This window comes from Schistocerca americana, chromosome 3, assembly GCF_021461395.2.
Source record: "Schistocerca americana isolate TAMUIC-IGC-003095 chromosome 3, iqSchAmer2.1, whole genome shotgun sequence".
In the NCBI taxonomy this organism is placed as follows: Eukaryota; Metazoa; Arthropoda; class Insecta; order Orthoptera; family Acrididae; genus Schistocerca; species Schistocerca americana.
The window spans coordinates 605,406,180-605,550,358 of record NC_060121.1 but is presented as its reverse complement, the minus strand read 5'-3'; the positions used below and the strand labels follow the sequence as shown (position 1 = coordinate 605,550,358).

At 43.7% G+C, this 144,179-nt stretch overlaps 1 protein-coding gene and 1 non-coding gene across 2 annotated transcripts; one reads left to right on the top strand and one right to left on the bottom strand.

Annotated features, from left to right (window-relative positions):
* Window positions 1-22,522: 22,522 nt before the first annotated feature.
* On the bottom strand, window positions 22,523-22,595 carry Trnaa-cgc. The gene has a single exon. It is a non-coding gene; the product is annotated as a tRNA-Ala (tRNA).
* Window positions 22,596-61,665: 39,070 nt separating this feature from the next.
* On the top strand, window positions 61,666-111,126 carry LOC124606251 (proline-, glutamic acid- and leucine-rich protein 1-like). Its single transcript, XM_047138227.1, has 3 exons — window positions 61,666-61,811; window positions 67,073-67,321; window positions 110,589-111,126. Exons 1-3 carry the CDS (start codon window positions 61,666-61,668, stop codon window positions 111,124-111,126), a joined length of 933 nt encoding a protein of 310 aa, XP_046994183.1.
* Window positions 111,127-144,179: the final 33,053 nt, after the last annotated feature.

Here is a 144,179-nt window from a genome sequence, read left to right as displayed (position 1 = left end):
TTTTATTATCAATACTTACCTGCGTGCTGAATGCACGTTTAAATTAAGAGCTTCTTCGGCCATCAGCAAAAGAAGCTATAAATTATTATGTAACTTGAAGTGGTGCGTTACTAGCCCAGCGGCTATTCGAGAGAGCCGATTTGATCAGGCGCTCCCTTCGCCGTCCGTACCGCGGCTTTATATATAAGAACGCTGCGCGAGGAAGCAAGGCCCCAGCTCTCTCCAGACGCTGAATGACACGCCATCTGTGTCGGGAGCCGCGTCGCATCAGTGTCACTGCTACAAACAGCCTTGGGTGCCATATTAAGTTACTAGAGATTTCATGTGAAGTGTTAATTCTGGGATGATTTTCATTATCTAGCTTCAGTTTGCGTATTGTCGCGTTTTCACGCGCCGTCGCAGGACAGACATTCTACCAAATATTTAGCGTGGCGTTTGATGAAATATTTTCATCAAATTATGGCGAGCATTCTTTTTAACGTTTAATTCGGACATTTATAGTTGCATCAGCGCATTAAACTCTGAACTGCTCTGTTAGTTAGGTTGTAGGGATACTTGTGTTTTTTATCAGTGAATTTCAGAATATACTCAACTATTTTGGAAAACCGTTTTTGATTAGAAATCCCGGACAATCTCCAAATTCCTTAGAGCTATAAGCTGCAGCTATAATGACATTCTCAGCTAAAGTGGGCACTAGGATCTCTAATTACTGGTTCCATGTTTTGTTAAATCACTTTCTGGGTGCTAAAAAGTAAATGGAGAGCCAGTGTTGAGAACGGCGAAAGACAGCATTAACAACATTCTAAAAGCCAGAAACTGATTCAACTTGCAAGCATTTATCCAGCAAAATAATTTTTTACAAATTATCCGCCGCCCCACAATTCCCTATCTCACTTTCTTAGTGGAGGAATTTCGAAAAACCCCTTCTAAGACAACTCCTGCAGTATAAGCTCAACACCGTCTGCAAATTTCAAGTTTCTGTGTTTAGTTGTTTGGGCTGGGCGATAATGAGTCAGTGAGAGAGTCAGTCAATCGGGACATTGTCTTTTATACACAGAGATTACAGTAACAAAACCGGAATATTTACATGTAACTAAAAACCTGGAGAGAGGAGTAGTGGCAAGCTGTACGAACAATTAAGGTAAACGTAACGATGAAAAACCGTATGTTAATGTTTTATGGAGGTCACATTCGGATGAATGAAAACAATATACGCATTTTTGAACATGTCAAACAAGAAAGATTCATTATGCAATTGGCTACGAGAAATCAGAAATAATCTGAAAGTCATGAAGTTGACGAAAATGAAATTCTGAACGAGGTATGTTTTGAAAGGAGGTTTTACAATTCCCTCTCTAATGAAAACTAAAAACGAAAATTGTAGCAAAGTTGTCAGCACTCTGAACGAATGAGAAATAATTGCAAAAAAAAGAAACGAACTTAAACAAGAAGTAGTTACTTATGCGGTCTATAGGAGATCCAAATCGAGTTAAAATAGGATGATTGATTCGCTCTATACTTCCAGTCAACCCATTGTCAATACTGTGGCAGATCCTGTCCAATTACCGGAAGATCTTGTCGAGGCACGATTTCCACTGCTATTACCTTTTGTGGACAAAACCGAGTGTCTGTTGAACAATAACACAAACCGCCCAGCTCTATCGCTGTTTAACAACAGAAGAAATCGCCTTGGATGTAGGCAACCTTACGGACATCACATCTAAATCTGTATCTGTCTTGTTGGGTGTGGGAAATTGTTATGAATCCCGTGTTGGAGCGACAATGCATTCCAGATCCTCGTTTACCTTACGTATATCTCACTGGGACTTTACTGTCATGACGTGGGTTTGGAATTATAGTTTTGCCACGCCTTGTTTTTTAGTCGACGGTTAAAACGTGCAGCGAATAATACAATCATGCTCCCAAATTAAGGCTAATGGTGATACACGGTGAAAAGACGCTCTGGTGGGCGGTTTGCGGGTTTAAATCACCTCGGAGTATGACCATGCGGTGCATTTGACCTGCGGTCGTTGCATAGTGGCGCTGGCAGCAGTCCACATACTCAGATGTGTGTTGGTGCATGTCAGAATACGGTGCAGCGAGTAAGTGTGCAGACGTTTTCAGACGTGCGAATGGTGACTGTGTGTTGAGAATGGCTCAAAGAACACATATTGATGACGTTATGAGGAATAGAATACTAGGGCGACTGGAGGCTGGTCAAACACAGCAGGTGTGACACAATGTGTGATCTCAAGATTACGGCAACGATTCTAGCAGACAGGAAACGTGTCCAGGCGCTACAGTACGGGACGTCCATAGTGTACAACACCACAAGAAGACCGATATCTCACCATCAGTGCCCGCAGACAGCCACGGAGTACTGTAGGTAGCCTTGCTTGAGACCTTACCGCAGCTACTGGAACAGTTGTCTCGAGACACACAGACGACTGAACAGACATAGTTTATTCGCCCGGAGATCTGCAAGATGCATTCCACTGACCCCTGGTCACAGGAGAGCCCGTAAAGCCTGGTGTCAAGAACACAGTACATGGTCATTGGAACAGAGGTCCCAGGTTATGTTCACGGACGAGTCCAGGTATAGTCTGAACAGTGATTCTCGCCGGATTTTCATCTGGCGTGAACCAGGAACCAGACACCAACCCCTTAGTGTCCTTGAAAGGGACCTGTATGGAGGTCGTGGTTTGATGGTGTGGGGTCGGATTATGATTGGTGCACGTACACCCCTGCATGTCTTTGACAGAGGAACTGTAACAGATCAGGTGTATCGGGACGTCATTTTGCACCAGTATCTCCGCCTTTTCAGTGGTGCAGTGGGTCCCACCTTCCTCCTGATAACGCACGGCCCAACCGAGCTGCCATCGTGGAGGAGTACCTTGAAACAGAAGATATCAGGCGAATGGAGTGGCCTGCCTGTTCTCCAGACCTAAACCCCATCGAGCACGCCTGGGATGCTCTCGGTCGAAGTATCGCTGCACGTCTAGGACACTTTAGGAGCTCCAACAGGCACTGGTGCAAGAACGGGAGGCTATACCCCAGCAGCTGCTTGACCACCTGAACCAGAGTATGCCAACCCGTTGAGCAGCCTGTGTACGTGTGCATGGTGATCATATCCCATATTGATGTCGGGGTACATGCGCAGGAAACAGTGGCGTTTTGTAGCACATGTGTTTCGGGACTGTTTTCTCATCTTATCACCAATACCGTGGTCTTACAGATCTGTGTCATGTGTGTTCCCTATGTGCCTATGTTATTAGCGGTAGTTGTGTATAGTGCCACGTTGTGTGGGACCACATTCTGAAGTTATCCTTAATTTAGGAGGATGAGTGTAGTATCCCATGGGAAAATGGCAGCAAGGGGTGGGAAGGAACGCCAGTTACACTCATTTAAATCGTGTCGATATGTGTTGAAGAGGCTCTTCCGGCAGCCATTGAGGGAAAGGTGTGGAACCAAGTGCAGATTGTGGGCAAACTTGGAACAAACGATGCCTGTCGTCTAAGCTTTGAGGTCTACTTCAGTCATTCGAATATCTGGCAGAGATGGTTGATAAGGTTGCTCACAGTTTCAATTGTGCCGACTATTGGCACATTTGTAGCACTGTGAGATTTTTGGTTGCAATGTTGACGCCACCTGTAGGCCGTGCTGGGGAGACGTGGGCCTGGAGGGAGGCAAACTGAAGTGATCCGGGAACGAGATAGTTCGACAAGCACTTCTACTGTGGGCCATGAGCTACTGACCCGGTTAGGAAAAATGGTTGTACTCGGCCCGCTATATGGTCTGGTGACTTGGCCCCACAACTACATTGAAGAGCCAAAGAAACTGGTGCACCGACCTAGTATCGTGTAGAGCGCCTGCGAGCATGCAGAAGTGCCACAACACGACGTGGCATGGACTCGACTAATGTCTGAAATAGTGCTGGGGGGAATTCACACCATGAATCTTACGGGGCTGTCCATAAATCCATAAGAGTACGAGGGGGTGGAGATCTCTTCTGAACAGCACGTTGCAAGGCATCTCAGATATGCTCAATAATGTTCATGTCTGCGGAGTTTGGTGGCCAGCCGAAGCGTTTGAACTCATAGGAGTGCTCCTGGAGCCACTCGGTAGCAATTCGGGGCGTGTGGAGTGTCGTATCGTCCTGCTGGAATTGCCCATATCCGTCGGGATGGACAATGGATATGAATGGATGCACGTGATCAGACAGGATGCCTAGATACCTGCAGAGTCGAATCTACACGTATCAGGAGTCCTGTATCACTCCAGCTGCACACGCCCCACACCACTGCAGAGTCTTCACCAGCTTGAACAGTCCCCTAGTGTCATGCATGGTCCATGGATTCATACCGTACACGTCCATCCTCTTTGAAACCAGACTCGTCCGATCAGGCAACATATTTCCAGTCATCGTCCAATGTCGGTGTTGACCGGCCCAGGCGAGGCGTGGGCCTTCGGGCCCGAAAGTCCATATCGGTGATGTTTCGTTGAATGGTTCGCACGCTGACACTTGTTGATGACCCAGCAATGGAATTTGCAGCAATTTTCGGAAGGGTTGTACTTTTGTCACGTTGGACGATTCTCTTCAGTCATCGTTGGTCCAGTTCTTGCAGGATCTTTTTCCGTGAGCAACGATGTCGGAGGTTTTGTGTTTTACCAGATTCCTGTTATTTACGGTACACTCGTGAAATGGTCGTACAGGAAAATCCCTACTTCATCGCTACCTCAGAGATGCTGTGTCCCATCGCTCGAGCGCCGAGTATAACGCCACGTTCAAACTCACTTAAATCTTGATAACCTGCCATTGCAGCAGCAGTAACCGAGCCAACAACTGCGCCAGACACTTGCGCTGCCGACCGCCCGTTTACATATCTCTGTATTTGAATACGTATGTCTATACCAGTATCTTTGGCGCTTCAGTGTTTGTTGAATTGCAGCTGGTGTTCATGGTTACTATTGACGGATGTGAAATCAACTCCCCGACGGTAGTGTATTCGGTCAAACTTTCTGGAGGGGAGTTATACTCGTATTTGTGTAAAGCTTACGGCAATACATGAACTGTGAAATTAACGCTATATTTTTTCTATACTTAAAGTATTGTCCGGGCTAAGCTGTACTTCAGTGCTGCCTCCCTGCGTGGTAACTGCAGTAACGGTATTTGTCATGTGTGACTAGTCCTGTTATTTTAAAACGATTCAGATACTGTGCTCACAAGCGGCGTCCCGTTTATATCCTTGTGAAGTTTGTATGGTTAATAGTCGTAGCACTTGTATTTCGCATACGTTCTTGTAAGTGCAACTGAAATTATGAGCAAGTGGCCGAGACTAGTGTATCAGTAATTTATGCAAGTGAGATAAGGCTCAGTGAGTTTAAGGGCAAATTACTATTAAAGCGCATTTGTAATATGGTGGGCTGGTGATCCTTCGAATTGTCACAACTCAACTGACCAGGTTGAGTCGAGTAATACATTGCGGTGACAGAAGTCATGGAGTACGTCCTATTATTGTATCAAACCTTCTTTTGCCCGGCGTAGTACCGTATCTCGACGTGGCAGTGACTGAAAAAGTCGTTAAAAGTTCCTTGCAGAAATATTGAACCGAACTGCTTCTGTAAGGAAGACATCGAAGCAGTTCAGAGGCGGACTTCTAGATTTGTTACCGGTAAGTTCGAACAACACGTAAGAGTTACGGAGTTGCTTCGGGAACTCAAATGGGAACCCTTGGACGGGATTTTCAGGGAACACTATTGAGAAAATTTAGAAAACCGTAATCTGAAGCATACAGCCGAACGACTTTACTGCCGCCAACATATACTGCGCTTAAGGACAGCGAGAATAAGGTACGGGAAATTAGGGCTCATACGGAGGTATATAGACATTCGTTTTTCTATGCTCTATTTGCGAGTGGAGCAGGGGAAGGAATGACTAGTAGTGGTACATGATATCCTCCGGCACGCACGGTGGCTTTCGGGGTATCTATGTAGATGTACATATAGTCGTCGATAATTGTGAAAATGTTGTCCGTGCAGGATGTTGTGCATGAATAGACCTCTCGCTTATGTCGCATAAATGTTCGATAAGATTCGTGCAGGGCTATGTGTGGCTAAATTGTTTGCTCGAACTGTCCAGAACGTTCTTCAAACAAATTGCGAATTATTGTGACGAGGTGACATGTTTCGGAACAGGGAAGTCCATGAACGGCTGCAAATGGTGTCCAAGCAGTCGAACATAACCATGTCCAGTCAATAATCGGTTCAGTTGGAGCGGCAGACCCAGTCCAATCCACGTAAACACAACACTCGCCATTATGGAACCACCATCAGATTGCACAGTGCCTTGTTAACAACTTGGATGTGTGGCTTCATGGTGACTGAGCCACACTCGAATCGTACCATCAGTTATTACCTACTGAAAACGGGGCTCTCCAGTAGTCTAGGGTCCAACGGACATGGTCACGAGCCCAGGAGAGGCGCTGTACGCATGTCGTGTTGTCAGCAAAGGCATTCGCATTGGTCGTCTGTCGGTATAGCCCATTAAAGCCAAGTTTCGCTGCACTGTCCTAACGGATACGTTCGTCGTACGTCCCACACTGATTTCTGCAGTTATTCCACCCAGCACTGACAACTATGAGCAAACGCCGCTGCTCTCGGCTGTTAAGTGAAGGCTGTCGACATTGCGTTGTCCGTGATGAGAGGTAATGCCTGGAATTTGGTATTCTCGGCACGCTGTAGAACCTGCGGATCTCGGAACATTCAATTCCCTAACGATTTCCGAAATGGAATGTCTCGTGCGTCTGGCTCCAACTACCACTCCGCGTTCAAAGTCTGCAAAATTCCTGTCGTGCTGTCATAATCAAGTCGAAACCATTTTCACATGAATAACCTGAGTACAAATGACAGTTCCGCCAATGCACTGGCTTTTTATACATTGTGTACGCGATACTACCGTCATCTGTATATGTACGTATCGCTGTCCATGACTTCGTCACCTCACTGTATACAGGGTGTTACAAATAGGTACGGCCAAACTTTCAGGAAACACTCCTCACACACAAATAAAGAAAAGATGTTATGTGGACATGTGTCCGGAAAAGCTTAATTTCCGTGTTAGAGCTCATTTTAGTTTCGTCAGTGTGTACTGTACTTCCTCGATTCACCGCCAGTTGGCCCAATTGAAGGAAGGTAATGTTGACTTCGGTGCTTGTGTTGACATGCGACTCATTGCTCTACAGTACTAGCAACAAGCACATGAGTACGTACCATCAACAGGTTAGTGTTCATCACGAACGTGGTTTTGCAGTCAGTGCAATGTTTACAAATGCGGAGTTGGCAGATGCCCATTTGATGTATGGATTAGCACGGGGCAATAACCGTGGCGCGGTAAGTTTGTATCGAGACAGATTTCCAGAACGAAGGTGTCCCGACGGGAAGACGTTCGGAGCAATTGATCGGCGTCTTAGGGAGCACGGAATATTCCAGCCTATGACTCGCGACTAGGGAAGACCTAGAACGACGAGGACACCTGCAATGGACGAGGCAATTCTTCGTGCAGTTGCCGATAACCCTAATGTCAGCGCCAGAGAAGTTGCTGCTGTACAAGGTAACGTTGACCACGTCACTGTATGGAGAGTGCTACCGGAGAACCAGTTGTTTCCGTACCATGTACAGCGTGTGCAGGCACTATCAGCAGCTGATTGGCCTCCACGGGTACACTTCTGCGAATGGTTCATCCAACAATGCGTCAATCCTCATTTCAGTGCAAATGTTCTCTTTACGGATGAGACTTCATTCCAACGTGATCAAATTGTAAATTTTCACAATCAACATGTGTGGGCTGACGAGAATCCGCATGCAATTGTGCAATCACATCATCAACACAGATTATCTGTGAACGTTTGGGCAGGCATTGTTGGTGATGTCTTGATTGGGCCCCATGTTCTTCCACCTACGCTCAATGGAGCACGTTATCATGATTTCATACGGGAAACTCTACCTATGCTGCTAGAACATGTGCCTTTACAACTACGACACAACATGTGGTTCATGCACGATGGAGCTCCTGCACATTTCAGTCGAACTGTTCGTACGCTTCTCAGCAACAGATTCGGTGACCGATGGATTGGTAGAGGCGGACCAATTCCATGGCCTCCACGCTCTCCTGACCTCAACCCTCTTGACTTTCTTTAATGGGGGTATTTGAAAGCTCTTGTCTACGCAACCCCGGTACCAAATGTAGAGACTGTTCGTGCTCGTATTGTGGACGGCTGTTATACAATACGCCATTCTCCAGGGTTGCATCAGCGTATCAGGGATTCCATGCGACGGAGGGTGGATGCATGTATCCTCGCTAACGGAGGACATTTTGAACATTTCCTGTAACAAAGTGTTTGAAGTCACGCTGGTACGTTCTGTTGCTATGTGTTTCCATTCCATGATTAATGTGATTTGAAGAGAAGTAATAAAATGAGCTCTAACACGGAAAGTAAGCGTTTCCGGTCACATGTCCACATAACATATTTTCTTTCTTTGTGTGTGAGGAATGTTTCCTGAAAGTTTGGCCATACCTTTTTGTAACACCCTGTATACTACAGGTTATGGTAATTAACCAGAAGTTAAACGAACTGTGCCTTTTGCATATGAGAACGGTTGTCTTCTCTTATTGGTTATTGCAAAGCATTGTGACACTTTTAGGGTGAACATAATAAACCCAGCCCTGATTGGTACGGTAGAACTGTAACGGTTGTTGCTGAGCACTAACTCAGATTTCTTTTCAGATTATTTGATCTCTTGTATTGTGTACACTTTTACAGTATGTAACCACGATAGTTGTACAATGAACCGTATGACATATAATGCCAGTTAGTAATATTATGTGCAACTGTAAGGGTTGGCCAGATGTCCCCTCCACGGACGATATAAACAATCTGGTTGCTGGAGTTTGTTTTTGAATTAACTGTATACTATAACTGTCCAATTTAATCGGAGGATCTAGATATTTTAGCGCCCTTAATTCCTTAGTTGACCGTAAAGTAATTTATTAAACACTGGTGTACTGTATTTGCTTTAACAGTAAATCATTGAGCTGCAGTTTCTTTTGATTTAAATCAAGCTACTGTTTCATATTGAAGCTCATTCTTAACTACTTGCCTATTGTATTGTAGTATAGCACTGAGCTGATATGTGGTCACACTTAAATTCGGTATAAACTAATGGTTGTTGAAGTAAATTTTCCACCCTGTTTCAGTTTTCCTTAAGTTATATCTTAACTAAGTAAATCTTTAAAATGGTTTTAGATTTTTTTAAAGCGTATCTTAACGAGTTATACTGTTGATTGGTCGAGCTTGACTTTGAATGTAAGATCATTCTCTTCACTTTAAAAAAAATTATTTCTTGTTTTGGTGTATCTGTTGTTTTTAATAAATGTACTAGATTCTCATTCTGCATATTATTATTCACGCAGGCCTCGCTCCACAGCCCCAGAGGGTACACAACGAAGCTTCCAATTTACACCATTATCCCCCAAACCGACCCTGACAACGTTGTTCTGAATGGAGTGGAAGGCTCGAAAAAGAGACTTCGAAGGATTTCTGACAAACTAAGGTGCAAGTTCCTATATTTGCGTTCTAAGGTTGAGAATAGTGTCTCCCTAAACAGGTCAGGTGTGCATTACCGTTAGAGGCTACTAATGAAGTAGCTGAATGTCTAGTTTGTTTTTGTGGCCATCCTCCGCAGCGAACAAGTAAATACTTGTTTTGTAAATAAAACTGCCTTTTCGTGCTGATACTTAATTTACGAGGGTCAGTCAAAAAGTAATGCCTCCTATTTTTTTTTCTACGTTTAATTGTCAGGAAATTTAAATGCAATTACATAGGTTGAAAACCACAACATTGAGGATCATTTTGTCATTTTTCAATGTAATCTCCGCCCATCTCTACAGTTTTGGTCCATCTTTGAACAAGGGCATGTATCCCAGCACGGTAAAAATCACAGCTCTGCTTCCTAAGCCATTGACGCACAGATGTTTTGACGGCCTCCTCATCTTCAAAATGAATCCCACGATGAGCTTCTTTTAGTGGCCCGAACAGATGGAAGTCTGATGGTGCCAGGTCAGGGCTGTATGGGGGATGAGGCAAAACTTCCCATCCAATTTTGACAATCTCGTCAGAGGTGTGACGACTGGTGTGTGGTCTTGCATTGTCATGCAAAAGAAGAACATCTGCCATTGATTTTGTTGGGTGAACTCGCTGAAGACGTGCTTTAAGTTTGTTGAGGGTTGTGACGTATTGAACAGAATTTATTGTGCATCCCTGCTCCAAAAAATCAACCAGAATCACACCCTCTGTATCCCAGAAAACTGTTGCCATAACTTTCCCTGCCGATCGCACAGTTTTGAATTTTTTCTTCCTCGGCGAGCTTGTGTGACGCCACTCCATTGACTGCCTCTTTGATTCGGGTTCAAAAAAATGCACCCATGTTTCGTCCCCGGTCACAATTTTTTTCAGAAACTCATCTCCCTCCAAACGGAAGCGCTGCAAGTGTTGGGAGGCTATTGTTTTCCTTGCCTCTTTATTCTGATCGGTTAACATTCTTGGAACCCACCGTGCACAAACTTTTGAGTACCCCAATTGTTTAATAATCGTGATCACACTGCCTTTACTAAGAGAAATAATGCGACACACTTCATCTGCAGTCACCCGACGGTCACCACGAATGATGTCATCAACTTGCTGAATGTTGTGTGGAGTCACTGCACTCACCGGCCTGCCGCTCCGCTTTTCGTCAGTCAACGGTGTTTGCCCTTCAGCTTCCTTACAACGACGAACCCATCGTCTAACAGTGCTGACATCCACTGTCACAACACCATACACCTTCTTCAGTCTTTCATGAATGCGTATGGGCGTTTCACCTTCTGCATTCAAGAATTCAATCACACAACGCTGTCTCAAACGAACATCGATGTCGGCCATCTTACAAACTTCTGCTGTGCTGCCACCTGTTGACACAGAAAGTTACTACTGCAGTGGATTGCAGAAGAAGGTTTGAGGAATGGCGCCAAATTCAAATTTTTCACTTAACTTAATTTCTTTAAGTAGAAAAAAAATGGGAGGCATTACTTTTTGACCGACCCTCGTATGTATCCCATACGCGTTTCGCCTTATCTTGTCTAAGGCGTAATCATTGGGATCTATAAAGATACAGTTTTGTTAGTTTTAGATTATTAAACAGTTCACGTCGCGATGTTTTTGTAAAAAAGTAATTACGTACGATTTGCTGATCCGTGTTTCCTCACATCTGGTCTGGAGGTCGCACTACCACTTTTATTACTGCCATATAAGCATAACTTTGCGTTCTGACCTTCTTCACACTGTTCACCATGTTTCTCACTCTTTGTTGTGGTGTTCTATTGTTTTTTTGCCACTCGATATAACTATTTCGCTGGACACTGCTTTTCACAACATAAATATTGCGACTCCATTACGTGTTTCCTCCTCTTTGGCATGGTTTTCTACTTGTTGCCAACCTAACGAAGGAAGAAGTATATGTTCAAGACTAACTTCTATTCATGATGTTTATACCGTGTGTGTGTATGAGAGAGAGAGAGAGAGAGAGAGAGAGAGAGAGAGAGAGAGAGAGAGAGAGAGAGAGAGAGTCGACGAGAGCTTTTCTTCCTTGTGTCCTATACCAGAAATTAAGAAGACATCATCTGAACATCCATAAAACTATACAACACATAAAATTCAACAACACATGCAAATGTAACGACCTTTTTCCTAAATATATCAATGTAAAGCTTAAAAACGTTTCACCCAGCACCCAAAAAGCAATGTAGGCTGCTCAGAAATTGTGGTTAAAATACGAAATCAAATCCCTATACCCTAACAAACGAGAGCTAAATTACAAGTTGGATAAGACACATTTACAACTCTCGCACACCATGAATAATATGACGATTTTCTCCCATCTGGTCAAAAAGGTTGAAAAGCACACAAGAACTGCTGTACAAATAATGGAGACAGTTTATAGAAGAAAGATCAACCAACTCAAAAAAAACTCCAGTCCAGCATAATATCTTCACACACAGCCAAGAAAAACACTCACACAAATTCTACCCAAGATTAGTGAACCTTACTGACACACAGTTAAACAGTAAAGAAAGACAACTGTTGGAGAAAGTACTAAAATACAATGTAAATTCAGAAATAGATGGAGATTCCTTAGAAAATTTAATTATAGAAGCAGAAAGTGTTTTCACAAGGGAAGATAAGAATAAAAACAGCAGTGTCAACATTGGACTAACTAGAGAACTAAGAAAAAAAGAAATCCAGAATATAATAACAAGTATAAAAACGCACAACACAAAAACAGCAAAAACACAGAGTCTGAAACACTCAGAAAACTTAGGAGACAACTTCAAAATGAAATTGTTATCATTTCAAAAGCAGACAAGGGGAACACAGTAGTACTGATAGACAAAGAACAATACATTGAAAAACACAAGAATTCATCTCACAAAATAACATTAGAAAATTAAAATCAGACCCAACAAACAGATTCCAGACAAAAGTAGAAAACACTTTCGATAACACAGAGAAAAGAAAGATGACAAAGATCAATCCCAATGCACCTGTCCTCCAAAGCCAACCAAAAATCCACAAACCAAATCTTCATGTGATGCCAATACTGGATTTCAGAATGTCCCCCACTTACAATCTGGCAGGATACATGTTAAAATTACTGTCTGAAATTTGGAAGTACAACAATACAGAGCCATTAAAAACACTACACTACTAATACAACAGAAAAAAGATATAAAAATCCCAGGCACAGCAAAGAAATCATAGATAAGAACCTGAAAACTTGTAGTCAACTCCCCAATGAACAGATTAAGGAAATACTCACATTCACAAAGCTCATAACAGAACAAAATTACTTCCAATTCAATTATGAACTTTATTTACAAGAAGATGGATTACTAAAGGGGTCCCAGTTTTAGGAGCCTTAGCAAATATTTTTGTAAACCACATTGAACAGATCATTGTCACAAAAATAATAGCAAATGAATACAACATATTATATTGGTTCAGGTATATGGATGACATCCTTTGCTTAATAGATGAACTACAAACAAAATTGAAAAACTACATACTGACATCAACAAGATACATAAAAATATAAGATTCGCAAATGAAAGGGAACAGAACAACCAAATTAACTTTCTAGATATAACAATCAAAAAACAAAACAATAAGCATATGTTTGAAATTTACCATAAACCAGCAGCAACGGACATTATCATTCCCCAACCCTCAAACCACCCACACTCACAAAAGCAAGCAGCACTTCGACACACGCTCCATAGACTCAACACAGTACCACTCACTAAAGAAAGCTACCAAAAAGAACTGGACATAATAATGCAGATAGCACAAAATATTGGTTACAATAATAACACAGTCATAGAGCTAATTAAAAGTAAAATAAAAGCAGAGAGCACCAAACCACAGACAACAGCACAACAGAACCAAACACAAAAATGCAGCCCCAGAACAACTACACAGGATAATTAGAAAAAAATGAAAGAAAACACAAGATGTTACACAATGGTATACAAACACAAACTCACCCATAAAATCACCAACATTTTCGAAAGATGTGGAATAAACATAGTATTCACAATAGACAGGTCTACACAAAAGTACACCCCAAAACTGACAAAAAAACCGGAAAGCAGGTATATATCAACCACAGTGTAACACTTGTGAAGGCAAATACATAGGACAAACAGGCAGAACATTTGACGTCAGATACAAAGAACAAATGAGAGCCTGGCAATATGGGACAAACCACTCCACATTGCAGAACACTAAGAGCACGTGGCCACAAATCAACCACTAGAGAAGATGACATGAAAATAATGAGAATCAACAATAAATCACACCTCCTAATCCTGCAAGAAAATTACCACATACAGAACACCAAAGTACAAAGGAAAACCCTGTTGAATGACCAGGTATACATGCCAAGCAATTCATTAGTTACACTAATAGATAAAATAATAGAATAACGCTCCCAGAGAGGATTAATATAATAATACCGTCCAAAATAATAATAATACCACACAACATCTTTACACTCACTTATCCATGAACCCATCCGCAGAGTGTTAGAACGAAAAGCCAAATCAGCTGTCACCAAAGTTTTCAATCACTCGCTAACAGTTAGTAAATCACTATACAATTCAAACCACCAATCTTGGATATATACTTCATACATCGTTAGGTTGGCAACAAGTAGGTAAACACGCCAAAGAGGAGGAAACACGTAATGGAGTCGCAATATTTACTTTGTGAAAAGCAGTGTCCGGCGAGATAGTTATATCGAGTGGCAAAATACAATAGAACACCACAACAAAGAGTGAGAAACATGGTGAACAGTTGATACGGGAAACTGAACTATGTTTCAAATTTCTCGTACTACTGCAATGATGACTGAAACAGGTATTAGTGTCAGTGGCGTTGAGAAGTAGCTGAAATCGTCAAAATTGAAGAAATTTTCAGGACAGGACGGAATCCGTATAAGATATCGAATTTACGGATGAGTTAGTTTTAAAAATAGGATACCTTAGATCCCTCGAGCAACAAATTGTGCCCATCCGCTATAAGAAAGCACATATCACACCTGTATACAAGGGAAAGCGGTAGTGATCCACAAACAAACCGTCGAGATATCTCGAGCAGAATGACGTCCTCCATGTTAACTAGCATGTATTCCGAAAACATGGATCATGTGAAACTCAACTCGCGGCTTTCTCACGTAACATCCGGAAATTTTCAAAATTTGTGGTAAGTTCTATGGGACCAAACTGCTGAGGTCATTGGTCCCTAAGCTTATCCACTAATTGAACTAACTTACGCTAAGGACCACACATACACCAATGCCGACGGGCGCAGCCGCTCGAACCGTGTAACATCCGGAAAACAATGGATCAAGGCCGTCTGGTAGACGAAGTATTTAGTGAGTTCCTGAAAGCTTTTTGACTCGGTAACACACGTACGCTTAGTATTAAAAGTACGCTCCTATTGGTATCAAGTAAAATTTATGACTGGATTAGGATTTGTTGTAGGTAGGTCTTGGACAGAGAGTCACCGACAGAAGTAGAAGCAACTTAAGTGTGCTCCAGAGAAATGTGATGGAACCCTTGTAAATGCTGCAGATTAATGGCCTTGCAGCCAATATCAATAGCAACCTCAGATTTTCCGTAGATGATGCAGTTATCAGTAACCATGTAGGTGAGAGTATTGAATTTTGCTACACTTTTCAGACTTTCGTCTCTAGCAAGCCCTGCAACAGAAGTTAAATATATTTTTCATATTACATTTTTGAATGATAGCACTCACTTTTTAGTTGCTGAAGTTTCTGAAATCGCAAAAATTACTCCAGAAGATTAAGGTTTTTACAAATGTGAAAACATGTTTCAAAGTACAACATGGTGCGTACCTAGGAACAAATATTCGACTGAAATTTAAAAGCGTTGCATAGAGAATACTTTGTCAATACTGTATTTAATCGTCTGTTTCATTAACACTCTGCTACACACCAGTAAAGGTGAAATCAAATGAAGTAGAAGTATTATCAAAAACCAGTTACAGGTTAAATACGTTTTGAAAGAGAAGCAATTGGAAACTAACATACATTTCCATTTTCAAGACATGTAAAATTGTTAAGAAATTAAAGAAACTCAAGTGATTTCCAATTATCACATGTTGCACGGTAAAAGACCTTCTGTTTCAAGGTACAACTTTGATCTTGATAGATGAAGTATGGCTTAACTGTCCACATGTAATATAAACAATTCTAACAATAAACAGCATTTTATCATTATAAAATTCTGTACCTGAAGAATTAACAATATATTCCAAACAAATTTAATATATTACACAGTACTTAAATGTGTGGAACCCTAAATATTTACAAATGCTGCACAAACAATCTCATACTTAGTCAGACCTTGAGAAGATTTGAAATTGATGAAAAGATCTTCAACTTTCTTTAAATGTCCAAAAATGTATGTGCACTTCACGAAACAGAAAAAGCGTAGTGTCCTGCAGTATCGACGCTTCACAACTAGAATTCATACAAGTACTTGGGCGTAACACTTTGTAGGGAGATGAAATGGAATGATCACATAGGCTCAGATTCCACAGGTGGTACATTTCGATTTATTGGTAGGATACTGAGTAAATGCAACCAGTCAACAAACAAGGCTGCTGAGAAAACATCCATTCTAGAATATTGCTGAAGTGTGTGGGACCCGTACCAAATAGGCCTAACAGGGAATACTGGACGTATACGAAGATGGGCAGCAGAATGGTCACAGGTTTGCTTGACTCAGGGAAAAGTGTCATGGTCATGCTGAAAAGCTGAACTGGCAAACGCTTGAAAATACGCCCCGTAGAAACCTACTTACAATGTTTCAAAAACCAATTTTAAGCGATGAATCTAAAAATGTACTACATTTCCTTACAAATTACTCCCGAAGACATTGTAATGTGGAGATTAGATTATTAGGGCACATACAGATCCTTTAATCAATCACCGAGCGAGGTGGCGCAGTGGCTAGCACACTGGACTCGCATTCGGGAGGACGATGGTTTAATCCCGCGTCCGGCTATCCTGATTTAGGTTTTTCGTGATTTCCCTAAATCGCTCCAGGCAAATGCCGGGATGGTTTCTTTGAAAAGGCACGGCCGACTTCCTTCCCCGTCCTTCCCTAATCCGATGAGACCGATGACCTCGCTGTCTGGTCTCCTCCGCCAAACAACCCAACCCTTTAATCAATCATTATTCCCGCGCTACATACGTGAGTGGAACGGAAACGAATGCTAACAACTGGTATGATGGGAAGTATGTATTCCACAGTGTTTTTCAGACTATAGACCTACTCTTCCTCTGGTGTTCCATGTGGCTTCACAGTAGACATGTTTGAAACAAAGATAAAACTTATCAAGCTATGACGGCAGTGTTCAGAATGACTTGTTACACTTGTCACAGTTTGCGCAGCTGGGATAAGGGCTAAGACGGCATCGTTTACAACTTCACTGATGTGCACCGCTATTTAGGTCAGAAACTCCCACACAACAACGCTAACGGCATCTCATGGCAAAGTAACGGGTAAGATAGTCAAACAAATAATAGACTTTCTCTCCGTCAGGGAAATCGGATTAAATAGACATTAAAATACAGAATGAGGCATCTACGTCACGCTACCCCGAATACATCCGAGAGAGTAAACGTATCGAGGTGCGATTTTCGCTTCATTACAGCTGAAAATCTGGCAAAATTTTGAATTACGAAAGTAATTTAGAACGTTTATAGTTGCTGACTAGTGACACCGACTTGGTGTATTTAATGGAATTATATACTTTTTCTGTGGGACTAAAAAGGACTTTGTCACAGGACTCCAATAACATAGCATTGTGCAAATTGGTCAAACAGAAGATAACAGCGGCACAAACCACCGTCACTCCGTCTGGCGAAGAGGGTCACAAAGCTCTGCCGTACTGTTGGTAGGTCAAGAAACGCGGCAACGACCGGGAGAGCAATGTGCTGATACCCCGTCCCTCCTCAATGCATCTGATGACGCCACTGGCGGAGAATGACACGTCAAGGGCCAGAACGCGGCATTATACCTTACTCTTACGAGTTTCATGGCAGCCAACACTCAATACTTCTTTCTTAAAACGACGGACTCGACAAACCTGAAGTATTTTTGCGAGTACCCCAAGGGTATTATAGGACCGCTACTATTTACAGTTTATTTTAATGGTCTAGTGGATAACGTCAGAGGGTCCGCAAGGAAATTCGCGGACAAGGTTACTGTCTGTAGGAAAACTGCAGCGCCAGAAGACTGTATCACAAGGCAGGAAGACCTGCAGAGGACCGTCGATTGGTGCAGGCACGGGATGTCCATTGTGAACGGAAATAAATGTAAGGTATCAGCCATAAATAAGCGAAGACAACTTTTCCATTAGACTGTAGGCGACAACAGACTGGGAACAGTAACTAACTTAAAATACGTAGGAGTAACCATTTGGCTCGATCTAAATTGGAACGACCACGAAAAACAGATATTAGGAAAAGCAGATGCCAGATTGCAGCTTGTTGGGAGAACCTTAAGTTAATATAATTCTCCTACGAAAGAAAAAGGTTACAAAACAATTGTTCGCTTCTTGAGTACTGTTCATCAGCTGAGACCCTTACCGGTCTGGTTTAAGAACGCGATCGACAAGGTACAACGAAAACGGCGCGTTTCGTCGCGGGATCGTTTACTCGGCGGTAGCGCGTGAAACAGTGATGCAGTGAAAGCTTTCACATTCAGATGTCTTATCTGCTGTTAATTCTTCGGGGTTGTAAGGTCGTGGTCAACGAAACTTAACCATTCCTAAAGTGTCATTGAGTATTCAAAGAGTATTCAAAGAACTGTGACTGACGCCCGAACAACAGGGACTTACATGCATTGAGAATATAAAATAGTGAATTGAGAATGGCTAGTTACTAACCAAAATCTGGATCTGCGGAATAAAATCTAAAAAAGGACGACTGATTGCTGCACATAACAGTCGCTGAGTGCACTCACTTTCCGAATGGAAAGTAACCTGAGTCCTGGTTCTGCTTAACCTTGCCGACCACTGCGGAACCACGAACATCTCTGAAGTTGTCCAACGTATCTCTGGACGAAACGTTAGTAACGGAAAGGTTTTATGAACCATGACCATAGCACCCTAAAGGTTTACCAGCACTCACGGAGATGCTCAAAAAACTCCAGTGGCAGACGATACAAGTGAGGCGTTGTACATCACGAGGGTTTTTGTTGAAATTTCGAGAGCTTACTTCCCAGAAGTAGCCAGACAGCATCTTACTTCTTCCGACGAACATCTCGCAAAATGATCGGGACGAAGAAATTAGAGAACTAGAGAAATTAGTTGGCGTACGCAGCTCCGCCCTAGAACAGTAATCTTTGCCGTTGATGCGGAGGCTTGCGTGCCTCAGCGATACAATAGTCCTACTGCAGGTGCGATGGCCAGACAGGCGGTGGTTCATGAAGAGAGGCAGAAACCTTTTCAATAATTTCAGGGACAACTGGCCATTAAAATTCCTACACCAAGAAGAAATGCAGATGATAAACGGGTATTCAATGGACAAATATATTACAATAGAACTTACAAGTGATTACATTTTCACGCAGTTTGTGTGCATAGAACCTGAGAAATCAGTACCCAGAACAACCACCTCTGGCCGTAATAAAGGCCTTGATACGACTGGGCATTGAGTCAAACAGAGCTCGGATGGCGTGTACAGGTACAGCTGCCCATGCAGCTTCAACGCGATACCACAGTTCATTAAGAGTAGTGACTGGCGTATTGTGACGAGCCAGTTGCTCGGCCACCATTGACCAGACGTTTTCAGTTGGTGAGAGATCTGGAGAATGTGCTGGCCAGGGCAGCAGTCGAACATTTTCTGTATCCAGAAAGGCCCGTACAGGACCTGCAACATGCGGTCGTGCATTATCCTGCTGAATTGTAGGGTTTCGCAGGGATCGAATGAAGGGTAGAGCCACGGGTCGTAACACATCTGAAATGTAACATCCACTGTTCAAAGTTCCGTCAATGCGAAAAAGAGGTGACCGAGACGTGTAACCGATGGCACCCCACACCATCGCGCCGGGTAATAGCCAGTATGGCGGTGACGAATACACGCTTCGAATGTACGTTCACCGCGATGTCGCCAAACACGGATGCGACCATCATGATGCTGTAAACAGAACCCGGATTAATCCGAAAAAATGAGGTGTTGCCATTCGTGCACCCAGGTTCGTCGTTCAGTACACCATCGCAGGCGCTCCTGTGTGTGATGCAGCGTCAAGGGTAACCGCAGCCATAGTCTCCGAGCTGATAGTCCCTGCTGCTGCAAACGTCGTTGAACTGTTCGTGCAGATGATTGTTGTCTTGCAAACGTCCCCATCTGTTGACTCAGGGACCGAGACGTGGCTGCACGATCCGTTACAGCCATGCGGATAAGATGCCGGTCATCTCGACTGCTGGTGCCACCAGGCTATTGAGATCCAGCACGACGTTCTGAACCCACCGATTCCATATTCTGCTAACAGTCATTGGATCTCGACCAACGCGAGCAGCAATGTCGCGATACGATAAACTGCAATCGCGATAGGCTGCAATCCGACCTTTATCAAAGTCGGAAACGTAATTGTACGCATTTCTCCTCCTTACACGAGGCATCACAACAACGTTTCACCAGGCAACGCCGGTCAACTGCTGTTTGTGTATGAGAAATCGGTTGGAAACTTTCCTCATGTCAGCACGTTTTAGGTGTCACCACCGGCGCCAACCTTGTGTGAATGCTCTGAAAAGCTAGTCTTTTGCATATCACAGCATCTTCTTCCTGTCGGTTAAATTTCGCATCTTCATGGTGTAGCAATTTTAATTGCCAGTAGTGTAAATGATTGACTGGTCTGTCCTTGTAACACCAACCAAAACGGCCTTGCTGTGTTGGTACCGCGAGCAAGCTGTAATTTTTCCCGGGGGACATGGAGCTCTACTGTATGCGTAAATGATCCTCGTGGGTAAAATATTGCGGAGAAACCAACCGGCGCTTTACGAATGGGAGCGTGAAATGTTAGATCCCTTAGTCGGGCAGTAGGTTAGAAAATTAAAAAGGGAAATGGATAGGTTGAAGTTAGGTATAGTGGGGATCAGTCGTTTGGTGGCAGGAGCTATAGGACTTCTGTTCAAAGCTATAAATACAAAATCAAATAGGGGCGATTGGGAGTATGTTTAAGAATGAATAAGAATATAGACCTGGAGACACCGGAAGATTTCAGATTGTCTGTGTAATGGTAAGATAGAGATTTCAGAACTAGTTTTTAAATTGTAAGACATTTCTAGGGGAAGATGTGGATTCAGATCACAATTTATTGGGTTATGAGCTGGAGATTAAAACTGAAGAAATTGCAAAAGGTAGGAAATCAAGGAGATGGCCCTGGGTAAGTTGGAAGATCCAGAGGTTGTTGAGAGTTTCAGAGTGAGCATTCTGCGCCGGATGACAAGAACAGGAGAAAGGAGTACAGTAGAAGACGAATGGGTAGCTTTCAGGGATGAAATAGTGAAGGCAGCAGATGATCAAATAGCTGAAAAGACAAGGCCTAGTAGAAATCCTTGGACTAACAGGTGATACTGGATTTAATTCAAGAAGGAAGATAATATAAAAGTGCTTTTTATGAAGCAGAAAGGGAATATAAACGTCTGTAAAGTTCAAATCGCTAAGCAGGAATAGCTAGAGGATAAATGCAAGGATTTAGATTCATATGTGATTAGGGGAAATATCGATAACACCTACAGGAAATGAAAGAGGCCTTTGGAGAAGAGGGAAGTAGCTGTATAAATATCAAGAGCTAATATGAAAAACTAGTCCTAAGCAAAGAAAGGAAAGCTGAAATGTGGAAGGATTATGTAGTGGCTCTATAAAAGGGAGATGTATTCAGAGTTACAGAAATAGACGAAGACGATGGTGACGTGGGAGATACGATACCGCAAGAATTTGACAGAGCACTGGAATACCTGAGTCGAAACAAGGCCCCAGGACATTCCTTCAGAACTACTGAAGGCTTTGCGAGGGCCAACGATGAAAAAACTCTTTCATTTGGTGAGCAAGATGTATGAGACAGGTGACCTTAGACTTCAAGAAGAATACAATAATTCCTGTTCCAAAGAGAGCACACGCTGACAGGCGTGTGAATAGCGCCGAGCTATCAGTTTAATAATTCATGGTCGCCAAATACTAACACGAATTCTTTACAGAAGAGTGGTAGAAGTTGACCTCGGAGAAGATCAGTTTGGATTCCGGGGAAATGTGGGAACACTGGAAACAAAATTGGAGACTTACCTTAGAAGATAGGTTCAGAGAAGGCTACCTATGTTTATAGCATTTGTAGACTTAGACAAATGCTTTTGACATTGTTGAATGGAATACTATCTTTGAAATTCTGAAGTTAAATGTAAATGCCGTGTGACTAGGGCCTCTCGTCGGGTAGACCGTTCGCCGGGTGCAAGTCTTTCGACTTGACGCCACTTCGGCGACTTATGCGTCGATGATGATGAAATGATGATGATTAGGACAACACAACACCCAGTCCATGAGCGGAGAAAATCTCCGACCCAGTCGGGAATCCAACCTGGGCCATTCGGACTGACATTCTGTCTCGCTGACCACTCAGCTGCCGGGGCGGACATTCTGAAGGTAGCAGGGGGAAAATACAAGGAGTGGAGGAGGAGGAGATTAGTGTTTAACGTCCCGTCGACAACGAGGTCATTAGGGACGGAGCGCAAGCTCGGGTGAGGGAAGGATGGGGAAGGAAATCGGCCGTGCCCTTTCAAAGGAACCATCCCGGCATTTGCCTGAAGCGATTTAGGGAAATCACGGAAAACCTAAATCAGGATGGCCGGAGACGGGATTGAACCGTCGTCCTCCCGAATGCGAGTCCAGTGCGCTAACCACTGCGCCACCTCGCTCGGTACAAGGAGTGAAAGGCTATTTACAACTGTAAGTTATTTCTAGGGGCAGATGTTGATTCACACCACAATTTATTGATTATGAACTGTAGATTAAAACTGAAGAGGCTGCAAGAGGTAGGAAAATAAGGAGATGGGACCTGGATAAACTGAAAGATCCAGAAACCAGAGAGTCGAAGGGCATGAAAGAGAAGGTGGTTAAGAATGGACGTTTGTAGCCAACTCCACTAAAGGAAACCAAAGAAAAATTTGGAGTAGGAATTAAAGTCCAATGTCGATGAAACTGTACTTCTGTCAGAGACAGCGAAAGACTTGGAAGAGGAGTAGAACTGAATGAAGTGTGTCTTGAAAGGAGGATATAAGATGAAAATCAACAAAAACAAAACAAGTTTAGTGCAATATAGTCGAAATAATCAGGTAATGGTGAGAGAATTACACTAGGAAACGAGACACTAAAGGCGGTCCAATCAGTGACTCCTCGTCCACCGTTACGTTCCATTTTGATTTAGGCGTTCATTGTACTAAATCTGAGAATATTGTCTGATCAAGTGCCACTGATCACATTCACTATCTGCAGTTGTTGGCGCTCTGTAGAACACGTTATAAATGCCCCCGAGTTTGTAGCTAGATTCTATACATATGTAGTGAAATGAATCGGTCGGGAAAGGCGGGGGGGGGGGGGGGGCGTCGTTGTGGATCCTTAAATTCTGAGAAGAGCCAGAGTCACACACACAGTTTTAATCTGCCAGGAAGTTTCACACCAGCGCACACTTCGCTGCAGAGTGATAATTTCATTCTGGAAAGTTCCCCAAGCTGTGGCTAAGCCGTGTCTCCTCAATATTCTTTCTTTCAGGAGTACTAGTCTCGCAACTTTTCGGAAGAGCTGCTGTGAAGTTTGAAAGGTAGGAGAGGAGGTACTGGCGGAAGTAAAACTGCGAGAACGGATCGTGCGTTGCGCTTGGGCAACTGACTTGGTAGAGCACGTGCACGTGAAAGGCAGTTGTCCCGATTTCGAATCTCGCTCTCGCACACAGTTTTAGTCTTCCAGGAAGTTTATGTGCAGTTAGTTCGCCAGAAAGACAGTCCCAGTTAAAACACTTACTTGATTTTATTGCTATAATGGCGACGCCCTACGACTGCTGCTAGCGGAAAGACCACGAGCAAAATTTGCCTGGTCACAACCAAACCACTGATGCAGGAATTGTGGAAAGTAGTTACAAATCGAATACAACAAATATACAACTTTTATATATTCTGGTAATCGAAGATATTCTTAACTGACAATTTAGTACTGATACGTGGTACTTACTGGTATTAAGGAAAACGTGGAAGGGATGACCCACCAATATAACTTTCTTTTCACACAACCTGTTTATTTAACATTATATAAACTGTGTTTTAAAGTTAATCGAAGCGTTTAACCATAAAATTTTCTTTAACAAAATGAACGAATTCGTATAATTCTTTTGACCTTAAACCGTAAGTTGAATAAGGTGTTAAGGACCTGTAGCCCGCCAGCGGTGTTTACTACCGCGCTGGACACAGTCTGTCCTATTAAATGAACTTCTGCCACACATGAAAACTATATGAGCACCATTGATGACAAGAGTGATTCAATTACTCAAAACAGATGGCTTAACTTTTAACTTGAAAGCAGTATGTCGAAAGGTTCGGGGTTAAGATGCGCACCTGTGCTTAAAGGTTAAACAGATTAGGAAACAATATGACAATGATAAGGCTTACTTCAAAGCAACCAAGCTCTTAATTTCAATCTGCAACCAAGGTGCGACTGGATCCCTACCTGTCCTTCCTGACAAATATATTTTGACTAAAGCCCTGGTGGCAGTTGGCTTTAATATTTTCAAAGTTAAACTGATTGTCAGTTCTTAAGACCGCTCTAAAGGAAGGTCTTAAAACATTACTTGTGAACACTTATTATGGCCGAGCAATTCTAGGCGCTTCAGTCTGGAACCACGCGACCGCTACGGTCGCAGGTTCGAATCCTGCCTCGGGTATGGATGTGTGTGATGTCCTTAGGTTAGTTAGGTTTAAGTAATTCTAAGTTCTAGGGGACTGATGACCTCAGATGTTCAGTCCCATAGTGCTCAGAGCCATTTGAACCATTTGGACACTTATTACAAGAGAACTCACTCGGCGAAACCGCAATATCCAGCTAAAATCTATCAATAATGACTCAGTCTTTCAAACACAGAAATGAACAGCTTAGTACAACAGGTTGTTCAGATTACAACTAAGAAATGCAATTAAAATCAAAGAATTGAACCGGTTAATAGCTAAATCTAACCACAACCGCTGTTGCGGTTGTATTTACGACCAAGAGCTGATTAATTAGAACATTAATGATCGGGTACAAACCAGAAAAGAAATGCAACATAATAGCGGGACAAATTTTCAAGCGACAACTAGTGTCTTAGTACATTACGCCCCTTACTTTTTTTGGGGGGGCTATATCAAGGACAGAGTCTTCGTCACACCAGTTGCTGACTTCGGTGAACTGAAGGCTAGGATACAAGCTGCTGTGGGTACCTTGACAGAAATCATGTTACGAAACACCGGGCGGGAACAGAAGGTTAACTAACGTAAGTGGTAAAAAAAAAAAAAAAAAAAAAAAAAAAAAAAAAAAAAGAGGCATCAAATGTAACTTATTATGTCAAACGGTTATTCTGTTATAAATTTTTATAATCAGTGCGAGACTTTGTGCTCACCCTGTATTTAGGATTTTGATTTGCTTTCAAAATCTGAATACGATCTGTTACGAAAGATAAAAATCCCAGTTCGATATCTTTTGCAAAGAACTAATTTCAAGACTAGAAAGCAAACCAAATTTGTGAGTTTCATTTCAGACCACTAACTATTTTTAAATCACTAAAACGAAATGCGTATGGTAAAGTAAGTAGGCCTTTCTTTTAGTAGTTACCAAGTCGAATTTTATAAGATGCGGCCCAAAGGTTTCTGTTCGAAGGCCGTATAGTCCAGATTCGGTATGCGAACCAGGCACAGTCGCCTGGACCATTAGGCAATCATTCCACCGATTCACCATGTTGAAGATATCTGTTTGGTAAAACGACGTGTCCTGCTGCGTGAAGGAGTCCGTAATTGCGTGCTGCACATCCTCTCAGGAAGGAATCGTTCACCCTTCAAGGCGATTTTTGAGGGAGCGAAGGTGAGATAATCGCAAGGGGAGAGATGAAGACCACAGGACGGGTGCTCGAGTGCCTCCCACTGGAGTTGGCTGTCGTCCCAGATACACCGGCCTCCTGAGTCTAATCGCGACCAGTACGGATCTTGGCGTACCATTCCACATAGGTGATTTTCGACAGACATGCTACCCACTACTAATTCTTCTTTCTCCAAACGTTGTCTACCGGCATTTGCCCTGCGACAGCCAAGAAAAGAATAACATCACGTTGGTCCTGTCTGGATGCATTTGTTAATAACATCGCCATAATTCACATTTCCGCATTTACTGCACGCATGTCGGAAAGACACGAAAGCCACACTTATCCTTTGGCTACATGTCGGTGAGTACATACCGGCACTGGGTTCGGGCTACGTTGTGTATCCATTGCTGTGCGCCCTCAGACGGAAAATTTTGATGGCTCCTTATAAATACATTCATTGTCCTTGAGATCTTCAGAGTCTGTATGGGTGCCATTATGGGTGTAGTCTGCTAGAAGTTAAATATTTTATTGTAATATTTTCTTGAGGTTCTTTATGTGTTGCTTACGAAACGAATAAAAAAATCTAACTTCTGATGCAGTTTCTATAAGAGGAAAAGCGACGAGTCTCTTTTAGCCAGTTTGAATACGACGTTTTTTTTAATTTTCAGCTTCCGCTACTGCCAGAAATTAATGCAAGAGTGGATATTAGAGTGTATGTGCACTTGATAAACACAAATATTGACTATTTTTCAACTTAACAGCTTAGTGACTGAAATATTTCTTTTGTAGCAGCTTTTCTATATCCTGTGTAAAGAAACAACCGCCTGCGCAGCATGTGTGACGTAATATTCAGTTGTGGTTCGTGGAAGCTGCACAAAGCTACCACACTGCTAGCAGTTGGGAATCTGTTTGTAATCCCGCCGAAGAGGAAAGCAAGCGCCTAGGTCGTGCTGTAATCGGCGAAAGAGAATGGAGACGCAGCAATGCCACATGCTTTTTGTCGTCGTTTAACGGTATCATGTCACTGTGAATCACATATTTTCTTTTTTTACCTTGTCCTCGGAAGCGCTGCCTGCCTGCGAAACGCAAACAGTGAAAAGCGTCCACCACAGATTTTCTGTATAAAACGTGAGAGAAATCTTCATTCCATGTTGCCACTGCGCTTCCGAACAACACACTAACGACGCATTACCGAGAATATGGCTGGTGAGCGTGCGTTCTGGAAAACTCCGTTGCGGACACTGTTTGCCGTCACACCACCCTCGTGTAGCGTACCGATAGAGCATGGTCGCTCTGTTCTTCTCTTGACTTTTTTATTCTTGCTGTTACCCTGTTTTTAGACATAGGAGGGGGATTCTGTGTCCAAGCTGTTCGTACGTTTCATCGAACGGGATGCTGGATCGAGATATGAAGCCGACACCAATCGAATCCGCCTGCCTAGTCAACAACGGCCGGTATCGTCCATCGGCCAGCTTGAGTAGCGTTTTTAGGTAGTTTCCCACACTCGTCTGCCCAAATGAGGGAGTGCTTCCCACTTTATGCCTAGGGTGCCCAACACACAAACAGCTGAAACATGAAAACATATAAAACACAATGAATTTTCACTTAGTAGTGCGTTAAAACTGATCTGAAACATCCTGGCGGATTAAACCTTTGGGCCGATAGGGCCTCGAAGCCAGATCCTTTGGACTTCACGTGTAACTGCTATACCGACTGAGCTGCCTTTTTTATCGTTTTGCAACAACTGCTACAAATTTTTTTTCTCGAAATAAGAAGTTCACGTGTATTATTAGAAAGAGAAGTGGTATTTATATTAGTGACGTAAGTGATTTGTCCACATTTTAAATTAAACTGTATACGAAATAAAAATCTGATATAGAAAACGTATCCCAATACTTGGTTTTTACAACAGTATTGGGGTCGGGATGAGACCCCAGGAAGGCGGAGGGGTCGGCCGTTCGTAGGTCAGGAGAAGGTGCTGTTTCCTCGCCGCAACGTGGCTGGAACCCCTTGGCGACCCATTCATGAAAAATCCCTTTTTACAGTAGATCTGTATTCGTTTTAGTATAGAGACGGGATTACAGCAGGTGGGAGGTTGTTGCCTCTCGATGATGTCGGTGACTACCGGCGGACTGAGAGTAAGCCGGCAACTACGTTCAGTCGCGTCAGTGAAGCTCACCCCGAGGTGCTTCAGACGCAGCTCATAGCTGTTCGTCTAATTGTAAGTTGTGTTTGCCACGTACCACGCCGTGATAGATGGTGTACAAACCGTAACATCCACCACTGCCGAAGTCAAAGGGTTATACCTGCACTGGACAGTGATCAGCGTCGGTAGAGGCCTTCAGAAACTATTGTACAGCAACAGAGAGATTGAGCCACCCCGAGCCCGAGATCAAGGATGTGTATAAGTTATCTACATACGGTCCTCAGCTCACGCGGTTACGTGATGCTACTTGACATGAAGTCTTTGGTAGATGAGTGAATACTTCATCTGGCATTGCATTGGTCACCACATTCAACTCAGCGACTAATGGAGATGGCGGTATCTGGCATCGCATACACACCTTGATGCGGCCGTATACGGGCAATGTCGTCGGCGAGTATCTGATAATACCTCAGAATGAGAATCTGATTTGGGGGGGGGGGGGGGGTATTTATCAGAGTCTATTTGGCTTCTTCAACAGCTGCACCCCGCCCCTCCTTTGAAGGGACAACAGGTTGTATTAACTGGACGTCGCCATTTGATGGCGATGTCTTCATTCGCTCTGCTTTTCTTATTTAGTCATCTCCTGAAGGAGCCTATCCCGTCCTGTAGCACTGCCCAATTTCTCACTTTAGAGGCGCTGGCTAGCTTGTTCAGCTTCGTCAGTTTCCTTAATAAGCGTTCTTTCGCTCCGAATATACCTTCTTGTGGAACAGTATCTGGTTGTAAGGTTGACGGTCGCTTCCCCTTGCATGACGTTATTTCGCTAAACATCACAAGAGCAGTTCATCGCACCCGATGTAGTCGTGGTGCAACAACAGTCTCATATGCAGCTTGAAAACACTGTACATTTTTGAATTCATCTTTGTTGTAACTTAATATGATTTTCCCCAGCAGACGTGACTCACAAGCTGTGTCACAGCCTAATTTTCGTCGTATTTCTGTCCTCTAACTCTATGGAGTACTGAAGGTAGGTGAGAGATACCGGTAGAAGTAAAGCTATGAGGGTGGATCGTGAGTCTTGCATAGATGAGCCAGTTGGTAGAGCATTTGCTAAAGGCTAGGCTTCTGGGTTTGAGTACCGTTGCTGCACGCAGTTTTAATCTCCCACACAGTTTCAAACAGGACAAAGTTCACACGAATCACACAGACATGGTGTACAAGTCTGTCCTTCACCTCTCACTGAAGTGAGAGATTTTATGTTATGAAATGATGTGGCGAGCAGTTTACGTAGCAATCCTGGTATGAGTATTGTGAACTTCACTTAACCTTATGTGGACCACTTTTCGTTCACGTCGCCTTTGAAATGCTATTGCAGAAAATTATGCAGTATTTCGTTTGGTACTCACTGGTACTACAGCACGATCTCCTTAAAAAGAAGGAAAAATCTACGATAGTTCGGAACGGAAACGCTGTACCAGTCTGTAACTTTAGAATCATAGAGATCTCTAATCGCCTCCGCGGCTGTGGTCACTAGCGCAAGCCTGTGTGGTGGCACTGGATGGAAGGTGAGTTGGTTCGAATCCGGTAGGAGGTCAGACTCTGGCTGCCGGTATTTGGCTGGTAAGAAGAGGAGAGGTTGTGGCGTAAAGTTCCTGATCACTAGTGTTTGCGTCAGTGTTCTGGTTCAAATTCCGGACCTCTGCTCCGCGTCTCATGAAGTTGAGCTCGGCGACCCCCGCTGGTGTTATTCGTGAAGAGTAGGCTATATGCTGGCACCTGTTTCTCTTTCATCATCTTCTTACAATACAAACAAAAACACTCGCTCATAGGCCCAAGGAAACAAATACTAAATACTCGTACATCGCTATGACATACACAAAAAATCACAAAAAATAACATTACTTTAAAAAGTCAGACGATACAACAGAATTACAAACAAACAACTGAGATTACATCTACGGCACAGAACTGGATCTAACGTTGACAAGTTTCTGAACTCAGGTGTGTACAAGGTAAACTGCAGTGATTGTGATCAGCGTTGCGTAGATCGAACAGGACGGTCATTTTAAATACGTTTTAAAGAGCATATACACTCCTGGAAATGGAAAAAAGAACACATTGACACCGGTGTGTCAGAACCACCATACTTGCTCCGGACACTGCGAGAGGGCTGTACAAGCAATGATCACACGCACGGCACAGCGGACACACCAGGAACCGCGGTGTTGGCCGTCGAATGGCGCTAGCTGCGCAGCATTTGTGCACCGCCGCCGTCAGTGTCAGCCAGTTTGCCGTGGCATACGGAGCTCCATCGCAGTCTTTAACACTGGTAGCATGCCGCGACAGCGTGGACGTAAACCGTATGTGCAGTTGACGGACTTTGAGCGAGGGCGTATAGTGGGCATGCGGGAGGCCGGGTGGACGTACCGCCGAATTGCTCAACACGTGGGGCGCGAGGTCTCCACAGTACATCGATGTTGTCGCCAGTGGTCGGCGGAAGGTGCACGTGCCCGTCGACCTGGGACCGGACCGCAGCGACGCACGGATGCACGCCAAGACCGTAGGATCCTACGCAGTGAAGTAGGGGACCGCACAGCCACTTCCCAGCAAATTAGGGACACTGTTGCTCCTGGGGTATCGGCGAGGACCATTCGCAACCGTCTCCATGAAGCTGGGCTACGGTCCCGCACACCGTTAGGCCGTCTTCCGCTCACGCCCCAACTTCGTGCAGCCCGCCTCCAGTGGTGTCGCGACAGGCGTGAATGGAGGGACGAATGGAGACGTGTCGTCTTCAGCGATGAGAGTCGCTTCTGCCTTGGTGCCAATGATGGTCGTATGCGTGTTTGGCGCCGTGCAGGTGAGCGCCACAATCAGGACTGCATACGACCGAGGCACACAGGGCCAACACCCGGCATCATGGTGTGGGGAGCGATCTCCTACACTGGCCGTACACCACTGGTGATCGTCGAGGGGACACTGAATAGTGCACGGTACATCCAAACCGTCATCGAACCTATCGTTCTACCATTCCTAGACCGGCAAGGGAACTTGCTGTTCCAACAGGACAATGCACGTCCGCATGTATCCCGTGCCACCCAACGTGCTCTAGAAGGTGTAAGTCAACTACCCTGGCCAGCAAGATCTCCAGATCTGTCCCCCATTGAGCATGTTTGGGACTGGATGAAGCGTCGTCTCACGCGGTCTGCATGTCCAGCACGAACGCTGGTCCAACTGAGGCGCCAGGTGGAAATGGCATGGCAAGCCGTTCCACAGGACTACATCCAGCATCTCTACGATCGTCTCCATGGGAGAACAGCAGCCTGCATTGCTGCGAAAGGTGGATATACACTGTACTAGTGCCGACATTGTGCATGCTCTGTTGCCTGTGTCTATGTGCCTGTGGTTCTGTCAGTGTGATCATGTGATGTATCTGACCCCAGGAATGTGTCAATAAAGTTTCCCCTTCCTGGGACAATGAATTCACGGTGTTCTTATTTCAAGTTCCAGGAGTGTATATTCCCAAATCGACCTATGGTGCACACATTACTGAAAACAAACACTCCACAACAAACATGGAAGTAGCAGATATAGCTACCAAGTATAGATTGTTCGATGGATTAGAGGAGATTGAAAACTTAGTAACAAAAAAAGCTTTCCGGAACATGTGCTACATTAACCGTACGAATTCAGTCAGTTTTGAAGATCTGCTCTAGTAATCTGATACTCTCACATCGTGTGTTAAAATATGGGGTGTTACTATGCGGAAACAAGAGTCATTCTGACGTTAACTGCCTCGTGTGAACACAAGAAGACAGCGAGGTATCTTCCACGTGGCCTGCCTGCACTCGTCCACAGCGTATCAGCAGCTGAAGACAGGATGGAGTGTACATGAAGAAATCGAACCCAGCTGGCTGTAATGAACTCATCGGCGGTGCAGAGTTTCCTCTTTGTGCTTTTGTTCCTATTTCCTAAATTATTCATTTGGGTGGCCATATTGTCCTTAGTTGATTTACAATTCCTGAAGGTATTTTCGTTCTGTCGTTGCAGCTACAAGAAATGCTTGTTTTCTTCGCCCTACATGTTTCACTCTAATGAGGTAAAGCATCATCAGTGGTTTGTAATTAAGGATATTTACAATTTGTTTTCTTTTTAAGATAGAAAATCAGTTTGTTAACAATATATTGGTTTTTACTTACTTGGTAAGTAAAACCCAGTGTATTGTTAAGAGCAGTTTCTCGATCTTACAGCCGGCCTGAGTAGCCGAGCGGTTCTAGGCGCTACAGTCTGGAACCGCGGGAACGCTACGGTCGCAGGTTCGAATCCTGCCTCGGGGATGGATGTGTGTGATGTCCTTAGGTTATTTAGGTTTAAGTAGTTCGAAGTTCCAGGGGACTGATGACCTCAGAAGTTAAGTCCCATAATGCTCAGAGCCATTTGAACCATTTTTTTTCGACCTTAAAAATAAATCAAATTGTAAACATTCTTAATTACAGACCACTGATGACGCTTTACCTCAATCAAGCGAAACGCGTATGGAGAAAAAAAAACACGCATTTGTTGTAGTTGCAATGACAGAACGAAAATACTATCAGCATTTGTTAAATTACTTCGCAATTTACTGATACGGACCTTTCCATTGCCAAATGGCGGACGGTGCATTATAATATTAGTTCTAAGTTCTCTCACACTCTCCACACACTTTACTTTATCAATTGTGGAATTTTTTGCTACCTTCTGAAGGCGAGTGAGCAATAGAAATCGGTCATATCATTTTATAAACGCGCGACGAGGATAAATGCATTTTATACAAACTTAACAATACACGATACAGGCACCATTTATATTCACGTACACTGTGCAAATACACATACGACAAGTCTCACATACCCACTAGGAAAGGGCCCAGCATGCCCTGAGGAAGAACACCGACAGGCGGCGTCTGAAGCTAACGCTGGGGATATCCTCATCAACACTTCCATACCACATTAGTATTTACACATAGATATCTCTCTTTTTTTTAACATTTTTTGACACGGGTACACAAGCATTTCATAATAAATAATAGATATAAAAGAACGTATGTTAATCGCATTATTTCCCAAACAGAATGTCATTTTTTCCAAAACAGAGATACCTTTCCGGCAGTTGTCGTGCGTTTTCGCTGTCCAAAATCGACAACTATACAGACTGATGTAACGATCCAAGTCAAAGTATCCTTCATCGCTTGTTGTCAACGCTAGCAGAAGCAATGGTTTAAAGTATTCTTTTACAAAATAGGGCACGTAATCACCTTTCTCCGTGCTGTTGAACGATCACGGATCTGTATGGATGAAATTTCAGTTTGTCATTTTGGACACACTGCTACGATCGACAGTACAAATCCAGGTTGGTAGCACGACATAGATCTGGATCGCCGAGGGTTTAGCAGAACCACCAATCTCGCATTTTACGATCTCAGAACTGTGGTAGTCTGGAGAGGGGGAATAGGAGGAGGAATATCAGTGGATTTTCTCTAAATTACAAATCCAGTTGTGCGTAGCGATTCAGCTCAGTGAAGTGGAATGTTACGAGCAAGCTTTGTCCCATTGCGGGTAACATTAAATTGTCGACGAAGAAAGACACTAAAATTGAATCGATGTCTATAAAATATTACTTGAAATAAAAAAGAAAAAGATGCTCTGCTCTTCTCTACACCATGATTTAGACTGTAGTGACATGAAGAAGGAACGAAAGAAGCAACCTTATTCCAGCACAAAGTCTGTCGCAGGGAGTGCAATGCTGCGGGCGGAACACGCTCCCCAGTGCCGCTACGGCACGCGTGCTGTTTCCTTCGTACCGAGTGCCAGTGAGAAAATACAACAGATACCCAGAAGTAACGAACATATTTTTGTTAAAAAGCCTTGCTGATATGTTCATTTCCAATAATGATACTTAATGCAACAAATTAGTGGCATCCAGCGACATTGTTAATTATGTAAGGTTTCAGGCTTTCGTGGCCGTTTTCATTGATGGTAAAATCTCCTGAGTCGTTAGGCAGCGTCATATTAAAAAATGAGCATGAACAGCCGAAAACTTCTTTTTTATGAGGTTAGCGGTTTCGGTCTGTTTTAGACCATCTTCAGACCTCACACCATGATGATAGACGATGGGTGTGAACGGGGCAGGCGCTATGACTCCACAAACGCTCACTGTGAGCAGGAGTCGTAACGCCTGCTCCGTTCTCAGCCACCATCATGGTGTGATGCCTGAAGATGGTCTGAAACAAGCCGAAACCGGTAACCACACACAAAAAAAGTTTCTTGTGGTTGTGACTGCTCATGTTCATTTTTAAATAATAAAAAAAGCCGCTGAACTCCATGAGAAATGTTGTCAAACATCAGTGTCATACTCCTCTTCACAGTTCTTCAGCGTTCGACGTTTCGATCCCTGAACTAGCGTCTTCTTCAGCATTCGACTGGTGTCCCCAGACGACTACACACTTTCGACAGACAGTATCGCGTTCACCTATAAAAGTCTGTTTTCCAAAGGTTTTTCGGAGGAGCTACTGACTACCAATTTTCAGGCTGCCATTGGTGGGGCATCGTCGTTGGGGTAATACTGAAAACAGACATTGAAAGAGAGACGGAATACAAAATATTTTTGCCGCTCCGTCGCCTCAGTGGTTCATTGATCGTTGTTTATGTTTCTCACTCGGCGGGGCTGGGATGCACTTCCTTGATATCGTGTAGCCATGAAGCCGTCGTCTCTACTGACACTGCACTTATGCTTTTACATTTCAACTGTTTCCCGGACTTATAGAGATATTACTTTCTCTGGCCAGTATTCGTGTGCTTTTAAAATACATAACGCGATGACGTTCTTCTTGATGCTCCTCTACTGCTGGTTTCACATTTTGTATTTGTGTTGTGGTCACACTCTTTAACGCTTTCTTTTGTTGAACCTCCAGTTTCGCCTATGTACACTGACGGAAAAAATCGCAACATCAAGAAGGAGTTGTGCGATATAAGTAAAAGTTGGTAGCTGCGTTCCTACATCTGACAGATGGTGTCAACTCAGTTTTCTCTCCAGTCGCGTAAGAGTGGTGCTAGTAACCCTATTTTGAGGATGCAAATCAGGTGTAACCTTTAAGGCGACAAAGACGCCATTATCATCACCTCACTGAGTTTGAAAGAGGTCATTTAATAAGGCTACGAGAAGCTGGATGTTCCTTCTGCGATACTGCAGAGAGACTTGGCAGGAATTAGCCATTGTTCATGACTGCTGGCAGCGGTGGTTACATCGCAAGAAGGCCAGACTCTGGACGCTCACGTGGCACTACCAGGAGGGAGAACCGTGTTCGGTGTGTGGCTCTGTCACGTTATACTGCGTCTGCAGCAGCAATTGAAGCCGCAATTGACACCACAGTGAAGTACTGGTTACAAATCTGTTACTTCAAGGACAGCTCTGCGTCAGACGCCCTGTAGCACGCGTTCCACGTACTCCAAACCACCGCCGTTTGCGACGTCAGCGGTGTCACGCGAGAGATCATTGTACGACAGGGAGGAGGTCTGTTGTGTTTCCTGATGAAAGCTGGTTCTTCCTCGGTGCCAATGATGGCCGTGTGTTGGTTCGAAGGGCTGCAACCAAGCAGTCTGCGTGTAACACACGTTGGGCTTACACCTGGAGCTATGGTTTGGAGTGTGATTTCATATGACAGGAGGAACGCTCTTGAGGTTATCTCACGCATCCTGACTCCAAATCTGTACGTCAGTATGATGATTCAACCTGTTGGGCTGCCATTCATGAACAGCATTCCAGGGGGTATTTTTCAACAGGATAACGCACGCCCACATACCGTTGTCGTAACCTAGCATGCTCTACAGAGTGTCGACATATTGTCTTGGCCTCGTAGATCACCAGATCTGTCTCCAGTCGAGCATATATGGACATTATTGAACGACAACTCCAGTGTCATCCACAAACAGCATTGATCGTCCCTGTATCAAAAAATTGGCTCTGAGCACTATGGGACTCAACTGCTGTGGTCATAAGTCCCCTAGAACTTAGAACTACTTAAACCTAACTAACCTAAGGACGGCACACAACACCCAGCCATCACGAGGCAGAGAAAATCCCTGACCCCGCCGGGAATCGAACCCGGGAACCCGGGCGTGGGAAGCGAGAACGCTACCGCACGACCACGAGATGCGGGCGATCGTCCCTGTATCGACCGATCAAGTGCGACATTCATTGAACTCCATTCTACGACCTGACATCCAACACTGTGCAACATAATTCGAGCACGTTTTCATGCTTGCATGCAACATTGTGGCGGTTACGCCGCTTATTAACGTACCAGCATTTCACATTTGCAACGGGTTACCTCGCGCTTGTATTAACCTGTGATCTTGCAAAGTTAATCATTTAAATATGTCACCTAGATCAATGTATTTCCGATATTTCATTACTCTACATTGCTTATTCCTTGGTGCTGTGATTTTTTTCATCGGTGTAATTTATATACATGGGCTTGCTGAAAAGTAATGTCTCTGAAATATTTACGTGAAATCTCTTAAAGATTTTTAATTAAAAAGCTTTATTAACATTCCACATCTTTATTCTTCATGCATACATATTTATCTCTGAACGTAGTCACCCTGGTCAGTTTGTTGATACCGTCATGTCCGCCTGCTCAGCTGAGTTTCGCCGGCACGGTCGCTCAACGTGTTCGGTCAGAGCGCTGGCTGCTCTCTACAATAATAATAAAAAAAAAACTAAGTGGAGGGATCAGCACCGAACTTCAACGGATGTCATGTGACGTCCGCTACGACCAAATAACAAACGAAAGAAAAAGTGTTTACGTGCTTACCTCCCTTGCAGCGGCCCGGGGTTCGATTCCCGGCTGGGTTGGAGATTTTTCTCCGCTCGTGGACTGGATGTTGTGTTGTCCTCATCATCATTTCATCCTCATCGCCGGCATGCAAGTCGCCCAATGTGTCGTCGACTGAAATAAGACTTGCACTCAGCGGCCAAACTTCCCCGGATGGGGCCTCCCGGCCAACAATGCCACACGCTCATTTCATTTCTTTTTCTTGTTTTTATACCGTCGTTGTAGAACGTCTGACTTGGTTAACAGAGCCACAACCTCATCTCTTTTTGCACCTCATCATTTCTGTCAAAGTGAAGTCCTTGAAAGTGTTTTTTAAGTTTTGGAAACTTTAACATCAGATGGGGCCAAGTCGGGACTGTGTGGAGGATGATCGACAACAGTGAACCCAAGACGTCCGATTGTTGCAGACGTCGCAGTGCTCGTGTGTGGTCTGGCGCTGTTATGTTGAAGAACAGGATGCTCCACGTGTGGAACAACTCTTCGAATTCGAAACTCGACTAAGGCACGCTGTTTCTCGCGCACCGGCATATTACATGCTACAGTTCGGAGCCCTCTAGAGGCGGAGTACTGCAGATATGTAGACTCGAAGAATAAAGATGTAGAATGTTAATGACCTTTGTTTTATTTAAAAAGCTTTAAGACTTTTTCCATTAAATACTCGGAGAGTTTGCTTTTCAGCGCGCCCTCGTACTTTGCAACAACCACACGTCATTTCAAAAACTCCCGCAGTGTTGAGGAGGTCAGGCACGGCCTCAGTGGATTGAAAGAAGTGTTTTATCTTGTATCGACTGAAAACTGCTGTCCTAAGACCACTTCTCCGAAGGCGTTTGCCTCGCACTCTGTTATTCTAGTGACAAACAATGACCTTGAAGAATGTACGGGAGGTTTCTCGTTCTTCTTATCTGCTTTATTATTGTTATTGTAATAATAATAATAATAATTATTATTATTATTATTACCGCCTCGTTTGAAGGACTACTTAAAGTAACTTTAACTTGTGCTAAGATCAACTCACATATCCATACTCTAGAGAGGACTTGAACCTCCGGCGGGAGGGGCTTTAGCTCCGGTCCCAAGCTCATATTTTCACTGGTGTAGAGTGCACGCGACGACAGAGAGTTCAGAGCGTTTTGCTTCTGGGCTAGATGATGATGTGAAGCCGCGTCTTTATACATCTTTGTGTTGGTAGGCTTTCTATCAGCTCTTTGCGCAAATAAAAAAAAAATTAACACCGCTGAGGTGACTTATTCCAAAGGCACACTCAATTTCTGTGTAGCTAAAATCTCGATTACGAGTAACAGCTGGGCTATATCCATTTCGTTCGCTCCGATCATTGCAGGCTTGCTCGTTACCATCTATATAGTATTCCAGTGCACTTTCCGTGACAATCTTTTGCACATTCCCTGAAATGTTATTCCTGTTCGACACCGTCTTTGCGCCTATAAATCGATTGTTCTCTTCACGTTCCTGCTTCATTATCTTTAAAGGTGTGGCACGTGTAGTTTCTTTTCTTTTGTGAACAACATTTATTTGTTCAAAGTGACCGTTAGTTGAAACCCGTGAATGACGCAAACAGAATGAAAGGTACGTTTCCTCTATCTCTTTTATACCGGTATCGTGGTGGTGCAACACACCGCACTCCTTATCCGATGTGAAGCATTTTCTTATTTGGGAACCAACGACGTCCGTTGAAGACAGCAAGAATTTTCATTTTCAAAACAGATAACACCTAGGTTCTAACTATAGTAGTTATACTGAAAGCAGCTATCAGATTTTGGAGAGTGAAACGTAGAATTCGTCTCGTCTAGAACTACGCTTCTAGCAGAGGAAATTATAATGAATCCATTTGAAAAGACGAGGTTGATACCGATATCTCTGTAATTCATATAGCTGTGAAATGAGACTGTACGTTGTTTAGTCTCACAATTTATCTGGATGAGAACAGAGTTATATTATCTTAAACGGTTCCGGAAATAATGTGAGTGAACGGCTTAGATGAATCACGTTGTGTTGTGTTGGTGCGTCGACGGAATGATTGTCTCAATGCTCAAAGCGATCTTGCCTGATTAGCATACCGATTATGGACTTTACGGCTTTCGAACAGAAACTTTGCAATCTTCCCTTATACTTGCATGTTGTTCGTGCATGTTTTCTACCTGCTCGTAAAGCTTAAGGGGCTCCGGAACGCCCTATACTTGCAATGTTAAAATAATGCTTATAAATTACATCTTTCCTCACAAAGTATTTGAGGTAGGAAGTTGAACTTTTTACAGATTATTTATTAGAATATGGGCTACAACTTAACACAGGGATTTTACAAAATTTTCGTTCACTTATTAAAGATGATTTTTTTTCAATTGTAATGAAAATTCACATTTTTTTGCCATTTTTTATTTATATATTCAAAAATATACAGTTTTTTGGAAAAAGGCTGTGTTAAATTATGCAGAAGGTACTGTGTAACATTTACTGAAAGTTTGAAACAAATATGTTTGGAAGATCCTTAGAAAACATGTAATTAGTATGAGAAAATAAAAGTTTTGGGAATCGAGCGACAAAGATTGGATTAACTTTTTAGTGCATTCCAGGTCCATAGGATGGATTATCTTCATCCTGTGCAAACTCCTCCTCCAGCTTCCTCTTGTTCCTCCTCCTGTTTACTCTTGATTGTATTTCTAGACTCTTTACAGCCCTGTCTGCAGCCCGAAGGCGTTCCTTGTCTAAAGCAAGCATCGCTCGTTGTTGTGTTCTTAGATTTTGCTACCATTTTCTTCAGTTGCAGTTACTGCAACACTGTTCCAAAAGGTGGTCATGTATGAACACTTATCACATTTCAGTTGTATTTCACTAGCAAGTCCTACGTGCTTTATTATGGAGAGTTCCAGACCAACTTCACCACAATGAATACATCTTACACAGTTTGAAAAAATTCCTTTGAGAACCGACATATCAAATATTTCATTCACATCCGATTCGCCCATAAAACGTTCATAGTTTTCACTCATTGAACCAAGCTTCTTCTGTGAAGTATTTTCTTTCCCACTTTGACTGCTATGGGCAGGTGTACTTGAGAGGTTAGGTTCACTCACTTGGCTATCGTCTTTATTGTTTACTGTAATAACACATACCTTTGGCTTTCCAACATTTCTCCTTTTCTTAAAAGCCTTCAGAGGATTTCTAATAACTTTACTTTTACTCATTATTATACTTCAACAAAACAGAGACTCAAGAAACAGAATTAATTACGAATATTTTCGAGATAACGACAGAGTAAATTAACATGAAACAATCGACAATCACACCAGCGATATATATTGAACCATCACAGGTTAGCCACAACACATACTTTATCTCACATCACTAAAATGTACCTGATGAACACGGACGTTAATAATAACACCATTTGACAGCAGTTTAACAGCGCCACAGTGGGTCACGCCCATGTAGAACACATTTCAAAAAAAATTTAAAAATAGTTGTAGTTTTCGGAATTGAATAAATTATATATCTATTAAAAGGTAATAGTCTGCAGATTCAGAAAACGCAAAAAAGTAAAAATTGAACTTTTCATGATTTTGAGCCTTTCCGGAGCCCCTTAAGGCGACATAGCAACGCGGGCGACACCCGAATCGAATCCATGAGGGGAATTAACGACCGTTAGTGTTGTGGCGCTCCTTTTATCGTCGTTAACTATTTTGACACTTGAAGCCGTATTTTTAAAGTTACTTGTGTGAGAAAAGTATGTAAAGCATTTAAGGTACGGCAAAGCGCGGAAGATAACAATATAACTTATCCAAGAGTAACGCTGACCCAGATAAACTATTATGTAATATTCATAGTCGTGCCTAGATTGTTTCCAATATAGTGGATATAAGACGAGTCATAATTCCGTATCCTGTTCTGATTCTCTCTCTACATCATTTCTCACCTTGATGTAAGTGTGAACTGTTGTACCTTAATAATACCATAGTAAAATAAGTCTTGACTTTCATTGATGTAATATGAGTACCCTGAGTCGCTCCCTTTTTTTAAAGTGAAATTATTTTTTTTATAAATAGTAATGTACGCAGAAACTGTATTAGCTAACGCTTGTGTGGAAGTGTGGGCGATCGTCCGGCTTTCTCGATCGATCGTAATTTCACTATTGCAAACAAGAACCTGCTTGATTCATTAGAACATAACAAGTTTGATGTTTCATAAAGGCAACATAGTGAAAAATTTATTTAGTATTTCGACGAGTCCTTAACACAAGCACACAGACCCGCTTTATGTCAGCAACTTTCTCTTGAAGCTAATTCAAAGGAAAAGAAGAGGCTATGCAAATGAATTTCTAATTATCGTAATTTACCTCGTAAAAGAAAGTTTCATTTAAGTCATAGATAGTTATTTTTACTTCCATTATTAAGCATGGCGAAGATCATACAGCCGGCCGGTGTGGCCGTGCGGTTCTAGGCGCTCAGTCCGGAACCGCGCGACTGCTACGGTCGCAGGTTCGAATCCTGCCTCGGGCATGGATGTGTGTGATGTCCTTAGGTTAGTTAGGTTTAATTAGTTCTAAGTTCTAGGCGACTGATGACCTCAGAAGGTAAGTCGCATAGTGGTTCAAATGGTTCAAATGGCTCTGAGTACTATGGGACTTAACAGCTGTGGTCATCAGTCCCCTAGAACTTAGAACTACTTAAACCTAACTAACCTAAGGACATCACACACATCCATGCCCGAGGCAGGATTCGAACCTGCGACCGTAGCAGTCGCGCGGTTCCGGACTGAGCGCCTAGAACCGCGAGACCACCGCGGCCGGCAAGTTGCATAGTGCTCAGAGCCATTTGAACCATTTTGAAGATCATATATAATAACAATATCAGTATTTTTCCACCTTAGAGGATATAAATTTTCCTCCCGTAGTATTACCGAAGGCATTTCTAAATATTTTTGCGTTTCATTTATGTAATCTATGCGGGCTAAGTTATAGTGTTTGTGTTGTGAGGCGGCTGTCTGACCAACAGCGCGTCCCATCAACAGAACTGCGCCAGTTTAGTGTCAGGAACAACTACGCAAAAAGGAGCCCAAGATTAAGAACCATTTATTTGAATACTCAGTCTCGTAAGAATGGAATTCCTGGAACGGGCTCCTCCTGACATCTAATTCCAACATTGACATGCTGAAATAGTTCGTGATTGTCTATTCTACAAAGCAGACTCCCGAGCAGCGGTCGAGAAGATCCTCGGCGGTGGTGCTCACTATAACTCCAGTTGCAGGCCGCATAGGTTTATCGGGGCCTGTTGTAATATCACGTGGAGGTAAACGCTCGCTCTGCATGACTGGATGCCTCCAGTCGCGATGAGGAGCTGCCCGCTAATTGACACGCCGGGCGTGATGATGTCACCTGACGTTTGACTGGCGTCTGACGAGGGCGTGAATAAATATAGTTTACCCTGTCTTGAGTGCTCTCTGGGCGAAGCCGTCGATGTCTGGCTTCCTGAATGACCGCGCCTGCGGGGTAGGCTTCTGGTAGCACTATAATGTGCGGAGAGATATCGTCCGGCTAATGTGCGGAGAGATATCGTCCGGCAGGCGCTGGGAAACATAACCGCGTGGTACACTGGTCAGTCCGTGAGTTTTAGGCTGTTTTCCACAGTCGTTTGGACAAATACTAGCTGGTCCTCAATCTCTGCCACATAAAATAACACACACAAACAGAATACGATAATAAACAGAAAAATGTTGACACAATTCTCAGACAGCTGACGGACGCGACACACCTTTTCTGATTTATCCTTACAATGGTAATGTTATGTCAATGCTTTTCTTAAAGAGTTTTGACGACAACTCTAATAAACTCCCACTGATCTATGGTAAGTAACTCCTAAGCTAAACATCGTATCCCGCTGACTTGTTTGAGCTCACATCATTTAGCAATGTATCAAATGTTGACCACATTACTAGATGCCCTATTTCTTCCACAACAGCTTCGTCCCCTTCTTCTATCACATTTCGCATAAAACTTCAGTGTGTTCCTGTCATCTGTCTGACCTTCCTTCTTCAGACAGGATGTTTATATCTATACATAGTAGATTAACACCTTTACATTTTTCTTTTTGGCGTCCTCTAAACCTTGCAGATTTTGCTTACAATAATATCTTTATCACTGGCTTTATACACTGAGGTGACAAAGGTCATGGGATAGAGACATGCACATATGCTGTAGTATCGCATACACACGGTATAAAAGGGTAGTGCGCTGGTAAGTCTGTCATTTGTACTCAGGTGATTCGTATGAAAAGTTTTCCGACGTGATTATGACCGCATGATGGAAATTAATAGACTTTGAATGCGGAATAGTAATTGGAGCTAGACGCATGGAACATTCCATTTCGGAGATCCTTAGGGAATTCAATATTCCGAGATCCACAGTGTCAAGAGTGTGCCGAGAATGCCGGCCGGAGTGGCCGAGCGGTTCTAGGCGCTTCAGTCTGGAACCGTGCAACCGCTACGGTCGCAGGTTCGGATCTTGCCTCGGGCATGGATGTATGTGATGTCCTTCGGTTGGTTAGGTTTAAGTAGTTCTAAGTTCTAGGCGACTGATGACCTCCGATGTTAAGTCCCATAGTGCTCAGAGCCATTTGAACCATTTTTTTTTTTTGTGCCGAGAATACCACATTTTAGGTATTACCTCTCACCGTGGAAAACGCAGTGGCCGAGGCCTTCACTTGCCGACGGGGAGCAGCGGTGTTAGCGCAGAGTTGCAGTCCTACCAGACAAGCGACACTTCTTCAAATAACAGCAGAAATCAATGTAGGACGTATGACGAATGTATCCGTTAAGACAGTGCTGCGAAATTTGGCATTAATGGGCTATGAAGGCTCATGGCTATGTTAGTTGGACGCTAGACGAGTGGAAAACCGTGGCCTGGTCAGATGAGTGCCGATTTCAGTTGGTAACTGTTGATGGCAGGGTTAGAGTGTCGCCCAAACCTCACAAACCTTTGGACCCAAGTTGTCAACAAGGCAATGTGGAAGGTGGCGGCGGCTCCATAATGGTGTGCCCTGTGTTAACATGGAATGAGCTGGGTCCTCAGTATGTTCGGCTATTTGGAGACCATCTGCAGCCATTCATGGACTTCATGTTCCCAAACAACGATGCAATTTTTGCAGATGATAATGCGCCATGTCACTGGGCTACAATTGTTCGCTATTGGGTTGAAGAACATTCTGGACAATTCGAGCGAATGATGTGGCATTCTAGATCACCAGCCATGAGTAGCATCCAACATTTATGTGACATAATCCAGAGGTCAGTTCACGCACAAAATCCAGCACCGGCAACAATCTTCGCAGTTGCTGATGGCTACAGAGGCGGCGTGGCTCAGTATTTCTGAAGGGAACTTTCAACAACTTTCTGAGTCCAAATCACAACGAGTTGCTGCACCATGATATTAGTTGGTATTCCATGACTTTTGTTACCTCAGTGTATGTTTTTCCCATCTATTCTCATCCAATCTGATTGCACTTTCTGTTAATTTCATTGCTAAGAAAACCATACTATAGCGCCTTTCTACGTCATTCCTATATTTTCTTCTTCCATCCTTAAGCGCGAGCATTTCTTCAATGTTCCATGACTCCTTTGCTTATAGTTTTGTTGAACCTGCGATGTCCCTTACTGCCATAGATGATTCACTCCTACTGAATAACGAACGAGGCGGCGCAGTGGTATGTCGAGACTCCTATTCGGTAGGGCAGCGGTTCAGATCCCCTTCTGCCACATAGATTTAGATTCCCCCTGATTTCCCCAAATGCCGGTACAGTTCCTTCGAAATGGGATTCTATCCCCACCTTTTTACAGATTGGGTTTGTGCTCCATCTGTAATGATTCCTTCGTCGAAGCAACGCTAAACACTAATCTGAAATCCTTCCTTTTCTTATAATAAGCTACTCATGTCAGTTTTTGTCGGATCATTATCACGTTCTCAAAGAACTTTTTGTTCTAAATTTTCATATATCCTACTTTTTCTCGTCTTCTTGAATTTCGTCCTGTTTTTCATCAACACTAGTTTATGGTCTATTTCCGTACCTACATATGCTTTGGCGTCCGGAATCTGATTTCTAAACCTTTGTCTAACGGTGATGTAGTCCAGTTCCTACCTCCTTGACATGTCCAAGTAAGGGTACATTTACATGAAATAACCCTAGAAGCGTCTCTTCCCTCCCATTCGTTTACCTGAACCCATATTCTTCCGTTACCCTTCCAGTGTGGAACCGCGCGACCGCTGCGGTCGCAGGTTCGAATCCTGCCTCGGACATGGATGTGTGTGACGTCCTTAGGTTAGTTAGGTTTAAATAGTTTTAAGTTCTAGGGGACTGAAGGCTCCAGATGTTAAGTCCCATAGTGATCAGAGCCATTTGAACCATTTTTTTCGTTACCCTTTCCACCGTTGTAATGCCTTCCAATGATTTAATATTATTAAACTTTCGTCCACCTACATGTACTTCATCACTGCCTCTAGTTCGTCACATGTCATTTCTATTTCTTCATCAGCTTGTGATGTGGGCATGTAAACCTGTTGATTGTTTTGGGCTGGTTTCAGGCCTCAGTCAAATTCATTACCTGATAAAACTATCCTAACGCCCGCGTGTACTGCTGAAATGATCAGTAGATGTCACTAGAGGCGGGTCTATCTTTATAAAAGGAGTCTGAGAGTATTGTCAGCACGGCAGCACTAACAGTGGAATGGATCCGTGATGGGAGCTCAGTGACTTCGAACGTGGACTAATCATACGATGTCACCTGTCTAACAAATCTATCAGGAACATGTCAAGCCCTCTCAAGCTGCCAAGTCGACCGTTGGTGGTGTGACTGTGAAGCGGAAATGCGAAGGAACAACCGCAGCCAAATCAAGACCAGGCAGGCTTCATTTATTGACGGACAGGGACCGTAGAGCTTTACGGAGGGTGGTTGTAAAAAAGTAGCCTGAAACCAGCGGGAAGAAGTGCTACCAGCAGTCCAGCTAGAAGAAATAGTGCGTAGGGAGTTAGAAAGAATGTTCTATAACGGACGAGCAGCTCCTCATAAGTCAGACGCTTCTGCAGCCAAGGGCTAAACGACCCTCGCGGCGGTATAAGGAGCGACGACTTTGAACAATGAATGGCTGGAACGACTTATCTTGAGTGACGAATCCCGCCATACGCCGCGGCAGTCCGATGGAAGAGTTTCATCTTGGAGAACGCCATCACGTGTAGTGACAACAGTGAAGTGCAGAAGAGGTGCTGTTTAGGGAAAGGGGATGCTTTTCGTGGCTAGGGTGTAGTCCTATTATTGCACTTAAGCAAACGCTAAATGCTAGAAGGATGTGATCACTTTTATAACGTTGTGTACTTCATACAGTAGAGGATCAGTTCGGATATAATTGTTGTTTGTATCTATATGATACAAAGCAAGATCTGTGAGGCAATGTTTTCTGGACAGTAGCACTCCTGAAATGAACTACTCTGCTCAGAGTTCCGACCCAAACCAACTGGAACACCTTGGGGGTGAGTTAGAACGTCATTCGCTCCTGACCCCAGCTTCCAACGTCACTGCCTTCACTGATTTTGGCTCTCTAGTAAGCACAGGCTACTAATCCTCCACAGCCACAGACATTCAGACACCTTTTTAATAGTGTCACCAGCAGAGATTTCAATATCTCCTAGCGGTACCAAACATCCATAAAAGTTTCTATTTAGCCACGAGTCCGTAGACAGTGATGTAGATGACGCACAGTATAACTGGTCGTGGCTTCCCACTCGAGACAGCGTTAGTTAAGCTAACCCTGTCCTGGGTTATCTTAGTGAATCGGCGTGTAGGATTTACTCCTGTCTGCTTTCTGTGAATCTCTCGTTGACGTTCTCCCTTGAAGCAGTTCTTGCAGCACATTGGGTTCTTGAGAAGATACAAGCAGGCTACCTGTAATTATGAGTGGATGTGGGGGGTAGCTAATTTACTTGAAATAAGTCACAGGATGCCATTACGACGTGTTTGTTAGCAAAATTTACTTTCAAGTACTTTGAAACAATTCATCTCAAAATGTTGATAAAATCCGGGAGAATGGTAAAACCGACTACCACATAAGAACACTTCGAAAACTGTGGGCAATGAATCATACTAATCATACAAAACTGCGGGCAACCACAGCTTTCTACAAAATGATCCGCAGTGGCTATAAAACTCTTTTATTCAAACTCACGACCGGTTTCGCGTTAATTTGAATAAAAGTATTTTACAGCCAGTGTGGATTATTTCATTCAAAATATCACATAAGAAAAGGCTTTGAGTATGTCCTGTTGCCGACTGGAAAGAATGACACGCAGCAGTAACCTCTTGCCTACTTCATAAAACTTCATAGCTATTCGTACATCGTTTGTAGCTTAACAATATTCGTTTCCCTATTAATTTGACTAATTTAATGCGTAGTTATATTGTTGTTTTAAAGTTCTGATGACCCAAAAGCTCCTCCTTACATTTGGTACCTGTATGATAAAAATTTACTTCCATAAGTAATATTTAATAAAGAAAATTCTGACTTTCACGCCTGAACGCCTGTGCCCCTCCCCCCACCGCTCCCCCCCCCCCCCCTCCAACTATGTATCGATCACCAAGCAAGACTCGTTCTCAAGGCTCGCGGATTTCTCCCCACTCCAACGATTCAGTACTGCGCCGTATGGTCCATTCGTCACCAACACCTTCGCGAGAACCAGCGTCTAACTCGGTGCTATGCTATTATGCAACGCTTCTTAAGACAGCGAATTGATTCCACGGTCTGCAGAGTTTCAGTGAAATGTAAAATTTAGAAAATGGAATGCAGTCCAAAACAAGAGGAATCTCGCATGTCCCAGCCGTATTAAAGCCCATCATTAGACACACCACATAACACTGTCCACTAATAGGACAGGTGTCTGGAAACTTTTGATCAGGTAGTGTACACTGAGGTGCCAAAAGTCATGGAATAGTGAGTTGCACATATACTGGTGGCGGTAGTATCGTATGCGTAAGGTATAAAAGGACGGTCCCTTAGCGGAGTTGTCTATACTCAGGTGATTCATGAGAAAACGTCTTCGACGTGATTATGGCCACACGACATGAATTAACAGTATTTGTACGCGGAATGGTAGTTGAGGCTAGATACATGGGACATTCCATTCCGGAAATCGTAAGGGAATTCTCTATTCCGAGACCCATAGTCTCAAGAATGTTCCGGGAATACCAGATTTCAGGCGTTACCGCTCACCACAGACAACGCAATGACCGACAGCCTTCACTTAACGACCGAGAACAGCGGCGTTTGACTAGTCTGTGCTGACAGAGGAGCAACAGTGCGTCAGTGAAATGTTGAGTTACTAGGCTGTTGCAACAGACGACCTTACTAAAAGCAGGAGGTCACCTGCAGCGCCTCTCCTGGGTTCATGACCGTATCGATTGGACACTAGACGACTGTAAAGCTGTGACGCAGTCAGATGAGTCCCTATTTCAGTTGGTAAGAGCTGACCGTAGGGTTCGAGTGTGGCGCAGACCCCATGAAATCATGGATCCAAGCTGTCAACAAGGCATTGTGAAAGCTGGTGCTGGCTCCATGATGGTGTGGGCTGTATATACATGGTATGGTCTGGGTCCCGTGGTCAAACTGTGCCGACCATTGATTGTGAATGGTTATGTTCTGCTACTTTGAGACCATTTGCAGTCATTCATGGATTTTATGTTATGGATCACAATGCGTCGTTTCACAGGCCACAGTTGTCCGCAATTGATTTGAAGAATATTCTGGACAATTCGAGCGAATTATTTGGGCACACAGATCGCCAGTCGCTTATACCGTCGAAGATTTATGACGCTTAATCGGGAGGTCAGCTCATGCACAAAATGCTGCACCAGCAACACTTTCGCAATTAGGGACGGTTATAGAGGCACCATGGCTTAGTACTTTTGCAGGGGACGGCCACGCCACGTCGAGTTGCTGCTATGTGCCTGTCAAAAGGAGGTTAGGAAACATCGTTGTTGTGAAGCACAACTAACTCTTTACTCACATGAAATGTTGAATGCTGTTGACAAGGGATTTCAAATTGATTCGACATTTCTAGATTTTCAGAAGGCTTTTGAGACTGTACCACACAAGCAGCTTGTAGTGGGATTACGTGCTTATAGAATATCATCTCAGTTACGTGACTGGATTCGTGATTCCGTGTCAAAGAGATCACAGTTCGTAGTAATTGACGGAAAGTCACCAGGTAGAACATAAATGATTTCTGGCGTTCCTCAGTGTTGCGTTATTGGCCCTGCGCTATTCCTTATCTGTATAAATGATTTACAAGACAACCTGAGCAGCCGTCTTGTTTGCAGATGATGCTGTCGTTTATCATCTAGTGAAGTCATTAGAAGATAAAAAAACTGAGAAACGATTTGAAAAGATATCTGACTGGTGCATAAATTGGCAATTGACCTTAAATAATGAAAAGTGTGAGGTCAGCCTCATGAGTACTAAAAGGTATCCGTTAAACTTAGGCTTAGGTCTGAAGGCCGTAAATTCAAGTAAATATCTAGGAATTACAATTACGAACAACTTAAGTTGGAAAGAACACATAGAAAATGTTGTGGGGAAGGCTAACCAAAGACTCCGTTTTACTTACAGAACAGAAAATGCAACAGGTCTACTAAAAAGACTGTCTACGCTAAGCTTGTCCATCCTCTTTTGGGGTATTGCTGCGCGGTCAAGGATCGTTACCAGCTAAAATTAACGGAGTACATCGAGAAAGTTCAAAGACGAGCAGCACGTTTTGTATTATCGAGAAATAGGGAAGACAGTGTCATTGACATGATACAGGATTTGATGTGTACATCATTAAAACGAAGGCCTTTTTCGTGGCGGCAGTATCTTCTCGTGCAATTTGAATTGCAAGCTTTCTCCTCCGAATGCGAAAATATTTTGTAGGTGCCAACCTACTTTAAGAGAAACGATCATCATAATAAAATAAGGGAAATCAGAGTTCGCATGGAAAGATATAGCTGTTCGCTTTCTCCGCGCGCTTTCGAGATTGGGATGATAGAGAATTATAGTGGAGTTGGTTCGATGAACTCTCTGCTAGGCACTTAATTATGATTTGCAGAGTATCCATGTAGAAGTAGTTGCAGATTCGCTATACCAGAAGGCTTCAGCCACCACAGTTATTCCGAATCTAAATCGTAGCTAGGATCGTACCAAGCACCCAGAGACCATACGTTAGTAGGTAATGGTACTACCCCCAAAATACTTTCGTGTGTTAGTTTGAATGCACGTTCTTTCCTCTCATATAGCCCACCTTGCAGCCGCGATAAATTGCAAGGTCTGCTTCAGCTCTTGGCATGAATTTCTTTCCTTTCATAATGGGAAGGGTATAAGAATGTAAAAAAGAGGAGAAACAATAAAAACCAAATGAAGAATCTTCTAAGAAATCAAAATCCTCTTCAGAACTATCATTCGTCTTCAAAACTAGTTCTTGGCGCTAAAAATTCTTAACGAGCTATAAAGTCTTTGTTTTTCATCTTTGCTGCCCATTCTCTGCGGTTTTACGTCATCTTGTCAGTGAAAATAATATCCCTCAAGTACAACTTAATAAGTGAACATACGGAAGAACGAAGATAGCAACGTCTATCAAAGCTACATTACTTGAGATGAGTATCTCTTTCTGAGATTGTTCATTAGGAAAGGGGAGTCTTATCCAAACGTTTCTACTGGAAGAAAATAAGCCTAACATTGTTGATTTCTAGCACTATTACAGGCCAATTTAGTGGGCATTTATACAATAAACAAAGCCCTGAGGTTACTTGGATCCCACCCACTGTTGTGCCTCCTCTGTGATGTGGAGCCAGTATGGAGGGTCATGCTGTTAGCAGCCCCTCACTAATATTCAAGAAGCTGAATTTACTTCGACACAGTCCTCCAAACAGGTAAAATCGCTATACCGGAATAAGAACCCTTGATCTTTGTGTGGTAGTTGACACAACGACCGTTCAGCGAAGGGCTTTTTGTAATCTATACGTGCACCACGGTATACGGGACCAATATGTTCGAAAAAGGAGTGCGCGAAAATGCGATTTTTCAGGGAGCCATATCTCGCGTTCTATTGATAATAGAGGTAACAGGTCCATTTTTTGGGATAGCCCTTCGCCTAGCGACCATTAGTATAGCTGTCGCAAGAATGGACAGTACAGGGTGAGAATTTAAACATTGTACACTCCGTCCTCTCCAGGAAAATTGAGCAAATCGGTTGCTTCTTTACCATTAGGTGTAGGGTAGAACTTAGGCATCTTATAAAAGGACCATTTGTTCATGGGCGTTTCTTGAGAAAAACCCAGAAAAACTATGATTTTTGGATACGAAAAGTACCAGTTATGGGGAGGACCACATCTATAATTTCAGTCCGTGGCAGGGGGTCAGAACCGTGGAGATAGAAGGGAGTATAGGGAGAGAGGAACAGAGAGGGGGAAGGAGGGGATGGATACAGATAGGGAGAGGACGAGATGGACAGAGAGAGGAGTAGGTGGAAATGAATAGAAGAGGAGGAGATAGACAGGGAGAGGGGAGAGGAGGCGATGGACAGAGAAAGGAAAAAGGAAGGGAGGGATAAAGGGAGGGTGGTGGAAGAGACGAAAGAGAGAGAGAGCGGAGATGAGGAGATGAGCAGAGAAACGGGAAGAGGACAAGGACAGAGAAAGGGAATAGGAGGAAATGGACAGAGAGAGAGGGGGAGGAGGAGATAGAGGGGCGAGGGGTGATGGACAAAGGGAGAGAGGGGAGGAGATGGACAGAGAGAAGTGGGAGGATGAGGTGGGCAGAGAAAGGAAAGAGGAAGAACTCGATTGAGAGAGGGGAAAGAGGAGTTGGACTTGAGAGGTGAAGAGGAAATAGAGGGGAGGAGGAAATAGAGGGGAGGAGGAAATCTAGGGGAGGAGGAAATCTAGGGGAGGAGGAATTACAGGGTAGGAGGAAATACAGGGGAGGAGGAAATACAAGAGAGGAGGAAATACAAGGGAGGAGGAAATACAGGGGAGAAGGAAATATAGGGGAGGAGGAATAGAGGGGAGGAAGAATAGAGGGGAGGAAGAATAGAGTGGAGGAGGAATAGAGGGGAGGAGAAATAGAGGGGAGGAAATTGATTTAGAGGGGGGAAAGAAGCTAGACAGAGCAGGGAAGGAGCAGCTGGAGAGAGGAAGGAGGAATGGACAAAGAGAGGGGGAGCAGAAGAGAGACAGAGAGGGGGAGGAGGAGATGGACAGAGAGAAGGGGAGGGAGGAGATGGACTAATAGAAGATTGAAATAAATACGTACCTGGACAACGCTGGGTACTAACATAGTCTAGTCATACAATAATGGATCTTTCTGCCCAATTTATGCACTATAAATTACGTTTGTTTCCATTGATGGTCAGTTGTCAGTCCCTGTACCAAATGTAGATTATCTGCAGGTCTTCCAGGATTTCGCTACTATCTTCTAGCGTTGCGACTTCTCGATGTACAAGAGAATCATTCGCGAAAAACCTCATGGGAATTTAAGAGTTATCAGCTAGACCATTTATATGTGCTATGGGAAGTTACTTTTACGTCCAGAGATTTCTCTCCGTGGAGAATGATACGCTGCGTTCTGTTTACTGGGAACTGTTCAGTCCAATCACGCAGCTTGTTTTTTTTTGAGTCGGCAATTACAACTATATGATTAACTCCTACACACCACTGTTTGTGAAAACGGTCCAGCAAAGATGACACCTGTGATTAGAATGATTTTTTTTCACAGATTAGGAACATTACAGTTTAGCAACGACTGGGATTACGTACACGCACTTTGACCTTGAGAGATCAGTACGGTATGAAGCCGTCTCGTGGTGCAATGAGAGCTGGAAGTCGTGGCGTGGAATCAAAGACGGCTAGGATATGCTGCTTGGGAATACATAGCCAAGCGATTCAGAAGTGTCTGCACAGAATCCACTGTGGTTGCAGGAGGAGCAAGTTGCCAACCAACCATATCAAACACATGTGCGATTGGCGACAAGTTACGCGAATGTGCAGGCCACGATTGTTCTGCTGAAATATGGCATGTGGATCTGCCTACTTGCAGGAGGGATAGTGCCTCGGCCTCTGAAACCTTCCGGATCAAACTGCCTGTTCAGTTCATCCTCCGTATGTACTGGGCGAGCCGCTGCCGTTTTAGTAGCAGCCTGTGTGGATGCAGGGTGGTGTCGCTCCTGGCTTACTACCACCAGCTGATAGAACTGCAATAACATCAATTCGATTGTGTTGAAGACATATATTCCTGAGTGGTAGAGTGTAATCACAACATCTTTGCGATCCACGAGAGAAAATAGTTTGCTTTGTGCAATAACGAAAATTTGAAAATAATCTGCACATGAAAACTATGTAACCGCCATCTTTTATAATGGTGATCCTTCTCGTAGCGAAAAATCACATTGTTATTTTTTGTAACATGATCTACTTTATTGATTCAAATGTAAATGTTAACTTTACCACCTATGAAATAAGAAATCTAACAGTACAATTTGTGTCCAAATTCTTCCACCTTAGCTAATTACAATGAATCGACTCGTTTCGACTCAAGTCTACTTCTTCCGACCGAAATAAGATTCCTTACTGCACTGAAATTTCTTTCGCTAGTCACATTTTAGGATGGGAACACAAAACCTTCTTCTCGTTACCTTAGGTAGCATGGAAAAGAGACTATTGCTACGCTTCCACCTCTCAAGAGGATCGTTGTCGTCACCACTCTCCATGCGCGTAAAATACAAGTCAGCTTCATTGGTAGGTGAGTGCGACGTGGTCCACAGTCCACTCACCCAGAAAACAGAGACTGCTCCCTTGGCTGCTCAGCGTGGCTGACCTTCTTTCAACAGCTCTAGATGAAAATTTACACATATCACAAAAACAGAATAATATATTACTGACAAATAATTTTGCTATAGCTTAATAGGTACTGATATTTCATCGCGGTCAGAAACAGAACATTTTCAATAATCGGAAGGCCGACCACAGAAATGTTACCATTCTGTCAAACGTACGAATTTCGACTTTCTTCTCTATGAGACGGTGGCAGCATCGTCAGCGCTCGTAGTTTCTACTGTTAATAGACTATAATACGACAGTTTTACTCTACTGCCGAAATATCGGCGACACTGAAACTAGCGTTTTGCAATTGAGTACAGTTTTCATTTCCTGGATCTGCAGCGTGTATTATACAAGAAAACTATATCTACAGTAATTTTAACATAACTCTGTATCTTCGGGCCTTGTATTATAAGTACAATGACTTTCCAGATAATGTCGCGTGACAAATCGTACTGAATTGTTGGAAACTCTTCACCTTCCAGCACTTCTACTGATCTTTGAATGGCGCTAAAAATGTTATGAGTTCTTTTTCAGTGTTGTTCTTGTAACCAGTAAGTCAATAAGTGTTTCAGAGACAACTACGTTAATAATGGACAAATATTCTATTTGACTTTTTTTTTAGATTTGCTTCATACTGCTTTATGACAATGATATGAAATTCATCTACATCTACATCTACATTTATACTCCGCAAGCCACCCAACGGTGTGTGGCGGAGGCTACTTTACGTGCCACTGTCATTACCTCCCTTTCCTGTTCCAGTCGCGTATGGTTCGCGGGAAGAACGACTGTCTGAAAGCCTCCGTGCGCGCTCTAATCTCTCTAATTTTACATTCGTGATCTCCTCGGGAAGTATAAGTAGGGGGAAGCAATATATTCGATACCTCATCCAGAAACGCACCCTCTCGAAACCTGGCGAGCAAGCTACACCGCGATGCAGAGCGCCTCTCTTGCAGAGTCTGCCACTTGAGTTTATTAAACATCTCCGTAACGCTATCACGGTTACCAAATAACCCAGTGACGAAACGCGCCGCTCTTCTTTGGATCTTCTCTATCTCCTCCGTCAACCCGACCTGGTACGGATCCCACACTGATGAGCAATACTCAAGTATAGGTCGAACGAGTGTTTTGTAAGCCACCTCCTTTGTTGATGGACTACATTTTCTAAGCACTCTCCCAATGAATCTCAACCTGGTACCCGCCTTACCAACAATTAGTTTTATATGATCATTCCACTTCAAATCGTTCCGTACGCATACTCCCAGATATTTTACAGAAGTAACTGCTACCAGTGTTTGTTCCGCTATCATATAATCATACAATAAAGGATCCTTCTTTCTATGTATTCGCAATACATTACATTTGTCTATGTTAAGGGTCAGTTGCCACTCCCTGCACCAAGTGCCTATCCGCTGCAGATCTTCCTGTATTTCGCTACAATTTTCTAATGCTGCAACTTCTCTGTATACTACAGCATCATCCGCGAAAAGCCGCATGGAACTTCCGACACTATCTACTAAGTCATTTATATATATTGTGAAAAGCAATGGTCCCATAACACTCCCCTGTGGCGCGCCAGAGGTTACTTTAACGTCTGTAGACGTCTCTCCATTGATAACAACATGCTGTGTTCTGTTTGCCAAAATCTCCTCAATCCAGCCACACAGCTGGTCTGATATTCCGTAGGCTCTTACTTTGCTTATCAGGCGACAGTGCGGAACTGTATCGAACGCCTTCCGGAAGTCAAGAAAAATAGCATCTACCTGGGAGCCTGTATCTAATATCTTCTGGGTCTCATGAACAAATAAGGCGAGTTGGGTCTCACACAATCGCTGTTTCCGGAATCCATGTTGATTCCTACATAGTAGATTCTGGGTTTCCAGAAATGACATGATACGCGAGCAAAAAACATGTTCTAAAATTCTACAAGAGATCGACGTAAGAGATATAGGTCTATAGTTTTGCGCATCTGCTCGACGACCCTTCTTGAAGACTGGGACTATCTGTGCTCTTTTCCAATCATTTGGAACCCTCCGTTCCTCTAGAGACTTGCGGTACACGGCTGTTAGAAGGGGGGCAAGTTCTTTCGCGTACTCTGTGTAGAATCGAATTGGTATCCCGTCAGGTCCAGTGGACTTTCCTCTATTGAGTAATTCCAGTTGCTTTTCTATTCCTTGGACACTTATTTCGATGTCAGCCATTTTTTCGTTTGTGCGAGGATTTAGAGAAGGAACTGCAGTGCGGTCTTCCTCTGTGAAACAGCTTTGGAAAAAGGTGTTTAGTATTTCAGCTTTACGCGTGTCATCTTCTGTTTCAATGCCATCATCATCCCGTAGTGTCTGGATATGCTGTTTCGAGCCACTTACTGATTTAACGTACGACCAGAACTTCCTAGGATTTTCTGTCAAGTCGGTACATAGAATTTTACTTTCGAATTCAATGAACGCTTCACGCATAGCCCTCCTTACGCTAACTTTGACATCGTTTAGCTTCTGTTTGTCTGAGAGGTTTTGGCTGCGTTTAAACTTGGAGTGGAGCTCTCTTTGCTTTCGCAGTAGTTTCCTAACTTTGTTGTTGTACCACGGTGGGTTTTTCCCGTCCCTCACAGTTTTATTCGGCACGTACCTGTCTAAAACGCAGTTTACGATTGCCTCGAACTTTTTCCATAAACACTCAACATTGTCAGTGTCGGAACAGAAATTTTCGTTTTGATCTGTTAGGTAGTCTGAAATCTGCCTTCTATTACTCTTGCTAAACAGATAAACCTTCCTCCCTTTTTTTATATTCCTATTAACTTCCATATTCAGGGATGCTGCAACGGCCTTATGATCACTGATTCCCTGTTCTGTACATACAGATTCGAAAAGTTCGGGTCTGTTTGTTATCAGTAGGTCCAATATGTTATCTCCACGAGTCGGTTCTCTGTTTAATTGCTCGAGGTAATTTTCGGATAGTGCACTCAGTATAATGTCACTCGATGCTCTGTCCCTACCACCCGTCCTAAACATCTGAGTGTCCCAGTCTATATCTGGTAAATTGAAATCTCCACCTAAGACTATAACATGCTGAGAAAATTTATGTGAAATGTATTCCAAATTTTCTCTCAGTTGTTCCGCCACTAATGCTGCTGAGTCGGGAGGTCGGTAAAAGGAGCCAATTATTAACCTAGTTCGGTTGTTTAGTGTAACCTCCACCCATAATAATTCACAGGAACTATCCACTTCTACTTCACTACAGGATAAACTACTACTAACAGCGATGAACACTCCACCACCGGTTGCATGCAATCTATCCTTTCTAAACACCGTCTGTACCTTTGTAAAAATTTCGGCAGAATTTATCTCTGGCTTAAGCCAGCTTTCTGTACCTATAACGATTTCAGCTTCGGTGCTTTCTATCAGCGCTTGAAGTTCTGGTACTTTACCAACGCAGCTTCGACAGTTGACAATTACAATACCGATTGCTGCTTGGTCCCCGCATGTCCTGACTTTGCCCCGCACCCGTTGAGGCTGTTGCCCTTTCTGTACTTGCCCAAGGCCATCTAACCTAAAAAACCGCCCAGCCCACGCCACACAACCCCTGCTACCCGTGTAGCCGCTTGTTGCGTGTAGTGGACTCCTGACCTATCCAGCGGAACCCGAAACCCCACCACCCTATGGCGCAAGTCGAGGAATCTGCAGCCCACACGGTCGCAGAACCGTCTCAGCCTCTGATTCAGACCCTCCACTCGGCTCTGTACCAAAGGTCCGCAGTCAGTCCTGTCGACGATGCTGCAGATGGTGAGCTCTGCTTTCATCCCGCTAGCGAGACTGGCAGTCTTCACCAAATCAGATAGCCGCCGGAAGCCAGAGAGGATTTCCTCCGATCCATAGCGACACACATCATTGGTGCCGACATGAGCGACCACCTGCAGATGGGTGCACCCTGTACCCTTCATGGCATCCGGAAGGACCCTTTCCACATCTGGAATGACTCCCCCCGGTATGCACACGGAGTGCACATTGGTTTTCTTCCCCTCTCTTGCTGCCATTTCCCTAAGGGGCCCCATTACGCGCCTGACGTTGGAGCTCCCAACTACCAGTAAGCCCACCCTCTGCGACTGCCCGGATCTTGCAGACTGAGGGGCAACCTCTGGAACAGGACAAGCAGCCATGTCAGGCCGAAGATCAGTATCAGCCTGAGACAGAGCCTGAAACCGGTTCGTCAGACAAACTGGAGAGGCTTTCCGTTCAGCCCTCCGGAATGTCTTTCGCCCCCTGCCACACCTTGAAACGACCTCCCACTCTACCACAGGTGAGGGATCAGCCTCAATGCGGGCAGTATCCCGGGCAACCACAGTCGTAGTCCGATCAGGGGATGCGTGGGACGAGCTGGCCGTCCCCGACAAACCCCCATCCCGACCCCCACAGTGATGCCCGTTGGCAACAGCCTCAAGCTGTGTGACCGAAGCCAACACTGCCTGAAGCTGGGAGCGAAGGGATGCCAACTCAGCCTGCATCCGAACACAGCAGTTGCAGTCCCTATCCATGCTAAAAACTGTTTTGCTAAGAACGTCTGAACTAATCTACAGAGAGCGCAAACAAATCGACAAAATTTAAACGGTTATTAAAATACAAGATTGCCTAGTAAATGCAGTAATGCTGCTACTTGCGCACTGCTGACACTGCTCGGCGGCGGAAGGAGACTAAGCGAAATTACACTATTCAGGTACTAAAACACGGTGCTACACTCTCAAATACTATAATACGCCCGAAATTTATGAATTAAACAATGCAAGAACCAAAAACACGCAAAGAAATTAAGAATTAAACTATGTAACAAATGAGTGAGCTAGGAGTATACGACTTGCTGCTCAGCTGCTTATCCAACGGCGGCAGGGAGCACACTGACTGCGACCAACCGACACTGGCCGTTCAAAACAAAACAGTAGACAAACGACTACGCGAATTTACACTATTCAGGTACTAAAACGCGATGCTACAACTCTCAAATACTATAATACGCTCGAAATTTATGAATTAAACAATGCAAGTACCAAAAACACGCAAAGAAATTAAGAATTAAACTATGTAACAAATGAGTGAGCTAGGAGTATACGACTTGCTGCTGCAGCTGCTTATCCAGCGGCGGCAGGGGGCCTCTCTTGCAGAGTCTGCCATTTGAGTTTGTTAAACATCTCCGTAACGCTATCACGGTTACCAAATAACCCTGTGACGAAACGCGCCGCTCTTCTTTGGATCTTCTCTATCTCCTCCGTCAACCCGATCTGCTATGGATCCCACAGGAGGAGGATAATAGTGTTTAACGTCCCGTCGACAACGAGGTCAGCCCGCATCTCGTGGTCGTGCGGTAGCGTTCTCGCTTCCCACGCCCGGGTTCCCGGGTTCGATTCCCGGCGGGGTCAGGGATTTTCTCTCCCTCGTGATGGCTGGGTGTTGTGTGCTGTCCTTAGGTTAGTTAGGTTTAAGTAGTTCTAAGTTCTAGGGGACTGATGACCATAGATGTTAAGTCCCATAGTGCTCAGAGCCATTTGAACCATTGAACAACGAGGTCATTAGAGACGGAGCGCAAGCTCGGGTGAGGGAAGGATGGGGAAGGAAATCGGCCGTGCCCTTTCAAGGGAACCATCCCGGCATTTGCCTGAAGCGATTTAGGGAAATCACGGAAAACCTAAATCAGGATGGCCGGAGACGGGATTGAACCGTCGTCCTCCCGAATGCGAGTCCAGTGTGCTATCCACTGCGCCACCTCACTCGGTGATCCCACACTGATGAGCAATACTCAAGTATAGGCCGAACGAGTGTTTTGTAAGCCACCTCCTTTGTTAATGGACTACATTTTCTAAGCACTCTCCCAATGAATCTCAACCTGGTACCCGCCTTACCAACAATTATTTTTATATGATCATTCCACTTCAAATCGTTCCGCACGCATACTCCCAGATATTTTACAGAAGTAACTGCTACCAGTGTTTGTTCCGCTATCATATAATCATACAATAAAGGATCCTTCTTTCTATGTATTCGCAATACATTACATTTGTCTATGTTAAGGGTCAGTTGCCACTCCCTGCACCAAGTGCCTATCCGCTGCAGATCTTCCTGCATTTCGCTACAATTTTCTAATGCTGCAACTTCTCTGTATACTACAGCATCATCCGCGAAAAGCCGCATGGAACTTCTGACACTATCTACTAGGTCATTTATATATATTGTGAAAAGCAATGGTCCCATGACACTCCCCTGTGGCACGCCAGAGGTTACTTTAACGTCTGTAGACGTCTCTCCATTGATAACAACATGCTGTGTTCTGTTTGCTAAAAACTTTTCAATCTAGCCACACAGCTGGTCTGATATTCCGTAGGCTCTTACTATGTTTATCAGGCGACAGTGCGGAACTGTATCGAACGCCTTCCGGAAGTCAAGAAAAATAGCATCTACCTGGGAGCCTGTATCTAATATTTTCTGGGTCTCATGAACAAATAAAGCGAGTTGGGTCACACACGATCGCTGTTTCCGGAATCCATGTTGATTCCTACATAGTAGATTCTGGGTTTCCAAAAACGACATGATACTCGAGCAAAAAACATGTTCTAAAATTCTACAACAGATCGACGTCAGAGATATAGGTCTATAGTTTTGCGCATCTGCTCGACGACCCTTCTTGAAGACTGGGACTACCTGTGCTCTTTTCCAATCATTTGGAACCTTCCGTTCCAAATGAAATCATTATACCCGACAACTAGTTGGGCGCTCATGTGCGTGATTAACGCCTTTTGGCATTATCTTTAATATGTCATTGTTCTGACCACCTTTAAGGTGTAGTTTCCAGCGACGCTGTTAATTCGAAAGGTTCAAGGAGAACAGCTTCTTCTCCGTGATATAGCTGAGTCTCTTGCTCTGGATGTTGATAAAAGTAATTTATTATGGTCTCTGTGAACAAAACGATCTTTCGGGAGTTATTTAAATTGTGTCGGTAGTGAAAAATTTTTGTCCTGTCGAGATTACCTTGTACAGTGTTAATGATTAGTTCTGCTAATAGTGCCCGGCTTGTTAGTGAGCAAACTTTCCTGTACTCAAAGTCTGTACCGTGTTCGTAATTTTTACTGACTTTCTGGGAATTTAGATGCCATTCACAAATTTTGGTGGGGTTTGTTATTTAAAGTTCATTGTGTTGCATTGTGTTAAGGGGAAGAGTTTGTAAATTTTATTATTTTAATAGAAATTTATCTTTTCCTTAAACTTTTATTAACTGGGCAGGTCGGCCTATGTTCTTACGCTTTTGGATTTGTTTTTAAGATACGTGTGCTGTGTTCGCGTATCCTGATTAGTATGTACTGTGGCGCCTCCAGTCTAGTGGGCGACTTGTGGGCTTGGCTCCCGTTTCCAGAGGTGCCACCGAGTTGTACATTGCTATTACTTGTATACTAACAAAATTGTTATCCTTTTGGAATTTTACGCTATGCCGGGAGGTAAAATAAATTGTGCAGCTATTTAGAATGATGTTCAGTTACCGTCGCCCAGTCTTTTCACTCCCCGAACAGTTACTGACGGCTGACTACGTATCAAACTCCCAGGCTGCGGCTAAGCCACGTCTCTGCAGTATACTTTCTCCCAGGAGTGCTAGTCCCGCGAAGTACGCATGAGAACGTCTGTGCAGTTTGGATGGTAATGGGGGGAAATAAACCTGTGAGAGCAAAGGGGAAGGGAAGGGGAGGGGTCACGGTTGCTCAGTCGGTAGAGCACTTTCCCCTGAGAGGAAATGGTCCCAGGTTCGAGTGTGGTCCGACACATAGTTTCAATCTGCCAGGAAGTCTCAAACTACACTACCATTTGTTTTGATTTTCTTCAAGCATATAAGATTTGAAAATCATTCACCGAACATTGATTCGACCAGGGCGTAATAGCCTGGAATATTTTATTAATTGTGACATTTCCAGCAGTTTGCATTTTGCAATAGAAGATTCGCCTAGGTGCCATGGGCCGCTCCCCACACGGTCTCCTGTCCACACCTCGACAGGCGGGCAGCGGTTTAACTGGTGTCTTCCTGGTGCCGCGCTACAGGGCGGGCTCAGGCTGCGTGTCCGTCGCCCAGACGGAAAGCGTCTTGGATCGGCAGCTCAAGTTGGGCAGCTGATTCCATTTGGCCAGTAACATGCTTCTCCGCTCGGCTCAGTCATCTCGTTGCACCAGGACAGACTGCTCATTGAAAGTCGAGAGTAAACCCCGGAATCACGAGGAGAACACGCCAAGTGCCACGAACCGATTTCCCAGAAACTTCTCTAAGTGGAAGAGGCGTCAAAATAGTCAAAATAAGACAACATGTATCGATACTCGACCGTTTCTGAAAAAACGACCGTCATAGTTTTCGAGGTCTTTTCCAGGCACTTTATGTGCGTTTCACTGTATGACTTCTTCGGACGAAATAACTTCTTCGGATGAAATAGTGGCACAGGGGCTAGCCTAGCGGCTTCTTAATTTGGCGCCCCGTGTTCCAAATCCAATCATTACTTTCATTTTTCTTTTCATTTACATACCCATATCTGTAAAAGATTACTACACGAATGTTTCCCACTGTATGTTGATATAACGTTGTCCTTATTCTTCTGCTAATTGTATGGCAGATGAACGAATAAAGAAAGGAGAGTCCATTATTTGTAATTGTTTTCGGTGAAATGCCTGTAGTGTATTTTGATTTATCATCAACTGCAAGCGCCAGTCTTCGGAAATGTGATCCGTTATACGTGATTCGCCACGAAATTATTGCTAAAACACGAAATCTTCACCAGTGTTAACGATGTTTCTTTCCCGAGTGAGATTCATGTGACGAAATGTCACGTGGCAAACCTGCCTTCGCGCGATGCTCTCAGTGTTCGGATTATCTGGAATGCCACAAAGCTTCACGAAGAATCAACATATGAATAAAATACAAGAATTAATATAAGAACTGATTTGAGAATGATATATCAGAACATGAGAATTTAAAAAGATTGAAACCCCATAACATGCCTACACAAACATGTGATAAATGTGTGGCACTTATTGTGAAATCTAGTTGTAATTTTACAATTAATATAACGCCCTTTTATCCCCTAATTTGATAAAAAACATGAGTGTAGTAACCTTCTACGGATATAAAAACAATAAAAACCGAAAAACGAAGCCCAACTGGTTTAAAGAAACTGAGAAAGACCTAGTGGAATTAAATATTTCAGAAAATTCACTTATTGATCGAACTGCTAAATTAATTACTAAAGATGAAAACATAAGGTTCCAAGACAAATCCACACAAAAGTCCAAATCCTTCATCTCGGAAGAAGAGAGGAGAAGAAGATCAGAAAGAATGAAGAAATACTGGGCCCTAAGAAAAGAACAACGCACAAAGAAATGATTGATCCAGCGTACCCCAAAGAGGGTGCAACGGAAGAAGAAGAAGAAGAGAAAATACAAGCGTTAATCGGGTTTCGAACACTGGGCGCAAAATGAAGAAGCCGCAACGCTTATCACTGAGCCACTATTTCGTCAGAACATCGCGCAGTGAAAAGCACAGACAGTACCTCGAAAGTACCTCGAAAACGTGGACGTTTTCTCAGAAACGGACGAGTATTTACGGATAAGGCGAGCCACGTGTTCCTTATTTCGATTCCTCTTCCACTGATCGAAGTTCCTAGGAAACAGGATGATGGCACATGCGTGTTCTCCCCGGGCGCTAGTAGATTCTTCCCTCCAATCAAGCAGGTCTTAGTGCCGACTGCCCCCTGCCCCTTGCTAGGGCTAGGCACAAAATGAAAGGCGCAAAGAGCGTGTGGCGGGGCGCAGGGCAACGCGCGTTTTTGTAACTGACCGAGTTCCAGTAAGACCGCGCAAAATTGGACACGACGCGGCGATGAGGCGATTTGCGCCTGCGACCGGTCGCGTGGTGTTGTGGTTGTGGAACAGTTTCTCGAGCCGCGCCTCACTCTAGCACAGCGGGAGAGGTGAGGTGGCGAGCGGGAAAGCAGTCGTCCCACGGGCTCGCTTCGACACCGCGGATATTGGCTGCGGCGGTTTTGGCCGTCAAAACAATATTTCCTTACTTCTGAACTTTGAAGGTGGGTGGTATTTCTTTTTTCGCCATGTAAGCTTTCGATGTATTTCATTGGTATTTTACAGTTATTTACATCTGTATAGCTTTGGTTTTTTGTTACGTTATTGTTTTTATTTTGTCAAAAACAAAGCACTATTCAATACCTTCCACTGGGATTATATCTTGTGCTTGCACAATGTTTTCATATAGTAAAAAAGGGGCAGAGTACTCATCGTGAGGGTAGTGAAATAGTAATGAATATAAAAAAAATATGCGATCAAGAAAAAAGGTAAGAAATTTTAAATATTATACAATGAAACAAGGTTGTCTATGTGCTGCCTGTTATACTGGCGCATCTGTATGATATGTTACAAAAATTCGGAAAGTGCGTATTTCCATGGATGTGTCTTCTTTTTGTTCCTCGTAAAAAGCGTCTAAGATCTGAAATATATAACTTTCACTATGATTGCGTGGATACGAATGTAATAAGAGACGTTAGCCTCTATGCATGCGGGTATCACATCTTCACTGTAAGCTAGGAACATTGGAGAAACTCTCACGAATGTCAATGTTTTAATTGGTACCTAATGTCGAGAAAAAATTTCAGTGGTTGCATAAACGCAATCAGCACCAATAAACTAACTATACAACAGGCTTCACTACGAAGAATGTGGTCTATATTATTCCGAAGCGTGACTATCCTGAAAGAGTTTGGTGGTTTGATATATTTATTTTGTTGAAATGTATTGCTGACAGAGGCAGACCTACATTCATGAAAATGTTTTTCGAACGGCGTGAACTCTCCGCGTCACAAGGCACATTGGCTAGCTTCCACATTCCTGTCGCGCTTTGTTCTCAGCTGCTGACATTAAACTGACCATCGTGTTGTGCAGCGAATCAATTGTCTACTTTTCTCAATAATAACTCTTTTACTCGCGAATCACACATCGTCAGTTTGGCAAGCCATAAGTGAGCAACCAACGTGTGTCCTGTGCGCGTTTTTCCACATCAAGCACATCCTCGTCAATATTCTCATATTTCTCAGATAGAGAACAGAAAGGAAATCGTTTGGTGAATTTCTATTATAGTCGGTCACTATTAAAAATAAAATAGGTCACCGGGATTCCGCCGGAATGGCAAAAAAATTGGGGAATTGTTTTTGTGTGAATTGTTAATCTTTCTTCATTTGAAGAAGCACCATCATCTATGAGTAACGGATACGTTTCCGTTGTTGGCTGGTTTAATTGTGCATCTTTTGCCAAGACACTTTATAATTTGCACTAATTCATCTTTCAGTAGCTACTACGACAGAATCGTGTCCCAGTAAACAAACAATTGGTGGGCAGAGAGGTAAATAGCTTATGGAAAAACTCATTGTGTGGGTTTTCAGTAACACGAGAGAAGTATTTTTATGTTTATTTTCATACTAGGAAAGTCTCTTTTCACTGGCTGTCGAAGACTTAAAAATTACAGTGCTGTATCAAAAAAATAAATAAATAAAAACTATAAATTCTGCTGTATCGCCATAGGTAATAAAGTTCCGCATGTGGCAAATTACTCTCCTCTTTGCGTGCTATCACTTGCCAAAATCTCGATTCAATATGTCGACCGATTTAGAACATATGAGGGATGTAATGAATATTCCATGCTCACGTGCTTCAGGTCAGAAGTGAACACGCTACATAACATTCATTTTCTAAAGACTGGAGGCAGACAGAGAACTACTCCCAAGTCTAAAGAAAAAAATCAGTATTTTAGCTACATTTCATAAACGACACCATATGGTGTAATATACACTAAACGCAAAATCATTTTAGAATATAGCGCACTGTCCTACTTAAATGTGAGTATCATAATAAGTACGATCATTAGCGAGAGGATAAGCACTTGACCACGATTCTATCATATAAAGCTACAAGTAACGTAAAAATCATTTTTAATGAATGGGTTCTGCAAAATCATTTGAGAAAGATTACAGAGCGCGCGCCTTGTTTCTGCCAGTGAAAGGGCATCGACAATGGGTATTGCCAAAGAATGTGTACATGTCTTATGAGAAGAACACGGCAAGTACCATCATCCGATTTCACAGGAATTTCGCTCAGTGGAAGAGGAGTCAAAATAACTGAAAGCGTGTCCTTCGTTATCCATAGACGCTAGACCGTTTCTGAAAAAATGATGGTCAAAGTTTTTGAAGTCTTTTTGAGGTACTTTCCGTGTCGTTTACTGCACGATGTCGTCACAAGAAATGGTGGCTCGGTCATGACTGTAGAAGGTTATTACAAGAATGTTTCGTATAAAATTAGGGGATACAAGGGCGTTGTATTAACTGTATAATTACAACTTGGGACAAATCATGCATGACAGATCACTTTTCCGAAAGCTGGCACTTGCAATTGATTATGAATCAAGATACGCTACAGGAATTTCATCGAAAGCAATTTCAAATAGTTTTCTGTTTTTTTTTTAAATTTCATTCATCTTACTTACTATTAGTAGACGAATAAGGACGTTGTATCTACGCACACTGGAAAACGTTCGTTTAGTAAACTTCTACAGACGTATGTATATAAATGAAAAACAAAAATGAAAGTAATAATCGAGTTTCGAACACTGGGCACAAAATTAAAAAAAAAACAAAAAAAAAAAAACGCAATGCTAACCACTGTGTTATTATTTCGTTTGAGGATATTGCGCGGTAAAAGGCGCATAAAGTACCTCTAATTGGCATAAAACTATAAACGTCGTTTTTTTAGAAGCAGTCGAATATCTATGGATAAAGCAAGACATGTGTTCGATTATTTTGACCCCTCTTTCAATTAGCGAAGTTGCTGGTTTCCAACACTTACTGTGTTCTCGTCAGTACGTGAAAGACCTGCACCGCATGGGCGGGCCGAACGCGTCGCGCTGTAATGTCGTTTCGCTTCACACGTGGCATATGCGTCTCAATATGCGCCTAGCGCAAGAGAGCTCGGGGCGCCACGCACGCCTGCTGGTGGCGGACGTTCCCCGGAGTAGATCCTGTGGAAGCCAAGCGCGTGCCGCTGCACATCGATTCTCACGGCACGGCTCAGAGATTTTTTCCAGAACGTATTTTCGCTCTGCGCTGTGCTTATATTTGGAACTTACTGACAGTTTAAAACTGTGGCCCGGACGGGGACTCGAACCTGGGGCCTATAGTCTGCCTAGTGCAGGGGGCTCGAACCCAGTAGGCCACGCCACGCAACGCCAGCTGTGCATCCCCATTGACCCAGTTGCTGGCGGCTGTGGGGCGCACGCTGAGCACGCAAGAGAGAGCGAGCCGTGCCCCGCGTGCGGACAGCCGCGCCGCCCCCGCGCTCGATACGCCGCCCCCGCCGCCGCCGCGTGCGCCGCGCGCGAGTGCGCAGCCGGCGGCTGGGCCGGGCCGCCAGCCTCCGCCGGCGGCTCAGTGTGGCCGGGATGCTGGCAGCAGCGACGCCGACGCCGCACACCGCCCAGCCTCCGCTCCGCCTCCTCACGGCGACGCCGCCGCCGCGCTCCGCAGCCCGCGCGACGCCCTGCCCCCACCGCCGCGGGCCCCGGCTCAGCTGTGAGTACCCGTGGCCGCCGCCTGCGCCGCGCGCGCTACTCGCTGCCTGAGTACCACGCGGATGCCTAACCCACAGGCGACGCGACGCTTCTAACGCTGCCAGCCACAGCCGCCGTGTTTTTCAAGACGCGTCACTTTCTCGCGAAGCGATGCTTGCTGAGTCCCCCTTCCAGTAACACCATGGGTTTAATAGTGTCGTAACTGTTACTCCTTACTTATCGACGACAGAACACGTCCTACGGCACTAACGAACGTTCTACAAGTGTCTTCGTAACATCTTTATCACCTGTACACAATACACCACTCCATTTCGTCCTGATACCGCAACAGTGCTTGAATGTTTCGAAAACAGAAAACAGTCTCTGTCGCAAATGTTTTATCTACTGTACACTACTGTATAAAGAAAAGTCATTGTTTAAGGTTGTTACCAAAATTGTCGAAAAATTCTTGCTATACTTTCTTTAAAAATCTCGAAACTTTCTTGACCGATTTACTTCAAATTTTAACTCGATTGTCTAGTGAACATTGGCACGGATACAGGCTACATATTTTTTTCAGTATATATAAATCTGTACTACTGTGCAAGGCCACAGCCTTGTTTAACGTTCTTACCAAAAGTCTCGAGAAGTTCTTGACCGATTTACTTCAAAATTTTACGCGATACCCTAATAAGCGCTCCCACAGACCTAGGCTACATATTTTTTGATATATTTGGTATATAAATATATTTATAATAATATGTAAAGAGGAAATGTTGTTAATAAAACCCTCGAAAAATTGTAGACCAATTTATTTCAACCTTTTACACTTTTACGCGCTATTCCAATAAACGGTCAGATCTACACACACACGCATATATATCTGGTCAGTCCTAACGTTTACTAGGGCATTGTGTAAAAATCTGAAGTAAATATATGTCTCTCCTAAGAGTCGTCAGGTTCTATTTCCTTGGGTTTCGGCAGATAAAAGCAACTTCATTTTTGCATTGCATTGGAGTCAGCCCAAACAATTACTGCTTGTCACGTCTTTCATTAGACGTCCAGTGACAACAGAAAGCGTCGGTTCGTTCCCCATTTCAAACAAAATTATTTTTAAATTGTAATTTTACGTGTCCATTCGATAGAGCGCTCCCAAATTAGTCTAGTCCGATACTCGTTTTATTTATATCTATTAACAGGGACAGTTAAACACGGAGAATGACCAGAACTCCAGGAGCGACTCAGTAGCGCTAGATGCTGGATGCTTGCCGGCCGGGGTGGCCGAGCAGTTCAAGACGCTACAGTCTGGAACCGCGCGACCGATACGATCGCAGGTTCGAATCCTGCTTCGGGCATGGGTGTGTGTGATGTCCTTAGGTTAGTTAGGTTTAAGTAGTTCTAAGTTCTAGGGGACTAATGGCCTCAGAAGTTAAGTCCCATAGTGCTCAGAGCTATTATTTGAACAATTTTTTGAAAACACACACACACACACACACACACACACACACACACACACATACATACACACGCACACACACACACACACACACACACACACATGTATATATTCAGAACGTACCATCCACATAAATATGACGCTATTGAACGTGTAAAATGAAACTGACTTTGGGTCAAGACAGGTATCCGCGTTAACGCAACTCGTCCACTCGTGGAGTTGACATTAAACAAGTGGAAATACCAGAAAAATGCGCACCGATCATACAGTCAACAGTCCTCCGTTGAAAGTGACTACATTGTACTGCTCTTCTATGTAGAATGAAGGTTAGCAGAACAGTAATTGCAATAATGTTTTTTATTCACAATACGCGTGCATGTGTAGAAAACGTTGTACATCGCTGTATTCCAACTACTCCAGTCAACATGACTGCCTGTAATTCAATCAGACAGGTACGACTGGAAGCGCCGATGAATTCTTTCGCTGAACCGGCGGACCAGTGTATCACCCTGCACGGTCACCACATCGAGCGTCTTTCAATGCTCCCACAATGGATTTGAATACTACAAAATAGTTTTAAAGATTGACGTCTCTGTTTCTTATTAAGCTGAATGTTGTGTCAACGTGAATACGTGATGCATTTATGGACAGGTCTTGAGAAGAGGAAGTGGATTAGCGAATATTGGCTGCTGTTTAAAAAGACATACTGCTGTTCATATCTTGGAAGGAACAAAGTTACAAGACTGGCAATCGTGGTGGACATTCCCCTATTAGCTAAATAACATTTGAAACTTCCTGGCAGATTAAAACTGTGTGCCGGACCGACACTCGAACTCGGGACCTTTACCTATCGCGGGCAGGTGCTCTACCAAATGAGCTAACCAAGGACGACTCACACCCCGTCCCCACATTTCTACTTCTGCCAGTACCTCGTCTCCTACCTTCCAAACTTGGTAGAGCACTTGCCCGCGAAAGGCAAAGGTCCAGAGTTTGAGTCTCGGTCCGGCACACAGTTTTAATCTGCCAGGAAGTTTCATATCAACGCACGCTCCGCTGCAGAGTGAAAATCTCGTTCTGTAAATAACATTTGTTTGATATATCGTTTTTTTATTTTTCTGCTGGACAAATGTTATTTGGGGTGGTTAACATAGTCAATGTTGATGGGACATCTTGTATATACGGTGGTTGAGGAGGCATAGTAAATACTGTAAATGGTGGTAGTGCAGATTAATTCGAATAAAACATTCCGAATGACTTTCGTACAATTTTTGTTGGTTATAGAGATACAACTGGTTACATAGGCAACTTTTTATTTCGCGCGTTGACACTCCAGTTCCAATGGGTTTATTTATTTATTGCCGTTCCTGTTTAGAAGTTCAAGTAGTGAAGTCGTGATTGAGTTTGCATGACCGGAAAGACAATCAGTTGACTTGAGCTGTTGTGTTACCTCACCGTCTTTTCTCTGCCTCGTGATGACTGGGTGTTGTGTGATGTCCTTAGATTAGTTAAGTTTAAGTAGTTCTACGTTCTAGGGGACTAATGACCATAGATGTTAAGTCCCATAGTGCTCAGAGCCATTTGAACCATTTGAACCTCACCGTCTTACAGGACTCTGTTATTTAAATTATCATGAAAACTAGCTTACAGCATTAATGTCTAGGTTGTTTTGGCTAAAAGGATGAACGTTCTGTAGAATGACGGGGGTTTGCACATTCTAGTCGTTTTGTGACGCCTGATCGGACCCCTCCCCTCCCCCTGGAAGATACATCGACCGAAAAGGTCACGGTTTATGGCCACTTAAGACAACAGACTTTTAGATTTTTGCCTGTGGAAATGGTTAAAAGGCGAAGTTGACGAAGAAAAAGTAAACGTATGAGACGAACTGATCATTCGATTTATCAACAGTGCCGCATCCATAATTCACGATGACCTCAGGAGATATACAAGTGTTGTTTTCAAGAGAATTCGGACCTGTACGTTATGAAAATCATCTCTGAACTTAATCAGTAGCCTTTCCTTAACAGTTGTGACTACTTGCTTCGGTTACATTGTAACAGCTATACCTCTCTTCCCAATAAAAATGGGACAACCTCCTGAAACATTTGACTTCTTTGCGGAAGCAGCCTGTGTACTGTGCAAACCACTCTGAAGTGCATAGAAGAGGGTACTTAATATGGAACCACGTTTAAGGGTTTCGGTCCCTACCCAAGCGTTATGTCACAGGGCTAAAAATTATCACCATATTCTTCGCTTGATACACGTTTTGTGCAAGTCTCTAACCCTCTTTCTAGCTATTAAAACCCACGACCCCATCTGGATCAGTTTACTGTCGGCGAGCCATGCTTTTCCTCTACGACTTAGCCTTTGGCAATTTTCAGGTGGAACAATGGAAAAATAGGGTGTTTCAACGAGAACTGTAGCACGTCACTAACATACACTGTCAGATCAAAAGTATCCCGGCACATATTACTGTACTTTAATAAGGGGTGTGTCCTCCGTTCACTTTTATGATGACTTGAACTCTGCTGGCAACATTTCAATGACGTGCCTGAATTGTCTGTGGACGAACAGAGGCCTTTTTCTTCACGATCCCAAACCAAAGAAGGAATTGATGTCGGACGCTGGGGCCTGGTGCACGGTCGACTTTGTAACTCATCCCAGAAGTGTTCCACTGGGTTCATGTCGGGTTTTCTGATCAAGCCAGTTTATTTCAGAAATGTTGTCCACAAACCGTTGCCTCACAGATGCTGTTTTATGAAAGGGTCATCCTGATACAATTAATCATCGTTTTCGAAATGTTCCTCTACTGTAGCCGGCCGGAGTGGCCGAGCGGTTCTAGGCGCTACAGTCTGAAACCGCGCGACCGCTACGATCGCAGGTTCGAATCCTGCCTCGGGCATGGATGTGTGTGATGTCCTTAGGTTAGTTAGGTTTAAGTAGTTCTAAGTTCTAGGGGACTGATGACCTCAGAAGCTAAGTCCCATAGTGCTCAGAGCCATTTGAACCATTTGAACCTCTACTGTACGCAGTGCACAATGATGTAAAATGTGTTCATACCCTTCCGCACTGGGCATTTACGTGAGCGCACAACACATGATGGCAGGTAAAGTTCTCCAGGCATTTGCCAAACCCAAACCCTTCTGTCAGATTGCTCGTTTCCACTCATTCGCTGTCTCCGTGTGAAAAGTCGCTTAGCACTGTTTGCAAAAATATATGGCTTATAAAGATCTGCTCGCCAATTGTACCCCTTTCTTTTTATCTCCATGCGCATAGTGAGTGTGCTAGCTGGACTGCTGGTAGCACTTTGGAACTCAAGAGTGATTCCCATCGCTGATTTTTACAGCCACCATCCACAATGCACTAGTGTCTCTCCCCGTCAGTGGATGGATGTTTGTGCTCTTGGTATAGCTGTGTTGTTACTTCGCGTTTCCACTTCACAGCCGCATCACCAACACTCGACGTGAGCAGCTTAAGAAGGGTTGAAATGTTCCTGATGCATCTGTTATCAAGTGACATCCAATGACTAGTCCACGCTCCTAGTCACTGAGGCGTCCCGACCCATCCATTATGCTGCTACTGGTCAGCAACTCGTGTCCTCCTGATGAGCGTTACTGACCGTCATCATGGGGCCCCAGATTCGATCCTGGCAGCATCGGGGCTTTTCTTCGCCCCTGAGTGGGCCTGTGTGTTACCCTCATCATTATTTCATCGATCCTTACCCTCATCATTATTTCATCGATCCGAAATCGCCGATGTGGCGTTAAGTAAAAAGACTCTCATCAGACAAACAAACTCCATAGAAGGAACTTCCGCCGAATGCGGCATAGACTATGTGATCAAAAGTGTCCAGCCACCCCCAACACTACACGTTTTTCAATTAGGTGCATTGTGCTGCCACCTACTACCACGTACTCCGTATCAGCGACCTCAGCAGTCATTAGATATCGTGAGAGAGCACAGTTGGGCTCTCTGCGGAACTCATGGACTTCGATCGTGGTCAAGTGAATTGGGTCCACTTGTGTCATACGTCTGTAGGCGAGATTTCCACACTCATAAACATCCGTAGGTCCACTTTTCCCGACGTGATAGCAAAGTGGAAACGTGAAGGGACACGTACGGCACAAAAACGTACAGGCCGACCTCGTCTGTTGACTGACAGAGACCGCCGACAGTTGAAGAGGGTCGTAATGTGTAATAGGCAGACATCTATCCAGACCATCACTCAGGAATTCCATACTGCATCAGGATTCACTGCAAGTACTATGATATTTAGGCGGGAGGTGAGAAAACTTGGGTTTCTTGGTCGCGCGTCTGCTCATAAGTCACACGCATCGCGCCGGTAAATGCCAAACGACGCCTCGCTTGCTGTAAGGAGCGTAAACATTGGACTATTGAACAGTGAAAAAACGTCGTGTGGAGTGACGAATCACGATACACAATGTGGCGATCCGATGACAGGTTGTGGGTATGGTGATTGCCCAGTTTACGTCTTCTTTCAGCGGGTGTTGTGCCAACAGTATAATTAGGAGGCGGTGGTGTTGTGGTGTGGTCGTGTTTTTCATGGAGGGGGTTTGTACCCTGTTGTTTTGCGTGGCACTACCACAGCACTCGGAGATGGCGCTTGCATCTTTCAACACGATCGAGCTCCTATTCATAATGCACCGCCTGTGCCGGTGTGGTAACACGACAATAACATCCCTTTAATGGACTGGCCTGCACAGAGTCCTGACCTGAATCCTATAGAACACCTTTGGGATCTTTTAGAACGCCGACTTCGTGCCAGGCCTCATCGACCGACATCGATACCTCTTCTCAGTGCAGCACTCAGTAAAGAATGGGCTGCCATTCCCAAAGAAACCTTCCAACACCTGACTGAACGTATGTCTGCTAGAGTGGAAGCTGTCATCAAGGCTAAGGGTGGGCCAACACCACAATGAATTCCAGCATTACCGATGGAGGGCGCCACGAAATTGTTGCTCATTTTTAGCCAGGTGTCCGGATACTTTTGATACACAGTGCATGTACATTTAATTTATTGCACGCTGTTACTGCTTCTCTTCTGACAACACAATATTTCCACCGTCTTTTATACTCGCGGATCCGCCTCTCATGGCAACTAGTAGTCAGTTCCGCAATACTTAAGGGTGTTCGGAAGCATTTCAACATATGGCGTACCACATGCAAAAATAAAAATCAAGCTACATATCACGCGTCATCGTCATTGTGTCCACTTCCAATGAGTAAGCATGTAAATGAAAGAATTATATGAGGACGAAAATATTGCCACTATAAAAGTGGGCTTTGTAAATAACTGGAAGCTGAAAATTACGTCTTTTAAAAATTGTCAATTACATTCAACTGAACTTCCAACTCCTTTCCCGTATCTATGTAATATATCGGCAGTGTCATCAGCGAATCTTAAAGTTTTCATTTTTATCCCTGAACTTTAATTTCCTTTTCCAGTTCTTCCTTAGTTTCCTATAATGCACGACAGATTGAACAGTACGGGGAAAATACTGCAACTCCGTCTCTCTCACTTGCCATTTCTCCCTTCCAAGTCCTTTGATCCTTGCAGCTGCAGTCCGTACTTGTGCAAGATGTAGATGACTTTTGGTGAAAGATGCACTTGTGCAGCTACACCATCAGCTGATGTTAAAACTTTTTTCAGCTGCTATTGGTTTCTGTCAGTATGGAGCATCTTCTGGTACTGGTAAAAATTCATTACAGTATTTCGCTTCTTGATGTGCTGAACATAGGTCTCTTAATTATGACTTACATAGGCGAATATCATTATCAGTAACATTGATATAATACGGATATTTGCCTATTTAAGTCAGTATTAAAGCGTCTATGTTTGACACAACAGAAAGTAAAATGGTATCTCAAATTTTTGAACAAAATGAGAGGACACTCCATTCAGAGAGAAATCAGTAGCAGCTGAAATCCGTTTTTACAGCCGTTGATGGTGTATCTGCATAAATACCTCATAACACAATGGGTTGTTTTGAAAATCAGCCTTATGCAAACTGAAACTAATTGTATTTGAATAAGGCTGACTTTTAAAACAACCCAATTTTTAAATCGCAAATGCGAAAGAACATCAAGAGAAGCTTCAATCCTTAGTAAAATGAGTACCTCATTACACATTTTACAGCTGTGGAAACCCACTTTGCAGTGATATCTGAAGATAACCTACGCTCTATTAATTGTTGAAGGTCATTAAAATTTAATTGAGTAGGCTTGCGTGGCCAGAGTCAGTTGATCTAAAAGTTTTCTGAGTTTGGTACGGTGCCATAATGTAGAAACTGTACTGGAGAAACCAACGGTTTGGCCACTGGATCTTCTTCTGCGTCTACTGGTTAGTTTTATCTGTGCAGTCACTTAGGACCTGTATCTTGTCATCACTGCTGACTGAGCATGACATTATGTCACAGTTTTAAGAGGTCGTTGTAATAATTGGTTTCTTAAGGCGAATGGAGTGGGAATAGGTTACTACGGCGGAGTGAGTGCGGAAGGAACTGGACGGTGTTGGGAAAGAACCAGAGTTCCAAGCCCTAACAGAAAGCACTGAAGCTCAAATAGGTATAGGTACAGAAAGCTGGCTAAAGATGGAAATAATTTTTCCAAACTATCTAACAGTGTTCAGAAAGGATAGATTAAATACAGTTGGTATTGCAGTATTTATTGCTGTCATAAGTACGAGTAGTCTGCCCTGTAGTGAAATAGGACAGTTCCTGTGAAGTAGTGTGGGTAGAGGTTATACCTGACAATCGGACTAAACTATTAATTGAATCGTTTTACAGAACCCTCCACCCCCCCCCCCCCACCCCCACCATCCCCACTCAGAAGATATAGTTGCTGAACAGTTCAAAGAAAACTTGAGTCTCATTTGAAATAGGTACCCACTCATAAAATTATCGTCGGTGGTGACTTCAATCTACCGTCGATATGCTGGAAAAATTGTACGTTTAAGGCCAGCGGCAGACATAAAACGTCATCCGAAATTGTACTGAATGCTTTCTCAGAAAATTATTTTGAACAGTTAGTTCTTGAGCCCACTCGAAGCGTAAATGGTTGCGAAAGCATACTTGACCTCTTAGCAACAAATAATCCTGGACAAATAGGGAGTATCGTGACGAATACAGGGATTAGCGACCACAAGGCAGTTGCTACTAGGGCGAATACAGTGATACCTATAACCGCCAAAAAGAAACAGTCAATTTAAAAAAGCTGATAAAAACGTTCTTAACCTCTTTTTAAGAGACAGTCTTCACTCCTTCTGATCTGATCATGTAAGCGTAGAAAAGTTGTGGAATGATTTCAAAGAGATAGTATCGACGGCAATTGAGAGATATATACCACATAAATTAATAAGTGATGGTACACAGAACGGGCCAGATCGCTGTTGCAGAAGCAGCGAGAAAAGCGTGTCAAATTTAAAAGAACGCAAAATCCCCAAGACAGGCCAAGTTTTGCAGAATATCGAGATATATCGCGTACTGCTTTTAATAATTTCCACAAAGAAATTCTGTCTCGAAATCTGGCAGAAAACCCAGAGAGATTCTGGTCATACATAAAGCACACCAGTGGCAAAACGCAATCAATACCTTCACTGCGCGATAATAACGGTGAAGTCACTAATGACAGTGCTACTAAAGCAGAGTTATTAAATACGGTTCTCCGAAATTTCTTCCCCAAAGAAGACGAAGTAAATATTCCTGAATTACAATCAAGAACAACTTCGAAGATGAAAAACATAGAAATAGATAAGAAACTTCCTGGCAGATTAAAACTCTGTGCCGGACGGAGACTCGAACTCGGGACCTTTTCCTTTCGCGGGCAAGTGCTCTACCGTCTGAGCTACCCTAGCACGACTCACGTCCCGTCCTCACAGCTTTACTTCTACCAGTACCTTGCCTCCTACCTTCCAAACTTTACAGAAGCTCTTCTGCGAACCTTGCAGAACTTCACTCCTGAAAGAAAGGATATTGCGGAGACATGGCTTAGCCACAGCTTGGGGGATATAGAAATAGATATCCTCGGTGTCGCAAAGCAGCTTAAATCACTTAATAAAGGCAAGGCTTCCGGTCCAGATTGTATACCAGTCAGGTTCCTCTCAGAGTATGCAGATACAGTAGCTCCATATTTAGCAATTATACACAACCGCTCGCTCACAGAAGGATTCGTACCTACAGACTGGAAAATTGCTCAAGTCACACCAATACCCAAAAAGGGAAGTGGGAGTAATCCGTTGAATTACAGGCCCATATCACTAACGTCGATTTGCAGTACGGTTTTGGAACATACACTGTATTCGAACATTTTGAGGATACCTCGAAGAAGACAATTTATTGACACAGTCAGCACGGATTCAGAAAATATCGTTCTCTGAGAAACACAACTGGCTCTTTATACTCATGAAGTAATGAGTGATATCGACAGGAGATGTCAAATTGATTCCATATTTTTGGAATATCGCCTCAATTGTGCGACTGGATTCGTGATTTCCTGTCAGAAAGGTCACAGTTCGTAGTAACTGACTGAAAGTCATCGAGTAAAACAGAAGTAATATCAGGCGTTCCCTGAGGAAGTATTATAGCCCCTCTATTGTTCCTGATCTATATTAACGACGTAGGAGACAATCTGAGTAGCCGTCTTAGATTGTTTGCAGATGATGCTGTCATTTACCGTCTTGTAAAGTCATCAGATGACCTAAACGAATTGCAAAATGATTTAGATAAGATATCTGTGTGGTGCGAAAAGTGGCAATTGAACCTGAATAAAGAAAAGTGTGAAGTTATTCACATGAATAGTAAAAGAAATCGGCTAAATTTCCATTACGCGATTAGTCACAGAAATCTGAAGGCTGTAAATTCAACTAAATACTTAGGGATTACAATTACAAATAACCTAAATCGGAACGATCACATAGATAATGTTGTGGATAGAGCAAACCAAAGATTGCGATTCATCGGTAGAACACTTAGAAGGTGCAACAGGTCTACTAAAGAGACTGCTTACATCACGCTGGTACACTCTATTCTGCGGTATTGTGGGATCCGAATCAGATGGAATTGTCGGATGACATCGAAAAAGTACAAAGAAGGGCAGCTCGTTTTGTATTATCGCGAAATACGGGAGATAGAACCACAGACATAATAATTGGAGAGGCAATCATTAAAAGAAAGGCATTTTTCGTTGCGGCAGGATCTTCTCATGAAATTTCAATCGTCAGTTTTCAACTACGATTGCGAAACCATTCTGTTGGCACCCACCTACATAGGGAGAAAAAATCATGACGATAAAGTAAGATTAATCAGGGCTCTCACAGAAAAATTTAAGTGTTCGTTTTTTTCGCTCTCCGTTCGCGAGTGGAACGGTAGAGAGACAGCTTGAAGGTACTTTATTGTGAATAGCAGAGTAATCATGTAGATATAGACGCAGATGTAGATGTAGATCTATTGCTTCTTGTATTTTGAGCCATGACTGGTGGTCATCGGCGACGAAGGCGTGGGCTCCTGTTCCATTCCTGCAGGGCGCAGACAGTTACTCGTCGGTAGAACTCGCGCCACGTGTTGTCGGTGCGGCCTGTCGGACTCTTGAGAGCTGGCAGCCAAGATTTGATTTCCTTGTCGCAGTCTAGTGTTCGGCCACCGCAGATTTACTGTGTTTCCTTAGGCAAATGTACCGCTCATGTTCCCGTATGCGAGGTGCTGTTGGCCTGCAGGTCTCGCCGATGTACATTTATCCACACCGGCATTCCTCCTTGTGCATGCCTTAAGTGTATCACGCATCACCTTGTACTTGGTGGAACCTAGCACATCCTGGATCTTGCGGCAGTTGTGAAAGGCAGGCTGGACGTCAACCTGGCGAAGGTGTTTACCAATTCGGTCAGTGACGCTCTTGACGTAGTGTAAGTGCCCTGGTGGCTGCAGTCTGCCGATTTCTTGCCTATCTTACTTTTTTTTGTTCTGCCCAAGAACGTTGTACTCAGCCTTTTGAGGTCACGTCTTACGTTTCGAATGTCACTTATGCTTTGCGCGCGGATAGCCAAAGAACAAATAACCGAGTTCTTCTGCGCTGACTGGCGGATGGATTGGGCATTCAAATACCTGTCATATGTGTAGGCTTCCGATATAATGTGTGTTCTAGTGTGGCCTTCGTTGTCCTATATTCTTCGTCGTCTAGGAATGAAATTGCGCCATTCTTCTCGACCTCGATTGTGAACTGTATCTTCCCGTGCATTTTTTTCAGTCATTTCTGAAACCTGTCTAACTCCATTTCACCACGAGGCCATATAGCGAACGTAACGTCCACGTGTATGAACCAGCATCGTGGGCGTAGAGGAACGGAACAAATTGCTGCTGCTTCAATGGCTTCCATCAGTATGTCTGCTGCTAGCAGTGACAAGGGGACCCCATTGCTACCCCGTCTGCCTGCTCGTAGTATTTTCCTTGACATTTGAAGAATGTTGAAAAACATAACACAATGAGGTCGCATATGTCTGGTGGGACATGCTCTTGTAGGGTGCGACCAGTTACTTCTGTTTACCCCACTCGTTCTCTTAAGACCAGTTATTTCAACTATCTTTAGTGACATGCTCAGTGAGAAGTAAAGACAAAATATAAGGGACTCTGCACGGGTAAAACACACCAGTAGACCCGAAAGGAGGCCACTGTAAGCGTGGCTGAAACGTTGGTTTCTCCAATATAGCTTTTTACATTATGTATTTTGAGTCACTCTTCTTTCATGCTCAAATGCTACTCAACATAGCCTAATTTAAAAGGGGTGCTTTTGCGCCACGGACTATAACAGAAGTTTCACGTACCAAAATTTTGTACCCACTACTCAAGATATTTTCACGAAACACAGATTCGTCTGCAAATTCCTAGATGGGAAGCCACCGAGCCAAAGGAGTCGTATTATTTCATTGATTTTTAATGGAGGTATAATCTAGTCAACTGATGCCAAAAGAAAAATAAAAGCATCTGCTGTGATTTCTTCGTTAATTAGATATACATATATTTGCACAGTTTCTGTCTTTAGTCTCTGTTAGCTATTTATCTCTAGTAATGAACTCCATAATATTTACCACGAGTTCCAGGCGACTGTCAACCGTGATACACAGTCAGCATAAGACTGTTGCTTTCATATGAATGCATTATAATGTACAAACGTATCGAATACTTACGCAGTTTGTAAACATAGTTGAAAATGACACATTTGACTAAACAGATGGAAAGTTATTTAATTATTAAATACTAATAAGAATTCATAGAAATAACTTGGGAGTGTATAGAATCGACCATATGTCGGTGACTGTGTGTGTGTGTGTGTGTGTGTGTGTGTGTGTGTGTGTGTGTGTGAGTGTGAGTGTGTGTGTCACAGCGTTCGCTGTATCTTTTGTCGTCCCATCATCCCCATCAACAAAGAAAACAATGAAAGCGAGACATCACAACCGCTTGTCAAAAAGTGTTAGGAAATAACTGCATACTTGGTTCATGTACTGTAAAGTGACATCCTGTGAAATAATAATAGCAGAATCGAGGTTCTTAGTACGAAATGAAATTTTTATCATGCTGGTGTGCAGTTGGACTGAGGTGAAATTAGATGTATAGCCCTGTTTTTTCCTAGTTCAGTGTGAAAAATAACCAAAACACGAGCCTTATCTTCATTCTCTCTCAGACATCTAATAAATTCAAACGTTCCAATTTTCGATGGCGTCAAGCAGTTACATTGCCATGTTGAGGTAAAGATGACTGACGGAAAGACAAACAGAAACACACCGTTAGAGATTATCTTTGATAAAATGACAAGGTCGTGCACGATGACTTGAAAAGTATTTACACCAAACGTTAGTCATCGCCAGGCGTTTTATAATATTAGAAGCAAGGGGATTTGAAACTCATATTAAAACTAATTACACCTAATATTTATGTGCTTCGATGTAAAGCTGCCATTGCTGGTCAAACTACGATAACTTGCTTCTGATAATCTTTGTGAGGTGTCAGCGCACACGACAGTGATGAGAGTCGACGTAAGACCGAGCGAGGTGGCGCAGTGGTTAGCACACTGGACTCGCATTCGGGAGGACGACGGTTCAATCCCGTCTCCGGCCATCCTGATTTAGGTTTTCGGTGATTTCCCTAAATCGTCTCAGGCAAATGCCGGGATGGTTCGTTTGAAAGGGCACGGGCGATTTCCTTCCCAATCCTTCCCTAACCCGAGCTTGCGCTCCGTCTCTAATGACCTCGTTGTCGACGGGACGTTAAACACTAACCACCACCACCACCACCACCACCACCAGTCGACGTAAGTAACCTCACATGACAAAATGTTCAAATGTGTGTGAATGAATGGGACTTAAATGCTAAGGTCATCAGTCCATAAGATTACACACTATGTAACCTAAATTATCCTAAGGGCACACACACACACACACACACACACACACACACACACACACACACACACATGCCCGAGGGAGGACTCGAAACTCCGCCGGGACCAGCGTCACAGTCCACGACTGTATCGCCTTAGACCGCTCGGTAACCTCACATGATACAGAGGCGACAAGTATCGCGAGAAGTTCACGGTTACTAGGCAAAGGTGGACAACGTCTTCTTTATACACCTCGCGTGTTCCGGTGCATCTGTTTCTGGTCGTTTGGCGTCGCGCCAGTACAGCAAGCGGTGTTGTGCCGTCCATTAAATTCGTACTTTTCCTCTCTCCGCCGTCCACGGGTTTTGAAGCAGAGGACACCGTCTTGTTTCTCACACAACAGCAACATCAGCCATGAAATACTAGCTACTTCCTGTAGGCGCTGAGATTTAGTTTAATTTGCAGAACTGAGCTGTTCGTCACCGGAATTGAAGAGAAGTCAGGCCTTTGTTCGGTACCGTCGTCTCCCTCCCACACGACCTCCCTTGTACGCCTTTATGCCAAAAACCTGGATTAACAAAGAGAATAAAGGAAAAGTAATCCATTGATACTGTAACAGATTTTCACCTGAAAGAAAGAAAATTATATTTTGCAACCAACAATGAAGTATGCTGTACTTGCCACGTGTAACTAGGTGTGTCACATATTTCTACAGCTGGCATCTGAGACGCTGAATACTTACATCATATGATTTATTAAGAGTTACTAGTCACCTTCCATACGGAGCACGTCCATATCGCACCAATGACTTCTAGTATCAGCCGAATGCAGTTGACGTCAACAAGTGTATGGGCCTGAAGATGACGTTGTTGCAACGTGAAACTAGTTGCCAAAATAAAATCGACACCTTAAATACAACTGGAGGAATTTCTTCATTTTTAGTATAAATTTATTAAGAGATTTCTGTTTAACGTTTTGATGATACATTGCCATTCTGGATTTCAATTCTAGTACACACATCAAAAAAAGTTTTTCATCACCTCCGTTTCGAGAGTTCCCGAACCTATACAGAAAATTGGAATAGAGATCAACATAAACATCATTTCCGACCTTTTTATTGCTCACGAAAACCACACTTTGCGTGTTGTACCACTATACAGCGAGACCTTCACAGGTGGTGGTCCTGATTGCTTTACACACCGGTACCTCTAATAACCAGTAGCACGTCCTTTTGCATTGATGCATGCTTGTATTCACCGTGGCATACTGTCCACAAGTTCATCAAGGCACTGTTGGTCCAGAGTGTCCCACTCCTCATTGGAGATTTGGTGTAGATCCCTCAGAGTGGTTGATGGGTCATGTCGTCCATAAACAGCCCATTTGAATCTATCCCAGACATGTTCGATAGGTTCAAATGGCTCTGAGCACTATGGGACTCAACTGCTGAGGTCATTAGTCCCCTAGAACTTAGAACTAGTTAAACCTAACTAACCTAAGGACATCACAAACATCCATGCCCGAGGCAGGATTCGAACCTGCGTCCGTAGCGGTCTTGCGGTTCCAGACTGCAGCGCCTTTAACCGCACGGCCACTTCGGCCGGCCATGTTCGATAGGATTCATGTCTGGAGAACATGCTGGCCACTCTAGTCGAGCGATGTCGTTATCCTGAAGGAAGTCATTCGCAAGATGTGCACTATGGGGCGCGAATTGTCGTCAATGAAGGCGAAAGCCTCGCCAATATGCTGCCGATATGGTTGCACTACCGGTCGGAGGAAGGCATTCACGTATCATACACCGTAATTGCGCCTTCCGCAACCACTAGTGGCGCACGTCGGCCCCACATAATGCCACCCCAAAACATCAGGAAACCTCAACCTTGCTGCGCTTGCTAGACAGTGTGTCTAAGCCGTCTAGCCTGAACGAGTTGCCTCCAAACACATCTCCGACGATTGTCTGGTTGAAGGCATATGCGACACTCATTGGTGAGGAGAACGTGATGCCAATACTAAGCGTCCATTCGGCATGTTTTGGGCCCATCTGTACCGCGCTGCTTGGTGTCGTGGTTGTGAAGATGGACCTCGGCATGGACGTCGACAGTGAAGTTGCGCATCGTGCAGCCTATTGCGCACAGTTTGAGTCGTAAGTTACGACTTCCTGTGGCTGCACGAAAAGCATTATTCAACATGGTAGCATTGCTGTCTGGTTCTTCCAAGCCATAATACATAGGTAGTGGTCATCCACTGCAGTGCCTTGGGCTGCCTGAGTGAGGCACGTCATGTCATTGACAGTTCCTGTCTCTCTCCTCTATGTCCGAACAACATCACTTTGGTTCACTCCGAGATATGCCTGGACACTTCCCTTGTTGAGAGCCCTTCCTGGCACAAAGTAACAATGCAGATGTAATCGAACCGCGCTATTGACCGTCTAGGCATGGTTGAACTACAGACAACATGAGCCGTGTACCTCCTTCCTGGTGGAATGACTGGAACTGAAAGGCTGTCGGACCCCGTCCGTCTAATAGGCGCTGCTCATGCACGGTTCTTTACATCTTTGGGCTGGTTTAGAGACATCTCTGAACAGTCACAGGGACTGTGTCCATGATACAATATCCACAGTCAACGTCTATCGTCAAGAGCTCTGGGAACCGTGGTGGTGCAAAACTTTTTTTGATGTGTGTAGAATAGTTTTTTGACTATGAGGAATTTTGTAACTGACACAGAGTCTCTCCGCAGATGGTAAACGAGGTTTGCAATATTCATTTTTATTTAATGGAGTTTAAATCCTCCGTGAACGATCGCTAGTAAAACAAAAGCTTCAGAGTACTAGCAGCTCATCAGAATTTCCACGACGCAATAACTGTGAAATATAATCACTGAAAACAGTGTTGAGGTTGCAATGTTGTAGTAAATTAAAATATGTGTACGTAAATGATGAACATCATTGTTCGCTGAATTGTTTGTGTGCTACAAATGATTTCACTTCACTTGATTTAAATTATTTCATGTTCTCACAAATGCCTACTGACGCGTGTAGTGCACAAACAGTATTTTGGAAATCGGTTGCACTTGCAACTAGTTTACTAAGTCAAAATGTGATTTACATCATGTCATAGATAGTATAGAAGAAACAAATAATTTTCATAGGTGATCGTACCTCTGTATCTGGCTGTAAATCTCCAAAGAACAATGGCAACTTTCGTGCGTGTATCGTTAACAAAGGCACGAAAAGCAAGTTGCTCTATTAGTACGTGAAACATTCAGGAAAAGTTAGCACATGTCAGAAATGCTGGTAACTTCGTGTAGAATTCGCACCTACATGCACTGGCTCTCAAAAACAATTAACATTCTATTTATTGTCGTGGCTTTGGTACGCTGCAAATTTGCGACACCTGGTATTTTGGGGTTAAGATGGTCGTTTAAATACTTCCGGTGTTCTACACAGTCGCCCACCGCTTTAATACAACCACACAACGTTCACACTATCAGAAAAATCGTTCTTTGGGATGTTCCTCAACTTGCGCGTCATATTCGCTCCCTCGTCGGTGTTGGAGGGCCATCAGAGGCACATTATAGACTTTGTCGTTTCGTGGTAGGTCACTATTGATAACACCAAGTCTCGTTAAGTCTCGTGATGAGTTTTTCCAGAAAAGAACTGCCCGCTCTCTTCTACTTCAGTCAAGTCGCGACAAGGAGTCAAGACGTCTTTGTTTTTTTTTGTTCGAGAGTCAACGTGTGTGGGACAAACTTTGACCACACGTTTCTCTTCTTCAAATCATTCTGGAGAATGTCATGAATACTTGGTTTAGAGCTGTTCAGTTCGTTGCTCCATTGCGATCTGTGACACAACGATGCCACACACAGATACGTCCACTACTAATACTGCCTGTTCACAATTGAATGGTCCAGTGCACAGCTATTGCTCACAGTTGTTAGTTCAAGCTGCCACCGTAATTACTGCGCTGACGCCGCTTGTACGCCAGGAGTAGAATAAGTCTCGGAACATTTTGGACGGACGGTGAACTACAGCGGAATACGCAAGAGAAGATCATTATCAGTTGCACTGGACATGTCGCGGCTTGTGGACTTGACGCGGCTTCTTGGGCGCCTACCTCAGCGAATAACGTTACGCGATTTTGTATACGTCTCTGTGACAACGCCTCGCTAATGTCGCACGCTACAGACGACCATTGTTTTCGTATGCAGCGCTTTGCAGTTCCCAGGTTGAAAGCAGGCAAACAGCGCTGCTACATCAGGGGTCTTCTTTCACCCACACTACTACAGAACTAGTCGTCGCAAGATGTTCGTTCCTCTTGAAACAGAGAATATAATGTAAAAACATCTGTTCAGTAAATGCTGGAAAGTTACAAATAAAATAGAGGTGTTTCAAATATAGAGGCCGGCACAAGTTTTTGAATAATATAACACTTTACACTGGACGTGTTATAAACAACGCAATAGTAGTGTTAAATTTGTAAACATACAAGGTGTAACGGTTATAAGGTGCAGATATTTTTATTTGTGACTGAGGACAGTGCACTGAGCAAAGTTTCATTAGGATTTACTTAATTTGCAAGCTAATAATTGTAGCTATTAGGAGTAGTATATTTTTAGGTTGGTTAGTACCTTCAGGTACATGTGACAATAGCAAGCCATTAATGCTTATTTTGCCCTGGGTATCACGTCAAGTGATGAAGTGTGGACACATCCAACCAAAGCTGTTTATCAATACTGCAGATATGGTCCATACAGTGGTGCAGTTACGTTCTTGCAGAAAACATCAGGTAGTAAATTATCTGATGTGTCTGCAGGGAGACTGTTTGACACAGAGAAAAAACAACCAATACACTGCTATGTGTATATATTAAGGTACCACATATAGAAATTTCTGCACTTATACCCATTACACCCTGTATAACTATATTTATAATATCATAATCCTTGTATTTATCGTATAGTCTATACTGTATTTATTCTGCAGTCCTGCTTATAGGATGACATAAGTTTTCGGACGTATCCAAACTAACAGAGACAAATGATTCGATGCATGCTTTACGCCCCCGCCACTCAGTCCTTGTGTTCATACTGTGCCTCGCAAGTCTCTCGCAGTTGTGGTGTTCTCCTAAACGTTTGTAAGTGAAATGGGCGTAAGGATGAGGATAGAATGGTGGAAGAGGAAAACGTAGTAATTAATAGGTACAAACAACACAAATCCCTCTCTGAAATTGCTGGTACAGTCAACAGAAGGAAAACTACGGTATTCTCCATCATTCAGCGCGTTAAACAGACTAATAGTGTTGTTAATAAGACAAGATGTGGCGCTCCTTTTAAAGTACTAGAACGGGAGACAAAAAATAAAAGTGGTGAAGCAGAATCCAAGCTTGACGAACTCTGAGGTTAGAGGAAGTCTTGAACAATATTCTGGGACTGTGGTTCATGTAAGAACACTTGAACAGGTTTTCAATAGTGCCGGTTACAATGCCCTTTTTCCGAGAAGGAAACAACATGTCTACCGTGTGAAACAGAAAATCCGTCTAGAATACGTAACCAGTATGTGGTGAAATCAGCAAAATTCTGGAATCACCCTCTCTGGTGAGACGTCAGCAAACTGTGCTTATACAAGGGTGATAGACGTGGTACAGTGTGGATGCTACCAAATACAGAATGGGAACCCAAAAGCATGGTAGTTGCAATGATCCATGGAGGCAGCAGTATGGTGGCGTGGGTTTATCAGGCGTTGGGGAACTGGTGTTCATAGAAGGGATCATGGATATGTTTGAACAGAAGAGGATTTTTGAAAACAGTCTCAGGAATAGTTCATGGAGGCTAGGATTAGGAAATGATTATTATTTACAGTAGGACAATGATCCACAGCATACTGCTGAAACTGTCAGGCTTTGGATCGTGTTCAGAAGTCCCCAGATCTTGAAGACACCGCCACAATCCCAGATTTAAATCCTAAAAAGAACATCTGAAATGAACTGGAAGATCGTGTTAGGAAACATCACATCTGAAGTAAGGACGATTTTAAAGATTTTTTTTCCAGTCGAGAAATACGGACGCTGCAATCCACCAAAAACATGTACAGTGTCCAAGAGACTGACAGCAGTGATTCATAGAAAGGACACGCAAATAAGTACTAGCTGATCTCTGTTCGAAAACTTATGTCCAGATGTTAACAAACTATTTTCGTTATTCCTCGTAGTGGAAATGTTTCAGGTGCTTTTCATGAGTTTATATGTTCAGTAAGAGGCTCAGCTTTATTTTTTACCAGTTATATTTATATTACTTTCTTTACAGAACTGTAGAAATGACATGATTATTAAAAATGTTTATGTTCGAATACTTGTGTGTGTCTATGTGGATTCATCCAATTTCAAGGGGCTATATCTTGTGTTTGGATGAAGACGGAAACTTGGGGTGATGTATAGAAACGAAAGGCTTACCTTGACGCCAGTTACAAATTGCTGAATCATGTGTTTGATGTGTCTCTCACTCATTGTGTGTCGAGTCGAGGTGGTGATAACAAAGCAACTAAAGACATTTGCGTCCTCCATGTCAGCAGGTGTAACTCTCTTCGACTGTGCGGCGCAATTTTCGTCCTACATTGTAATGGGAGTACGTAACAGACCACATACGAGCGCTGCGAACTCTGTAACAGTCCGACGCCTTGGGTTCACTGTCATCGATCATCCTCCATGCAGTCTCAACTTGTGCCCACCCAATTTTCATCTATTTCTAAAACTTAAGGAACGCCTTCGAAGACTACAAAGCGTAGGTCAAGTTGTGGCTACGTCAATGAAGTCAGACTTCTTACAGTGACGGTATCAACAAACTGATGTCTCGTTGGAGAAATGCGTTCGTCGTCAGGGTGACTATGTTGAGAAATAAATATGTAGACATGAAGAATACAGGTGTAAAATGTAAATAATGTTTGTTCAGTTTAGAAAGGTTTGAGTGTTTTCACATAAATAATTCGGAGGCTTAATTTCCATCACGCTCTGGTATATCATAATATTGGCTCAACTTGGCAACCTGATGATGTGCTAAGAACGAAACCGGTCGTCACACAATAAATGTGTAATAACACAGGTGCGAAGGGTTTCATTAATTATTAAAATTACTACCTATGAACATTTGCTTAAGATATAGTTCAACACTCATTTGTTTGACCACATCAGTGCTTCGTATATTGAGGTTGTCACGAGACTGGAAGTATGTTCATTGGTAGCACGACCCGAACCGACTGTGTTATGCAAATAGTTCGAACAAGAAGGAACTGTAGCAGTCAACCGTGACAAGTAGCGCTGAAAAATTACAGGCACGGACAGACTGCCAAAGGGCAACGCAGAAACGTAAATAACCCCGTTTGGATGTAGATCAGAACTCGTTGGGACTGTTCATCTGTGAGAAGGAAACTACCAGCATCAATCTTGTATTGGGTTCCTCAGGCAGTGACAAAGGAAAAGAGTTAACAACAATGTAGTCTTGAAACCTGCACGTAAGTGTAATGTGCCTCAGCGGTTCTTTATTATGAACAAAGGGAATGCTTGCTGACTCGGTGCTGCAGGGATATTATACCCTTGTCCTGAAAAGATAAGAGTTCCTGTGCCACTTTGCCTCTGTTCACTCGAGGAACAGGCTGCACTCGGCAAAGTGATGGTTGCGGATTGTCTTTAATGGTAATGTGTGCTCTGAGATTATTGGCTTTGCCTAGGACATCTTGAAAAATGACGCTACATTCATCACAAAGTTCAGCTACCTTGTCCGAAGGCACAGAGAAGTTCACAGAGAGAACATTGTCTTCGATGTGCTAACCAAAGAAAGCGAAAGAGCCCGTACCAAAAATATTTTCAGTTTTACCTGAGCACAAAACTGAGAACAAAACTGTCTTTTTAATATTACGAAACGTAGCAGGTAGGCTGTAAATACATAGCACAAGAATGTCATGTCCACCGTAACAAGAAAGAGATGCCTGTGACTTATATAGGTTGGGCTTGCTTATCAGTTCGTAAGTGGTTCTGTTCAAAAGAGACACTGAAGCTCCAGTGTCTAACTGTATGAGAATTAGTTTACGTTTGGCAATCTGCAGAATGACAATTTATTGGCCTGATGCTGGGCGGAAGAAGTGTGTGACTGCTTCGATGTTGCAATTGACGTTCAATGTGTAACACTAAAACCACTACTGGGCATGAAAAAAATTGCAGTTACATTCATTGACTGAGACATTAGAGAAGGTGCAGAGTGCCTGTGGGACTTGGGTTTCAGCAAACAGACAAACTGAACGTTACCGTGCTTGCCACGATGATAATATTTAGCGTCACGACAGGGGCACGCCAACCGCTTGTGGGACGGGAAACAGCGAGGGCAAGCCTTAACTCCATTAGCCTGCTGCGTAGCACATGTTTTATTTGCGGTGCTACCCTAGCTGAGACTCTGTGTGCTGTGGCACGCGAACTTCGGCCACAATGTGTTTACCATTACTCTCAACCGCACAAATAGGAGCGGAATCGAAGTCAACCGCTGCACTATCACACGAGTCCTGATGCTCCTCTATGTCCAAAATCTGTGACAGACTATGATCAGGATAAGAATCTGTCTGCGTGTGTGAAATTCTGACACATTCTCACTAACGGCGTCCCTAGTTATGGCTTCACTGCAGTGACGTCCACATTCACTTTTGAATTTGCAATGGTTTGTAAGTCCTTGCAGGTCCGCTACCCACTGCTCAGTGTGTATCGTCTAATTAGGCTGCCTATGAAGCGAAAAAAGTTTATAATGAGCCTAGTGTTTTTAAAACCTTCCGAACCTAGTGTGGAAAGTATGCATGGGTGACTGACAAATTTTTACTACTGTTATGAATTTTTAATTCTATGGAATACTCACCCACACTATCAGCTCATTTTTAATAATTTTATTATTTTAAGTAATTAGATGGTGGGGAAAATTAAATCAAAGAAAAGTAAAGTAAGTTTAAACTTTTGCATTTATTTTAAAAATTCATCAGTGTTCAACAAAGCGTATAACTCATGTTAAGTGTCTCCAAGTTGGTGCCTTATTCACTATTGCGAATTAAGAAAAGTGTTACTCAGCGGGGGTTCAATTGGCATAAAATGTTATTTTCAAAGAATGGGAAATAGAATGGGATACCGCATTCGAACAAACACACAAAGATAGTTCAAGGGTACAGAAAAAAGGAACTGAACCATCACCAATCCATTCTATTTAAGGCAAGGGAATTTCACTCCTAGCGTAGTTGTGTTCCCAATGGATAACCACAGACTGGTATTGGAAGTTTAGACAAAGATCAGGCGTTTCGATATATCCACTATCTTACCAAAATGCTCTATAAAAATCTTTCTATAAATTGTGAAATAGGATAAATGCTCGCGATAGCGATTAATTAAGTTTGAATATGCAAAATATTTGCAAAAGGGTAGCTGAGGGGTAGTTTTGTTACTACAGCACATGTTCCACTTGCACAAGTACATTTACAGCAAATGTGTAACTTCACAACGATTTTACTGACGAAATCAAATCCAAAGACATTAGTTACAAAAGAAACTTCCGAACTGCGTTAATAAAAGCATATTGTTGACCTGATGGCTCAAACAATTGCTACTACAGAGCACACATCCTGTGGGTCGAACACAAAGAGAAATTATTAATTTCAAGAATTTCAACGAGAAAAAACACTTATACGCACATTCACACTAAAGAGCGATGATTTTAATCAGAATTACGCCTCATGACAGTGCTTCCACTTTCCTTTATTGGAGTGGTAACAAAGCAACTACCGCTATACACTCCGAAACTAACACTGAAATCGCACTGCATCCCGATTTAAAATAATATATAAAACATTTTCGATGTAGATCTGTAAGAAAAGTAATTAATATTTTAGTTAGGCTGAAAACTTAAGAATTTCATTGTCTTTCGGACTCACTAAACACGTGGTTACCCGGAAATGTTACCACTTAAGAAACTGCCCGCAAACTGACTAGCATGGGCCCCGTCCGAGGGTGTCCCACAGATACAACAGAAAGTGATCAGAGATGTAGCTTTCTTTACCAACCTGTCAAGGGACGGACAGAACCACATCAAGGAGACAGCCTCTTTGCCTTAGGAATCGTATCTGCCTACTCAGACGTTGGTCTTACTGTTCTCTATCAGACAGAGCTTCTCTGCTACCACCGAGCATGCAGCTACAAATACTGTCACTCATTCATCCTTTCACACCAGAAGGGAAGGAGATGACAATATCTTAAGACATCTTGTACACTACGTAAAGGAGGCGGATGTGGGCTTCATAGGAAATTGTATGATAAGAATTAAATATAAAATTGTGTTTGAAAATATGAGAAGTTGTTCGTGTTTATATGTCAGTATAACATATTCCACGGTTCAGTCTCCTCCCAGATAAATTTAGAACTACCACAGTAAATTTAGAGATGCAAATGTATGAAGTAAACAACAATAAATCGAGGAAAATAGCATGAAAGGAATCTAACAGAAGCCTTTCAAGTTGTGACGTGTAGCTATCACATTAACCTGTTTCTTCATAGTACTTGCCTATAGCGGTAATTAATTGTTTGTAAGGAACACATTCGGACAGGGTAAAAAAGTTTGCAGGTTAATCAGTCAACAGTGATTCCAACTGTTGCGGGAAAATTAGGTTGCCTGTTCTTACCTTCAGTCAGAACCACCGCGAAGCGTAAGTCGAGCTGTGCGCGGTACTCGAGCTGATATGGCCTTGGGGCCCTTAGAATATCCGGGAAAGGACACGGAAGGAAGCACTGGACGCCGGGGGTTTTCTCTTTAACAACGTTCACCGTTTGATAAAAATACAAACATGTATCTATTACATAAATACCAAGCGCCAGCAACTGATTCTTGCTAATCAAGTTGAAAGGGCCCACTACAATTAACTGTTGCAGATCTGATAACAAGAAAAAAAAATTAAAGCCGCATAATATTGTTCTGTAAAACTAACAAGAAACATGACAAATAATCTTCTAATCATGCCACAATATGTCGCCAAAGATGCTGAAAACCAATGAATAGTATAATACTCATTAAATTATTGCCTTTATCAGGGTACTAACATGAAAAGCATTTACTTCCTCAATTATTTAAGCACTCAATATTACTTCAGGAAAGAAGTGTCCCTCGACAAAACTAACATGTAGTTCATTAGAGAAAATCCAAAGAGGCTCTGAGAACAATTATCTGACACAAACTTACCAACAAGAAAATTTTTTTTAAAGGCACTCAGTATTAAAATTTTACTTTTAAAGAAAATGACTAGTTGAACAACTTCTTTCGCTGATACACGATGACAGGAGACACACGGGATAAGAAATGCAGCTATTAGATCAAATCTCAAACCCACAGAGCCAAAAGTGTACACAATAATTTTTGACAGTAAACTTAACTCGTCTTCGGGCCCGCACATTGAGAGAGGCAGGCTCTTCGTGCAGACTGACAAGGGAACATCTCCATCGCACCCCCCTCAGATTTAGTTATAAGTTGGCACAGTGGATAGGCCTTGAAAAACTGAACACAGATCAATCCAGAAAACCGGAAGAAGTTGTGTGGAACTATGAAAAAAAAAGCAAAATATACAAACTGAGTAGTCCATGTGCAACATAAGAAATACAAGGACAATACTAGATCAGGAGTGCCGTGGTCCCGTGGTTAGCGTGAACAGCCTCGGAACGAGAGGTCCTTGGTTCAAGTCTTCCCTCGAGTGAAAATTTTACTTTCTTTATTTTCGCAAAGCTATGATCTGTCCGTTCGTTCATTGATGTCTCTGTTCGCTGTAATAAGTTTAGTGTCTGTGTTTTTCGACCGCACCGCAAAACCGTGCAATTAGTAGACGAAAGGACGTGCCTCTCCAATGGGAACCGAAAACATTTGATCGCAAGGTCATAGGTCAACCGATTCCTGCACGGGTAAACACGTCTGATATATTCAATATGACACTGGTGACGGCATGTGCGTCACATGACAGGAATATGTTGTCGACCCACCTAACTTGTACACTTGGCAAATGGGTAAAAAGATTCTTCTACCTTGCCCGATTTAGGTTTTCTTGTCGATGTGATAATCACTCCCAAAAAAGTGATCGCATCGGACGGACGGACGGACAGATAATAATTGTCTGAAAATAAAAAAATTAAAACTTTTCACTCGAGGGAAGACTTAAACCAAGGACCTTTCGTTCCGCTGCTGCTCACGCTAACCACGGGACCACAGCGCTGCTGACCTCACATTATCCTTGATGTTGCCTATCTTGGGATAACGATATCCACCTATAAAACTGGCGGTAGTATCGCGTACACAAGGTATAAATGGACAGTGCGTTGGCGGAGCTGTCATGAGCACTCAGGTAATTTACGTGAATTGGTTTCCGACGTGATTATGGCGGCACGACTGGAATTAACAGACTCGGAAATCGCTAAGTAATTCAATATTCCAAGATCCACAGTGTCAAGAGTGTGCTGAGAATACCAGATTTCAGGCATTACTTCTCACCACGGAGTGGCCGACGGCCTTCGCGTAACGACCGAGAGCAGCAGCATTTGCGTAGAGTTGTCAGTGCTAGCAGATAAGCACCACTGCGGAAGTAACCGCAGAAATCAATATGGGACGTATTACGAACGTATGTGTCAGGATAGTGGGTCGAAATGTGGTGTTAATGGGCTATGTCAGCAGATGACCGAAAGGAGTGCCTTTGCTAACAGCACTACATCACCTGCAGCGCCTCTCCTGGACTCATGACCATATCGCTTGGAATCTAGACGCCTGGAAAACCGTGGCATGATCAGATGAGTCCCGATTTCAGTTGGTAAGAGCTGATGGTACGGTTCCAGTGTGACACAGAAGTCACAGAGTCATGTACCCAGGTTTTCAACAAGCAAATGTGGAAGCTGGTGGTGACTGCATAATGGTGTGGTCCATGTTTACATGGATTGACCGTATTTACATGGAAGGGATTGGGCCCTCTGGTTTAAATGAAGCGGTCGTTGACTAGAAATGTTTATGATGGACTGTTTGGAGTCTATTTGCAGCCATTCATGGGCTTCATGTTCCCAAAGAACTATGGCATTTTTGTGGATGACAATGCGTCCTGCAACCGGGCCACAGTTGTTCGCGATTGGTCGAGGAACGTTCTGGAATCGTTTGGCCTCCCATCGAACATTTAGGGGTCGCAATAGAGAGGTCCGTTTGTACCCAAAATCTTTCACAGGCAATACTTTCGCAGTGATGGGGAGCTATAAAGGCTGCATGGCTAAATATTTTTGTATGGGATTTCCGACTAATTGTTGAGTCGATCCACGTCCAGTGGCCGCACTACTCGGGGCAAAAAGAGGTTCGGCACGATATTGGGAGGTGTGTGATGGCTTTTGTCACATCAGTGTATGCCATCCGCATGAGAACTATATCACTTAAAATCCGACTACAAATGAGAAAATTGAGCTTAAATTTTTATTAATTTTCAAATTAGAATTCGGTAAATTTTGTGTTATGTTTCGAACGACACAATTTTTTATGTGGCTTGTAACTGAGGAACCTTATATTAGATTTCAGTAAACAACGATTTATTTTGAAGGTGAATGTTTGTTGTTAATGGAGGTACATAACAGTAGCAGAAAAACGATTAACACAGTTTAAAAATCTATATTTCATTTATTGTGCATAGACACAACTTTCATAAAGAATAAACATACATGGGCATGAATCCATTTTTATTACACACTGATGTCAGTTTTAAGTTTTATGGAGGCACTTGCACTAAATATGAGAAAAACCTTAAACAATAAAGATTTACTCTCGCGCTGTACTTTGGTTGCAATGGGCTGCTACCTGCACTCACTACGGGAAGAGGTGCCGCAGGCAGTGGGTTTTGCTGCTATTTCTATTTACTTTTTATTTTTTCTGCAGCCCTCTCCATTGAACTCACCATTAAAATGTTTACCATCATTATTCTCAAATCAATCGCTGGTCAATATGGCATAATTTTAAATCAATTTCAAATTGCGTCGTCCAGAAAACAATACGATACATGATGAAACTTGCATTAAATACAAGTTTTAAAAATACCGCATGAATACCCCCTGAAACTATATACAATGTTATCTTATTTTTGAATTTGATTTGAGGAATGTACTTCGAAAAGTTTCTGAGCTGCTAGTCTCGCGTGATTTTTGGTAACCTGTTTACCGCAGTTAGGATTTTGCAAAATATGTGGACTTAACGTATATTTTAATGAGAGAAAACTGGACCCGAACAAAAAATGCGAAGATCTCTCCTGTCCGAATTGAAATGAACAGCTCATAGGCGCCGGCCTCTGTGGCCATGCGTTTCTAGGCGCTACAGGCTGGAACCGCGCGACCGCTACGGTCGCAGGTTCGAATCCTACCTCGGGCGTGGATGTGTACGCTGTCCTTAGGTTAGTTAGGTTTAATTACTTCTAGGGGACTAATGACCTCAGAAGTTAAGTCCCATAGTGCTCAGAGCCATTTGAACCATTTTTGAATCTCATAGGCGAGCATCTGCACTGGTTCATAAAGATCGTTCCTCTGCTCAAAATATTTGTATTTGTCACCACCTTATACGTATATAGGGCAGCCTTAACGAGGAGGCAAGTCAGCACATCTCCTTGCTGTACCCCGTTTTGGATATTTTTTGCCGTTATATATTCCAGGTCGCGAAACTTCTGAGAAATTTACTAGGTCGATTCGTCACTACTCGTAACGAGTTTAATAAATGAAAAGGTAGGATACGATTATTGCACAGGAGAACTTTAAAATAAAATTGAAATATGATAGCTGATTCCCGTCTATGATTACAAAGGTACCTGCAACTTCGTCACTCCTTCCTGCATTTTTACGGACAACTTATGGTTTACCCCCAAAACATGTGACTGTTCGCATTTGTACTGGAAATGCGGAACATGGGATGGGACTATTTTTACTCTGCCACATCAGGGTAGAACACCGAGATTACGTAATTGTCCACTCATCTGATGTCTTCTGAAGATGTTCTTGGCCCCACACATACATCGCACTTACGTCGCGTGTCTGTTGTTCTTGAGGTGAAGCTGTGAAATTTACTAGTAAGCTGGCTGAGGCCCACTTCGCTACTGAAAGACTGTCCAAAACTAATTGGGATACAGACAGCTTTTTGTTTCTTGATAATAGACGAAGCAGATAAAGTAATAAACTGCTTACAAGACGTTTTATACATTTGCGCCTACAATTTCAGTCATGCCGTCCATGTACACTATGTAATCAAAAGGATCCGGACACCCCCAAAAACATACGTTTTTCATATTAGGTGCATTGTGCTGCCACATACTGCCAGGTATTCCATATCAGCGACCTCATTAGACATCGTGAAAGAGCAGAATGTGGCGCTCCACGGAACTCACGGACTTCGAATGTGGTCAGGTGATTGGGCTTCACTTCTGCCATACATGTGTACGCGAGATTTCCACACTCCTGACCATCCCTAGATCCACTGTTTCCGACGTGATAGTGAAGTGGAAACGTGAAGGGACACATACGGCACAAAAGCGTACAGGTCGACCTTGTCTGTTGACTGACAGAGACCGCCGACTGTTGAAGAGGGTCGTAATGTGTAATAGGCAGACATATATCCAAACCATCACACGGGAATTCCAGACTGCATCAGGATCTACTGCAAGTACTATGACAGTTACGCAGGAGTTGAGAAAACTTCGATTTCATGGTCGAGCGGCTGCTCATAAGCCACACATCACACTGGTAAATGCCAAACGACGCCACGCTTGGTATAAGGAGCGTAAACATTGGACGACTGAACTGTGGAAAAATGTTGTGTGGAGTGTAGAATCACGATATATACAATGTGACGATCCAATGGCATGGTGTGGGTATGGCGAATTCCCGGTGAACATCATCTGCCAGCGTGTGTAGTGCTAATAGTAAAATTAGGAGGCGGTGGTGTTATGGTGTGGTCGTGTTTTTCATGGAGGGGGCTTTCACCCCTTGTTATTTTGCGTGGCACTATCACAGCACAGGCTTACATTGATGTTTTAAGTACCTTCTTGCTTCCCACTGTTGAAGAGCAATTCGGGGATGGCGATAGAGCGTCTCTTCATAACGCACCGCCTGTAGCAGAGTGGTTACACGACAATAACATCCCTGTAATGGACTAGCCTGCACAGAGTCCTTACCTGAATCCAATAGTCCACTTTTGGGACGTTTTGGAACGCCGACTTCGTGCCAGGCCTCACCGACCGACATCGATTCCTCTCCTCAGTGCAGCACTCCGTGAAGAATGGGGTGCCATTCCACAAGAAACCTTCCAGCACTTGATTGAACGTACGCCTGCGAGAGTGGAAGCTGTCATCAAGGCTAAGGGTGGGCTAATACCATATTGAATTCCAGTATTACCGATGGAGGGCGCCACGAAGTTGTAAGTCATTTTCAGCGAGGTGTCCGGATACTTTGATCACATAGTGTTTGTGATCACGTACATTGAATACATTGTACAAATTGCACCCAAAAATTAAGTTACATACCCTCTACTCTGATTCTCTCCGCATTGCACGCAGAGACTTTATGACTTAAGGTCACTCTGTATGGCGCGCAACTTAGACCTTAATGGTGTGACTGCTGTTTACTGAAAAGTAGCGTATGAGCCCTCGTACCGGACTTGACTGACTGGTTAGCACGAATAATTTCGCTCGGTGCGCACTGATGGTGGGAGCCGGTGATGCATGAAGTACTTCGTGTGAATATAATTACCCTAATATTACTGGAAGTTATCATACGAGGGTGTGCTGAAAAGTGTTGTTTCCGAATTTTTTACGCAAAAAACCTTAAGGTATTTTAAATAAAATAAACTTTATTAACAGTCTAAATCTTTATTCTTCATGTCTACGTATTTATTTCTCAACGTCATCACCCTGGCGACGAACACATCTCTCCCAACAAGGGACCAATTTGTTGATACCGTTAATGTAGAATGTTTAACTTTGTTGACGGAACCACAACCTCAGCTCTGCTTGCACCGCTTCGTGACTATCAAAGTGAAGTGTTCTTTAAGTTTACGTCGCACTCCGCTATGTTATACACTATAAATCGGAACCTTCTATCGGCAGAGGACTGCAACCTCCATCAGTCAGCGAAGTGGTAAAGTCGACCGAGTAATATGCATGACATGTAATATCTCAATCGACATTGAGAACTGAATAAAAAACTGCAGGCATTGTTTTTCAGCACGACCTCGTAAAAAAGGACGTATTAAGTGGATGGTAGCGGGTTATTGATATGGTATTTAGGGTGTTAGAAATTAAATCTGAGATATATATTTCAAAATATTAATTAATGAACGTTATAGATTTGGCACGCTCGTTCCTGATATGCCACCCAATCAGATTAGCCGATTACTAAACTGGTGCAATTTGTCGAGGAGTCGATACCATTTCTTACGTCACACATTAGCTAATGCGTTCTGAGCTGAACTATGAAATGAAGCGAGTATGATATTACGGCCTCTACAACCAGATGCGTTACACCTGAGGCGTTTCAGGTAGTGTGGTGTGAGAGAGTTTCTCTGTCTAAAAAGTTGGTTATTCAGCGGCTCAGCGCCCCTGCAGGGGAAAGGTTCCCATGTGCGGAAGCGTCGTCGCGAGCGAGTTCGAATCCAACGGCCGTTCACTTCCTTGTCAACGAACGCCCTATTTCTGGACCGTATTACGAAACTGATTTCCAGAAATCTAAAAATTATTCGACATTCTCATCCTGTGGTCGTTTTCCTTGTTAACATGTCTGTCGTTTCGGAATTGCAAGGAAAATTGCTTTTGTGGGAAATTTTGCCTTTCAAATTTAGCAGATCATTAACTATGTATGCGATCGAACCATGGTTGCAGTCGTTTGGTTAGTAATACGTTATACAGTTTTAATCCCTGTATGGGCTCTATATTAATTATTTCGCACCTCCTTCTTGGAAAGGCCTGCTCCCTAAAAAAGTTTCCTGTTCACGCCTATTCAGTTGTCATTTGTTACCAGTTTCGGTACTACTGGGTTGCCAAATTCGTTTAGTCAATTTCTACGTTATTTGTCTTACCAATCTCGGTGTTATTTTTTTCCTTTACCGTGTCACGTTTTTCGAATTTTGATATTTTTTTCATTGTCGGAGGTAGTTTTTTGCCAAATTCGATGATATTTTTCCCCAAATTGCGTCTTATGTTTTGTGAATTTCTGAATTATTTTTTGCCAATTTCGGAGTTATGTTTAGCCAACTTCGGTATTTTTCACCATCTTCGGTGTTTCTTTCCCAGTTTCTGTGTTTTTTCTCAATTTCGGTGTTTTCCCAAATTCGCTGATTCTTTTGCGAATTCGGTGCTATTTTTTGCCAAACACGGAGTTATTGTTTGCCAAATTCTCTGTTATATTTCGCCATATTTCGTATTTATTTTTTGACTGCCTGATTTGGTGATACCTTTTTTGACATATTGTGTGTCACCTTTTTTGTCAGATCCGGCGCTATCGTATTTTGTCAGATTCGGTCTTGCGTTTTTGCCTGATTCGGTGTTTCTTTTGTCAAATTACGTGTAATTTTTTTGCGAAATTCGTTGTTTCTGTCAATTTTGCTGTTTTTTGCCAATTTTGGCGAGTTTGATGCCAATTTAGGAGTGTTTATCGCTAAATTTGGTGTATTGCAAATTCGCTATTTTTGCCAATTTCGCCGTTATTTTTTCTGATGATGTCGGTCCTGTTTTTGGCGTGGGAAATGAAGTATCATATAAAGATTAGCCTACATACGAACCTCAGCTTAGAGGTAAAGAGAAGGTAAAATGCAATTTCAAGATTTAATAGCTATCAGTTACTAATATCTGAAACTCGTCGTCAGATTCATAACTTTTTTATGCGGGAAAAGGACAAATAGCGATATTTCTTTTAAATCGCCAATTTTGCGTCATTTTGCAAGAAACCACCTCTTTCGCTTTAGTTCTCGCGTTTTCGTTCACGCAAAATTTTCCTGTGCATTGTGATTAGATTTATAGATGTAGCGTACTTCCAGAGAACCTTCCAACTAACTGAAGCCTACCATTCGCCTTTCCTAATGCTGCTTCAGTGCATTCGACTCAGTTCGTAAAGCTTTTTTGTATCATCCATACTCTGTATGTTCACCGTCAATCTTGTGAAGTGTCGGGTTCTTTCTCTTTGTTAGGTGCGCAATCCTTATTGAATTCCTGGGCTTTTTGCAATTGAGGAAAGAGCATTAGCTGAAGCATATCAACAGACCAATTTCAGTCCTTCTTCTGAGAGGAATAAAGGAACATATACCGATATGGGCGAGGAGATTTTCTTACTTTCAACAATTTCTTTTCTAGTGGAACCGCAGCAATTATGAGGTCGAAGAACGACATATTTTATTTTTGGTATAGTTATATGTTGCACTATTGATTTATTTAGTGGTAGTAATTACAAGGTTACACGCCGATATCATATCGGCGTTTCGTCGTTGTCAAGCGTACCCAAGTAGATGGTGTAAACGAGTTACTAACATATTATGCTAATGTCTTAGCTGGTATGTGGTAGTCCATGTTGCCTCTTGGAGAGTAAGTATCGGGAGTCTTCCTGTTATATTGTGATCACGTTATTCCTATGTACTTTAATTGAGGGATCTCGGTAAAGTTTTAGAATAGGGGCTGCATCAGGAGTTGCCTTCCTTGGGCATGGAAGTGTGCGGTGTCCTTAGGTTAGTTAGGTTTAAGTAGTTCTAAGTTCTAGGGGACTGATGACCTCAGATGTTAAGTCCCATAGTGCTCAGAGCCATTTGAACCATTTATGTTCCACAAGAATTCATAGTCGTTCGTGTTCGTTGTCCCTTTATGGTACATCCATAAGATGGAATCCAGATCGTAACGTAATAACATTGTCAGTTTAGCGTTGTTTTATAGTCGAAATTGTGGATGTAACGCTGCAATATTCTTTTGACGATGTGAAATCTGTTCTATTTCATCGTAGTAATTCTGTTTACCTCCAGGTAACATTTCGTGGCCTATCAAAACACTACAGAGGTCTTCCCGACACTCTGCAGGCGTTCCACTGTTTCCATAGCTGTTCACAGGCTACTGGCGCCACTGTGTGACGTTTTTGATGTGAGGCTATTTGGTGATGTAGCTGGGCGTGACATTTTCATCAGACAAAAGATGTGGAACGACGAGAGGGAAAAAGATGTATACAGTAGAACCCTTTTAAGTTTGCTTCCATCAGCCCTCATGGGTGTGACAAAACTGCTCTTAAACTCTATAGCTGAAGTGCACCTGGTTCCAAAAGATCGATCGAATGACATGAGATACATTGTCGGATCAGTAGCTAGTAGTAGAAAACAGAATCAATTGTATCTGGTAGATGTTTTTGCAGAAAACGTATTTTATATTGATGTTGTGGCAAAACGACAGTCTTTACTTTTGCATGGGACAAGGGCCAACATTGTCCAAAAAGTAAAATAGTTTCAATCCCCTAGTTGTGAATCCCACAATCTGTAGTTTGTCATGTGAATGCCGGAAGTGGAAATTCTCTCCCAAACATTCCCAATTGGGATTCCCTCTGCCGACTTCCAGCCGTCTGGTATTTTTGACTGCAAAAAACGAAGTTCCACAACAGTCAGGCCCGCTTCCACCAGACGGGAATGAGAGACGTGAAAAAAAGCTCTACATAGCACATTCTCACAATGACCTCCTTCCATTCGAACCTGCGGCCGTAGCGGTCGCGCGGTTCCAGACTGAAGCGCCTACAACCGCTCGGCCACACCGGCCGGCCGTCGAACATCAGAACAGATTTGAAATACTAACGTCAAGTAATTGTTTAGCTTCAGTTCTCTATCTCTCTCTACTCCTTGAGTCAGTTTTATGAGGGGCACCCTTTTTTATACCATACATGCAGTATAACTATTTTGCCGGGCATGCTAGGAGCATATTCACGCACTTCCCGCTTAGCTTATGGTCTGCTGGGGGCGGGGGGGTTGGGGGGGAGTGGGAGGGAGCGAGGAGAGAGAGGAGAGATGTAGCTGAAACAAGCACCGCCTCTTTCTCGTGGGGCAGGCAGCACGTTGGAGTCAACATTGCATTCTCAATGAGGGGCAAGTTATATTGCCTCTATAATACCATCTATCTCCATTAGCATAATAGATGTCGTCATTTGCACATGTAAAACAATTTTGCATAAGTAGCGTCTTTCGTTCAGCGTTACTTCAGTAAATCTTTCCGTTTTCCTAAACATTATCTTTGTTCTTGTAGACAAGTGTTATGACATAGTCATGTAAAATGTTCCAGCATTTCCTTAAAGAGGTTCTCAACTTTTGAACCCATCCAGTTTTTACTGTCTTGCCACTAGAACAAAGATTTTGTATGAGCTACATTTTCTATCTTACTTGAACAAGAAAGAATGTGAAAGACACAGGGTAATTAATGAAGCATAACGTTTATCTCTTCATTTCGAAAATCACTGAAGGGAGAAGCAGCGGTTGCTTGCGTTAAATACTATCAAATATTCTTCAAGTTCTATCTACAGAAGAAGTGATAGAAGAACGATTCATTACATTCATCCGTATGTCATATGTTTAGATTTCCTAGTGTGAAGACATCTTTAAGGATATCGTAGACCTCTTTGAAAACTATAAGCAAGTTTTTTGTACAAAAATCGGCGTCTTGCTTTCGATTATATCGCGCTTGATACTTACAATACTCGTATTTGAGTTGAGGAAAACAGATAGTAACAGCAATGGCCGTCTTTCTACATCATTATTAGCTACCACTATTTCATTCCCGCATGAGATCAAGTGCTGTAACATGATTACAAGATAGTCATAGTTTGCTCAGATGGGCCGCAATACTTGCATCTACAATTATATTACCCAAGCGACCTTCAGGCGTATGTTGGAGGCTTCTGCTCCTCATCCTTCTTCTTCTTCTGTGGCTCTACAGTTCAATGAGAACATTTTCCTCTTCAACCGTTCCCTGCCAGTTATCAAGAGTCCAACGCTCGAGCTTTCCATCACCTACAGCCCATTTTCTGCTGGTCCTCCAGGACACCATCTGTCCATACGGTTATCGATAGAGCCCATGTTCTTTACCTCCGAGATTTTAATTTAATACCCTTTCAGCTGTTTCAGTGTAACCCATCCGTATCTCTGACCCCACACATCTCACTCACCTCATTCTAGCTGGCTTCACTATTTTATGTCTGCAGCTGTTTATTGCACCTCTTCCTCTATCTTCCTCTGTCACAAATGTTGGGCCAACGATTTTTCGATGCATCTTTCACTCATAGACAACTAGCAACCCAACATCTTTTGATCAAGTTTCCGAGGGATATGTAAGCACTGGTCTACTAGTCTTGTAAAAGTGTTATAAATGGTTCATTTGATAATACAAGTGAAGAGCATCAAGGAAATTATTTTTAATGCAAAGTAGGCTCTCCTGGCTTCGAATAATTTCCGTTTAATTTCATAAAAGGTGTCATATTAGTGGGTGATTGTCGATTCCAAATATTTAAGCTGCTCAAATCTCCTAAAAGTATAATTGCTCAGAGCATTTGATGGTGGCATGTTCTGCTTACTGCCTACCGAGAAGCGATATGTTTTGTTTTCTACTCGTTAATATTCAATCCCGTGTTCCTACAGGCCGCTAAAGTGCGATGAATGTCTCCTCCATTGTTTTCCGAGTTCTTACAACTTATCTGTGTCCTCTGCACAATCGTGTATCGTGTCTGCACTGATCTGTATAAGATTTTTCCCCTGATCAGCAGGTTCGCTTCCCTCATAGCCTTCTCCTAGGCTACTTTAAAATGGAGGCACGTCAGCGTATCTTCTACCGTTATACCATCTTGTGCAGCTAGTGGGTCAGACACAACTCTTCCCTTTCTTATACTACTCCATGCTTAATCCATTGTTTCTCACAAGCCTTCGTATACCAGTACTCTTTACCCTCTTTCCATTGGCGGTTGGAACACGGCAGGAACAACTATTTCTGTGCACAAAACGAGGACATAATGACAAGGCTAACTTTTAAGACCTTTGATCATTCAGTGCAAACCTTCACGGTTGCTACTGACATCACTTAAAACTCCGGGTTAATACGCCGTGGTCGATTAAACTTTCTCCTAGCATTTCCTCTCAGAGAGCGGCAGACATCTTCTGAGGTAAAGAGCGAACAATTTGCGAGTAGTTCTCCATTTCACCTCTGAAAATGAAATGAGCGTATGGCATCGTTGCCCGAACTTCCTCGAACGGAAGTTCGGGCGCCAAGTGCAAGTCTTATTTCAGTTGACGCCACATTGGGCGACTGTGATGAGGATGAAACGATGTTGAGGACAACACAACACTCAGTCCCCGAGCGGAGAAAAATCTCCAACCCGGCCGCGAATCGAACCCGGGCCCACTTGCATGTGAGGCGAGCACGTTACCGCCCAGCTAAACAGGCGGGCGCCTCTGAAGGTGTTCCCGCAAACAGAGAGAGGAGAAATTTTAATACATCGACCACGACGTATAGACCGGAAATTTTAAGACCTTTGTCGATGTTCATTAATTTGCGTATTTTTCTGCGGACGGACTGGAACCGTGTATGAGCGGGAAAGAGAACATCCGAAAAATGAACTCGAATGTGGGGCTGCGTACCAGATACATGCAGGAAACTGAGCCAGCAGAGCTACCTTGAATGAGGCCACTGAGATAATTCTGCTGGCAGAACAATGCCGTTATCTCAGCGCAACCTCATTGTCCCACATCCAGTGAGCAAGTGGAGGAGTTAAGCAGGTGTTACTGCAACGTAGCAGTCGTTATCATCAAAAGACGTAGTACACCAAGGAACTACGACCGTTTCATTCTACCTGAACAACATGCCGTATTACTTGTTGTTGTTGCTGTAGAATAGTCTTGAAACAAATATGTATACAGTTTATTTCGGATGGCTAAAAGCTTCCTTATTTGCAAATATATCAACGTTCTTGGTGGAAAACGTTCAGAGGATATCGAAATTAAATATCCTGATTACATCGTGATATAAGCAATATTTACAGTGAGACTTTTCAAACCACGCTAGTCGTCTCATATAAAATTCCCTCTCCATAGCTGAGATACTTGTCTTGTATCGCTATGGCGTGTATGACAGCGTGTGGGATATATCAGTTAAGTGGGTTTGAAATCTCTACTGAACATGATTACAGCAATCATACACTTACAGAGTGTGTATTGGTCTAGGAGTAGCGACTCACTACTATCAATACCTACTGACCGCCGGGTTCGCTCCCATCCACCGCTTAGACTTTGAACAAAATCATCACCAACGGTGACCGAACATTTTTTGCATAAGGAGTCAAGCTTATTCTGCCAACAGTTCGGGTTGGGTTGTTTTGGGGAGGAGACCAAACAGCGAGGGCATCGGTCTCATCGGATTAGGGAAGGAAATCGGCCATGCCCTTTCAAAGGAGCTATTTATAGAAATCACGGAAAACCTAAATCAGGATGGCCGGACGCGTCATCCACCCGAATTCGAGTCCAGTGTGCTAACCACTGCGCCACCCCGCGGTCTGCCAACAGTCTTGTCAAAAGTCTTAGAGGTCCAGGGCACTCTCTTGCCCTTGGGGTGGGAAACTGCCCCTAAAAGACGAAAGAAAGAATCAGCTATGGTCATCAGCATGATAGAGCAGAAAGCAATTTAAACCACTGCATTAAAAAAAAAGTTAATCAACAGAACATGTGGCTAATAACCGAAAAGGTTTCCTGTAATCTCTCCATTGGCAACAGATCACCCAATCGTATCTCCTGGTGAGAACTGCCAATGGGAAGTAACCGTGAATGAATGATAGAATAACCGAAGAAAAGTTAACGTTATAAGTGTCAGAGCGTAGATTGTCAGAAATTTGAATGTGGTAGGGAAGCTAGAAAATGCTGAAAATGGAAATGCAGAGATTCAATCTAAATGTTTCCGTTTGAGGGCATCGCTGTAGCGTATATGCAACCCGCACGACTCCGTTGCGGGTATATGAGCACCGACAAGTGGGCAAGCGGTTAGCGTGGCCTTCGAATGAAAACTTTTTGACCGTGCATTATAGATAAGGGGAACGGAGGGGGGCAGCGAATTGAAACCAGCACCAACAGTAGTTCCGGTATTCATGGCGACGTTAAAAGCAGAAGATGAATAGGTAGAGAAAGTATATGAGGATATTCAACGGATAATTCAATAAATAAAGGGGCATGAAATTCTATTGATTATGGGGGACTGCAACGTTGTAGCAGGGGAAGGAATCGAAGGAAGAGTTTCTGGAAAATATTGGTTGGTAGTAGGAATGAAATAGGAGAAATACTAATTGAATTCTGAAACAAATTTCAGCTAGTAACGGCGAATACACTTTTCAAGAATCGTAAGAGGAAGAGCTATACTTAGAAAAGTTCCGGAGACGCTGGGAGATTCCAGATGGATTTTATAATGAGCAGACAAAAATTCGAAACTCAGATATTGGATTTTAAGTTCTACGCAACAGCAGATACAGGCCTTGATGACAATTTAGTGATGATAAAGAGTAGACTGAAGTTTAAGGGAATCGGTCAGAAGAATCAGTGTGGAGAGCAATGGGATTCAGACGCGTTTGAAGTTCTCTAAGGTCGTTGATACTGCCATAATGAACGCCAGAGTAGCCTCTTTAGTAGAAGAAAACTGACATTTCTAAAAAAGAAATCATAGAAGTTGGACACGCTAACACATGTAGAAGGAAGGTAGCTGCGAAGAAATACTTCAACTAATCAACAAAAGATGGAAACACAAAAATGTTCAGGGAAAGAAAGCAATACAGAAATATAAGTCACTTAACGGAATAAATAGGGAGTGCAGGGAAGCCAAAAGACAATGGAAACAGGAAAAATCCGAAGAAATAGAAATATGAATGTTCGTCGGAAGGGACTGGTTTAGCATATATAAACGGTGAAATAACCGTCGGTGCAATTGAAAGCAAGGGCAGTACCCTTAAGAGCAGAATGATGTGCAATTGAAAGCAAGAGCAGTAACATTGAGAGCAGAATAATTTCACGCTGAGAAGAAAGAGAATATGTGAAAAGAGTTCACTGAAGGCCTCTACGAGGGGAAAGACTTGTCTAATGATGTGATAGAAGCAAAAATTAGAGTCGGTATGGAAGACAATGGGGATTCCATATTAATCAGAGTTTGACAAAACTTTGGAAGACTTGCAAACAAATAAGGCAGAACGGATAGATGACATTCCATCGGAATTTCTAAAATCATTGGGAGAAGTGGCATCCGAACGACTTTGTGGAATATATGAGGCTGGAGGCATACACTCAGACTTTCGCAAAAATGCCGAACATAACAAGGGCAGGTGCACAAACAACGTAACAGCTCACGCAACCAAGCTGCTGACAAGAATAATACATAGAAGAATGGAAAAGCCCATTTAGGATATGTTAGATGACGATCAGGTTAGCTTCAGGAAGGTTAATGGTACCAGAGGGCCAATTTTGATTGTGAGTATGATAATAGAAGCAAGACAAGAAAAATAAAACCACGTTCATAGGATTTGTTGATATAGAAAAGTCGTTCGACAATGTAAAATGGTGCAATGTCTTCAAAACTCTTGGGAAAGTAACCGTATGGTATATGGAAAGATGGGTAATATATGATATGTATAAGATGGAAAGAAAACGGATTAGAGACGATATAAGGCAGGGATGTATTCCTTCACCCCTACTGTTCAATCCATACATCTTAGAAGCGATGACGGAAATAAAAGATACAGGTGAGGGATCAAAAAGCTAGGTGAAAGAATGTCAATTATAATAATGGTAAATCTCCAAGGTCATGGAACGTGTCAGTACATGAAATTCAAGATAAAAGTAATAACACATAAATATAAGATGTGTATAAATCCAAAAATGTCAAGCCATAAGTGTAAGTACATTCAATCAACAATGTAACATAAGAATCAGCTTAATTTTTCAAGGTACTACTCAACAGAATAGAATGAGTGATCCATGAGGAAACTCTTCAGTTTCGATTTGAAAGCGCGTGGATTACTGATAAGATTTATTAATTCTTGTGGTGGCTTATTGAAAATGGATGCAGCAATATACTGCACACCTTTCTGCACAAGGAAGTCCAATCCAAATGCAGGTCGGATTTCTGATGAATAAAACTGGTTATTCTTGGGAACAAGATGATATTGTTAACAAGAAACGACAGTAAAGAACATATATAATGAGAGGCCAGTGTCAAATACCCAGACTAGTGAACAGGGGTCGACGAGAGGTTCGCGCACTTATTGCCCAAACCGCCAGTTTATGAGCCAAAAATATCCTTTTAGAATGGGAGGAGTTACCTCAAAATATAATGCCATACGGCATAAGCGAATGAAAATAAGCAAAGTCGACTAATTTTCGTGTCGAACAATCACTTACTTCAGATACCGCTCGAATAGTAAAAATGGAAGCATTAAGTTTTTGAACAAGATCCTGAACAAGGGTTCAAAAATGGTTAAAATGGCTCTAAGAACTATGGGACTTAACATCTGAGGTCATCAGTCTCCTAGACTTAGAACTACTTAAACCTAACTAACCTAAGGACATCACACACATCCATGCCCCAGACAGGATTCTAACCAGCGACCGTAGCAGCAGTGCCGTTCCGGACTGAAGGGCCTAGAACCGCTCGGTCACAGACGCCGGCTCTGAACGTGGGCTTTCCACGACAGTTTACTATCTATCTGAACACCTAGAAATTTGAACTGCTCAGTTTCACTAATCATATGCCCATTCCGTGAAATTAAAACATCGGGTTTTGATGAATTGTGTGTTAGAAACTGTAAAAACTGAGTCTTACTGTGATTTAGCGTTAGTTTATTTTCTACAAGCAATGAACTTATGTCATGAACTGCTCTATTTGAAACCGAGACAATTTGCACTCAACATCCGATATTATCAAACTAGTGTTATCAGCAAACAGAAATATTTTAGAGTTACGCGTAATACTAGAGCGTATATAAATAAGGAACAGGAGTGGCCCCAACTGGGGCATACCCCATTTGACGGTACCCCCCTCAGATCCCACATCACAGCCATTCTCAACACTGTGAATAATGGCCTTTTGCTGTCAGTTGTTAAAGTAAGAGGTGAACCAATTGTGAGCTACTCCCCGTATTCCGTAATGGTCCAACTTCTGGATCAATATTTTGTGATCAACACAATCAATCCATGCCACGTCGGGCTGCTGCATTACGCTGGGCAAAAGGAGGTCTGATACGATGTTGGGAGATTTCCCTAATGCTGGCAAGAATCACTGAACCTGAATGTTTTAGCAGGTCTACTGTACGTTTTTTCGGGTGGGCCACAGTTCAAATCTCCGTCCGGCCATCCAGATTAAGATTTTTCTTGGTTTCGCTAAATCGCTCCAGGCAAATTCGAGGATGGTTCCTTTGACAGGCACAGCCAATTTCTTTCTCTTTCTTTCGTAATCCGAGCTCATGTGCACCGTCATCACGCTGTCGACGAGGCGTCGTACACTGATCTTCCTTTTTTAAAACGTCTTTACCACTTTAAGTTAAAGCGAATAAGTACCTCTAAGACCCGCTCGCTTAGCCACGTGTGTTAGCACGCCGCTTTCGGGATTCGTGCAGGTGCGCCTGCACCGAATCGAATCCGCTCGGTGGGTTAACGACAAGGGCCTGGATGTGGCTTTTTGGCTGTTTTCCCACTCGACTAAGTGAATACCGTCCTGCTACCCACGTCCCGCCTCAGTTACACGATTTGCAAACATTTAGAAAACGTACACACTCTAAGTGGTTAACACTATACGCTGACAACTGGATACACAAATTACCTCCAAAGAGGGAGGGGGTGTGGGTGGTGACAGGAAGGACACCCGGTCACGCTTTAACAATATCAAATCAGATTTAATCATGCCGACCCCCTTTCGGCACGGGACAAAAGCGTAAAAAAAGGTTAACCTTCACGCGCTCGCGCGGGCGGTGAAGTGACCGCCTTTTTCCAATATCGCGCCATACTTACTCCACAAAGGTAACGAGACGGCGGGAGGGACATGTATTCTCTAGTTGCACCTTTTTCCGACAGATGCTGCTCAAAGTTCGTCCAAATCGCACCTCTCTGCCTCTCAGGACAAGTTCAAATAGGTCCGAACACGTTCGGCGGTCAGTTTACCGTCTTGCGAGCGCTTACGAGATTTTGTTCTACTCGTCTACTTCGGAATGTAAGTATTTCTTTTTGTAATTCCCCTATAATTCCTCAATTTTATAGACTCTTCCAATTCTCTAGTGAATGTGCATTACTTTCTATAAATTTTGCCATTCATAAATTCTGTTTTTCTTTCTACTTTAGCACATTCTAAGAAATTTCTATTGGCGAAAGTAAGAATTATTTTTATTTTTTAAAGGGAACGACGAAACCTTACGTCTGATGACATACATAGAATCTTGGCTGAATTGGACAGAGAGGAAGCAGAGGGGAAAGGCCATGAGGAATCCCTAGAAGATGACGTTTCCGATGACCCAGATTATGAACTAGAAGGGATTGAAGGTGATACACATCAGAGTGAGTCGGAAATTGATTTGGAAAACGGGGGAGAAAATGACATAGATCAACAGGAGCTACCAACAAATGACATCAAATTTTATATAGGTAAGGACATGGATACTATTTGGGCTAGTAGTGCCAATATTACCAGCACAAAATCAAAGTCAAAAAATATAATCAAAATTCTACCAGGTCCTAGAGGACAAGACAGACAACGTGAAACTCGCCTGGAAAGTTTTCAGTGTATAGTAACTCCCGAAATGGTAGAAGGGATCCTAAGGTACACGAATATTTATATTGAAAGGAAAAAATTGGCACGTCAAGCACTGGCAGAAGGAAGCAGGAACTCGAAGTACGCGAAAGGGATTGTAAGCCGACAACAACGGCTGAAATGCTAGCATTGTTTGGTGCTCTGTTTTTGATTGCGGTCAAAAGAGGAAACTGTGCAAATTTCTCTGAATATTTCAATAGCAATGGAACAGGTCTGACAATTTTGCGAGCCAATTTCAGCGTAAATAGATTTAGATTTTTGCTACGATCTATAATATTTGATGACCTAAACACGAGATTGGAACGTCAAGCAACATACAAACTTGCTCCTATACGAGAAATTTCGTCTTCTTTCATTGCTAACAGGCAAAAATCATTCAGTTTAGGGGAATTTGTCACTGTTGATGAGATGTTGGTTGCGTTTAGAGGACGATGTTCATTCATCCAGCACATGTCTCAAAAACCAGTCAAATACGGGTTAAAAATGTATGCATTGCGTGATGCACGCACGTTTTATACATATAATTTAGAAGTGTACTGCGGAAAACAAGTGCCAGGTCCTAATGTACTCTCCAACAAACCATACGACTTGGTCGCTAGATTGGTTGAATGCATAGGAGGAACAAATAGAAATGTAACAACTGATAATTATTTTTCAAGTTACCCGTTGGCTGAATACCTCCTTAGCAAAGGCCTCACTTTTTTAGGTACAATGAGAAAAAATAAAAAAGAAATTCCCCCAGAATTTGTGACAGTAAATGGAAATGCAGTGGCAGGAGACTACATGTTCGGTTGTCAAGATGACAAAACTTTGATTTCTATGATTACAAAAAAAAAAAAAAGGAAAGCTGTAGTAGTGCTCTTCACAATGCATGATACCGACATCATTGATGAAGATACCAAAAAACCTGTACAAATCACAGACTATAATACAACCAAAGGTGGAGTTGATACTGTAGACCTCATGTGTTCCAGCATTTCAACATCAAGGAGAAGACAAAGGTGGCCTGCATGTATATTTTTCCGCTTACTTGACTTGGCAGGAATAAATTCGTTACCCATTTTTCAATTCAACACAGGTAATATGAAAGAAAAAACGAGAAGACAATTCTTACATGCGTTATCTTTGGAACTGATGAGCAAAAACCTAAAAGAAAGACCTAAACTGAATCATTTACCAAAAGATTTGTTAGTATTTTTGGAAAATTACAGAGAGAGTGACGTAGTTTATTCAGCTGTGTCAACCCCTACAAGGAGAGGAATATGTTATTTGTGTGGCTCAAAAAAGAAAATAAAAACAAAGCGAGAATGCGGTGAATGTGGAAGAAACGTCTGTCTACGACATTCAACCACGACAATTACGTGCGATAATTGTTGTCAGCCTCAAAACGAAGATGAAATGGATACAGACTGATCAGCATTTTTCACCTGACAGAAATGTTTGAGACGTTTTCAATCATAAATTATTTTTTCACAGCAAAAGTAGCTTTTCTTTTGACGAGTTAAGACACTGAATAATTCTAGTCTTAAGTATTACATTATATAGTCCCAAAACATTACAGTTAAAAAATGTTCTTATATTTCATTTGGGTATTTGGCTTCCTGTTTGTATTCCATTGTATATTTTATTGTTAAATAAATAAATTTGATTACAAATGTGTTTGCAATATTGTGTGAGATATCCTATGTCGATATTTTATGGAAATATAAGCTTTAAAAACGGAAAACCTCAAGAGGTTGACGAAAACTCTCGGGCGGTCGGCCGACTGCCCGCACGAGCGCTCGCGTGACTATTTCTAGCGCGAACGCATGAAGGTTAATGCATTGCTAAGAACATCGAACTTTTTACTTTTCTATCATTTTTTTCTTGGTATTCTAGGCAAATACAGTGTGGGATACCTTTGACATTGCAAAATAGAATGGTCTGTGTTCTTACAAAGTATAAAGCTAGCCCATTTCTCCACAAGCAATCGGTAAAATGGTTCAAATGGCTCTGAGCACTGTGGGACTTAACATCTGTGGTCATCAGTCCCCTAGAACTTAGAACTACTTAAACCTAACTAACCTAAGGACATCACACATATCCATGCCCGAGGCAAGATTCGAACCTGCGACCGTAGCAGTCGCGCGGTTCCGGACTGAGCGCCTAGAACCGCTAGACCATCGCAGCCGGCAGCAATCGGTAACTTACACAAAAACATCACTTACTATTTTCTATTTTTGGGCTTCACAACAATGTTTGTATCGTCTGCTTAGATATGGAGGGAAGAAAGGAGTAATGAGTCTCGCTTTAGACACTTGTCCTCGGACCCCGCATGACATGCGCACGTAACTCCCGGTTTCAAGAAGGGTCGTAAGACACATGAAAATGTCAATGAATGCGATACATCATTGACGCCAATCTGTTGAAGAGTTATGGAACATGTTTTGTGCTCACGTGTTGTGACGTTTCTGGAGAACGAAAATTTTCTCCATAAAAATCAACGTGGATTCCGCAAACAAAGATCTGTTCCTCCATGAAATCCGATGCGTTGCAGACAACGGCGCTCAGGTTGACGCCGTGTTCCTTGACTTCAGGAAGACATTTGAACCATCCCGCGCTGAAGTTTAATGAAAAAATATGACCTTATCGAGCATCGGTCCAGATTTCCGACTGGATTCAAGATTCCCTTGCATCTAGAACTCAAAACGTCGCTCTTAACGGAACACAGCTGACAGGTGTAAAGGTGATTTCCGAAGTACCGCAATGAAAATGGCACTTTTACTGTTTGCAATGTATATAAATCATCTAATAGAAAGTGTCGGGTGCTCTTTAAAGCATTTGCAAGGAAAGCAGATGCCACAGTCTTAAGAATCTTAAGGAAATGTAACTAATCCACGAAAGAAGTGGCCTAAAAGGCGCTTGTTCGTCCGATGTAGTAGTGTACATCTACCTGAGTCATTAACAGGTAGGTTTGACAGAAGAGATAAGGAATATCCAATGAAGAGAGGCGCGTTTCGTCACAACATTGTTTAGTCGGCACGAGAACGCTACAGAGATTCTCAGCAAACTCCATTGGCAGACGCTAGAAGAGAGGCGTTGTGTATCACGGAGAGGTTAAAAATTAAAATTTTGAGAGAGCACTTTCCGTGAAGAGTTGGGGAACATATATCTTCCTCTCATATACATCTCGCTAAATGACCACAACGAGAAAATACGAGGAATTAGAGCGAACACAGGGTTACCGACAACCATACTCCCATATACCATTCGTACCAGAAGTACTCTACGTCACACGCAGTTAAGTGACTTGTGGAGTGTGATGCAGATGTAGGCTAAAGTTACACCTTTGCATCGCATCAGGCATGCTCAGACTTTTTTTCCTTCGATATCACGCATTTTACAAATATTTCGGATATGTGACGTGCGATGTCAACGCTTAGACCTTTTCTGAAAATAGCCTTCAGTAACAGTTGGTATCAAACTTTCCAACGTTGTCAGAAGCGTGTTGTAGCGAATGGAAACGACATAGAAGGCTCGCAATGATATTTCATTTTTGTTCTGTGTTTCTTCATTTATTATGAGACTGCTGAAGGATCGTTTTAGAGGCTTAAAAGATGAGGCCAAGGAAAGCACGAGTTTGATAGGACACCGCCTCGTCACCTGCAGTAAATTTTGACAAGTATACTCTGTCTAATCAAACCAGGACACCTATTAAAACGGGCTTCTCGCCCAGGCCTTCAAGGGCCAAGAAACATCGATCGGTCGTCGTTTCATCCTCAACCCTGCAGCAGACGTAGGCGATACGAAGGGGCATGTGATCAGCACAGCGGTCTTTCGGCTGATGTTCCGACTTCCCAGACCTTAAAGCCCCCACTTCTAATTCAAGTAGCTCCTTAGATGGCATCACAAAGCTGAGGGCACTCCGGACCAGTCGTCCTACCACGGAAATATCTGTTGGTAGTACCGGGAATCTACCCCAGTGGCCTCTACGGAAGCTGACTGGACGCACACTTGTGGACATTCGTAGAAGGTGTGTCCGCCCTTCACCTTTTTGACGGCTTATACTTCTCTGCGGATACTTTCAATGTGTCTGAATGTGGAGGAATGGCAGCCCATTGTTCCTCAAGAGTCGAGACCAGAGGCGATAGTGACGTAGGAAGCTGGGCTCTAGGGCGAATTCAACTTTCGAACTCATCCCAACGGTGTTACAGTGGGTTGAGGTCGGGACTATGGGCAGCTCAGTCCATGCCACAAACCATTGCCTTAGAAATGCTGCATCATGACGTTGTCATGTAGATACAAATAATCATCGTCTCCGGACTGCTCCTCTGTTGTACCCAATGCTGTACAGTGCGTTCACATCCATCCGCATTTAGCATTTTCTTAGGCCCAATAAGGGGACCACACCCTGACCACGGAAAACGGTGCCATACTGTAACGCCACCTCCCCTGTACTTCAGTGTTGGCACTACACATCGTGGTATATATTGGCCTGCAGGCATTCGCCAAAACAAAAGGCCTTCCATGGGATCGTCACGGGGTAAAGCGTGACTCACCACTACATATCACTCGTTTCCAGTTATCCACAGTCCTACGGTGTCGCTGTTTGCGCCACCTGAAGCGTCGCTTAGCATTGATTACAGAAAGGCGTGGCTTATGAGGAACTGCTCGACCACTGACCTCATTTTCTTAGCCCCATACTTATAGTCATTGCGCTAGCTGGACTGCTGGTAACCCTTTGGATCTCAGGAGTGTCTCTTTCCGCTGACAACTACCCTGCACAGTGCTCTACGGTCGCTCCCCGTCAGTACATGAGGTATGTCTGGGCTTGGTTTGGCTGTTTTTCCTTCGCGTTTCTACTTCTCTATCATATGACCAATAGTCATCTTGCGCAGCGTTAGAAAGGTTGACATATCCTTGATGGATTTGTCAGGTGACATCCAATGACTAGTCCACGTTCGAAGTCAATGAGTTTTTCTGACCAAACCATTGTGCTATTGCTGCTTCTCTGCTGAGAACAATACTCTCTGTCTCTTTCTATACTGGTTGGTCAGCCTCTTGCGAAATGTAGTTGTCAGTTTCCCACAAATAGGAGTGTAATGCTACTTCTGATCAGATAGTGTATCCACCATTACCAGCATATACATTTTAAGTAAAACAAGACACGCTATTTGGTTGAATACTTTTCAAAGGCTCCGAATGAAGCCTTTTCTCGGAGGGTATTCAGTGCGTTTGTTTTGGTCTCTCTTTCCTCGCTGCGGTACCCGGGGGGAAACAGCCGTCCGGCGAGCACAAAGGAGAGGAGGTACCCTGAGCGACCTAGAGACTACCGTCTCGCGGCAGCACAAAGGGGAGATCCCTCCAACAGCAGTCTACCCGCTCGGCGGAACGGCGAATCATAGCACGACTTTGTAGCCGTACGGTCATTCGTTGCCACAAATAAATAGCGTAGATTTCATTAAGGACGTTAAAAATCTGATAGTCTCGAGCCGTGTTTTGTATGGTGAATGATCTTGTGTCGCAGTCCCCCCTGCACATCAGGGCTTTTTTTTTTATTTTGACGTGAAATAAAAGTCCAATTAACATCAAAGTTTACTGGCTATGTTGCCTCGTCGTATGTTAAAATGAGTCACAAAGTTTACTGGCTATGTTGCCTCGTCGTATGTTAAAATGAGTCACTGGGTAAAACTGAATAGGTTAATTCTCAACTGTTTCCAAAACGCCACTCATAAAATAATCTCAATTGAGCAGCGTAGCTTTAGAAGAAAATCAGAGTTCCTGCGATCAAGTGCTAATGCTCACAACATTGGTTAAATCAGGATTTCAGAGAGGCCTCAAATCGGCTGTAGTTCTCGTCGATCCGACTGCAACATTACTGTGCATTTGGAGTGAAGGGTTGATACTCAAGTTTGTTAATGTAATTCCATGTCAGAAGCTAGCAAGTTTATTCAACAACATGCTCTCTGATCGAAGGTTTTCAGTTTTTCTGAATAGAAAAACTAGGAGATGAATAAGGTTGTGCAGTGTCCTCCCTCAAGGGTCAGTTGTGGCTGCCTTTTATTTAACCTGTATGTCCTCGACATTCCATCAAATCATATAGGCTGATGACCTAGTGTAAGTATGAGAGAACGAAGTTATGAGGCAGAATGAAATTACCATAGTGAACGAGTAATGTAGCAAATGGGTACTCCAACCAGGCTCAAGCAAAACATGGTTAACAGCGTTTCGTTGCCATACCATGGAGGTACACATGAAGTTACATGTGGTCTTTGACAGGGTCTAAGTTTCCCATAACTCCATCCCTAAATACCCAGATGTCACTCTCGATCGGACACTGACATTTAAAGGGCATAGCACGAACCTGTGAAACAAGCTTGGCTCAAGAGTAAATCTACTCCACAAAACAGCCAGTATCACCCAGGGAGCAAACGCACATACGCTGTGCAATGCCACAATTTCACGTGTGTACTCATCCACTTAATATTGTGTCCCTCCACCGGAAAACCGGACACGTACGACTAACATAGATGAACGTCTGAATGAGGGCTGTCAGATCTACTTCCACTCAGCGGTAGTCTTTCCTATCCAGTAACGTTCCTCTGAATCTCAGAAGCTAGAGAAGATGAGTCGCATAAGAATTCATTTCTAAGTAGCGCTTTCCAGAATCCACCAGCTGTTCTCCTACAGGCACGCAAGGCCCCTTGGGTCGATCGTCGAGTCACAGACGTTTCCGACGTTACCGAGAAATGGAAAGGGCGCTGGAAAGGACATCCATCCCAGAACGCCCACCTAATTCAAAATTCAACGACGAAGTTGCAGTGTTGGATCTTCTCCGTCGTGAATGGTAGAGACTCAAGCACAATCCGAAAGAGTAAGTGGGATGTGGCCACATCTGAGAGAAAGACGTTCATTTGGGGAGTGCTACGTGTGACTGTGGTGCGAAGTAACAGGCGTATTGTGAATAACTTCCCACTCCATGCTTTTAAACGTGGTCTGAAAAACTTGTATGAAGTTACACCAAGTGCTGTAATCAGGAAATTCGTATATCTATTACGCCACACAATATTAATGAAATGATAAAATGGACAAAATAGACGTTTCACCTACGACTACACTGGCCTTCTTATGATCTTACTATTCAAAAGAAAGCCAGTATATTTTGGCCAAATCATCAGTTTTATCCAGCGATATTCATTTTACGATATGACATGACACCATCCCCGGAAAACTGTTGTCTTAAGAGAATTCCACAATCTCGGCTAACAAAACAGGCGACGATGAAGGGACTGAGGCAGTCTATGTAAAAAGATGGAAAACAGCATTATGGTGCTGACGAATCTTTTTCACCTTTTTTTGTACTAAATCACTCATATAAGCAACGCGCCGGCATATCGGTTGTTGTTTAAATAAGTCATCTTGATTGGAAAACATATCTAGAGGTATGCCGCAGTTATTAAAACTGGATAGGTGTGGAGTGGGGTCGACTGAGTTATCCGTGTTTGGATTTGTTTCTATGTTAGTTCAGGGGAATGCCTCGATGGTTGCCTAAACAAACTGCGAAGTTTTACACAGTCCATAACGACGACAACATCGACCTGAAATGAGGAGGTGGATTTTGTTTGTCGTCAGTCTTCTGATTGGGTTGATGCGGCCCCCCAGGACTTCCTCTTCTGTGCCAACCTCTTCACCTCAGAACAGCACATGCACCTGACGATCACGGATATTTATTGGATGTATTACGTACAAACTTTGTATTTACCTACAGTTTTTGAACTCTGTGGCTCTCTCCAGTTCCGTAGAAGTTAATGTCTGATGTCTTAAGAAATGCCATTCTGTCCCTCCTTCTAGTCGGTGTTTTGTCATATAACTTTCATCTTCCATTCTGCGCAGGAGTTCCTGATATCAGGCCCACCGGTGTGGCCGAGCGGTTCTAGGCGCTTCAGTCCAGAACCGCGTGACCACTACGGTCTCAGGTTCGAATCCTTCCTCGAGCATGTATGTGTCTGATGTCCTTAGGTTAGTTAGGTTTAAGTAGTTCTAAGTTCTAGGAGACTGATGTCCTCAGATGTTAAGTCCCATAGCGCTCAGAGCCATTTGAACCTGATATCAGTACAATTAATTTACATCATCCTTCTGTAATACCAATCTCAGAAGCATCAATTCTCTTCTGTCTCGTTTTTCCACAGTCCATGATTAACTTCCATACAATGCTGTGCTCCATATTGGCAGTCTCAGAAATTTCTTCCTCAAATTAAATACTGTGATGGATACTACACTCTCAAGTCACATTAATGTGGCCACCTCTCAGAAGCCTGAGTAACAACATTTTGCAGCGCGGACCACTGCGAGGCGTGCAGGAAGTGAATCCTTGAGGTTGTGGAAGGTACCGACAGCCATGCCGAGCTGTGGAGGCATGCCGACTCCAATGCCGTGGCCAGCTGCGCTAGGTTTCTCGGTTGAGCATCCACAGCGCGAACAGCTCAATCGAGGTGGTCCCACACACTCTCCATTGAGTATAAATCTGGGGAGTTTGGTGCTCTTCGAACTACGCACGTATACTGCAAGCTGTGTGACATGTTGCATTGTACCTCTGGCAGGTGCCATGATGGCAAGGAGAAACAAACTGCAAGTACGGGTGGACATGCTCCCCAAGGATAGATGCATACTTGTGTTGATCCAGTGTGCCTTCCATAATGACGAGATCACCCAGGCAATGCCACGTGAACATTCCGTAGAGCATAGTGCTCCCTCCTTGTTTGCTTTCTGACGTTTCACGCCGTACATGACAAGGGCCATCTGTCTGATGGAGTAAAAAACGTGATTCATCTGAAAAGGCCACATCTCGCTAATCAAAAAAAAAAAAAAAAAAAAAAAAAAAATGGCTCTAAGCACTATGCGGCTGCAAAAGGCGTCTGTATCCCATGTTAGGGGCGGCCTCCAGAACTGCGGAAGGCAACGGAATACCACCGCAGATTATCTTCCCTGCATAATGCAGTCTCCATTTTATGCACAAAAAATGGCTTCCTCTCATGTTAAATCAGTGTCCGGAGGTAAAATAGTTCTCCATTCGGATCTCCGGGGGGGACAACTTGAAAGGAGGCAAAAAATCAAAACGAGATTTGGTACCTGGAATGTCAGAACTCTGCTACAAGCAGGAAAACTAGAAAACCTTAAAAGAGAGATGGAAAAGAATCATATGGACCTCGTAGGAGTTGCTGAGGTAAGATGGAATGGACATGGAGAGTTGCAGTCAGATGAATATGTATTCTACTACTCAGGAGGAGAAGTAAAAGGAATTAATGGAGTAGGAATGATTATGACAAAGGAATTGGCTAAATGTGTGGAATATGTAGACTATGCAAATGACCGGGTTATTGGTGTAAGGCTGAAAGGAGCACAAAAAGATTTACTGATTGTCCAGGTGCATATGCCAACTTCAGAGCATGATGACCAAATTGTAGAGGAAACGTACAATGTAATAGAGAGAATAATGGACGAAAATAAAAAATGCTGCAAAATAGTAATGGGAGACTGGAACGCCATTGTGGGAGAAGGGAAAGAGGGAAACATACTAGGCAGTTATGGTCTTGGAAAGAGAAATGACAGAGGTGAATAGTTAATTGACTTCTGCAGGGAAAGGCAGCTGATAGCGGCAAACATATGGTTCAAGAACCATAAGAGGAGGCTCTACACTTGGAAATCACCAGGGGATAAATACAGAAACCAAATCGATTTTATACTGGCAGAAGAAAGAACAGGAATGGAATCAAGAAGGTGCACACATTACCAGATGCAGATATTAATAGTGACCACAACTTACTTATGGCATAAATAGAAATAAGAATGAAAAACCTGAAAAAGGCGACAATGGTGAAGAAGTGGGATCTAGAGAAGATAATGTCCAACAAAGAACAAATTACAGAAATGCTGTCTCGGGACTTTCTAAACACATTACGAGACAAAGAAGCACCTGATAATGCCGACGAGTACTGGAATATGCTGAAAGAAGGAATCATTAAAGCAGGACAGCAAAATATAGGATATGTAAAAGGGAAAAGGTCAAAAAAACCATGGGTCACACAAGAAATGATTTCCAAGATGGAGGAGAGAAGAAAATTGAAAAACAAGAACACTGAAGATGCAAGAAAGATATACCGAAGGTTAAATAACGAACTGCGAAGAGAAACAGAGCAGGCTAGGAAAAAATGGCTAAAAGAGGAATGTGATGAAATTGAAGAACTGGACAGGAAGGGAAGATACGACTTACTATACAACAGAGTAAAGACTATGACATGGGAACAAAAAAGAGAGCAGGAAGTGCTACTACGGAAATTTTGAGTAAAGACGAAGAGGTAGTGTGACGATGTCCTCCAGAGATGGGAAGAATATATAAAAGAGCTATATGACACAAATAGCAAACCAGAAACTCTGGAACTTGAATCACACAACAGTGTAAGTGATGAAGAGAAAGGACCGACCATCATAATGGAAGAAGTATAGTCTGCCATTGCTGCAATGAAAAATGGCAAAGCAATAGGTACAGATACAATACCGGGAGAAATACTAAAATGCTTGAACCACAATGGAATAAGAGAAATATTGAGGTTATGTAATAAAATATATGACAGTGGTGAATGGTCTGAGGACTTTTTGACAACAGTAATGATTCCATTACCGAAAAAACAAGGAACCAAGAAATGCAGCGAGCACAGGACAATCAGCCTCATTTCACATGCAGCCAAAGTGATGTTAAGAATAATTACTAAAAGACTTGAAAAAGTAATAGAGGAGAATCTCGGCGAGGAGCAGTTTGGCTTTAGACGGAATACGGGCACCAGAGATGCAATAGGGCTCCTACGAATCTTGGGAGAAAGGTTTATTGAAAAAGGAAGAGAACTAAATATGTGCTTCATCGATTTAGAAAAGGCATTTGACAATGTGGTTTGGGACAAGCTGGCAACTATTATGAGGGAAAAGAGAGTGGACTGGAAAACCAGAAGACTTATAAACTCATTGTACCTTAATCAAAAAGTTTCAGTTAAAGTGAGAGGAGAAAGTACAAACTGGATCAGACTAGGGAAAGGAGTAAGACAAGGATGCTGTTTATCACCTACTCTTTTCAACCTGTACTTGGAAAATATGATTGACCAATGCTCATTAGATGACAAAGGAGTAGAAATTGGAGGAAGAAGAGTAGGGTGCTTGAGATTTGCTGATGACATGGTCCTTCTAGCCACAGGGGAAAAAGAATTACAGGATTTGGTGGACACCATTGCATCTAACGGAAAAAAATATGGAATGAAAATTAACACAAATAAAACAAAAGTATTGGCAATAGGAGGAAATAAGGAAATAAAAATTGCGCTGAATGGAGAAACACTAGAACAGGTGCAAAATTTTAAGTATCATGGAAGCAGGATAGACACCGACTGGAAGTGCACCACAGAAATTAAAACAAGGATAGCAATGGCAAAAGAGGCGTTTTATAAGAAAAGGAGAATCTTCTGCAGCGGTGTGGACAGAGAACTCAGAAAGAGACTCACAAAATGTCTTGTATGGAGTGTTCTTCTATATGGCGCTGAAACATGGACTATGAGGAAAAAAGACAGAGAAAGGCTGGAGGCTTTTGAGATCTGGACATGGCGGAAGATGTAAAGAATAAGTTGGATGGACAGAGTAAAAAATGAAGAGGTACTGAGAAGAGTGGGAGAGAAAGACAGTTACTAGATGTAATAAAGAGAAGAAAAAGAAATTGGATTGGGCATATATTAAGAAAGAATGACGGACTGATAAAAACAGTTTTAGAAGGTTATGTAGAAGGGAAAAGGAAGCGAGGAAGGAAGAGATTCCAGATACTGGATGACATGATGGATGGTACAACATACAGCAGCCTTAAGAAGGAAGCAATGGATCGCAGAAAATGGAGAGGTACAGGACCTGCTAATATAGCAGATAACTGATGTTGATGAAGCACTATGGGAGTTAACATCTGAGGTCATCGGTCCCCTAGACTTAGGACTACTTAAACCTAACTAACCTAAGGACATCACACACATCCATGCCCGAGGCAATATTCGAACCTGCGACTGTAGCAGCAGCGGCCGGCTCTTGCCACTCAGTAGACGTCCAACTGCGGTACAGGCGTGCAAGTTCAAGCCTTCGTCGCCGTTGAACAGCGTGGATACATGAACCAGGCAGCTGCTAAGGAGGCCCATACGCAACAGCTTCCGCTGAAGTGTCGTTGAGGAGGCACTGTTGGTAGCCCCTTCGTTCATAGAACTTTCATTTGCTCAACAGTTGTACTTTTTTCACCCGTATATTTCTCTACAGCCGTCGTTCACCCTTACCTATGCCGTGTAGTGTACCACAGCTGCATGGGAGCCGGTTTTGGATAACGTCGTTTTGCCACGCACGGTATACTTTAACCATGGCAGCAAGCTAACAGTTACAAACTGCCATTTAGGAAATGCTTCCATCCTTGGTCCGAAAGCCAGTGTTCTGTTTCTTCATTACAACGACTACATTGCTTCCTGCGCCCCCCAACACTATGTCCCCTCCACTGCTAGTATTGCCACTTGCTGTCTGTGAGTGGTTACTGCACGTTGACGTCGAACGTAGGCAGCGATCACATTAATGTGACTGCCTCGTATATTCATTGGGGTCCTGCATTTGGGAGGAAGGCATTTCAAACGATCGTCCATCATCCAGATAACGATAATAATAACATTTATTATTATTAATATTATTATTGTTGTTGTTATTCAAATTGTGGTGGTTCTGGATTCTCTTTGAATTAAATATTGTAGTAGATGAAGTTTAACCGAACAGCAATCGTTTGCTGTTGACCCACCATCGCAGGGTAGTTGGTCAAAAAGCTCGGACGCGTTTTAGCGTTGTGTCAGGTGTAGCCACTCTGTGGCGTCTCGCCGTCCTCTACCGGGTATCGAGCTGCAGGCCGCCTGCGGCTGTTAGTGCAGCGTGTGTTTCTAGCAGAGTGCCAGCTCCGATAGCATAATAAACACCGCTAACTGGCGGTGGCTGTCGCGCGCTTCTGTTAAGCGGGGACGCACCTGAATGAGACCACCACGCGACTTGAGCGTGCAGCTCTGCAGCTGGGGCCGCTCTGAAACTAACAGCGTGTCTACGAAAGCACTGAGCGTTGCCGTGGTAATAGCCTGATACTTTTGTCCCAGAAGGCGAGTCGCGAATATTACGGGGACCATCAGTTTACTGAGTCATTGTTGCAAAATACAGCCAAGAATATTTTGCCGAGTCGACTTCGGGAAGAGTATATTTACGCTCTGATGAAACGAAGGAACATACAAAGCAATAGCAAAATCGAAAGTCAAACCTTTGTTTCTAACATTTGTAAATTCAAGGACAGTTGTGGATGATGGTGACTAGAATATACTGATCGAAATGCTGAATACAGCAAGGATAAAATTCAGAGAGCAATAGCTTTTCTAGAACTTATGCTGGAAACAGACTGCACTTATAACTTTAAGAGTCGAAGGGCACGAATGGGAAGCAGTGGTTGAGTAGGGAGTGAGACGGGGTTGTAACCTATCCTTATTGTTACTCAATCTGCATGTTGAGCAAGGAGTAAAAGAAACCAAGGAGAAATCTGGAAAAGGAATTCAAGTGCGGGGAGAAGAAATAAAAATTTTGACGTTTGCCTATTGCGGCGGCCCGGTTCCTTTCGTCCTTTACCTGCACCTACCTGTGAACTCGATGCAGCGGATCGCCGGTGGAAAAGCCGACAGAAACTTATCGTACTCTAACTCGCACCAGGCTCATACAACGTATCTATTCCAAGAATCGGGAAAAGGTCTTAATTTTGAATGAAAGGTGCAAATACCGGCATAACTTCTATATGTTCTGAACCTTCATAATTTTTGCGTTCACTGCCAAGCCCGTGCTAATCTTAACGCAGTCATTCACAAACACTTTCGTTCATATTAGCAAGTTTATGGTAACATATTTCCCGAAATCGGAACAGATACTATGCACGGATTGTTCTCAAATGGACATTCTCGTCATACCATTAAGTTTGTCGGTGTCTAATGCACTCAAGTTTTTAGTCACCGATCTGCTCAATATGCCACGCGGAACTACCATCTCTTCTCATACACAAGATTACTTAAAAAAATCCGTACTTTCTGAAAAACATACCGGAATAAATATGCCTTCACTTTAAAGCATTATTGAGGCATGTAGCGCCACTAAAACCGGCAAATGATAACTTCCATCGGAGCTCATACTTCACACGACCGTACCATTGAAATGGCTCTGAGCACTATGGGACTCAACTGCTGAGGTCATTAGTCCCCTAGAACTTAGAACTAGTTAAACCTGACTAACCTAAGGACATCACAAACATCCGTGCCCGAGGCAGGATTCGAACCTGCGACCGTATCGGTCTTGCGGTTCCAGACTGCAGCGCCTTGAACCGCACGGCCACTTCGGCCGGCCGTACCATTGAAACGCTGGGCTCTGACTCCTTAGACTTCAGTAAGCATTCTATCTGTCCAAGAGAAAAGACGCGCGAAGAATACTCCGTTCTGATTGGTCAGTTATTTAAGGACAATAGAAAAACATTTTTCTCCCGCGTTAGTCCGCGCTTTTCATGACTAACGAATCAACAAATAACATGCTTTCGAACTGTACTTTTTCCTGAAATAAATATTTAGCATTCTGATATTTTTTATACTTTACGTTATTAAATATTTTCATTTGCACTCGAATTAGCTTCCCTTTTACCATTAACTTACTTAACATATTATGATACAGAATTCCCCGTCGTCTACATTCACACTGTCTCAAAACTTTCTCACACTTGTTCATACAGCGTTCATTAGTAGAAAAATGATCTACATATTTGCTTTAGACCACATTTACGCATCATTCATACTGCTAAAAGCATATAAAAAACTGTACAAACATAAGTAAACAAAAGAAGCCTTCTAGAAATAAACAGAACAATTCACAAAAGCATTCTCTTGACCTGTTTCTTGAATGTCTCTGTGCGCTACTGTCCTCTAGCAGATGAAAATTAGAACTATGTACTCGGCTGAACCCGCTTCAGACCATTTGTCACTGTGCAAGGATGAGTCATTCCCCGATACACAAGCTCTAGACAAGATCGCTATAAGGTGCTGCGCCTCACTATAACATCGTAATTTTGTCAGAGACTCAGAAGCACGAAATGGATAGTGTCTTGAAAGAAAGTTATAAGAGGACGCCAACAATAGTAATAGAATGTATTCTAATTAAATCAGGCGGCGATGGAGAAATTAGATTAAGGAATTAAACATAAAATTAGTATGCGACATTTGCTATTTGGGCAGGATAATACGTGACGACGGCCAATGTAGACCAACGTGGTATTATTTCTTTCTTGCCTGTCGAAGGACAAACACTGGCAGAGATCCATCGGAAAATGAAGAATGTGTATGGAGTAGCGTGTCTCTCGAAAAACACCGTTATAGGTGGTGCTGCCGCTTCGTGATAAAGCACGTACTTAATAGCAAATTTCTTACCACAGAAGTTGTGCCAACTCAAGCGGAAAACACTCGAGAATCCGCCCTATATTCCTGACATCCCCGCTTAGCACGCCTTCGATACCTTACAAAAGGCCCTGAAGGGTCGACAATTCCTGCCGGACGACGATGTACATCAGGCAGTTACAAACTTCTACACGCAGCATGACACTGCGTTTGACCGAACGGGTATCTTCAACCTGATGTGTCGGTGTGATGAGTGTTTCAATGCTCATGGCGATTTTGCCTGATTGGCATACCGGTTCTGGACAGTAGGTCTTCCAACGGAAAGTTTTTGATGGCGTTTATGCGGAGTGTACCCCTGACAGGATTTCAATATGCCCAATAAATGGTTCAGACAAGGACAGAGAAGAAGCATTTGAAATGTGGAGACACGGAAGAATGCTAACCGATAACATGAGTAGGCCAGATAAGTTAGGCCGGCCGCGGTGGCCGAGCGGTTCTAGGCTATTCAGTCCGGAACCGCGCGACTGCTACGGTCGCAGGTTCGAATCCTGCCTCGGGCATGGATGTGTGTGATGACTTTAGGTTAGTTAGGTTTAAGTGATTCTAAGTTCTAGGGGACTGATGACCTCAGATGTTAAGTCCCATAGGGCTCAGAGCCATTTGAACCAACCAGATAAGTGAGGAGGAAGTAGTTATTCGAATTGAGAAGAAGACTGATAAAAGCGAGTTTAGAGGACACTTCAAGAGGCATCAAGGAATTGCCAGTTTGGTAGTGGAGGAATGTATGTCTGGGGTGACAGAGCAAATAGCGTCAGTGGGGTGTATGTCCCAATATTAAGAGATAAAGACGCTTGTTTAGGACAGACTAACTTCGAGATGTGCGTCAAACAAGCCTGCAGACTGGTTTGATCACAAAGCATAACATCTTATTTGCACTTGTATACGGATTCAAACTATGTCATAACTGATAACTTTTCCTACAGACACGTCGGCAACTATGATAGCTACGTCAAGGAAATCGGTTTCTTGTACCACAAGCTCATACGATAAGATCAACTGTGATATGATCGGCTACCAACTTCCTCTCGTACATGCAGCTTATTACCCGGCGAAATGAACTGAAGACCTGTACAGTCTTGCAACACCGTTGCGTTTAGGCACGGTAAGAAGAAGAGGTACGACAACGTACACATCAAGGTTCTTACATGCGGCGTGCTCACTTACTACAGGTCTATAAGCGTAGCACAGTAATAGACAGTGGGTTGCGCTTTTATTTGACAGGACGTCTCGTACAATATGAAACGTTTATTCGCAGCATAACGTGTATGAATCCGTGTTTCGTCAGAATAAATCACTAGCCTTTTTATTTGTGATGCCTCATAATTTTCAACCAATGGTTAATTTCGTATATAATCAAAAGTGTATTTCAACCATTACAGTCCAGGGACGTAGATCTAACGGGGAGCAATCGCGTATGGTGTTCCCCAAGGCTCAGTCATAGGTCATCAGTTGTTCCTCATACACGTAAACAATCTTCCGTCTAATACACAACAAGCAGAATTAGTTCTCTTTGCAGATTACATTAATATCGTAATCATCCCAAGCGTACATACAGAAAGAGAAGAAATAATTAACAATATGCTTAAAGGTATCATTGACTGATTTTCTACGAATGATTTGACCTCTAATTTTAAAACGCCAGACCATATTCAGTTCTGCACATCTAGGGGTACTGCAACACTGATAAGTCTAAACAGGATGAGGAAATAATAACTAGGGCGGAAACATCAAAACTCTTAGTGTCCATGTTGACGAGAGTTTAAAGAGGAAAAAGCAAATTTTGGAACTCCTAAAGCAACATAGTGCAGCAACATCTGCACTTAGGACTATTGTAGTCTTGGGGAGAGACAAATAAGTAAGTTGACATATTTTGCATATCTTTATTGACTGATGTCACATGGAACAATGTTCTGGGATAACTCATCTTTAAGAAAGAACGTCTTCATTGCGCAAAAGCGTGCAATAAGAATAATAAGTATGCTCACCTACGATCAATTTGTGAACAGCTGTTTCAGGAGTTGGGCACTCTGGCTACCATTTCACAGTGTATTTATTCCTTCATGAAATTTGTTGTAAATAGTCCACTATAGTTCAAAAGAAACAATGACGTAATATTTACAAAACCAGAAGGAAAAATGACATCCATTAGTCCACATTAAGGTTGTCTTTAGCATAAAAAGGGGTGTACAATACTGCAATTAAAAGTTTTGATAATTCACCCAGTGATATAAAATGTGTGACACAGCAAAGTGAAATCTGAGAACACACTGAAGAAGTTTCTCCTTGACAGCTTCTTCTATTATGTCGAAGAATTTCTGTTATTGTAAAGTGTAAAATGTGGTGAGTAGGAATCACTAAGTCATACTTGTCTACTTAAAAAAAAAAGCTTATAAATGTCAGCATTTACAAATTAATTTGCGATGTGAATGTAAACTGACTCTTTCCACATCATTAAGATTTATTGTGCAAAATGATCCTTCGTATATGAAACTAACTAACTGTCGTAGTACGCATTTTTAGAAAGTATGTTGTTTATTCTGGCACCTTTTTAAGCCAAATCCCACAGACAATACAATTTCCCTCAATTTATTTGCCAATCTTGTTGTGTGAGACTCTATCAGTGAAGTTCGCGGAGTTGATGCTTCGCTGTATTGTTCATGATATCGCAGAACTGCTGCCTAATAACACATTTTTAATTTGTGTCCTTCATTTTCTTCTCCTTTGGGCACATGCCTGAACCTCACTTCTCTAGGCACAGTGTCTCCTCCGTCGTAATTTGCGCGCCATTGATTTTCTCGGCTTTGAAACACTGTCTAACGGAAAAAGTGAGGCACGGAGAAACGGAACTTAACAGGTTGGGAAGGTATGTGATGGTACCTCAGGGATTACAAAATAGTCAAATTTACAGAGAACTTGCCAACACGAGCCTACTTATCAGCAAGACATTGCACCGCATCTGACCTCGAAGCATGCACTGATACGGTTGGGGAGGCTGTCATAAAGCCGTTGTACCCTCCATCCATGCTGAGGCAAGCTGGCTCACAACGGATACTGACGCTGGGACCGAGCTGACGTACCATGTGCTCCCACACATATTCTATCGGAGATCTAACGGACCACTGGAGTACCTCGACATCACGCAAACAGTTCATAGAGACTCATGCCGCATGTGGGCGAGTATTGTCCTGACGAAAAAAGGCACCACGAAACTGTCAAATGAGAGGTAACAAACGAGAAGGCAGGATTTTCATGACGTTCTGTTGTGCCATCAGCGTTCTCTCAGTCACTATCCTCTGGTGCTCATAAAAATAAACCTGATGTAAACGAACACAAGCGATATGATTGGTCAAAAACCGTAGCATACGCACACTGGTGTTGTTACGCTCTTGGGAGTTGGTCCTACGTGCGTATTAGATATCTTATTACTAAGTTACGTTAAATAAAACTTTAAGATATTGTTAAGTCTCAGCTATACAGTTTTTATTTCAAACATCGTGTACAGTCACAGTCTCCGAACTATTGTGCTCTGATTGTCGCGCTGTTCATACGCAGTACGAAAATGGCTGAGGATTCTTCCTGCTCGGTAGTGAAACTCGCGTGTGCTTTAACATCACACATAGCTCAGAAAAATTACCCTGTGCTTAAGTTAGTAATTTTCATTATTCTTGTTTGTAATTGGAATACTGTATCAGGTGAGCATTTTACGCTTTCAATCTGGTCACCTAAGATGCGTGCCGTAGTGTCAGAGTTTTGCCGAATATTATTTCATTCTCGTTAAAAGTTAAATGAAATTCGAAGCTATATTGTATCTCTGCTCATCTCTTTTTACGTCTGAACTGCAGCTGCTCACATCTTTGCAGGTTAGCTGGCTGGCCAGTGCTGTCTAAGTTGAATGCGCCTGTAAAGTTGTTGTCCTTATGATCGTACTCGACTGTACTGGACACAGTCTGGCTTCCACTCCAAGAAGTCTGCTTTCGGCGGCGGTGGGGCGAGGACGTACGCTTCGTCCCTCCGTGCACGATCGTGAGCGCTTGCTTGTGTTTACCATCTCGCGGCGCGAGGTGTATTTGTTCCAAGTGCAGTGCGACTATGGCACACACATGGCGCCACGATACGATCAGAATTACCTTCCAACCAGATCACGCGCGTCCTCGAGCCTATGAAAAAGAACAGTTCATACGCGACGACCTACGTTTAGATCCGGCGACTGTCGTCGAAACACATTTTTCTATAACGGCGAGCGTGGTTTATGTTAAAATGACCAGTGGAGAGGTCTACGCGACAGTGTTGTGTAAATACGCGAACTGTCTCAGATTTAAACATTCTGACGGGCATATTGGTGCAGTGACGTTGGATCATGCAGGCATGGGCCTGAGGGCTTTAAGGATTTTTGAGCTCCCCTTCAAGGTCCCAGAGGAAGTTGTCAAAGACGCCTTCCGACCGTATGGCAATGTCATCAGCCACGTTGCAGAAAAATGGCAAACTTTCTCGACGTATAAGGCCTACAATGGTGTGCACCAATAAACTTGAGTTCAAGAAACATGGTTCAAATGGCTCTGAGCACTATGGGACTTAACTTCTGAGGTCATCAGTCCCCTACAACTTAGAACTATTTAAACCTAACTAACCTAAGGACATCACACACGTCCATGCCCGAGGCAGGATTCGAACCTGCGACCGTAGCGGTCACGCGGCTTCAGACTGTAGCGCCTAGAACCGCTCGGCCACTCCGGCCGGCTCAAGAAACATGTGCCGTCCTATTTGAACATAGATGGCTGTCGGGCAGTCATAATGTTCGACGGTCAACCGCATACCTGTTGCGGATGTAGGCAGCAAGGCCATGTTCGAGGGGGCTGCTTACAACGTAGACTTAGGCAGATACCAGTGGGAGACTCCGTTTCGCCGACGGGGACGACAATTCTGCCCCTCACATACGCTCAGATGACGATGCGCACCATGGATGAGGATGAAACGGGCGGTCAGTCACATCCATCGACGCCAGAAGGACCAAGGGAGGAAGAGGAAGCACCCCCGATGCCAACCCAGATGTTGTTCCCTCCACAGCAACAACAGCAGCAACAGTCCCACGGAATCCGGACGCAACGTAACATTCAGGACGCTACGGACGTGGACGCGAACATTGTCCCGACTGTGAGTTTCCTAGCGGAAGGTGATACGACGCTGGATTGCCTCCCACATTCGGATACGGAAGTCCACGTTCCAAAGAAAAGTTCGCCTCGACGACACATGCTACGTCGGCGGACCCCTTCTGACGATTGCCTCTTACGTACGGCCTGTCAAGAAGGTGACATGTCGTCAGACTGCATGGATGCTGCGCCTGCTGAGGATCTAAGTGGTGTAGACTATTCGCTTGCCCGTACCACGAGTGCCCAATTACTTCTTGCACCACAGATACAGCACGTCGAGTCGATGGATAGCGCTCCGTCCACCTCTTCCAAAGACGACGTGGGTAAAAGAGATTTAGGTGCCCATCAGCTACACAGCATCGTGTTGCTCCCACAGTGGTTGGACGATGTTGACGATGTTGAGGAACTTCCTGGAGAGGGCACGGGTGACAGGGAAGGGGGTGACATTGGGAATGCCACTCCTAGCGTGAAAGACTCATAATCTGTAACGGTTTCGGTGGGTCCGGCATCTCTTGCAGTTATCTTCGATTGCCATGGCGTCTACCCTAGGTGAAGAGGCTAGGCAGCACACCATCGCCTTGCCACAATCGATATCAGTGCTATAAGGGCACCACACAAACTGACAATGCTACAACGCATGCTCGACGCGGCACTCTTACAGGAAGTATGTGTCGCTAGTTTCCCTGACTTCTACGGGTATACCACCCACATCTCCCACGCCTCTTCTGCCGATTGGGGTGTGGCTGTCCTGCTACGGGAAGGCATGGCGGCTGCGAACGTACTGTACCTACCGAGTGCAAGAGCCACGGCCGTAACTGTCAACCGTGTACGACTCATCAATGTATATGCCCCTTCAGGATCAGGGAGACGGAGAGATCGAGACCGCTTTTTTCGGAAGATATCACGCGTCTCTGTATGGGCCTCATAGACGATATGGTGATCGGAGGCGATTTTAACTGTACTTTATCTCCGTCTGATCAGCAGCCACATCACGTTTCGTATGCGGAATTGGCAATGCTAGTGCGTGACCTCCACCTGCTCGACACGTGGCGCCACATCCACGGCCCAGCTCCTGGTTACACCCATTATACAAGTCATTCGTCCAGTCGGTTATACAGGATTTACGTCACAAGCACCCTTTCGTCGGCGACGAGAGGAGCAGGGCTCTGGCCCACTGCATTCACGGACCACACAGCCTATATTTGCACCACTGCCTTTCAACCTGCACGTGTGTGGTGCAGTAGGCGCCCCTGGAAACTGAACGTCGCCCATTTGGACGAGCCGGCATGTAAAGGTGCTATGGAAGAATCGTGGAACGTATCCTTACAGCGTCGTGGTCGTTACCGATCGACCCTCAGTTGGTGGATTGAATGTGCGAAGCCTGCTCTTAGGGGCACTTTCATGGCTTACGGCCGGGAAGCGGCGGCATGGAGGAGGAGCACGGAAAACTTTTATTACACCGTCCTACGAGAATGTCTTGCTATGGAGCCCTACCTGAAAGGCAGATCATTGTCAATCGCGCGAAAGCGCAGCTCTTCTCCTTAGCACGCCATCATTTATAGGGCGCTGTTATACGGTCGCGTGCTCCAGACATGCTACAATCAGAAAGGCCATCTATGCACCACGTGCTCTTAGAGCGCAGGAGGCGCCGTATGGCGCTGGTAACCGACATGATAACGGACGACGGTCGACACGTGGCAGAACAAGCAGATATAGCAGAAGCCTTCTGTGGGCATTACGCTCACCTTTATTCAGCAGTGCTCCCTGATTTGGCGACGGTAGACACCGTTTCTGCACATGTCCACGGTACAGTTCCATCAGACATGGTACCGACTTTACTGGGAGAAGTGACAGAAGAGGAAGTGCTCGACGCCACTGTTAAAGGTGCTCCCATAAATCACCAGGAATCGACGAACTACCGTTAGAGTTCCACCGAGCCTTTAAACAACTGTTGGTACCGTGTTGGGTTGAAATTTGTCAGGAATTGATGTCCCCAGGTATGCCGTTGCTTGCACCGCCCTTGAAAGGACTGATTGTACCCATCCATAAGCCGAAGGAACGGAATTATGTCCGCGATTATCGCCCCTTAACGTTACTGAACAGCGACTTCAAGATCTTTTCGAGGCTGCTATCAGAACGTATTCGCGGCACACTACTGCACGTCCTGTCCAGCGGTCAGATGTCCTTGGGGGGCCGGCCGAAGTGGCCGTGTGGTTAAAGGCGCTGCAGTCTGGAACCGCAAGACCGCTACGGTCGCAGGTTCGAATCCTGCCTCGGGCATGGATGTTTGTGATGTCCTTAGGTTAGTTAGGTTTAACTAGTTCTAAGTTCTAGGGGACTAATGACCTCAGCAGTTGAGTCCCATAGTGCTCAGAGCCATTTGAACCATTTTGTCCTTGGGGGGACCCAACAACATCAGAACTGCGTTATGCCGTTACAGAGATCTCATCTCCCTCGCACGGGTGAGACGTTTGCCGGCAGCCCTGGCATCTCTCGACTTAAGCCAGGCTTTTGACCGTGTGGGCCGGCCGGAGTGGTTAGGTTAGGTTAGGTTAGGTTAGTGTTTAACGTCCCGTCGACAACGAGGTCATTAGAGACGGAGCGCAAGCTCGGGCTATGGAAGGATTGGGAAGGAAATCGGCCGTGCCCTTTCAAAGGAACCATCCCGGCATTTGCCTGAAACGATTTAGGGAAATCACGGAAAACCTAAATCAGGATGGCTGGAGACGGGATTGAACCGTCGTCCTCCCGAATGCGAGTCCAGTGTGCTACCACTGCGCCACCTCGCTCGGTGGCCGGAGTGGCCGTGTGGTTCTAGGGGCTACAGTCTGGAGCAGAGCGACCGCTCCGGCCGCAGATTCGAATCCTGCCTCAGGCATGGATGTGTGTGATGTCCTTAGGTTAGTTAGCTTTAATTAGTTCTTGGCGACTAGTGACCTCTGAAGTTAAGTCGCATAGTGCTCAGAGCCATTTTACCGTGTGGGCCACACTTTCCTCATGGCCGTTTATGGCGCACGGAATACCCCAACCCCTTTATCACAGTGTTGACACGCCTTCTGCATTGTGCTACTTCTCGAGTTCTTGTTAATGGAAGAATGACGGCACCCATGCCGATCCGCCGGTCATTACGACAGGGATGTCTATTATCTACCTTGTTATTTGCATTATCCTTAGAACCTTTGTTGTGTTGTCTCCGACACAGGCTCACTGGGATACAGTTTGGCGGCTCCATCTATCTCTGCACCGCATATGCGGATGATTTGATGATTATCATAGGTGGAGCTGCCGATATGGCGGCGGCTTTGGACTGCATTGAAATCTACGGTACAGATTCCGATAGCCAAATCTACGTTGACAAGCCCGTCGCCTTGAGCATCGGGATAGGGCAACTGCAGGAACACATTGCCACCTTACGCTTCAGTGATACTGTCCGCTGCTTGGGCTTAGATTTCATTAACGATATGCGACGCGCGACGACGATCAATTATCGACGCCTTCTTAACCAAATTCGGGCCGGAACTGCAAATCAGCGCTTGCGGTCCCTCAACATCGTTCAGCGGGCGCGTTATCCCAATGTATACCTTGCGTCCCGCATACCGCATGTCGCCCAAACGCTACCCATTCCGAACCCCTTGGCGCGTAGCATCATGGCAGCGCTGGGATACTTCGTCAGCGCTGGTATGTTACTGAAGATCAGATACGTATCTCTTACCCTCGCCAAGGAAAAAGGTGGTCTCGGCCTAGTTAATGTACGTGACAGGGCCGTTGCCCCCTATGTTGGCTCACATTTATGTGTGCTGCGCCGTTGTCCTACAAGCCTCACGAGTCTGCTTCTGACGGCGCTACGACCTGCTTCACTAAGAGCGCCGGTGCTACAGGACATCCCAGCGCCCCCCTTTTTTTTGTATAGGACGTTTCTATTTAGAACAAAGTTACTCCAGTGCAGCGCTCACGACACCACGAATGGCCACATCTCCACGGCTATATCACGACATGCTGCAACGCGCCCCCTTAATGTGATCGAACTAAAATATCCTGATGTACGGTGGCTCGTGGTGTGGAAGACTGTACGCGATGCCATGCTTTTTCCGATCTTGTTTCCCAATGGTACGTAGTCGTTAATGGGAAGCTGGTGAGACAGGTGAGACAAGAATGTCTCTACAATATCCACATGGCAGAATCTCCCAATTGTGTGAGTTGTAATACAGTAGATTCTGACGAGCACCGCTTCAGCTGTGGAGAGGCGGAGCCGGTTTGGCACCTAGTGCGGCAGATGCTGGCTTATCTCTTGCGAGTTACGCCGGAGCATATATCTGCACGCACGTTATTGTTTCCGGATGGGACATTTTACTCCGAGAATCGGGCCAACTCCGTCACTTGGATACGGTCCATTACCTCTATCGTGACGGACACAAGAATTTACTTGACTTCTGGCTCTATTTGCAAGCAAGACATCATACTATTGCCGGACATACCAATATCGACGATGCTTCGCAAACTACCTATGGAATCATAGTATGAAGGCTTTCACGACCGGATGAAATATCTTCTGGTAAACCTTGCGGGATGTAAGGTCGTGGTCCATGAAACTCTTCAGCTCCTAACGTTTCGTCCAGTGCTTCGCTGGACATCTTCAGAGGGGTGTTTCTCCTCCGGTGAGTCTCACCGGAGGAGGAACACCCCCCTGAAGATGTCCAGCGAAGCACTGGACGAAACGTTAGGAGCTGAAGAGTTTCATGGACCACGACCTTACATCCCGCAAGGTTTACCAGAAGATACCTATGGAATGCCTTTCACAGCCCGCCGTGTAGTTGGAATGTTCCAGGCAGTGGTAGATGAGGTCAGAACGAAGTGCAAACGGTCCTACATTGAACTGTTTTTATCAATGGACGCAGTTGCTGGGAAGCCTGACTACGAAGTGGTAGCTTAATTTTCATTCTATTTATGGTTACTATCTTCGATGGTGTCTTCATTCTGTTTTAGTTTTCCAGGCTAGACTATCCATGACTGTTTGCACATTGATATCTATATGTCCATACTGTACATAACGAAAAAAAAACCTTCCGCACCCTACTCGAAATATCCTTCCCCCACTTCCTTTCATCGTGTTTCTGTGAGTTGGCGCACATACATTAGTCCCGTGTAGCATAGTTTCTAGCACATTTTAGATGGGGTGTGGTTACGCATAGTTAGTATGGCAACACCTGAAGAGGTAAGATTTCATTTTTGTTTGGCTGAGACGCAAGTGGCGGTGCCCCGTAGGGATGGCTATGATTTTGTTATATTTCTTTTTGTTAGGTACCCCACAAAACATAATACACTCCTGTAAATTGAAATAAGAACACCGTGAATTCATTGTCCCAGGAAGGGGAAACTTTATTGACACATTCCTGGGGTCAGATACATCACATGATCACACTGACAGAACCACAGGCACATAGACACAGGCAACAGAGCATGCACAATGTCGGCACTAGTACAGTGTATATCCACCTTTCGCAGCAATGCAGGCTGCTATTCTCCCATGGAGACGATCGTAGAGATGCTGGATCTAGTCCTGTGGAACGGCTTGCCATGCCATTTCCACCTGGCGCCTCAGTTGGACCAGCGTTCGTGCTGGACGTGCAGACCGCGTGAGACGACGCTTCATCCAGTCCCAAACATGCTCAATGGGGGACAGATCCGGAGATCTTGCTGGCCAGGGTAGTTGACTTACACCTTCTAGAGCACGTTGGGTGACACGGGATACATGCGGACGTGCATTGTCCTGTTGGAACAGCAAATTCCCTTGCCGGTCTAGGAATGGTAGAACGATGGGTTCGATGACGGTTTGGATGTACCGTGCACTATTCAGTGTCCCCTCGACGATCACCAGTGGTGTACGGCCAGTGTAGGAGATCGCTCCCCACACCATGATGCCGGGTGTTGGCCCTGTGTGCCTCGGTCGTATGCAGTCCTGATTGTGGCGCTCGCCTGCACGGCGCCAAACACACATACGACCATCATTGGCACCAAGGCAGAGGCGACTCTCATCGCTGAAGACGACACGTCTCCATTCGTCCCTCCATTCACGCCTGTCGCGACACCACTGGAGGCGGGCTGCACGATGTTGGGGCGTGAGCGGAAGACGGCCTAACGGTGTGCGGGACCATAGCCCAGCTTCATGGAGACGGTTGCGAATGGTCCTCGCCGATACCCCAGGAGCAACAGTGTCCCTAATTTGCTGGGAAGTGGCGGTGCGGTCCCCTACGGCACTGCGTAGGATCCTACGGCCTTGGCGTGCATCCGTGCGTCGCTGCGGTCCGGTCCCAGGTCGACGGGCACGTGCACCTTCCGCCAACCACTGGCGACAACATCGATGTACTGTGGAGACCTCACGCCCCACGTGTTGAGCAATTCGGCGGTACGTCCACCCGGCCTCCCGCATGCCCACTATACGCCCTCGCTCAAAGTCCGTCAACTGCACATACGGTTCACGTCCACGCTGTCGCGGCATGCTACCAGTGTTAAAGACTGCGATGGAGCTCCGTATGCCACGGCAAACTGGCTGACACTGACGGCGGCGGTGCACAAATGCTGCGCAGCTAGCGCCATTCGACGGCCAACACCGCGGTTCCTGGTGTGTCCGCTGTGCCGTGCGTGTGATCATTGCTTGTACAGCCCTCTCGCAGTGTCCGGAGCAAGTATGGTGGGTCTGACACACCGGTGTCAATGTGTTCTTTTTTCCATTTCCAGGAGTGTATAAAACAGCACACCGTCACACACATAAAAAAAAACTCCACGTGAAACGAAGTTCAATGAGATTCAAGCAAACACGGAAGAATACCCGGTGCAATGTTTACATCATGTTTATTCTTGTGATGAACGCGGTATACAAGCCGTTACCTGCAGCCATATCCAGGTCCCCACACCATACGCCAGGACTAACAACGTTGTGCCTCTCCACAACAGTGCAAGAACGGGACCTCTCCCCAGGTCGCCACCACACTTGCCGACGGTTCAAACATCCCGGGTCGTGGAGAATAGCGATTCGTCGCTGAACGCAATGCGATACAATGCATCAGTAGTCCACGCTTCCTGTTCGCGACACCACTCCAAACGCAGCCGTTTACGTTGTGGTATAAACACCTGTCTACACCTGGGATGCAAATCCCTAGTATAGCTGTTGCTTGTCTTCGACCAGTGGTGCAGAATGGTACAGGGAATCCATTATTTGTTCTCGGATGGCAGACGCAAATGTGACGGGATCAGGCTGTGTTTCGTGCGATACTCCCTTGTGGTGGTCGGCGTGATCGACAGGAACATTGACGACGTGTATGTCTTCCCTCACGTCCCCAAACAGTCCAACATCGGGCCGCTGTCCCATCCAAATTCCGCACAAAGTACAGTTACCGAATGCTTTGACCAGCCGGCCAAATGGAGACCCACAATGAGGCTCCCTTCAAACTCTGTCAGGTGCTGAAAGCGCCGTCTCACAGGAGCACACGGCATCTCCCTCTCCTTAATAGCAATCACTGAACAAAAAATGGTTCAAATAGCTCTGAGCACTATGGGACCCTCTCAAGCTGTTACGTTTCATTTTATTTCCTCCCCTCTCTAAGTACTTCACTTATTCTTCGGGCAGTGTACTTCGTTTGGGAGATTTTCTCTCGTAGACGTCGGAGGACTCACGAGAAACAACGCATGGGTTCCTTCCTTTCAAGCAGCATTACAGTTCATAAGCATCCATGTCGCTGTTCTTCAGCTTGAGACTTTTATTTTCGGATTATTGTGAATAATTATGTATGTGATGTTGCAGAATGCGCATCTGACTCTGTATAAAGCATTTTTTACTTGGACTGAACTGAACATTTAAGCACAACTGAGGTCATCAGTCCCCTAGAGCTTAGAACTACTTAAACCTAACTAACCTAAGGACATCACACACATCCATGCCCGAGGCAGGTTTCGAACCTGCGCCCGTAGCGGTCGCGCGGTTCCAGACTGAAGCGCCTAGAACCGCTGGGCAATCACTGGACATCTCAAACTGTTCACACCTCTTATGTATCCTACCAGGCCTGGTAACAGCACTATACACCAACAACACTAATGTAGGCTGATGCTTTTCTCGTCACAGGGAACTGCAAGTCTAGTCATTTACATAGGCGCTGATAGTTGGTACGTGTAAGAAGCCTGGGCGCCTCACTATTTCCCTCACGCAGTCTGTTTTGTTTGCACGTTTGCCTTTGCTGTTAGCACTGTCACTCACTTCTCTATATATATGAAAGAAATGTCCGAAAGAACAGAGACCATCTTCATATATATATAGTTAAGGCTAACCGGCCTTTTGACCATCTTCTTCAGTGCGGATGCACAAACAGCGCCCGAACTCTTACGGGAATCGGCGGTAAAGCAGCGAGTAATGAGTATGATGGGCAGGGGCACTATGAATATAGTGCGGGGCAATAAGTTGCGGATGTGGGTCTCACGGGAGGCGTGCCAGAGATAAAACCCTGCAGTCGCACTATCCTCTGTGTCCTCGGTGGCTCAGATGGGGCCGGCACGGTAGCTCAGCGTGTTCGGTCAGAGGGCTGCGTGCTCTCTGTAATAAAAAGACTGAGTCAAGGAATCAAAGATAAACTTGAACGGATGTCTTGTGACGTCCGCCTAGACCAAACGCAACGACCTATATAAAAAAAAAAGATGAAAGATGACTAGAGCTTCTACCATGTAAGCAGGAGATCCCGGGTTCGAGTCCTGGTCGGGGCACACATTTTCAACGGTCCCCGTTGACTTATATCAACGCCTGTATGCAGCTAAGGGTATTCATTTCATTGTAATTTCACTCACTTCTCTTCCTCATATTCAATAAATTTTTACCACTAACGACAAGCCACAGCCATTCCAGCAAAGGCATCTTCCGGGATTACTTTCCGTCCTTGCAATTCGAGGAAACATGCACACTATTTTCATCTGGAACGACACTGTACCTAGTCACGTTCCCCCTACTGCCAAGTCAATCGTTCTCTCTGCCTAATAGTATATCTGTCGTGCTAGCTTATATTTTCTTTCGTTGTTCTGTGTTTTCTTCTTATCTATCTAATCAGTGTGGCAAAGCCGCGAAGAAGACGGTGGGGCCAGACTCATGAGAGGCTCGTTGAGTTATCTACCTGGCTGTCTTTCTTTAGCTATTTCGTCCGTTGCTAAATTACAAGTTATATCAACTGGAAATATATTCTGTCACGTCAGTTTATTTATCTGTACAGCGCCAAGCATCCAATATGTACAGTGTAAGTACACTGCCTGAAAAAAAGTGAAACAACTAGAACGCATGGCTAGATATCACCATCGACATATAAAATATTACAGTTGCAATTCTCTGTACAGGTAAAACGGCCACCAGATTTCATGAGCATTATTCGTGTTTGATCCGATGTGGTGTGCATGGGAACTTGAGGACGGGCATATTTGTCGTCAAGGTTCCGCTCGATTAGTAGGCCTGGACCACCACAATGGAGGATCGCCGTATTGTCCACCAAGCACACTATAACCACTTCATATTTACGTCTGCCATCCGAGAACTACAAGGAGTGTTCTGTGTCGTCCTGCACCATTCGTCGGAGACCAGCACCAGACGGACTAGACAATTATTGTCCCTTGTGGGGGCTGCCGTGAACACCATCACACAAACGGCTTCGTTTCGGGTGGTGCTATGACGAACATGAATGGTGTCACATTGTGTTCAGCGATGAGTCGTGGTTCTGGACGACCATGATCGCGCGACATGGCGGCGACCTGGGGAGAGAATGTTTTGGGGAGGGAGAGCATCATCGTGTGGACAACCATGGGTACAACTTGGCGTGACTGCTTATAGTGACTGAGATTATTCTGACTGCATAGCACTATCTCACGGACATCCTGCACCCTCGTGTGTTACGTCTCATGTGACAGTATCGAGGTGCCAGGTGAAGTATCAAACACCAGTTATGACAATTGACACAGGAGAGGGTACAACGATCACATGACACAATTCCTAACCGAATTAGTGCGTTTATCTGAGCCAGGACACAACGTCATACTGTTGATTGGGCTCATAATGCCAAGTTATTCTGAATTTGACTCAATTTTGTTATCACTGAAATAACATCATGTACCCTCTCAAGCTGTTACGTTTGATTTTATTTCCTCCCCTCTCTAAGTACTTCACTTAGTCTTCGGGCAGTGTACTTCGTTTGGGAGATTTTCTCTCGTAGTCGTCGGAGGACTCACGAGAAACAACGCATGGGTTCCTTCCTTTCAAACAGCATTACAGTTCATAAGCATCCATGTCGCTGTTCTTCAGCTTAAGACTTTTATTTTCGGATTATTGTGAATAATTATGTATGTGATGTTGCAGAATGCGCATCTGACTCTGTATAAAGCATTTTTTACGTGGACTGAACTGAACATTTAAGCACTGGGTACCTTTACATATGGGTCCCCCTCTACACGAAGGAAGGCGTACTCACCCTCTAAATGCTGCGTCTTTCCCCTTGTGGCACTGCACTGAGTTGAGGGAAGTCAAGATATAGCGATATGCACACATACAGATGACGCTGGTATCGCGTACGCACAGTATAAAAGGGCAGTGCATTGGAGCAGCTGTCGTTTGCACTCCGGTGATTCATGTGAAAAGGTTTCCGACGTGATTAAGACCACATGACAGGAGTTATCAGACTTTGGATGTCAAATGGTATTTGCAGCTAGACGCATGGAACATTTAATTTCGGATATCGTTAGAAAATTCCGAGATCCGCAGTGTCAAGAGAGTGCAGAGAATACAAAATTTTAGGCATTATCTCTCACCACAGGCTACACAGTGGCAGGCGACCGAGAGCAGTGGCGTTTGCATAGAGTTGTCAGTGTTAACAGACAAGCAACACTCCGTGAAATAATAGAAGAAATTAATATGGGACGTATGGCAGACGCGTCTGTTATGACAGTATGGTGAAATTTGCTACGGCAGCAGACAATCGCCGCGATGCCTTTGCTAACAACACGATATGGTCTGCAGTGCATCTCCTGGGCTCGTGACCATATCGATTTGACCAAAGACGACTGGAAAACCGTGGTCAGATGAGTCTCGATTTCAATTGAGAAGAGCTGACGGTAGGGTTCAAGTGTGGCGAAGACCCTGCGAAGCCATGGATCCAAGTTGTCAACAAGACACTGTGAAACCTGGAGGTGTCTCCATAATGGTGTGGGATGTGTTGACATGGAATGAACTGGGTCCTCTGGTTTCATTCGGCTACTTGGAGACCATTTTCAGCCATTCATGGATTTCATATTCCCCAACAACGTTGGAATTTTTATGGATGACAGTGCGTCTTGTCACCGGCCCACACAGTTGTCCGCTACTGGTTTGAAGGATATTGTGGAGAATTCTAGCGAATGATTTGGCCGCCCAGAGGCTTAATATGAATCCCATCGAACTTTTATGGGAGACTTCAGTTCGTGCAAAAATTTCTGCATCGGCAACTCTTTTCCAAACATGGACGGCTATACAGGCAGTATGGCTCAAAATTCCTGTAGGGAACTTCCAACGACTTTTGAGTCCACGTTGCGTCTAGATGCTGGGCACAAGGTGATCCGACACCATGTTAGGAGGTATGCGATAACTTTTGTGGCCTCAGAGTATGTCCATTCAGAGGGTTCTATTTCAAAGACTTTACCCTAAAGTAGAATGGGTGAAGACAAAGATAGAGCCCTTGAAATTGGTGTGTGAACGATAGAGTGCATTGAAGATAAGCTGAAACGCCATCATTTTAATCTTGAAGGCGTTTCACACTGTGCCCCACTAATCAAAACACGATCAAATGAAGTATCTTCACAAATACGTAATTTCACTAATGTATAATTTCACTAATAGGGCCCACTACGTCATATAGGAAGACGAACGTTCCATAGAAAAGAAACATTTTCAATTTTACGCCTCATTTGTGGTGTTTCGAAATAAACGTAATCTTAGTGTTGTAACGTTGGCATGGCTACACTTACACAAGGTGTTTGACTTACACAGGTATAAATGAAAGGAGCGTCTAAAGGAGAATGAAACAAGCAAAGAATTCTAGTAAACAATGGTCCGAAAACCAGTGGTTTCACCGATACGACGTATAACGAGTGAGCACATGAACAGCTCGTAATAAAGGCTTCGAGAACCCAAACTGCATATGTGCAATTGAGGACGAACACATTACAGCAAATATTCCACATGGCCACCATTCATACGAAGACAGGCTTCACTATGTCTCCTCATCGACGTCTGTTCTCGTTCAAAAACCCCAGGCATGTTCCGATCGCGCTGGCTACCACCCAGGGCTGAAATACACCATTTCTTAAAAAGAAAAAAAATCCACCGGGTTCCAGGCGGGGGATCTGGGGGCCCTTGGTATTTTACGTGTCACGACCGATGTACATGTTGACGCAACGCAATTTGCCATTACTTACGTATCAGGAATAATGATAAA

What these genes read in the sequence shown, in the direction of transcription:
- LOC124606251 (XM_047138227.1), top strand. Translation starts at nt 61,666, where the DNA reads ATGGGCCGCTCCCCACACGGTCTCCTGTCCACACCTCGACAGGCGGGC. An exon ending in GTCTTGGATCGGCAGCTCAA is followed by an intron (nt 61,812 to 67,072) that starts GTTGGGCAGCTG and finishes GCGTGCGGACAG; the next exon opens with CCGCGCCGCCCCCGCGCTCG. An exon ending in CCGCGGGCCCCGGCTCAGCT is followed by an intron (nt 67,322 to 110,588) that starts GTGAGTACCCGT and finishes TATTTTTTAAAG; the next exon opens with GGAACGACGAAACCTTACGT.